Below are 144,179 nucleotides of genomic sequence, written 5' to 3'. Positions count from 1 at the left end.
TCTTCTTCCGCTTATCCTAGGTCGGGTCGCGGGGGCAGCAGCCTAAGCAGGGAAACCCTGACTTCCCTCCCCCCAGCCACTTCGTCCAGCTCTTCCCGGGGGATCCCGAGGCGTTCCCAGGCCAGCCGGGACACATAGTCTTCCCAACGTGTCCTGGGTCTTCCCCGTGGCCTCCTACCGGTCGGACGTGCCCTAAACACGCGTTCGGGTGGCATCCTGACCAGATGCCCGAACCACCTCAACTGGCTCCTCTCGATGTGGAGGAGCAGCGGCTTTACTTTGAGCTCCCCCCGGATGGCAGAGCTTCTCACCCTATGTCTAAGGGAGAGCCCCGCCACCCGGCGGAGGAAACTCATTTTGGCCGCTTGTACCCGTGATCTTGTCCTTTTGGTCATAACCCAAAGCTCATGACCATAGGTGAGGATGGGAATGTAGATCGACCGGTAAATTGAGAGCTTTGCCTTCCGGCTCAGCTCCTTCACCACAACGGATCGATACAGCGTCCGCATTACTGAAGACGCCGCATCCGCCTGTCGATCTCACGATCCACTCTTCCCTCACTTGTGAACAAGACTCCGAGGTACTTGAACTCCTCCACTTGGGGTAGGGTCTCCTCCGCAACCTGGAGATGGCACCCCACCTTTTTCCAGGCGAGAACCATGGACTTGGACTTGGAGGTGCTGATTCTCATCCCAGTCGCTTCACACTCAGCTGCGAACCGATCCAGCGAGAGCTGAAGATCCTGGCCAGATGAAGCCACCAGGACCACATCATTTGCAAAAAGCAGAGACCTAATCCTGCAGCCACCAAACCAGATCCCCTCAACGCCTTGACTGCGCCTAGAAATTCTGTCCATAAAAGTTATGAACAGAATCGGTGACAAAGGGCAGCCTTGGCGGAGTCCAACCCTCACTGGAAACGTGTCCGACTTACTGCCGGCAATGCGGACCAAACTCTGGCACTGATCATACAGGGAGCGGACCGCCACAATCAGACAGTCCGATACCCCATACTCTCTGAGCACTCCCCACAGGACTTCCCGAGGGACACGGTCGAATGCCTTCTCCAAGTCCACAAAACACATGTAGACTGGTTGGGCAAACTCCCATGCACCCTCAGGGACCCTGCCGAGAGTATAGAGCTGGTCCACAGTTCCACGACCAGGACGAAAACCACACTGTTCCTCCTGAATCCGAGGTTTGACTATCCGGCGTAAATAAGTATAAAAACAAGCTAACTAGCATACTACGAACATGTAGAACATAATATTACAGTCAAAAACAGAAACAAAAACAATATGTGAGCAACATGGGGCATCCTCAATAGCATTATTAAAAATGGCACTAAGAAGGACTCAATACTTCTCAGACGGAAACAAAAATAATGACAACATGAAGGAAGTAGTTGAAAGCTTCAATAATTACTTTGTAAATATTTGACCAAAATTGGAGGAAAGGATTCCAGACCCAGTTTCAACTGAGGACTATAATGACACCATGGATAGAAATCCCAACTTAAATGTTCCTCAATAATGTGACACAGGAGAAAATACACTATATTGCCAAAAGTATTTGGCCACCCATCCAAATGATCAGAATCAGTTGTCCTATTCACTTGACCCGGCCACAGGTGTATAAAATCAAGCACTTAGGCATGGAGACCGTTTCTACAAACATCTGTGAAAGAATGGGCCGCTCTCAGGAGCTCAGTGATTTCTAGCCTGGAACTGTCATAGGATGCCACCTGTGCAACAAATGTAGTCGTGAAATTTCCGCGCTCTGAAATATTTCAAAGTCGACTGTCGGCTTTATTATAAGAAAATGTAAGAGTTTGGGAACAGCAGATGGGGGCCATAAGACAATATAGGACCCACTGTCTGTCAAATAGTCAAAAACCCATCAATCACAATGATTTATGACCTTTAAGCCACGCCCCGGCTTCCGGTGTGATCAGTAGGTCACTGACAGTATGATTTGACTGATCTATAAAGATGATCATGTATTTTACAGTCAGATACTAACAGTCTGGTTTGTCAGATGTCAGTTGTTTTGAAAATCTATGAAAGATGTGTCCATGTCATCTCTATACATCTAATATATGTCATTTAACAGACGCGTGTATGTGAACTATACAACACCTCTTCATTGTTGGAACTCTGTAAAATGGAGAGGGTGCTATGTAACGCATGTTAATGTGCGTGTGTGGGCCCACCCAGAAAGGATAGAATAATGTCTTGTGCTACCATGAGGGTTTGTGTGGACTCAGCCTTATCCCTGCGTGCCACTTCAGAGTGGAAACAAACACTTGAGGAAAAGTCCTGTTTATTTCTAATAAAAGTAATTGTAATGTGTCCTGCAGACGTCTGTGAAGAACATCTTCTCTCTGAGCAACAGGAGTGGAGCTTCAGGATGGTGAAGGAGAAGCCACAGCCTTCTTACTTTAAAGAGGAAGACAAGGACCCACTCACCCCCCACTTTAAAGATGAAGAGGAGGTGCCAGAGACCCCACACTTTATAAAGAAAGTGAAGGACCCACTGACCCCCAACATTAAATGGAACAAGGAGGAACCACTGACCCTCCACTTTAAAAAGGAAGAGGAGGCACCACAGATCTCCCACATTAAAGAAGAGGAGGTGGAATACAACATCAGTCAGAAGGGAGATCATCTTGAAGGACTGGTGGAGTTCCCAGTGACTGGTGTCCCTGTGAAGGGGGAAGATAATGAGGTCAAAGGTGAAAGTGAGGAGAAGAGAGAGGCGGAGCCTCCAAGCAGCAGCTCAACACAACACATGACAACAGAAGCTGATGGAGACCACTGTGGAGGATCACAAGCAGACAAGCTCTTAGCTCCACTATCAGATAGTGAGGACACAACGTCACACTCTCCTGACACTGATGATGAACACTCTAAAGATGATAAGACATGTCACACTGACAACACTCACTGGAAATGTTCTCACTGTGACAAAACCTTTAAATACCAATGTCTTCTGAAAAGACACATGAGTACACACACCGGAGAAAAACCTTTTACCTGTTCAATCTGTAGTAAAGGTTTTTTAGAGAGTTGCAATTTGAAAGTACACATGAGAACACACACTGGTGAAAAATCTTTTATCTGTTCAATCTGTGGTAAAGGTTTTACTCACAGTCAGAATTTGAAAGTACACATGAGAATACACACTGGTGAAAAACTTTTTTCCTGTTTAACCTGTGGTAAAGGTTTTGCACAAAGTCAGAGTTTGAAAAAACACATGAAAATACACAGTGGAGAAAAACCTTATGTCTGTTCAATCTGTAGTAAAAGTTTTGCACAAAGAAACCATTTGGAAGTACACAAGAGAACACACACTGGTGAAAAACCTTTTACCTGCTCAATCTGTGGTAAAGGTTTTAGAGAAAGTCACAATATGAAAACACACAAGAGAACACACACTGGTGAAAAATCACATTCCTGTTCAATCTGCAACAGAAGCTTTTGTCAACGAGCAAACCTTGTAGCACACATGAGAACACACCCAGGAGAGAAAGTGTTGAGTTGCAGTGTGTGTGGTGAAAGATTCTCTCATAAGTACCAGTGTAAGAAACACAAGTGTGCTGGTGAGAACAGCAGCAGCAAATGAAACTGCAGGATTTGAAATAAACTGTCAAGACTTTAATTTTGACTTTCTAACAACATCAGCACATATAACATGTTTTTAATATGCTTCTACATTTATAGATTAGATATTTTTTATTAGTGCTTTTTTCAGTCAAGGAAATGCAATAATATGCAACCTTGTGTACTTTTATTAGAAAAGAACAGAACAATTTGACTGAAAAAGTGAGAGTAAACAGTACAAGGATTTTTTTACACACAAACATTTTACGTGTATATATATTCATAATACAATTTTAGACTTATTCTTAAGTGTTTTCTATAGGTGTTTGAAATATTGAAGTGTTACGTATTTTCATTTGTAATTGTTAATGATCCCATAGATTAGCACCTTTTATATGATATAACTATTTACTGGTTCACATCTGAAACATCTTCTGGACCACTTCAGGAAGCATATTATTATTTACTTTAAAGATCATTTGAACAGTTGTCTTTTATACATTTGTAAAATGCGTGTTTTCATGAATCATTTGTTGGATCTCTATATTCCATTTTATTAATGATCTTTATTACTCTCTTTTTTAATATGATTGTGTTGTGATTGTTTTATATGTATGTCCCCAGACCTTTATGCAATATAAAAGTGAGAGAAAATGGCTGAATTGTTTGTGGAAGGATGGTTTTGTTTTTAAAAATTTACATTTGCGGATTAAAAAAAAATTCCCCTTTATTGTGTTTTAAACATTTTTTAAGTTTTTTTTCTTTTTTAACATCCCCAAAACATCATCAATATCAATCAAAGTTTGGAGTGTCAGGCAAAAGCCAATATTGTACTTCATCCCACAGAGATTTACTTTGCATACATTCATAAAATAAAGAGTTTATTTTGTTTCGGGGCGCGAAAGCTATAAGCAGGAAGTAAAGTGTGTTCGAAGTCGATGAGAGGAATTGGGTACTTTTTGGACATTTCCTGAAAAATGTCATCAAAATATATATGTAACTTTTTGAGTTATTTTGCTAACAAACAGAAAAACAAAACTTGGTGAAAACATAACCTCTTTGGCGGGGGTAAGAAAGTCGAAGTCGACTACTTGATAAATCACTTAATTTTTGTACTTTTTTGTGCTTTTTTGACTTCGCTGTGTCACTGTGCCGTGACACTTTGCCGCTTGTGTCGATCGGTGCTGCGGGCTAGCACACCGAAGCCGGCTAGCATTAGCAGCCTGAGATACGGAGGTGGGATTTTTTTCTTCTGTTGCTGGATGCGTCGGCATATAGACCATCACAATGCCTCCACCGAGGAAAAGCCAGACATTGGAGGAGTTCGAGGAGATGAGGCTCGCACTCCACTCCCTGTGCAGCGATGTGACTGCGGTCAGGGCGCAGCAGGAGCAGCTTCTTGAGGTTCTAGAGGAGGTGAAACAGCTACGCCTCCAGAACGTGGAGAAGGACCGGCGCATTGTGGATCTGGAGCTGCGAGTGGACGAGCTCGAGCAATACTTCCGCATGAATGATGTGGTCATCACCGGCATCAAAATTAAGCCGCGCTCCTATGCACGTGCGGAGCCCAGCGAGCAGGAGACACAGTCGGTGGGGCAGCAGGTGGCTTCCTATCTCCAGAGCAAGGGGATAGAGATGGACCTGGAGCACATAGAGGCTTGTCACCCGCTGCCCATGAAGAACCAGAGACCACCAGCTGTCATTATGAGATTCACAAACCGGAAAAAGAAAATCGCACTTTGAAGCAAGGACGCAAACTGAAAGGTACAGATGTTTTCATAAATGAGCACTTGACAAAGAAAAATGCTGACATCGCAAGGATCGCACGACAACTTAAAAGGCAAAGCAAGATTCAACAAACCTGGGTAACGAACTTTAAGATCTTCATCAAACTAAATGGGACGCCGGAGGAAGCAAAAGTCTTGGTGGTGAAGAAAATAGAAGATCTTGATAAGTATTGACATTGATGCAGTACTTGGTATCAATGTAGCTTTGTGACGTCTACATCATCTCAATGCTACCCACACCAAGAACACAGACCACACCAAGTATTGATATGGACATGTTACAGAAGATCCTACAACATCAACAAAAAGAACTGGACATGTGTGAGTATCAAGAGCATGCCACAACAGAGACGGATATGGGGATAGACCCTGATAATAATTTTTTCTCTGCGATTGTAAAAAACTGTAATTATTTTACCTGTGAACAATATGAAAGCAGTGTAAAATCAGAAGATAGTCTGTCAATAATTCATTTCAATTGTCGAAGCATGTACACCAGGGTCTGAAACATGCGCCACACTGTGAACCCACACCAAACAAGAATGACAAACACATTTTGGGAGAACATCAACATGTAACACAACATAAACACAACAGAACAAATACCCGGAACCCCTTGTAGGCCTAACTCTTCCGGGCTACAAGAAATCTACCAATCATGGTGTGGTATATGGCTCTCGAGGGCCGAACATTGACGTCACTTGCGTGATGCAAGCAGAGAAACGTTTTGCTGCTTTTCCACGAGACCCGCATGTGGTCATTGGCATACTGGCAATGGGGGTCATCGGCGTACTGGCAATGGTGGTCGGGAGCGCCGAAAAGGGGGGGGGGGGGTAAAGGAGACGGATTCTAGGGGCCCATGATGGAGGGGGGCCCAGAGAGGCCCCTAATGATGATGAAATTATAATGTTGCCGCTGTGTTGGGGGCCCTGTAAAGATTCTTTTCATGGGGCCCAAAATCCCAAGCGGCGCCCCTGATGGTGGTCATCGGCATACTGTCAATGGTGGTCATCGGCGTACTGGCAATGGTGGTCATTGGCATACTGGCAATGGTGGTCATTGGCATACTGGCAATGGTGGTCATTGGCATACTGGCAATGGTGGTCAATGGCATACTGGCAATGGTGGTCAATGGCATACTGGCAATGGTGGTCATTGGCATACTGGCAATGGTGGTCAATGGCATACTGGCAATGGTGGTCATCGGCATACTGGCAATGGTGGTCATCGGCATACTGGCAATGGTGGTCAATGGCATACTGGCAATGGTGGTCATTGGCATACTGGCAATGGTGGTCATTGGCATACTGGCAATGGTGGTCATTGGCATACTGGCAATGGTGGTTAATGGCATACTGGCAATGGTGGTCATTGGCATACTGGCAATGGTGGTCAATGGCATACTGGCAATGGTGGTCAATGGCATACTGGCAGTGGTGGTCAATGGCATACTGGCAATGGTGGTCATTGGCATACTGGCAATGGTGGTCATTGGCATACTGGCAATGGTGGTTAATGGCATACTGGCAATGGTGGTCATTGGCATACTGGCAATGGTGGTCAATGGCATACTGGCAATGGTGGTCAATGGCATACTGGCAATGGTGGTCAATGGCATACTGGCAATGGTGGTCATTGGCATACTGGCAATGGTGGTCATTGGCATACTGGCAATGGTGGTCATTGGCATACTGGCAATGGGGGTCATCAGGCTATGAATTATTCAACTATGTCCCTTTGTGGATACAATTTGAATTGATGTCCCTATTAAAGCCATATGCCTCCTTGACATCTTTACTTTTTACTCAGGCTTCATCTATCAAGTCAGTAAGTCATAGTTTTGTTGTAAGAAATTCCCTTACGATCTTAAAGGCCTACTGAAAGCCACTACTACCGACCACGCAGTCTGATAGTTTATATATCAATGATGAAATCTTAACATTGCAACACATGCCAATACGGCCGGGTTAACTTATAAAGTGACATTTAAAATTTCCCGGGAAATATCCGGCTGAAACGTCGCGGTATGATGACGTATGCGCGTGACGAAGGCAGTTGAACGCGTCATCTTGGAATAGGTCCCTCCCAATTTAAACAGCTCTGTTTTAATCGCTAATTTCCACAGTATTCAGGACATCTGTGTTGGTGAACCTTTTGGAAATTTGTTCAATTAACAATGGAGACTGCAAAAAAGAGAGTTGTAGGGAAGCGGTGTGTTGCTGCTGGATGTAGCAACACAAACCAAAACACAACCGGTGTTTCATTGTTTCTTTTCCCAAAAGATGGCGGCCAAGCTTTACTATGGAACAAAGAAGTCAAGCGAACACGGTTGGATTGGACGACACATACGAAGTACAGTGTATTATGCAGCGAACATTTCGAAAGATCATGTTTCGAAGAGGGTCCCTTGCGAATGGCAGAAATGGGAATCAGCACTCGTCGACTCGTGCTGAAGAAAGGTGCGAAGCCAACTATTTTCGATAGACCACGGACAAGTCCGGAGCACCCGACCCCCTCCACAAGCGGACAGACTGGGCACATGAGGTCTGCATTTGCCAAAAGGGAAAGGAAGAGGGTAAGAATCTTGATATCCAGTTTTCATAGTCAGACTACACTGTTCCAATATCCATTTCTTTGTTCTCAATTGTTGAAACCCCCCCACCTCCACACCCCGGATTGTAAATAATGTAAATAATTCAATGTGATTATCTTGTGTGATGACTGTATTATGATGATAGTATATATGATAGTATATATCTGTATCATGAATCAATTTAAGTGGACCCCGACTTAAACAAGTTGAAAAACTTATTGGGGTGGTACCATTTAGTGGTCAATTGTACGGAATATGTACTTCACTGTGCAACCTACTAATAAAAGTCTCAATCAATCAACCAAAACTAACACACACAGTCATAGACTACTCCAGTGGTTCTCAACCTTTTTTCAGTGATTTTCCCCTGTGAACATTTTTTTAATTCAAGTACCCCCTAATCAGAGCAAAGCATTTTTGGTTGAAAAAAAGAAAAAAAATACAGCACTATGTCATCAGTTTCTGATTTATTAAATTGTATAACAGTGCAAGATATTGCTAATTTGTAGTGGTCTTTCTTGAACTATTTGGGAAAAAAAGATATAAAAATAACTAAAAACTTGTTGAAAAATAAACAAGTGATTCAATTATAAATAATATTTTGTACACATAGAAGTAATCATCAACTTAAAGTGCCCTCTTTGGGGATTGTAATAGAGATCCATCTGGATTCATGAACTTAATTCTAAACATTTATTTTGTTGAAGTATTATTCAATAAATATATTTATAAAGGATTTTTGAATTGTTGCTATTTTTATAATATTTAAAAAAAAATCTCTCGTACCCCTTGGCATACCTTCAAGTATCCCCAAGGGTATGCGTACCCCCATTTGAGAACCACTGGACTACTCCATGAACAATGAAATAAATTAACAATAAAATAGTCTACATATAATTATTGCTTCAAGTTCTAGTCAAGTTCTTCTGCAGTATAAAGTATCGTACATTTACTGACATTACTGTCAATAGTGTCAATACTGTCAATAGATTACAATAGACAATAATATAAAGTATTGTACATTTGTACATTTACAGACAATAGATCAGATCATGGACAGTACGACTACGGCATCAGTGGCGGATGCGGTGGATGAACCAATGGCAATGGCACTAGATTTGCCTGATGAGGAGGGCGATCAAGATCAGGTTCGATTTGTTTTCCTAATCAATGTTCAAATGGATTACAGTTCAAGCCCAATCCAAAAGTATTCATAATTAATGTAAATGAGGTATCCATATTACATGTAGCTGTTTCTCCATTTCCAGGGAAATACAAGAGAACAAGGATGCCAGACGGACTGGGTACCGATTGGGACAGCACCAACAGCAATGACCAGTAGCAAGAGCACCCAAACAGGGAAAATACATCATAGATCAAAGGGTATGTCTATTTCGGTGACGAACATGATTCTGCACATCACAGTACACATTGCACGCTGCCTGTGCAGAGTAGAGTAGACAGATGAATTAGGTGATTCAAAGACAATAATTATTATGTGATTCTAGTTTAATTTTAACAGATTATATAAAACAACTTGTGCTTGATTTTATTGCTAGGACACCAGGTGACCCCAGATATCCTCGAGAGGGTTAGAGCTCGGCCGGCCAGGGTTAGTGAAGTCCCATTGTCAAGTGTAGCAGCTCCATCTGACAGCCCCGAGATGCAGACTAACATAGCAGCTCCAGGTGTGTCTGGAATGCAAGCCAAGCTACGACCACCTCCTGCATTGTTTGATGAAGGACCAGCATCAAGTCCCACTGCGCCTTTTGTTGGTGGTTCTTCCGATGACAGCTATGTGCCGAGTGAGTCAACGACATCGGATCCGTGTCAATCTGACGGGTCGCCAGATCGCCCATGTACTCACCAGATGCATGAAGAGGGCTGCCACAAGGAACCGAAGTACATCATCTTTGAGTCGTGCCTCCAGAGTCTCGTCAAGTGGTGTCACTGTCCAGTCTGTGGCAGCCAGGACATAAGCCCTTCTTGGGATTCGAACGGTACACAGCTGACCATGACTCTTCAATGTGCATCATGTGACCAGAGGAGTAGTTGGAGCAGCCAGCCAAACATTGGCCCTTATGCCGCGGGCAACATCCTGCTGTCTGCTGGCATCCTCTTCGCTGGGGCATCTTCTGGCAAGGTGTTGCAAGTGCTGAACAGCATCGGAGTGGTCACGTATGTGAAGAGGACATTTTTCAACCACCAGGAGCTCATCCTGCAGCCAGCCATCAAAAAGGTGTGGGAGGAACAGCAACGGACGCACCTCACCATGCTGCAGGTGGAAGGCCGACCCCTCGTCCTTGGTGGTGATGGGCGAGCAGACAGTCCGGGACACAGCGCCAAGTTCGGTACCTACACCACAATGGAGCTTGTGGCCAATGTGGTTCTCGACCTTCAGGTTGTACAGGTACGACCATATAATCTCACTAAAACACTAGTAACACAATAAGCAGATAAGGGATTTTCCAGAATTATCCTAGTAAATTTGTCTAATAACATTAACCATTTCAATGTATACTAAGCCCCTTTTTCATTTTTTTCTTTGCTCATTCCTTTTCTGTTATATATATTTCAGAGCAACGAATGTCTTGGCAGCTACCATATGGAGATGGAAGGACTGAAGAGGATGGTGGAACTGCTGATCAGCTGGGACCTGGATGTCGGGGTGCTGGTGACAGACAGACACAGACAGATCGCTAAATGGATTCGTGAAAACATGCCCAATACACGGCACTGCTATGACATCTGGCATGTTGCAAAATGTTAGTTGGATTATTTGTATGCATGACAAGTTGTGAAGTAGTGTGTACATATCAGTGATCAGATGAATGCGATATTGTATTTAATCCACAAATTTCTGTTTTTTTTCTGTTTGTAGCCATCGGAAAGAAACTGAAGGCCATCGCCAAGCATAAGGACTGTGAAGACCTGAAGCCCTGGGTGCAAAGTATAATCAACCACCTCTACTGGGCAGCAGTGTCTACACCGCCTGGAGAGGGGGAACTTCTGGTTGCCAAGTGGAAGTCTGTGGAGCGACACATTCAGAACATCCACAAGGACCATGGCGACCTCTTCCCAATTTGTACTCATGGACAACTGCAACGGCAAAAGAAATGGCTCAAACAAAGTGAGTAGGCAAATAAGTTGCCCGAAAGCAGTGAGGGACTAGCAGTATTTTCCTGCACATCTTTTGAAAGTCAAAAAATTCAGATAAACTTGTAAGTAAATAACCAGTTTAAGTTGACTGGAACATTTTTGTAGAAACGTTGTTCTATTTTAAATTTATGTTTAGGTTCACGCTCAGCAGTGAAACTGGAGGAGGTGGTCAACAACAAGTCCCTGCTAAAAGATATCGCCATGCTGTCGGGTGAACACCAGACTTCCAAGGTGGAGGCGTTCCATAGCCTTGTCATACAGGTGAGAATTAGACTGATCGCCTGTAGGTGGTGTCGGTGGTTACCACCTGCCACTAGGACTTTGGTGGCCAGGGAGCAAAATACTAGAGCATACTAAATGAAGCCTTGATACAGTCAGTGTAAGCAAGAGAATGTTGGAGGTCCAACATAGTGGCTGGCATCTTGGTGAGAAAGATTGCAAACAATTCTGGCGTGGTGTTAACATTGAAAACAAAACAGCTTCATTACTGCAGGAGATCAAGCTTTAATAGCTGACTATTAACAGTTTAATACACAAACATTTGTATTCAAATTTACAAACAATTTATAAATTTACACACACATTGTATGGACGCATGACTGAATAAAGTGTCTTTTATCTTATACAGTTCGCACCGAAAATGTATGTCTTCTCATACATCGGAATGCTGTGCAGGTATGTTTCCACACTAATCTAAGTGTCACTAGTGTGTGCCATACTTTAGTACTAATTATTACATTATTCTGTTACCACACCTAGGAACCTGCTTGCTGGGCTGCACTGGAACGAAAATTCGAGCCGCCCTATAGCCACTACACAAGCGGGTGCTGAGCGCTATGCAGTACGCTACCCGAAGTATAAAGCAGGGGGCCATGTGGTCAAGAAAATCGCGACAGAGCCAACATACCGTAAGTGTAGAGGACACAAAACATGTAAACACTTGACACTTTGTATCATGATAATAATACTGTCAAGTTTCACTCTCCATGAGTATATTATGTTGTGAGCAGGAACATGTACAATTGTATTTTGCAGGCTACGTAGATGACTTGATCAGGGAGGTTGTTGCTGGCTGCAGACAGACCCCTGACGAGAGAACACCACTCAGCGTCACTGTGGATGTGCCTCCCTTCCTCTGCGATGAACTGGAGAAGCCAGACAAGGAGGAAGCCATCGCCAAGCACAGGAGTCGCTTCGGTAAGTGTGAAATGCCCTCCCGGTAACAGTTAGAGATGCTACCTCAGTAGAAGCATTTAAGTCCCATCTTAAAACTCATTTGTATACTCTAGCCTTTAAATAGACCCCCTTTTTAGACCAGTTGATCTGCCGTTTCTTTTCTTTTCTCCTCTGCCCCCCCCCCCCACGTGGAGGGGTTATTCCGGTGACCATGGATAAAGTGCTGGCTGTCCAGAGTTGGGACCCGGGGTATACCGCTCGCCTGTGCATCGGTTGGGGACATCTGCGCTGCTGACCCGTCTCCGCTCGGGGTGGCCTCCTGCTGGCTCCACTGGACCCTCACTAATATGTTAGACCCACTCGACATCCATTGCTTTCGGTCTCCCCTAGAGGGGGGGGGGTTACCCACATATGCGGTCCTCTCCAAGGTTTCTCATAGTCATTCACATCGACGTCCTACTGGGGTGAGTTTTCCTTGCCCGTGTGTGGGCTCTGTACCGAGGATGTCGTTGTGGCTTGTACAGCCCTTTGAGACATTTGTGATTTAGTGCTATATAAATAAACATTGATTGATTGACTGATTGATTGATTGATTGATTTTATTGATTAAGTACAGTGGCCATGTAGATTCTGTTGCAGTCACTGCACGTCTTGGAACCCCGTGTAGTCCATCGATGGGAATGTTGTCCTAATCTTATGTACTACACAAGCTGGTAGTACCACCCTTATGTCCTTTCCCAGATATCCCCAGCAGAAGCGGACAAACTGTCGATAGGCTGTGTGTCGTCTCCGCCTGCAAGTAGCAAATGATGGCAGCTGTTATTATCCGGACATGGATACACAGTGACTCACTGTTCTCTGAGATTCAAAAGACATTGTCATGCATTCTATTCATTTGTCATTTACTGTTGCAGTAAATTGTAAATATTGTTGACATCTACGGTCCATCTATGTAATACTTCTATGATATATAATGTCATGTGCATTGTAGCACAGTACATTTCACAGAATAAGAATAAGATAAGAAAGTGCTCATTCTGACTTATCTTCCAAAGGTTGATAGAATAAAGAATTATTTAAACTTATTAGTGCCTCACTCATTTTGCTGTTGCTGCAGCATGCCATATTGCTGTTTGTAGGCGTTATACGCTGTCTGCAGCACCCATTCATCCAGACACACAGATGGAAAGCCATGGTGGTCTATGATGCACGTCTTCACCCCCTCCTCCTCCATCGTTCTGGTCACTGCCTCTATTTCACTACAGCAGACACACTCAGCCACTGTCTCCATGTTCACACAGTTTTGACATGTACACCTGGAAATAGAAATGTTCATAATATTTGTAAATCAATTCATATTATTGACACCTGCAATCTGCAAACATGTGGAATAATTAATATTATCATTGTCTTGTTGTGGATCTTATTAATCTGCATGCATATTTTTAGTATTGCCGGTATATGGAGCTGTGGCCCATAGAAATAATGGGTAATTAATTAGGTTTGACATTGTGTCAATGATAGATACTTAGTGTATAGATAGGCCTGGGGTGTAAGTTGTAACACTAACAGTAACACATTGTGTCAATGATAGATACTTAGTGTATAGATAGGCCTGGGGTGTAAGTTGTAACACTAACAGTAACAGTGCAAGACTAGGCCACAAACTAAAACTAGTCTATAAATAAATAACATATTACCATTCTGTATTCTCAAGGCGATCTATGTCGTGTGCTCCTCCAGCATCAATAGCAGCAGCGTCCTCCTGACCGTCTTCATCAGCGTCGGGTTCAAAGCGATATGGCTCTATCCCTCTCACAGCTTCTTCCCTATCTGAATCGCTTCCACTCCCCACTAGTCCTTCACTTGCACTTTCCTCATCCACAAATCTTTCATCCTCGCTCAAATTAATGGAGAAATCGTCGCTATCTCGGTCAGAATCGCTCTCAGATCTGGCGGCCATCATTGCAAACAATAGGGAGCTTTGCGGATATGTTCAATTGTCCACGTCACGCTACTTCCGGTAGGGGCAAGGCTTTTTTTTGTCAGATACCAAAAGTTGCTATCTTTATCGTCGTTTTTCTATTCTAAATCCTTTCAGCAAAAATATGGCAATATCGCGAAATGATCAAGTATGACACATAGAATAGATCTGCTATCCCCGTTTAAATAAAAAAATTTCATTTCAGTAGGCCTTTAATGGCATGGTGGTCAATGGCATACTGGCAATGGTGGTCATTGGCATACTGGCAATGGTGGTCAATGGCATACTAGCAATGGTGGTCATTGGCATACTGGCAATGGTGGTCAATGGCATACTGGCAATGGTGGTCATTGGCATACTGGCAATGGTGGTCATTGGCATACTGGCAATGGTGGTCATTGGCATACTGGCAATGGGGGTCATCAGGCTATGAATTATTCAACTATGTCCCTTTGTGGATACAATTTGAATTGATGTCCCTATTAAAGCCATATGCCTCCTTGACATCTTTACTTTTTACTCAGGCTTCATCTATCAAGTCAGTAAGTCATAGTTTTGTTGTAAGAAATTCCCTTACGATCTTAATGGCATGGTGGTCAATGGCATACTGGCAATGGTGGTCATTGGCATACTGGCAATGGTGGTCATTGGCATACTGGCAATGGTGGTCAATGGCATACTGGCAATGGTGGTCAATGGCATACTGGCAATGGTGGTCAATGGCATACTGGCAATGGTGGTCATCGGCATACTGGCAACGGTGGTCATCGGCATACTGGCAATGGTGGTCAATGGCATACTGGCAATGGTGGTCAATGGCATACTGGCAATGGTGGTCATTGGCATACTGGCAATGGTGGTCAATGGCATACTGGCAATGGTGGTCATTGGCATACTGGCAATGGTGGTCATTGGCATACTGGCAATGGTGGTCATTGGCATACTGGCAATGGTGGTCATCAGACTATGAATTATTCAACTATGTCCCTTTGTGGATACAATTTGAATTGATGTCCCTATTAAAGCCATATGCCTCCTTGACATCTTTACTTTTTACTCAGGCTTCATCTATCAAGTCAGTAAGTCATAGTTTTGTTGTAAGAAATTCCCTTATGATCTTAATGCAAATAAAAAACATCTATAAAGTTCCAAATATATGGATCCATACACCAGTCTGCCATAATCTTGTCTTTACCACAGCATTATTGGACAAGACATGTGCAGCATGTCATAGGAAGGGGCTAAGATGTCTACAGGATTTCTATATTGATGGAAATGTTGCTTCCTTTGGCCAATTACAAGCAATTATAGTTTATCCAACTCTCATTTTTTCAGATATATGCAACTTAGACATTTTGTAAGCGAGAACATCCCTCATTTGAAACCAAAGAGAAAGGACATGCTCTCTTGGAATTATTTTCAATTTCTCCGAACAGAAAAATCTCCTTTCTAAATTTACAATATTTTTTAGTAAAGAGCTTGAGTTGGCACTATCTATTAAGAGAGCATGGGAAAAAGAAATGGGTGATGGTTAGGGTTGGGTATCGTTTGAATTCAAACGATTCCGATTCCGATTCCGATTCTTTGTTTCGATTCCGATTCCTGACGATTCTCGATTCCAATTCTTCTTGTACCATGCCGGGATCAATGTGTTTGACAGGTAGTCCCTGGAAGGTGGTATGTATTTTGGGTTGATAGTTTTCACCATATCCCTGCAAACATAAACAAACATGTAATGTTGCTGTTACTGTTTAGCCCAGTATCAATTAGCTTAGCTCTAATGTTATTGCTTAACTAACCTAAATGTTGGAGATTCCACCTCTGAAAAGGGATGCAGTCTTTTGACTATGTGTGCAATGACCTTTCTGTGGCACTCTTCCGTCTGTTGCACCGACATCTTCCCCATTGCCGCTACGGTGAACGGAGTACGCTGAGCACATCGCGGAGCCTGGCTAGCAGGTTGTAAATTGTCTATGAAAAAATACACGGGCTACTTTGTTAGCTGCCTCAACGTTGGCGCAAAACACATTATTTATTGCATATACATTGTTTTACTTACCGGATTCGGACTGCAGTGCAGTCACCGAGGTGCCAGGTTGGGCGTCGGAGGAAGAGGCAGAGGAGGACGGTCGGCGCAGCGCGTCAAAGACGGGACACACATTTATTTGTACTCCATGAACTCGGAGGTGCTTCATCATGTTCGACGTGCACCCTCCTAAGCACGAAACAGTCCTGTCGGACGTGTTACATTCCGCCGATATTTCATTTTTTAAAATAAAATAAAGCCACACTTTCGACCGCCGACGCCCGCTATCCATGCTTGACTGACTCGCTTGACTACATAGGCTCGGCTATGCTAACACTTCCGGCGGTGGGCGCTTCTTCGTTGGTGTTCAGCGGCTTCTTCTTCCGGTCGGCTGACTTTTTTTTTTTCTTCCGGTCGGCAGACTGGGTATCGAAACTAGGAATCGAAATTTAAACTGTTGAACGATTCCGGGAGAATCGGAAAGTTAGTCCCGGTTCCACTCGATACTCGATACCCAACCCTAGTGATGGTCTCCCTAATGAGGTATGGACGACTGCACTTTTATGCATTCATAAATGTTCAATAAACAGCAGACACAGGATCATTCAGTTCAAAGTCATACATAGGTTTCATTATTCTAAGGTTATTCTATCCTGCTGTGTCCCCAACCTGTGACAAATGTAAAGTAGATAATGGTACCTTGTTGCATTTATTTTGGAACTGTTCAGTCGTCGGTACATTTTGGTCAATGATTTTATCTTTTTTTTCTGCAGTTTTCCAAAGCCCATTCTTACCTGACAGAGACTTAGCCCTGTTTGGATGTTCAGTGGACTCATGAACTCTTCCCCTCTACACCCAATTTGCACTCTTAATGGGTACAGCGCTGGCCAAGAAAGTCATGGGGCGAGGGGGGTTGTTTTGTTTTGTTTGCTTGTATTTGCTTTGCCGTGTGTTTTGTTTTTCCTCTGCTTGTTATATGTTCTGGCTGGTGTTATTTTTGGAAAATAATTAAAACAAATATATGCAAAGGAGCGAAAAACAATGGAGTCAACTCCATAAGCAATGCATGGCCATTAAAAAAAACAAACAAACAAAAACACAAAGCTTTGGTGTTAAAACAAGACAGTTAAAGTGAACTATTTATGTTGAAAAACTATTGGTGTGTTTTTTAAAAACGTTTTGGGGTTGTGCTTTGGTGTTAAAACAAGACAGTTAAAGTCGACTATTTATGTTGAAAAACTATTGGTGTGTTTTTTGAAAAATATTTGGGGTTTGTGTGATATAAAATGATTTTAAATGGATGAAAATCAAAACGATGAAGTTGAGTTGTGTGAAGCAGCTGCACAAGGTGGCAATTCAAATGGTGTACATATTGATGATGGAAGTGGTGGAGTTAAAGGCCTACTGAAATGAAATTTTCTTATTTAAACGGGGATAGCAGATCCATTCTATGTGTCATACTTGATCATTTTGCGATATTGCCATATTTTTGCTGAAAGGATTTAGTAGAGAACATCGATGATAAAGTTCGCAACTTTTGGTCGCTGATAAAAAAGCCTTGCCTGTACCGGAAGTAGCGTGACGTCACAGGTTGTGGAGCGCCTCACATCTGCACATTGTTTACAATCATGGCCACCAGCAGCGAGAGCGATTCGGACCGAGAAAGCGACGATTACTCCATTAATTTGAGCGAGGATGAAAGATTTGTGGATGAGGAAAGTGAGAGTGAAGGATTAGAGGGCAGTGGAAGCAATTCAGATAGGGAAGATGCTGTGAGAGGCGGGTGGTACCTGATATTCAGCTGGGAATGACTAAAACAGTAAATCAACACAAGACATATATATACTCTACTAGCCACAACACAACAAGGCTTATATTTAATATGCCACAAATTAATCCGCATAACAAACACCTCCCCCCTCCCGTCCATATAACCCACCAATGCAACTCAAACACCCGCACAACACACTCAATCCCACAGCCCAAAGTACCGTTCCCCTCCGTAAAGTTCATACAGCACATATATTTCCCCAAAGTCCCCAAAGTTACGTACGTGACATGCACATAGCGGCACGCACGTACGGGAAAGCGATCAAATGTTTGGAAGCCAAAGCTGCGTACTCACGGTAGCGCGTCTGCTATCCAACTCAAAGTCCTCCTGGTTGTGTAGCTGCAGCCAGCCGCTAATGCACCGCTTCCCACCTACAGCTTTCTTCTTTGCTGTCTTCATTGTCCATTAAACAAATTGCAAAAGATTCACCAACACAGATGTCCAGAATACTGTGGAATTTTGCGATGAAAACAGACGACTTAATAGCTGGCCACAATGGTGTTCCAATATGTCCGCTACAATCCGTGACGTCACGTGCAAACGTCATCATACCGAGACGTTTTCAGCAGGATATTTCGCGGGAAATTTAAAATCGCACTTTACTAATCTAACCCGGCCGTATTGGCATGTGTTGCAATGGTAAGATTTCATCATTGATATATAAACTATCAGACTGCGTGGTCGGTAGTAGTGGCTTTCAGTAGGCCTTTAAAGGAACAGTAACACTCACAATGAAGGCATGATGATGGAAGTGGTAGAGTTTAAGGAACAGTAACACTCACAATGAAGGCATGATTATGGAAGTGGTGGAGTTAAAGGAACAGTAACACTCACAATGAAGGCATGATGATGGAAGTGGTGGAGTTAAAGGAACAGTAACACTCACAATGAAGGCATGAAGATGGAAGTGGTGGAGTTAAAGGAACAGTAACACTCACAATGAAGGCATGACGATGGAAGTGGTGGAGTTAAAGGAACAGTAACACTCACAATGAAGGCATGATGATGGAAGTGGTGGAGTTAAAGGAACAGTAACACTCACAATGAAGGCATGATGATGGACGTGGTGGAGTTAAAGGAACAGTAACACTCACAATGAAGGCATGACGATGGAAGTGGTGGAGTTAAAGGAACAGTAACACTCACAATGAAGGCATGACGATGGAAGTGGTGGAGTTAAAAGAACACTAACACTCACAATGAAGGCATGACGATGGAAGTGGTGGAGTTAAAGGAACAGTAACACTCACAATGAAGGCATGACGATGGAAGTGGTGGAGTTAAAGGAACAGTAACACTCACAATGAAGGCATGACCATGGAAGTGGTGGAGTTAAAGGAACAGTAACACTCACAATGAAGGCATGAGGATGGAAGTGGTAGAGTTAAAGGAACAGTAACACTCACAATGAAGGCATGATGATGGAAGTGGTAGAGTTTAAGGAACAGTAACACTCACAATGAAGGCATGATTATGGAAGTGGTGGAGTTAAAGGAACAGTAACACTCACAATGAAGGCATGATGATGGAAGTGGTGGAGTTAAAGGAACAGTAACACTCACAATGAAGGCATGAAGATGGAAGTGGTGGAGTTAAAGGAACAGTAACACTCACAATGAAGGCATGAAGATGGAAGTGGTGGAGTTAAAGGAACAGTAACACTCACAATGAAGGCATGATGATGGAAGTGGTGGAGTTAAAGGAACAGTAACACTCACAATGAAGGCATGATGATGGAAGTGGTGGAGTTAAAGGAACAGTAACACTCACAATGAAGGCATGATGATGGACGTGGTGGAGTTAAAGGAACAGTAACACTCACAATGAAGGCATGACGATGGAAGTGGTGGAGTTAAAGGAACAGTAACACTCACAATGAAGGCATGACGATGGAAGTGGTGGAGTTAAAAGAACACTAACACTCACAATGAAGGCATGACGATGGAAGTGGTGGAGTTAAAGGAACAGTAACACTCACAATGAAGGCATGACGATGGAAGTGGTGGAGTTAAAGGAACAGTAACACTCACAATGAAGGCATGACCATGGAAGTGGTGGAGTTAAAGGAACAGTAACACTCACAATGAAGGCATGACGATGGAAGTGGTGGAGTTAAAGGAACAGTAACACTCACAATGAAGGCATGACGATGGACGTGGTGGAGTTAAAGGAACAGTAACACTCACAATGAAGGCATGATGATGGACGTGGTGGAGTTAAAGGAACAGTAACACTCACAATGAAGGCATGATGATGGACGTGGTGGAGTTAAAGGAACAGTAACACTCACAATGAAGGCATGACGATGGAAGTGGTGGAGTTAAAAGAACAGTAACACTCACAATGAAGGCATGATGATGGAAGTGGTGGAGTTAAAGGAACAGTAACACTCACAATGAAGGCATGACGATGGAAGTGGTGGAGTTAAAAGAACAGTAACACTCACAATGAAGGATTGACGATGGAAGTGGTGGAGTTAAAGGAACAGTAACACTCACAATGAAGGCATGATGATGGACGTGGTGGAGTTAAAGGAACAGTAACACTCACAATGAAGGCATGATGATGGACGTGGTGGAGTTAAAGGAACAGTAACACTCACAATGAAGGCATGACGATGGAAGTGGTGGAGTTAAAAGAACAGTAACACTCACAATGAAGGCATGATGATGGACGTGGTGGAGTTAAAGGAACAGTAACACTCACAATGAAGGCATGACGATGGAAGTGGTGGAGTTAAAAGAACAGTAACACTCACAATGAAGGATTGACGATGGAAGTGGTGGAGTTAAAGGAACAGTAACACTCACAATGAAGGCATGACGATGGAAGTGGTGGACTTAAAGGAACAGTAACACTCACAATGAAGGCATGACGATGGAAGTGGTGGACTTAAAGGAACAGTAACACTCACAATGAAGGCACTGCTTGCCAAAGACTTGGAGACATGGAGGACATCTAAGCTGAGCAAGGCTGCCAACTTAAAGGATAAAATACAAAGTGAAGCTGGTCATGAAGACCACATCAACCAACATTTGGGTGTGTATCAGCTGTTGATTAATGATGCAAACAATGTACATAACCAACTGCTTGAGTTGTTGCCTGTGGAAGAACAAGAAAAACACAACATTTGGTTCAAAGCAAAACTTTTGAGTCTGAATGAAGTTTCTCAGAGTGTTGCAAAATAGCAAGTGTGTGGAACAGACAACATGGTTGAAGATCTTGCTGACAAAATAAACCTAGGGACAGTGTGTCAAATGTTGGATCAAATGTCTCACCTAAAAGCAGCAGTTCAAAAGTAAGTATAACATCTACTGCATCCATCATATTATATAAGTACAACATCTACTGCATCCATCAGTGTTGTGCAATTATAACATCTACTGCATCCATCATATTATATAAGTACAACATCTACTGCATCCATCAGTGTTGTGCATTTATAACATCTACTGCATCCATCAGTGTTGTGCAAGTATAACATCTACTGCATCCATCAGTGTTGTGCAATTATAACATCTACTGCATCCATCAGTGTTGTGCAAGTATAACATCTACTGCATCCATCAGTGTTGTGCAAGTATAACATCTACTGCATCCATCAGTGTTGTGCAAATATAACATCTACTGCATCCATCAGTGTTGTGCAAGTATAACATCTACTGCATCCATCAGTGTTGTGCAAGTACAACATCTGCTGCATCCATCAGTGTTGTGCAAGTACAAAATCTACTGCATCCATCAGTGTTGTGCAAGTACAACATCTACTGCATCCATCAGTGTTGTGCAAGTATAACATCTACTGCATCCATCAGTGTTGTGCAAGTACAACATCTACTGCATCCATCAGTGTTGTGCAAGTACAACATCTGCTGCATCCATCAGTGTTGTGCAAGTACAACATCTACTGCATCCATCAGTGTTGTGCAAGTATAACATCTACTGCATCCATCAGTGTTGTGCAAGTACAACATCTACTGCATCCATCAGTGTTGTGCAAGTACAACATCTACTGCATCCATCAGTGTTGTGCAAGTATAACATCTACTGCATCCATCAGTGTTGTGCAAGTATAACATCTACTGCATCCATCAGTGTTGTGCAAGTATAACATCTACTGCATCCATCAGTGTTGTGCAAATATAACATCTACTGCATCCATCAGTGTTGTGCAAGTATAACATCTACTGCATCCATCAGTGTTGTGCAAGTACAACATCTGCTGCATCCATCAGTGTTGTGCAAGTACAAAATCTACTGCATCCATCAGTGTTGTGCAAGTACAACATCTACTGCATCCATCAGTGTTGTGCAAGTATAACATCTACTGCATCCATAAGTGTTGTGCAAGTACAACATCTATTGCATCCATCAGTGTTGTGCAAGTACAACATCTGCTGCATCCATCAGTGTTGTGCAAGTACAAAATCTACTGCATCCATCAGTGTTGTGCAAGTATAACATCTACTGCATCCATCAGTGTTGTGCAAGTACAACATCTGCTGCATCCATCAGTGTTGTGCAAGTACAAAATCTACTGCATCCATCAGTGTTGTGCAAGTACAACATCTACTGCATCCATCAGTGTTGTGCAAGTATAACATCTACTGCATCCATCAGTGTTGTGCAATTATAACATCTACTGCATCCATCAGTGTTGTGCAAGTATAACATCTACTGCATCCATCAGTGTTGTGCAAATATAACATCTACTGCATCCATCAGTGTTGTGCAAGTACAACATCTACTGCATCCATCAGTGTTGTGCAAGTACAACATCTGCTGCATCCATCAGTGTTGTGCAAGTACAACATCTACTGCATCCATCAGTGTTGTGCAAGTATAACATCTACTGCATCCATCAGTGTTGTGCAAGTACAACATCTACTGCATCCATCAGTGTTGTGCAAGTACAACATCTACTGCATCCATCAGTGTTCTGCAAGTACAACATCTACTGCACCCATCAGTGTTGTGCAAGTATAACATCTACTGCATCCATCAGTGTTGTGCAAGTATGACATCTACTGCATCCATCAGTGTTGTGCAAGTATAACATCTACTGCATCCATCATGTTGTGTAAGTATAACATCTACTGCATCCATCATGTTGTGTAAGTATAACATCCACTGCATCCATCAGTGTTGTGCAAGTATAACATCTACTGCATCCATCAGTGTTGTGCAAGTATGACATCTACTGCATCCATCAGTGTTGTGCAAGTACAAAATCTACTGCATCCATCAGTGTTGTGCAAGTATAACATCTACTGCATCCATCGGTGTTGTGCAAGTACATCTACTGCATCCATCAGTGTTGTGCAAGTACAACATCTACTGCATCCATCAGTGTTGTGCAAGTACAACATCTACTGCATCCATCAGTGTTGTGCAAGTACAACATCTACTGCATCCATCAGTGTTGTGCAAGTATAACATCTACTGCATCCATCAGTGTTGTGCAAGTACAACTTCTACTGCACCCATCAGTGTTGTGCAAGTATAACATCTACTGCATCCATCAGTGTTGTGCAAGTATGACATCTACTGCATCCATCAGTGTTGTGCAAGTACAAAATCTACTGCATCCATCAGTGTTGTGCAAGTATAACATCTACTGCATCCATCGGTGTTGTGCAAGTACATCTACTGCATCCATCAGTGTTGTGCAAGTACAACATGTACTGCATCCATCAGTGTTGTGCAAGTACAACATGTACTGCATCCATCAGTGTTGTGCAAGTATAACATCTACTGCATCCATCAGTGTTGTGCAAGTATAACATCTACTGCATCCATCATGTTGTGTAAGTATAACATCTACTGCATCCATCATGTTGTGTAAGTATAACATCCACTGCATCCATCAGTGTTGTGCAAGTATAACATCTACTGCATCCATCAGTGTTGTGCAAGTACAACATCTACTGCATCCATCAGTGTTGTGCAAGTATAACATCTACTGCATCCATCAGTGTTGTGCAAGTACAACATCTACTGCATCCATCAGTGTTGTGCAAGTATAACATCTACTGCATCCATCAGTGTTGTGCAAGTACAACATCTACTGCATCCATCAGTGTTGTGCAAGTACAACATCTACTGCATCCATCAGTGTTCTGCAAGTACAACATCTACTGCACCCATCAGTGTTGTGCAAGTATAACATCTACTGCATCCATCAGTGTTGTGCAAGTATGACATCTACTGCATCCATCAGTGTTGTGCAAGTATAACATCTACTGCATCCATCATGTTGTGTAAGTATAACATCTACTGCATCCATCATGTTGTGTAAGTATAACATCCACTGCATCCATCAGTGTTGTGCAAGTATAACATCTACTGCATCCATCAGTGTTGTGCAAGTATGACATCTACTGCATCCATCAGTGTTGTGCAAGTACAAAATCTACTGCATCCATCAGTGTTGTGCAAGTATAACATCTACTGCATCCATCGGTGTTGTGCAAGTACATCTACTGCATCCATCAGTGTTGTGCAAGTACAACATCTACTGCATCCATCAGTGTTGTGCAAGTACAACATCTACTGCATCCATCAGTGTTGTGCAAGTACAACATCTACTGCATCCATCAGTGTTGTGCAAGTATAACATCTACTGCATCCATCAGTGTTGTGCAAGTACAACTTCTACTGCACCCATCAGTGTTGTGCAAGTATAACATCTACTGCATCCATCAGTGTTGTGCAAGTATGACATCTACTGCATCCATCAGTGTTGTGCAAGTACAAAATCTACTGCATCCATCAGTGTTGTGCAAGTATAACATCTACTGCATCCATCGGTGTTGTGCAAGTACATCTACTGCATCCATCAGTGTTGTGCAAGTACAACATGTACTGCATCCATCAGTGTTGTGCAAGTACAACATGTACTGCATCCATCAGTGTTGTGCAAGTATAACATCTACTGCATCCATCAGTGTTGTGCAAGTATAACATCTACTGCATCCATCATGTTGTGTAAGTATAACATCTACTGCATCCATCATGTTGTGTAAGTATAACATCCACTGCATCCATCAGTGTTGTGCAAGTATAACATCTACTGCATCCATCAGTGTTGTGCAAGTACAACATCTACTGCATCCATCAGTGTTGTGCAAGTATAACATCTACTGCATCCATCAGTGTTGTGCAAGTACAACATCTACTGCATCCATCAGTGTTGTGCAAGTACAACATCTACTGCATCCATCAGTGTTGTGCAAGTACAACATCTACTGCATCCATCAGTGTTGTGCAAGTACAACATCTACTGCATCCATCAGTGTTGTGCAAGTACAACATCTACTGCATCCATCAGTGTTCTGCAAGTACAACATCTACTGCATCCATCAGTGTTGTGCAAGTATAACATCTACTGCATCCATCAGTGTTGTGCAAGTATAACATCTACTGCATCCATCAGTGTTGTGCAAGTATAACATCTACTGCATCCATCAGTGTTGTGCAAGTACAACATGTACTGCATCCATCAGTGTTGTGCAAGTACAACATCTACTGCATCCATCAGTGTTGTGCAAGTACAACATCTACTGCATCCATCAGTGTTGTGCAAGTACAACATCTACTGCATCCATCAGTGTTGTGCAAGTATAACATCTACTGCATCCATCAGTGTTGTGCAAGTACAACATCTACTGCATCCATCAGTGTTGTGCAAGTATAACCTCTACTGCATCCATCAGTGTTGTGCAAGTACAACATCTACTGCATCCATCAGTGTTGTGCAAGTACAACATCTACTGCATCCATCAGTGTTGTGCAAGTACAACATCTACTGCATCCATCAGTGCTGTGCAAGTACAACATCTACTGCATCCATCAGTGTTCTGCAAGTACAACATCTACTGCATCCATCAGTGTTGTGCAAGTATAACATCTACTGCATCCATCAGTGTTGTGCAAGTATAACATCTACTGCATCCATCAGTGTTGTGCAAGTATAACATCTACTGCATCCATCAGTGTTGTGCAAGTACAACATCTACTGCATCCATCAGTGTTGTGCAAGTACAACATCTACTGCATCCATCAGTGTTTGTCAAGTACAACATCTACTGCATCCATCAGTGTTGTGCAAGTACAACATCTACTGCATCCATCAGTGTTGTGCAAGTACAACATCTACTGCATCCATCAGTGTTGTGCAAGTACAACATCTACTGCACCCATCAGTGTTGTGCAAGTATAACATCTACTGCATCCATCAGTGTTGTGCAAGTATGACATCTACTGCATCCATCAGTGTTGTGCAAGTACGACATCTACTGCATCCATCAGTGTTGTGCAAGTATAACATCTACTGCATCCATCGGTGTTGTGCAAGTACATCTACTGCATCCATCAGTGTTGTGCAAGTACAACATGTACTGCATCCATCAGTGTTGTGCAAGTACAACATCTACTGCATCCATCAGTGTTGTGCAAGTACAACATCTACTGCATCCATCAGTGTTGTGCAAGTACAACATCTACTGCATCCATCAGTGTTGTGCAAGTATAACATCTACTGCATCCATCAGTGTTGTGCAAGTACAACATCTACTGCATCCATCAGTGTTGTGCAAGTACAACATCTACTGCATCCATCAGTGTTGTGCAAGTACAACCTCTACTGCATCCATCAGTGTTGTGCAAGTACAACATCTACTGCCTCCATCGTTGTTGTGCAAGTACAACCTCTACTGCATCCATCAGTGTTGTGCAAGTATAACATCTACTGCATCCATCTACTGCATCCTTTACTGTTGTGCAAGTACAACATCTACTGCATCCATCATTGTTGTGCAAGTATAACATCTACTGCATCCATCAGTGTTGTGGAAGTACAACATCTACTGCATCCATCAGTGTTGTGCAAGTACAACATCTACTGCATCCATCAGTGTTGTGCAAGTACAACATCTACTGCATCCATCAGTGTTGTGCAAGTACAACATCCACTGCATCCATCAGTGTTGTGCAAGTACAACATCTACTGCATCCATCAGTGTTGTGCAAGTACAACATCTACTGCATCCATCAGTGTTGTGCAAGTACAACATCTACTGCATCCATCAGTGTTGTGCAAGTACTACATCTACTGCATCCATCAGTGTTGTGCAAGTACTACATCTACTGCATCCATCAGTGTTGTGCAAGTACTACATCTACTGCATCCATCAGTGTTGTGCAAGTACTACATCTACTGCATCCATCAGTGTTGTGCAAGTACTACATCTACTGCATCCATCGGTGTTGTGCAAGTACAACATCTACTGCATCCATCAGTGTTGTGCAAGTACAACATCTACTGCATCCATCGGTGTTGTGCAAGTACAACATCTACTGCATCCATCAGTGTTGTGCAAGTACAACATCTACTGCATCCATCAGTGTTGTGCAAGTATAACATCTACTGCATCCATCAGTGTTGTGCAAGTACAACATCTACTGCATCCATCAGTGTTGTGCAAGTACAACATCTACTGCATCCATCAGTGTTGTGCAAGTACAACATCTACAGCATCCATCAGTGTTGTGCAAGTACAACATCTACTGCATCCATCAGTGTTGTGCAAGTACAACATCTACTGCATCCATCAGTGTTGTGCAAGTACAACATCTGCTGCATCCATCAGTGTTGTGCAAGTACAACATCTGCTGCATCCATCAGTGTTGTGCAAGTACAACATCTGCTGCATCCATCAGTGTTGTGCAAGTACAACATCTGCTGCATCCATCAGTGTTGTGCAAGTACAACATCTGCTGCATCCATCAGTGTTGTGCAAGTACAACATCTGCTGCATCCATCAGTGTTGTGCAAGTACAACATCTGCTACATCCATCAGTGTTGTGCAAGTACAACATCTACTGCACCCATCAGTGTTGTGCAAGTACAACATCTACTGCACCCATCAGTGTTGTGCAAGTACAACATCTACTGCATCCATCAGTGTTGTGCAAGTACAACATCTACTGCATCCATCAGTGTTGTGCAAGTATAACATCTACTGCATCCATCATTGTTGTGCAAGTATAACATCTACTGCATCCATCAGTGTTGTGCAAGTACAACATCTACTGCATCCATCAGTGTTGTGCAAGTACAACATCTACTGCATCCATCAGTGTTGTGCAAGTACAACATCTACTGCATCCATCAGTGTTGTGCAAGTATAACATCTACTGCATCCATCAGTGTTGTGCAAGTACAACATGTACTGCATCCATCAGTGTTGTGCAAGTATAACATCTACTGCATCCATCAGTGTTGTGCAAGTACAACATCTACTGCATCCATCAGTGTTGTGCAAGTACAACATCTACTGCATCCATCATTGTTGTGCAAGTATAACATCTACTGCATCCATCAGTGTTGTGCAAGTACAACATCTACTGCATCCATCAGTGTTGTGCAAGTATAACATCTACTGCATCCATCAGTGTTGTGCAAGTATAACATCTACTGCATCCATCAGTGTTGTGCAAGTACAACATCTACTGCATCCATCAGTGTTGTGCAAGTACAACATCTACTGCATCCATCATTGTTGTGCAAGTATAACATCTACTGCATCCATCAGTGTTGTGCAAGTACAACATCTACTGCATCCATCAGTGTTGTGCAAGTACAACATCTACTGCATCCATCAGTGTTGTGCAAGTATAACATCTACTGCATCCATCAGTGTTGTGCAAGTATAACATCTACTGCATCCATCAGTGTTGTGCAAGTACGACATCTACTGCATCCATCAGTGTTGTGCAAGTATAACATCTACTGCATCCATCAGTGTTGTGCAAGTACGACATCTACTGCATCCATCAGTGTTGTGCAAGTACAACATCTACTGCATCCATCAGTGTTGTGCAAGTATAACATCTACTGCATCCATCAGTGTTGTGCAAGTACAACATCTACTGCATCCATCAGTGTTGTGCAAGTATAACATCTACTGCATCCATCAGTGTTGTGCAAGTACAACATCTACTGCATCCATCAGTGTTGTGCAAGTATAACATCTACTGCATCCATAAGTGTTGTGCAAGTATAACATCTACTGCATCCATCAGTGTTGTGCAAGTATAACATCTACTGCATCCATCAGTGTTGTGCAAGTACAACATCTACTGCATCCATCAGTGTTGTGCAAGTACAACATCTACTGCATCCATCAGTGTTGTGCAAGTACAACATCTACAGCATCCATCAGTGTTGTGCAAGTACAACATCTACTGCATCCATCAGTGTTGTGCAAGTACAACATCTACTGCATCCATCAGTGTTGTGCAAGTACAACATCTGCTGCATCCATCAGTGTTGTGCAAGTACAACATCTGCTGCATCCATCAGTGTTGTGCAAGTACAACATCTGCTGCATCCATCAGTGTTGTGCAAGTACAACATCTGCTGCATCCATCAGTGTTGTGCAAGTACAACATCTGCTGCATCCATCAGTGTTGTGCAAGTACAACATCTGCTGCATCCATCAGTGTTGTGCAAGTACAACATCTGCTACATCCATCAGTGTTGTGCAAGTACAACATCTACTGCACCCATCAGTGTTGTGCAAGTACAACATCTACTGCACCCATCAGTGTTGTGCAAGTACAACATCTACTGCATCCATCAGTGTTGTGCAAGTACAACATCTACTGCATCCATCAGTGTTGTGCAAGTATAACATCTACTGCATCCATCATTGTTGTGCAAGTATAACATCTACTGCATCCATCAGTGTTGTGCAAGTACAACATCTACTGCATCCATCAGTGTTGTGCAAGTACAACATCTACTGCATCCATCAGTGTTGTGCAAGTACAACATCTACTGCATCCATCAGTGTTGTGCAAGTATAACATCTACTGCATCCATCAGTGTTGTGCAAGTACAACATGTACTGCATCCATCAGTGTTGTGCAAGTATAACATCTACTGCATCCATCAGTGTTGTGCAAGTACAACATCTACTGCATCCATCAGTGTTGTGCAAGTACAACATCTACTGCATCCATCATTGTTGTGCAAGTATAACATCTACTGCATCCATCAGTGTTGTGCAAGTACAACATCTACTGCATCCATCAGTGTTGTGCAAGTATAACATCTACTGCATCCATCAGTGTTGTGCAAGTATAACATCTACTGCATCCATCAGTGTTGTGCAAGTACAACATCTACTGCATCCATCAGTGTTGTGCAAGTACAACATCTACTGCATCCATCATTGTTGTGCAAGTATAACATCTACTGCATCCATCAGTGTTGTGCAAGTACAACATCTACTGCATCCATCAGTGTTGTGCAAGTACAACATCTACTGCATCCATCAGTGTTGTGCAAGTATAACATCTACTGCATCCATCAGTGTTGTGCAAGTATAACATCTACTGCATCCATCAGTGTTGTGCAAGTACGACATCTACTGCATCCATCAGTGTTGTGCAAGTATAACATCTACTGCATCCATCAGTGTTGTGCAAGTACGACATCTACTGCATCCATCAGTGTTGTGCAAGTACAACATCTACTGCATCCATCAGTGTTGTGCAAGTATAACATCTACTGCATCCATCAGTGTTGTGCAAGTACAACATCTACTGCATCCATCAGTGTTGTGCAAGTATAACATCTACTGCATCCATCAGTGTTGTGCAAGTACAACATCTACTGCATCCATCAGTGTTGTGCAAGTATAACATCTACTGCATCCATCAGTGTTGTGCAAGTATAACATCTACTGCATCCATCAGTGTTGTGCAAGTACAACATCTACTGCATCCATCAGTGTTGTGCAAGTATAACATCTACTGCATCCATCAGTGTTGTGCAAGTCAAAGCGGAAGCCAAAGGAGCCGCGCTCCTGGCGCGCATCTCAGCGATGGAAAGGATGCATGTGCTAGAAAAGGAGGCGGAGTCAATAGAGAAATTGCAACTTGAAACACAGATTGAAGCTTCAGATGCTGAACGATTTGTGTCACGAGCATATTCAGAGCAAGATGGAATGGAGTCTTTTTTTGAAAAAGCAAAAAGATTCAACTTCCTGATGAAAGGCAAGCATCTATCACACCTGTGGAACCTGAACACTTACCTGCTATAAGGAGGGAGAGTTCAGGTGCACAACTTATTGGCACCAACACAAATTGAAATGTTACAAAGGAATGAAAGTGTCATGCATGCAACCAACAATAATTACACTTTTCACATTCTGCAAAGACAAAATGAAATATTTGAACTGCTAATAAAACAACAAAATGCAAGTCAACTTCCACCAAGAGAAATACCCGTTTTTGATGGTGCATCTATCCATCCATCTTCTTCCGCTTATCCGAGGTGGGTCGCGGGGGCAGCAGCCTAAGCAGAAAAGCCCAGACTTCCCTCTCCCCAGCCACTTCGTCCAGCTCCTCCCGGGGGATCCCGAGGCGCTCCCAGGCCAGCCGGGAGACATACTCTTCCCAAAGTGTCCTGGGTCTTCCCCGTGGCCTCCTACCTTTCGGACGTGCCCTAAACACCTCCCTAGGGAGGCGTTCGGGTGGCATCCTGACCAGATGCCCGAACTACCTCATCTGGCTCCTCTCCATGTGGAGGCGCAGCGGCTTTACTTTGAGCTCCTCCCGGATGGCAGAGCTTTTCACCCTATCTCTAAGGGAGCAGCTCTTCACAGCATCACCTCGCTAGTTAGCTTAACGTTAGCATATTCCATGTTACCTCATAACGATGTTGAATAAATGTGTTTGTGTGCCTTACAGACGGACTTGTTATTGGCTAACATATGTACACATCATTTGTTGTAAATGTTTTTACTTTATTAGTACATTAACCTCCAGTCTTCACACAGTGAGCGTAGAAATGAGTTAAACATTGGGGGGACATCAATTTATATCTCAAAATAATTTTAGGATAAATAAATGATTACACAGTATCAGTATCAGTCTATGTTAAGCATTTTATGTAGCATTCCCATTTTACACTTTTTGGTGAACTCTTGTGAAATATCCACTGTCATGTTACTCTTTATAGTTAATTAATTAGTAAAATTATAAAATATTTACTGAGTCCTGCTGCTGTTTAACTTTTTTGTGGTGTCATTTTCTACTTGTTAAGGAAAGTATGTGTTCTTAAATATATATATATATATATATATATATATATATATATATATATATATATATATATATATATATATATATATATATATATATATATATATATACAAAAAAGTAAACACAAATGCTGTCTTCCTCGCTGATAAAACATGATAGCAACATGCATCTGCTAGCTCACTATCGCCCCCAATTCTCCGTGTGGCGAGTTGGAGTACTACACGAGGTACTCTAATACAGTGCTTAAATATGTATTTTTAGTCTTATTATCAAGGAATAATGAGGTCACACTCATATTAAAACATTAATGCTAAGGTTTCGTCTAGTAGTCGTTAGTCATACCAAAGACTATAAAAATGGGACCCATTACCTCCCTGCTTGGCACTCAGCATCAAGGGTTGGAATTGGGGGTTAAATCACCAAAAATGATCCCCGGGCGCGGCCACAGCTGCTGCTCACTGCTCCCCTCACCTCCCAGGGGGTGATCAAGGGTGATGGGTCAAATGCAGAGAATAATTTCGCCACACCTAGTGTGTGTGTGACAATCATTGGTACTTTAACTTTAAACTTTTTTAGTGGGCCGGTGATGATGATGATGATGATGTATCTGTGCAAGTGAACAAATGAATCCACAAGGGACAACAACCCTTTCCACAGTCTACACACACATCAGAAACACAAATCTTAAAAACCTACAACAATATATTTGAAGAAGACTTTAGGATTAAAAGTGAAGATGTGAGGTGAAATAAGTACAAATGCAGCAATAAAAACAAGCAACTCCACTCACGATGGCTCTAAAGTTCAGTGATGTGTTGCTAACTTCAGCATTTTTCTTCTTTGTTGATGTTTTGCAGTAGTTAACATCCATGATGTAACAATGCTGCTAATCTACCAGAGTCCACATTTTGTTAACCATTTTATTCATTCATACTTTTAATTGGATAATAACATCAATAAAATGCAATCGAAAAAATGTGTGATTTTATAAGACACAAAAAAAAAAAATTTAAATAAAATGCCCTCTCTTTAAACAATGAGAAAATATAATAAAATAGTAGCTACATATATAATATTCAATACATGCACACAACTTAAAAAGTAACTACAGGACAACATATAAGACTAGAAGATTTCGAGAAGCACTACATACAACATCAAATATACATTCATATTAAACATGCTGTGTTTTTAAACTACATTTAGCACAATCACTGTTTAAGTGTTTTTAAATCTCTGCAGCTTCCATGACTGTTACACACTTGTGTTTACTCACTTGCTTCTTAAACATGAACATCTTATCACACACAGTGCAACTAAACAGTTTCTCTCCATTGTGTTCTCATGTGTGCGGTCATGGTTTGCTTTATGGAGAAACTCTTCTTACAAACAGAGCAAGTAACAGTTTTCTCACCTGTGTGTGTTCTCATGTGCTATATAATTTCCTTCTTAGTGTGGGACGACGTGGCGAAGTTGGTAGAGTGGCCGTGCCAGCAATCGGAGGGTTGCTGGTTACTGGGGTTCAATCCCCACCTTCTACCATCCTAGTCACGTCTGTTGTGTCCTTGGGCAAGACACTTCACCCTTGCCCCTGATGGCTGCTGGTTAGCGCCTTGCATGGCAGCTCCCGTCATCAGTGTGTGAATGTGTGTCTGAATGGGTGAATGTGGAAATACTGTCAAAGCGCTTTGAGTACCTTGAAGGTAGAAATGCGTTATACAAGTATATCCCATTTATCATTTATTTATCTTTTAGCACAAGCTGAGCAAGAAAAAAGGTTTCTCTCCAGCGTGTGTTCTCATGTGTCTGGTCATGCTTTGCTTTCTGGAGAAACTCTTCTTACAAACAGGGCAAGTAAAAGGTTTCTCACCTGTGTGTGTTTTCATGTGCAATATCATTTCCTGCTTAGTGTTGAATCTTTTAGCACAAGCTGAGCAAAGAAAAGGTTTCTCTCCAGTGTGTGTTCTCATGTGTGTGGTCATGCGTTCCTTTCTGGAGAAACTCTTCTTACAAACAGAGCAAGTAAAAGGTTTCTCACCTGTGTGTGTTCTCATGTGTGTGGTCATGTCATTCTTAGTGTTGAATCTTTTAGCACAAGCTGAGCAAGTAAAAGGTTTCTCTCCAGTGTGTGTTCTCATGTGTGTGGTCATGTCACCCTTTTTGGAGAAACTCTTCTTACAAACGGAGCAAGTAAAAGGTTTCTCTCCAGTGTGTAATCTCATGTGTGTGGTAATGTTACGCTTTCTGGAGAAACTCTTCTTACAAACGGAGCAAGCAAAAGGTTTATCTCCAGTGTGTGTTCTCATGTGTGTGGTCATGTAATGTTTTGTGGAGAAACTCTTCTTACAAACAGAGCAAGTAAAAGGTTTCTCTCCAGTATGTATTCTCATGTGTACTGTAAAATCACTCTTCCGTCTAAATGATTTCCCACATTCAGAGCAGTCAAAGTGTTTGTTGTTAGTGTGATGTCTCGTATCACCTTTAGAGTCATTTTTACTCTCCAAAGGTTTTTGGATGTGGTCACTGTGATCAGAAGAGTCTGACATCATGTGGTCCATGTCTGACAGTGGAGCAAAGATGCTGTCTGGTTCTGACTTTATATCTTCACAATGCTCTCCATCAGCTTCTGTGATGTGTTGACTTACAAGCTCCGCCCCTCTGTTCTCCTCACTTTGACTGTGATGAAGCTGTAAGGACTGAGCTTCATCTTCATCATGAAGCTGCTCCTCTTTAATGTGGGAGGGGGCCTGTAGCTCCTTCTGTCCCACACTGGTGTGCCACTCCTCTTCATGACTCTCCGCTGACAAAATGAAAATTGCAAAAGTCGTACCAATTTATAAGAATGGAGACATACACCAGTTTACTAACTACAGACCAGTTTCATTACTTCCACAATTCTCTAAAATCATGGAAAAACTATTCAATAGCCGATTAGATTTATTTATCAACAAAAGTGGGACACTCGTGGAGAACCAATATGGATTCCCAGCAAATATCTCAACATCTGGTCAACATATGTAATAACAAGTGTATGTAAGATATTGAAATGAATCAAAACAATGCATATATATATATATATATATATATATATATATATATATATATATATATATATATATATATATATATATATATATATAGATAGATAGATAGATAGATCAGTTATAATAATACATCATGTTGGATATAGAGAACATACAAACCCTTTAATCATTGAATCTAAAATACTGAAATTCCACCACATAGTGAATTTGCAAACAGCTAAAATGACACACAAAGCAAACTATAACCTGCTAGCCAAGAATGTACAACAATTCTTCTCAAAAAAAGAGGAGAAATATAATCTTAGAGAAAAATTAAATTTAAAACATTTGTATGCACGTACAACACTTAAGACCTTCAGTATATCAGTATGTGGAATTAAATGATGGAATGGATTAAGCAAATAAATCAAACAATGTACTAATATGATCCACTTCAAGAATCTCTTCACACTTAAAGTGTTTACAAAGTACAAAGAAGAAGAACCATGATAAACATTCTCAATATATTTCATCCATCCATCCATTCATTTTCAAGATAATCTTACTCATCTCACCATATGAAATATAACTTACTTCACCGAGTATTATTTATTTATTTATTTGTATTGTAATTACTTATGGAGTACTATGTGAATAAATTGAGAACAGGAAGTGAACAAAAGTTTTAGCAACTGTTATGTTGCTATTTCCGGTTTGCCATGCGTGACTGCTCGCTGTTGCGAAAAAGCTAAGTATCGTTCTGTGTGCTTTTAATTGTTTTGCAGCTTTCATTACTACTTCCCATACATATTTAGTAGTCCTATTTAACTTGCAAATCACCCGATCTCTGTCTCACCACCCCTCCTGCAGCTAGCTAGCTGCTAAGCTAACGAAGCTAGCGCGGAGAAAGGCGGCGCCGGTTGTCGGTCGGAAGGAAGCTACTCCCCGCACACCGTGACCACTCCCCGGAAGACAGCAGGAACTTCATTCGGTGACAGAAAATACCGTGAGTATGGCTTCCTGCGCGTCGTGCACCTTACTCACGGAGAGGCTGGCTCTGCTAGAGGGCCGTGTCCGCCAGTTAGAGCAGAGTAATCTCGTAACTTTAGATGTTGCGGACACATCTGCTAGCGTTAGCTGTAGCGGGCTAACTAGCCCAGCTTGTAGCAGTCCTAAGTGGCCTATAAGCTACGGTGTACCGGTTGAGACACATAATAGATTTAGCTCTTTAGGTAGTCCTCCACCCCAGTCTACCGGGCACCACACCTTAGTCATAGGGGACTCCATCACCCGAAACATAAAGCTTAGCAAACCAGCCACAATTAAGTGTATCCCGGGGGCCAGAGCACCTGACATTGAAGCTAATCTTAGGGAGCTAACTCGAAACAGGCCTAGTAAACACGTACGACAGGCTAATCGCACCGCTAGTTATGCGAATATAGTTGTACACGTTGGCTCCAATGACACTAGGATGAGACAGTCCGAGATTACAAAGAGAAACATAGCCAGGACTTGTGATCTCTCTGACTACACTAGAGCAAGCCCGGTCACAGGCAAATACAGAGTCCGGGTGAGGAGTCAGTTAAGCTAGAACTAGGCAGCACCAGGCTGGATAATCCATGTACGCATAGCAATTCTCTTACAATAATACACAATTCACATAATGTTTTTCTGTTGTGACTGTGTTAGAGGTAGACATGCATTCTACTGAGGTGGCAAATTATGATACGTCCAGTTTATCGCAGCACCAAGCAAACAATCGGAAAATTCCTGTCATATCAATTCCTAGATATGGTCGAAACTATTTAAAGTGCACTACGCATAATAAACGCAACATTGGTAATATTGCTACTGCGGATAATCTCAACAAAAACTCGTCAAAACAGCCCACTACCTATAATATGGGCTTTTTAAACATAAGATCATTGTCTTTCAAAACGTTATTAGTTAATGAGGTCATTAGAGACAACAATCTTAACGTCATTGGTCTTAGCGAAACCTGGCTCAAACCAGACGATTTTTTTGCGCTAAATGAGGCATCTCCTCCTAACTATACGAATGCGCATGTTGCCCGTCCTCTTAAAAGGGGTGGGGGGGTCGCACTAATATACAATGAAAACTTTAAAGGCCTACTGAAACCCACTACTACCGACCACGCAGTCTGATAGTTTATATATCAATGATGAAATCTTAACATTGCAACACATGCCAATACGGCCGGGTTAACTTATAAAGTGCAATTTTAAATTTCCCGGGGAACTTCCGGTTCAAAACGCCTCTGAGGATGACGTATGTGCGTGACGTAGCCAGTAGAACACAGGTATGGCTTCCACATTGAAGCCAATACGAAATAGCTGTTTTCATCTCATTCTGGATGTGTTCTGGACATCTGTGTTGGTGAATCTGTTGCAATTTGTTCATTGCATTATGGAGAAAGAAGCTGAGCAAGCAAAGAAGAAAGTCGGTGCGAAGCGGAGTATTTTGCGAGGGAAGTCAGCAACACAACACAGTCGGTGTTTCATTGTTTACATTCCCGAAAGATGCAGTCAAGATCGAAGAACTCAGACAACAGAGACTCTTACCAGGAGGACTTTGACTTCGTTAACAGACGCAGACGCGATACCGTGAGTACGCTTCCAAACATTTGATCGCTTGCTATAACTAGCTCGAGCTAGTAGCTAGTAGCTAGCATAACAAACACCTAGGTGTTTGTTATGCGGGATTAATTTGTGGCATATTAAATATAAGCCTGGTTGTGTTGTGGCTAATAGAGTATATATATGTCTTGTGTTTATTTACTGTTGTAGTCATTCCCAGCTGAATATCAGGTCCCACCCGCGCGCTTCCAAACATTTGATTGCTTGCCCGTACGTGCGTGTCATGTACGTAACTTTGGTTAAATATATAAGCTTTATGAACCTTGGGTTAGGTGAACGGTTCTTTGGGCTGAGTGAGTGTGTGTGTTGTGCAGGTGTTTGAATTGTATTGGCTCGTTATATATACGGGATCCCGTCCATATTACCCGCTCGAGCTATAACTAGCTCGAGCTAGTAGCTAGTAGCTAGGAGCTAGCATAACAAACACCTAGGTGTTTTTATGCGGGATTAATTTGTGGCATATTAAATATAAGCCTGGTTGTGTTGTGGCTTATAGAGTATATATATGTCTTGTGTTTATTTACTGTTTTAGTCATTTCCAGCTGAATATCAGGTCACCCCCGGCTCTCACAGCATCTTCCCTATCTGAATCGCTTCAACTCCCCACTAGTCCTTCACTTGCACTTTACTCATCCACAAATCTTTCTTCATCCTCGCTCAAATTAATGGGGAAATTGTCGCTTTCTCGGTCCGAATCTCTCTCACTTCATGCGGCCATCATTGTAAACAATAGGGAACTTTGCGTATATGTTCAATTGACTACGTCACGCTACTTCCGGTAGGGGCAAGCCTTTTTTTATCAGATACCAAAAGTTGCGATCTTTATCGTTGTTGTTCTATACAATATCCTTTCAGCAAAAATATGGCAATATCGCGAAATGATCAAGTATGACACATAGAATAGATCTGCTATCCCCGTTTAAATAAAAAAAATTCATTTCAGTAGGCCTTTAACCTTACCCCTAACCTAAATAATAAATATAAATCGTTTGAGGTGCTTACTATGAGGTCTGTCACACCGCTACCTCTCGACCTGGCTGTTATCTACCGCCCCTCTGGACCCTATTCGGACTTTATCGGTGAATTCTCAGAGTTCGTTGCTGATCTAGTGACGCACGCCGACAATATAATCATAATGGGGGACTTTAATATCCATATAAATACCCCATCGGACCCTCAGTGCGTGGCGCTCCAGACCATAATTGATAGCTGTGGTCTTACACAAATAATACATGAACCCACGCATCGTAACGGTAATACGATAGATATAGTGCTTGTCAGGGGTGTCACCACCTCCAAAGTTATGATACTTCCGTATACTAAAGTAATGTCCGATTATTACCTTATAAAATTCGAAGTTCTGACTCATTGTCAACAAGCCAATAATAATAATAATAACAATAATAATAATAATACCTGGGATTTATATAGCGCTTTTCTAAGTACCCAAAGTCGCTTTACATGTTAAAAACCCATCATTCATTCATTCACACCTGGTGGTGGTAAGCTACTTTCGTAGCCACAGCTGCCCTGGGGTAGACTGACGGAAGCGTGGCTGCCAATTTGCGCCTACGGCCCCTCCGACCACCACCTATCATTCATTCAACATTCATTCACCGGTGTGAGCGGCACCGGGGGCAAGGGTGAAGTGTCCTACCCAAGGACACAACGGCATGGTAAGAGGCGGGGAGCGAACCTGCAACCCTCAGGTTTCTGACACGGGCGCTCTACCCACTACGCCATGCCGCCCCAACAACTGATATAGCAGCCGCAACATTAATGCTGCCACAACGATGACTCTTGCTGACCTACTGCCTTTCGGTAATGGCATCATTCCCAAATTATGTCAGCTCTATTGATAACCTCACTAACAACTTTAACGACGCCCTGCGCGAAACCATTGATAGTATAGCACCGCTAAAGCAAAAAAGGGCGCCTAAAAGGCGTACCCCATGGTTTACAGAAGAAACTAGAGCTCCTAAATTATCATGTAGAAAGCTGGAACGCAAATGGCGCGCGACTAAACTTGAGGTTTTCCATCAAGCATGGAGTGATAGTTAAATAACTTATAAACGCATGCTTACCTTAGCTAAAGCTAAATACTACTCAAATCTCATCCACCTCAACAAAAACGATCCTAATGCATGCGTGATGCATCATGTTGTATGCATGCATGCGTGATGCATCATGTTGTATGCATGCATGTGTGATGCATCATGTTGTATGCATGCATGTGTGATGTATCATGTTGTATGCATGCATGTGTGATGTATCATGTTGTATGCATGCATGTGTGATGTATCATGTTGTATGCATGCATGTGTGATGTATCATGTTGTATGCATGCGTGTTTGAAATAAACTCAACTCAACTCAACTAATACTTGGTGGATATTCAAGCCACAAAATGCAAATGGAGTATTGTTGGTGTATTTTGGATGGTTATAGAGGACCCCCATTGGCTCCTTTGCAAGTGGACTTTTATTTACATTTATGAGTTACAATTAGGGCTGGGTGATATATGGAATATACTGGATAAATCGTGGGTTTGTCTCTGTGCGATATAGAAAATGACTATATGGTGATATTGGAGTATACGTTCTCACACAGTTGCTTTTAGCTGCAGGCATTACACTACAGGCTCTTCTCACTCTTTCTTGTCTCTCCTTCTCACAGAGACATAAAACAAGCGCACCTTCTTACATACGTCACATACTGTCACGTGTGCAACGTCATACGCTCTCACGGAGCAGACAGGTAGCGGCATGGTAACGTTAGCTGTGGTGCTAACGGAGTGGTGCGAGTGGTAATACGAGAGAAAGAAGGTGCGAATCTGGTAACAAATGAAGGAATATTTAATTCCCCAAAAACAACAGCAGGGGGTCCATCGTCTGGCGGTGGTTTGGCTTCAAGCGGGTAGATGGTGAACAAGTATGCGGCAAAAGTGTTGCTACTAAAAGTAGCAGCACTGCTATTGTAGCATCATTTGAAAAGTCACCCGCTAGAGATTGAAGAGTGCTTGAAACTCTGCATGTCAACATCTTGGCCGGTGCCACACCCACAAAATGTCCAAACAACCATTTCCAGATCAACACCGTATGAAAAAAAAAAGTCAACAGAAGGAGATAACGTCCGCAGGAACCTACCACATAGTGAAGGACATACACTATTTGATTTCCTATTATGCAGCTCATTTTTATTTGACACTTATTGAAATATCTTGTGTGACATCATGCACAAAAGTGCACTTTATTTGTTTTTAACTATTGTAGTGGCGTTCTGTACAAAAAGTGCACTTTAATTTAATGTTGTTTTGATATGTCATCTTAGTGACATCATGCACAAAAGTGCACTAATATCTTGTTTTAAAATGTCTCCGACAATCTTGCACTTTCTGTTTTGAAATGACATGAATGTTTGTGCCACTGCTTAATAACTGTTTAATAAATACACTTTTGCTAAATTGACTTAGTTGTGGTTTCCCTCTCTGCATGAAAGTTTAAAAGTAGCATATATTAATGCAGTATGAAGAAGAATGTTTTAATGTAGACACATAGAATCATCATACTGCTGTAATTATATGCATCAAGTGTTCATTCAAGGCTAAGGCAAAATATCCACATATATATGGTGTATCGTGACATGGCCTAAAAATATCGAGATATTAATAAAAAGGCCATATCGCCCAGCCCTAGTTAGAATGTGATCATTTTTATTTATTTATTTTTTAAATATATCCATCGTCGTGTCTTTTATAATGATTGTGAACGATAGAAAAATTCCCCAAAAAAGTGCAGTTCCCCTCTAAATTCCAGTGATTAGATTTAAGACTTGAAGTCTATGAGCATGAAGTGATGAAGCCTACTTGGATGAGAGGACAAACGTCTTCTAAGACAAAGTGAACAGTCCAGTTGTGATGGATTGAATGCCCTGAGAATAAAATGATATGTGGATGTTGTGCTTACTTGGACTGTGATGAAGCTGTGAGGACTCAGGTGGTTTGTCTTCATGCTCTTCAGTCTTCACAGAGACAACAGTCAGTGGAAACTTGGTGACATCATCCTCCTCCTGCCCTAGAAGACACTCTCCCTCCTGACTGATCCACACTTCCTCCTCTTCCTCTTTAATGTGGGGAGGCTGTGGATCCTCCTCTTCCTCTTTAATGTGGGGAGGCTGTGGATTCTCCTCTTCCTCTTTAATGTGAGGGGGCTGCTGGACGTCTGTTGGGTAAATAAGTAATTAAGATAAAGAGAGAATACAGTGTTTCCCACACATTCATTTATTTGTGGCGGCCCGCCACGAAAGAATTACGTCCGCCACAAATAAAAAAAATGTAAATAAAAAAAATAATTAAAAAAAATAATAATTATAATATTTTTTTATTTTTTTTTGTCCTCTCCAGCTTCTCAGGCAAATCATATAGTTGATGTAGATGCCCATATAGGCTGTTCAGATTTACTTTACAAAAGAGAAGTGTAGGATACTTCTCTTGTTGCCTTATTTGTATTTGACTTTATTAAATGTATTTATATTAGAAACACAACATGTGTATATAACAAAGGGTGCAAAGTCTGCAGGCAGTAGGAAACACATGGTTAAGTGTAGGGAGTAAAACTGATGGCAGTCTAAAGTTCAAGATTTTTGGAGCTCTTTGTTCAGTGGATCAGATGTTTGATGAAGCTCTGTGTCTATCTACCACCACTACTGTTTTCTGTTTTATTTGTTACTGACTGTGGCAGGACACCTCTGCCTCTGTTTCACTTTATGTTGCTGGTAAATAATATGGTTTTAGTAGTAGACTAAAGTTAAATTATTTAGTATGCACTAATTAAAGGGGCAGAGCTTTGAGACATTTTAGCTTTTATATTTTATAAGATATATTTTTTGTAAGAACCACAATTAATAAATATATTTCAGTGAATAACTTATTGTTCAAATCTGTATATAAATATGTACATAAAGTGTTGTAATTATATTGTAAAATGGATGGATGGAAGTTTAAAACAAAACTGTTATTATTAATTAGTAAGTATACATTTTTTGAGGCTTTTTTAGAGAAAATCAAATCATTGTAGTAAATTATGCAAATTACTCGATGATGTCATGGTGATCACGCCCATAGCCACGCCCATAGCCACGCCCCCACCGCCACAGGCATCTTGGCAGTTTATGGGAAACACTGGAATATAAATAGTTTTGGACTGACACTGTTAACGCAATGACATTATTTGTGTTCTTTCGTGTGTTGTGTTAAAAGTGTGTAGCAAAACAACCAATAAAAACGCAGGACATACCTCCTCTTGTCCCAGCGACTAAAATTAATTCAAAAGGGAGTACAAAAATAGACTACGAAATTTGATGGGGGGCAATTTGAAAAGTTTTTATAAGTACGAGGCAGCATTGATTGAGGCATTCTTAACTTTATACTATGATGCAAAATGTGTAACTATTTTATTGTGTATACGGTTTATGACACATAAACTTTATCTCTAAACTTAACCATGATCTTGTAATGACATAGTCATGACCATAACTTCAATAACATAAAACATATATATATATAATTCCAAAATCACTTAAATAGTATGTTTTTGTCATCATGCAAAATACTTTTTTGTGGTCATTTTGTCGGCTGGGCCAAAAGGAACTTTTACCAAAACATGTTTTACTATGTTTTGTTTTATGGAGTATCTCCATCAACAATTCCTCTTTAGGAATTAGAGACCATCTACGACACGCTGAAGGGAAGTCAGTCGCATGTATGTTCTTTTAATAAATCAAGTGTTGACTACTTTGGTTACTGAAAATGAATGTTTACTTGCACTTATTGATGCATGTAAGTCAGAGTCAGGAAGTGAACTTATTATATTTCATTACAGTATAAAATGTATTATGTGACTATGTGAGTTTTGTGTAAACATGTTGATACAGGTTTACATATTCTTGGGGACTGGAACACAGATATGTCCTGAAAGGATGCACCCATTTTTAAAACCTTCACTAAGCTGTGCCACCAACATTGCCTCACTTAGCTCATTAAGCAAACTACCAGGGTGAGTGAGTCCTTTTAAACCTTCATAGACCTCGTTGTTACTTCTGACCAGTCTAAGATCACCACAAGTGGAACTACTGTATGCGGCTTAAGTGATCATTCCATCATTTTCTGAACCCATAAAGAACATAGAACCGAAGCTGACGGCCACAAAACAAACGAAAATAGAATCCTCAAGACATAGACTAGCAAGGCTTTCAATGACAAACTGGCAAATTAAGACTTGCAAGTACACAGGTTTTTGGGTCAATTCCTAACCTCAGAAAAGTAGATAACTTCACAGTCAAAGTGGGTGACAATATTATAACAAACAAAAATGAGATTACCTATCTTGGCTGCATCGTAGAGACTAATCTCTCCAGGGAAAAAATGACTACCAAGGTAGTCAAAGAATCAACCAACAAATTCTGTTCTTAAATAGTAGGATCGCCCCGCTGGTGGCTAGAAATACACTTAAGACTCTAACACAAGCACTCATTTAACCCCATTTTGAGTACAGAGTTCATGTTTGGTACCGTGACGCATTAAAAGCCCTGAAAAACAAACTCCAGACAGCCCAAAACAAAATGATTGGGCTTCAACTCAACCGTCCATCTCGGGCTCACTTTTCCGCCAACCATTTCCTTAATGTGGGGAGGCTCTTGGTAGGTGACAGAGTACATCTTCTTGCAGTTGGTCTGGTGTACAAGATACACCATACCACTAAAATACTCATGTACCTTTCAAGATACTTCAAAATATATGCACCAGTATAACACCAGAGGTAGTTGTACCAATCACATTCAACCCAGATCTCACTCTAGAAAAGGTTTTAATTTGTTTGCCTGCTATACCACCAAAATGTGGAACTTCCTATCAATAGTCATAAAGGAGTGTAAATCCCTTACTAACTTCAAAGCCGCTTTGAAAATACATTTTAGGTTGTGGCTACTCGTAAATGGGAATAGACAAATCCTTTTTCTTTTTTTAAATTTTATTTTCTAGCAGTATTTCTGTACTTTAAATGCTACTTTCTACATAGTACTGTGTTCTGTGTAAGTGAAAACATATTTCAACTGAAACCATGTCAGGCTTTCTTGTAGCAGTGAATGTGTACCGTGATGAAACTGTACCCTTTCCTATGCAAACTTCTCATAAGTCCTTCAATCAATCAATCACACATTGTTACAAACTGAGAGGAACATCAACCTCAAACTGTCTCGTTTTCATGAAGTATCTAAATCAAAGCATTGCATCATCCCCACAAGACAAAGCATCATCCTATTGAAGAAAAGTGTTAATAATGAAATATAAAGTTAGTAAAGATGTGAGAGTAAGAAGTAAACAAACCTGTTCTGTGTAACACAACCTGATGTTTCTTGAAAACAGCGTCCTGTAGTTGATGTTGTCGCTCCTTCTCCTCTTTTGTTGGACAAAGTTCCTCCTCATACTTTGCTATCGTTCTTTCGCACATTTTCACACAATCACAACACTTGACACTCACATTTGATCTCTACTTAGCGATGTGTTGATAACGTCCGCGTCTCTTTGTTAGCAGCTAACAAGCTAAGCTAACTAGCAAGCTAAGCTAGCACATAAAGTGCGCTCAGACTAATGTATCCGGATACAAACAATGACTAACAATGTTTCATCTACTACACGACATATATGCGTACATGTATGCACTAAATACAAATAGAGAAACAATAATGGCCAGTGGCCACGTTTAGGCCTTCTCTGTCAAACGCCATTTTGCTTTTTACTCCTTCGTCTTCTTTGGATTTCCAGCAGACTAGTAGAGCATCTTAGGCCTCCACAGCTTCTTAACGGGACTTCTTCGTCCTGTCCTATGGTCCATACTACATTCTACAGTACAGGAGGTCGCGCTAGCAACCTTTCAATTGACCACTTCCAAGTTGGCTTCTGCGCATGTCCAATTTGTCGAGGTCTTTTTCTTCTTCTTTGGTTTAATGGCGGTTGACAAGCAACCTTGTGGTGTGCATTACCGCCACCTACTGAAATGGAGTGTGGACCGAGGTGGATCCCTACTTTTTTTTAAATATGTATATAATGCTTTATAACCTATGTGTTCTGAGTGCAATCCTAAAATATATTCCACTACTAACCTAAACTTGTCTTTCGCTAACTTACTTTCCAGTATTTGCCTTTCTCTATTGTATTTCCTACAATGTATTAAAACATGTCTTTTTCCAATGATCCTGCCACTTTTTATTGTCTTCTATCTTAATGATGTTCTTCACTTCTTCTTTACTGTGGTTCATCTCCATTTTTACTTCTGTTTTAGTGCTTGCTTGTTTTGTGTATCTATCTGCTAACTCATTGCCCACAACTCCTACATGAGCAGGTACCAGAGAAATGTTACCACACTTCCTGCTTTATTTATTCTGCAGATTGCCTGAACTATTTCATAAACTAAATCTTGTCTTGTTTCTGATGCTATGTTTTTTATGCTCATCAATGCACTGCTGGAGTCCGAGCACACGACTGCTTTCCTTGCTTTATTTTCCTCCATCCAATGAACTGCCATATAAATTGCGACCAATTCCCCCGTAAAAAAAGATAACTTATCACTGATTCTTTTATTTAATACTATGTTTCCTTGTGGGATAAGAGCTGCAGCTCCTACTTTATTATTTATAGTTTTGGATGCATCTGTATATATTATGATGTTGTCTAAAAACGTTTCCTCAATCAATTGTTCTACCTGGTACCTATTTACATTTCTATTCTTTAATAATTGCATATTTACCTTTGGGTTATCATACATCCACGGTGGTATTGCAGGGATTGGTACTGTAGGCTAACTTTAATATTGTCAATTAGAACTTTTTCACACATGTCTCCTATTATCCACCTGAAACTCTACCTCTTTTTTTTCTTGGCAGTTTAGTAACACTTGGTGAGTTGGATGTTCTTGCTTGGACCCTTTTAAGTTTGCCCAATAAACTGCTGACAGTTGATCTCTCCTCATGTCTAAAGCTTTTTCATTCATTTCTACTTGTAATGCTGCCACTGGGGTTGATTTAGTAGCTCCACAACAAAACCTCAGTGCCTGTGATTGGATCCTGTCTATTTTCCCAAGTAATGTTTTTGAAGCAGATTGATAAATGATGCATCCATAATCAATAACAGATGGAATTAAAGTGATATATATTGCTTTCAATGTCTGCCTATCAGCCCCCCAATCTTTACCCCTCAAAGCCCTCATTATATTAAACACCTTTTTACTTGTATCCACTATTTTGCTGATGTGGGTTGACCAGTTAATATATTTATCAAACCATATTCCCAAATATTTAAATACTTGTACCTCTTCTATATTTTCTCCATAGAGTTTAATTTGGAGCTTGTTTTGAACTTTCCTCTTTGTAAAATTCATGACTTTAGTCTTTCCAACAGAGAATCTTAAACCCCAAGCTGTTCCCCATTCTTGAACATTGTTTACCACTTTTTGAATTTTCTTTTCTATATGATTAGTATTTCTACCTCTCTTCCACATCACTCCATCATCACAAACAGTGCCACCTCCACTAACCCTTCCACTTCACTAAACACTCCACTTATCATATTGAAAATAGTACTGGACTTATTATACTCCCTTGCAGGTTCCTATTTTCCACTTCATATTCTCTACTATATTCATTCTCTATTTTTACTAATATTGTTCTACTTGTTAAAGGCCTACTGAAATGATTTTTTTTATTTAAACGAGGATAGCAGATCTATTCTATGTGTCATACTTGATAATTTCGCGATATTGCTATATTTTTGCTGAAAGGATTTAGTAGAGAAAAACGACGATAAAGATCGCAACTTTTGGTATCTGACAAAAAAAAGCCTTGCCCCTACTGGAAGTAGCGTGACGTAGTCAGTTGAACATTTCTGCAAAGTTCCCTATTGTTTACAGTGATGGCGGCCAGAAGTGAGAGCGATTCAGACCGAGAAAGCGACGATTTCCTCATTAATTTGAGCGAGGATGAAAGATTTGTGGATGAGGAAAGTGCAAGTGAAGGACTAGTGGGGAGTGGAAGCGATTCAGATAGGGAAGATGCTGTGAGAGCCGGGGGTGACCTGATATTCAGCTGGGAATGACTACAACAGTAAATAAACACAAGACTTATATATACTCTATTAGCCACAACACAACCAGGCTTACATTTAATATGCCACAAATTAATCCCGCATAAAAACACCTCGGTGTTTGTTATGCTAGCTCCTAGCTTCTAGCTCCCGTCCATACAACCCGCCAATACAATTCAAACACCTGCACAACACACACAATCACTCAGCCCAAAGGACCGTTCACCTAACCCAAGGTTCATAAAGCTTATATATTTACCCAAAGTTACGTACGTGACACGCACGTACGGGCAAGCGATCAAATGTTTGGAAGCGCAGCTGCGTACTCACGGTAGCACGTCTGCGTCTGTGTATCCAAATCAAAGTAATCTTGGTAAGAGTCTGTGTTGTCCCAGTTCTCTACAGGCGTCTGTGTATCGAAGTCAAAGTCCTCCTGGTAAGAGTCTCTGTTGTCCGAGTTCTTCCATCTTGACTGCATCTTTCGGGAATGTAAACAATGAAACGCCGGCTGTGTTGTGTTGCTGACTTCCCTCGCAAAATGCTCCGCTTCGCACCGACAACTTTCTTCTTTGCTTGCTCAGCTTCTTTAGATCAGTGGTTCTTAACCTTGGTTCGATCGAACCCTAGGGGTTCGGTGAGTCGGGCTCAGGGGTTCGGCGGAGCCTCTGCCGCGGAGGTTAAGACACACCCAACTCATCGTGAAAATAAAAACTTCTTCCTATCGGCATATTATGGATACCCCCAAACAATGTTCCCTCTAATTTCCATCTGATTTGCAGGTGTCTAAATTGTTGTGAGTTCATGCACTGTGTTGGTTTTGTTCTTTGAACAAGGCTCATGCACGGTTCATTTTGTGCCCCAGTAAAAAAAACATAAAACTTTGTCTTGAATTTGAAAAAAAATAACATTTTATTTTTCACTAAAGAAGGGTTCGGTGAATGCACATATGAAACTGGTGGGGTTCGGTACCTCCAACAAGGTTGAGAACCATTGGATTCGATATTTTGTATTAGTGCTTTTTTCAGTCAAGTACATGCATTAATATGCAACATTGTGTACTTTTATTAAAAATTGAACAGAACAATTTGACTGAAAAGGTGAAAGTAAACAGTACAATACATATTTTACATACAATAAAAACATTTATGCGTATATATACTGTATATTCATCAGACAATTTTAGACTTATTCATAACAGTGTTTTTTATAGATGTTTGAAATTTTGAAGTGTGACATATTTGTATTTCTAATTATTAATGATCCCATGGATTAGTACCTTTATATGATATACATATGTACTGGTTCACATCTGAAACATCTTCTGGACCACTTCAGGAAGCATATTATTATTTACTTTATACATCATTTGAACAATTGTCTTTTATACAATTTTAAAATGTGTGACTTTATGAATTATTTGTTGGGTCTCCATAACCCATTTTATTAATTATCTTTATTACTCTCTTTTGGAATATGATGATTGTGTTGTGATTGTTTTGTATGTATGTCCCCAGACCTTTATGCAATATAAAAGTGAGAGAAAATTACTGAATTGTTTGTGGAAGGATGGTTTTGTTTTTACAAACATACATTTGTGGATAAAATAAAAAAATCCATTATTGTGTTTTAAATATTTTGTACGTTTTGTTTTTTTTAACATCCCCAAAACATTATCAATTTCAGAAAACAAGTTTGGAGTGTTAGGCAAAAGCCGATATTGTACATCATCCCACAGAGAACTTTGCATACATTCATAAAATAAACTGTTTATTTTGTTTTGCTATCACAGGAAGAACAAGTGTTGTCTTCAATTGCAAAACAACATCCTGCAATTATTTTAAGTGGTCAATTCTGGGGGGTTTTTGTTTTGTTTTTATGAACTCCTTTGCCTTTGGAAGAATGGAAACTTTCAAGTTTCAAGTTTTTGTTTGTTTGTTTTGTTCCAGAGAAAATACAGCAAATAAGAAATAGTAAAGAATTGTCTCATTTCAGAGTTTCAAATCTGTAATATTGTGTCCATCCACCAAAAGCCCAGAAAGGTTAGAAAAGAGTTCTGAAGGTGCCGACCAAGATGCTGGTGCAGTTCTACTCAGCAATCATCGAGTCCATCCTCACCTCCTCCATCACCGTGTGGTTCCCCGGCGCCACAGTCCGGGACAAGCATCGACTGCAGCGCATGGTACGTGCTGCTGAGAAGGTGATTGGCTGCAAACTCCCACCCCTCCAGGACCTGTTCTCCTCCAGGACCAGGAGGTGTGTGGGTCGGGTCACAGCTGACTCTTCTGACCCTGGACACAAGCTATTCTCCCCTCTCCCCTCAGGCAGAAGATTACGGTCCATCCAGACCCATACCTCCCGCCACCTGAACAGTTTTTTCCCCTCGGCCATCAGACACATGAACACCATCAGACACATGAACAATAACAAGATCTGATAGCTCAGTTACAGCTCATATTATTCTATTCTGTGTTATATGTGTTTTATGTTGCACGATTGCGCCAAGTAAAATTCCTAGTTTGTGAACCCGTTCTCAAACAATGACAATAAAAAAAAAAACTCTTCTGATTCTGATTCAGATTCTGATTCTGAAAAAGATGATATGCTGTTTTTACAATATTTTGAACGAAAGCCTTTATAATTTTTTAGAATATTTTCGTCTATTTGCAGGTCATACTTAATGAAATCTTAAAATATTATAATACTTTTATCACTCAATAAGTGCATCAGCGACCAAATGCCTTTTTCAAACCATTAGGGTTGCCAACACCCAGACTTTGAAATAAGGGACATCTCGCGGGCAGTCGGAACATTTTTGGTGTCACTTTTAAAAGTTGGCTGTCCCCTATTTCAGTCCGGGCCTGAAAAAATGCTGAGAAAATGCTTTAAAAATGACAAAATGCTTAGAAAAATTTACTTTACACCTCCACTAGACCGCTGTTGCACTTACTGTAAGTCCTATACAATTCTTGTGATTATGGTATGAATAATTCATACCATAATCACAAGAATTGTATTCTTCAACCATACATTTATTTTTTCAAAATGTGCAAAGCAGAGGGGGAAACAAAAACAAAAGACCCAATTGGGATGGGTGCTGGATCAAAAAAGGAACACTTACAAGAACAAGAAAGAAAGAAAGGTCCGCACACACCGCCACAGCAGTGTGAAAAAGAGCGCTTGCTCGAAACGTCATACTTAAATAAAATAAATCCTGATCAATGTAAAATGTGCAAAACAGAAAATTTTCAGTTTCTTCAAAAACATTTGCCATCAAACAGCTGGCACACAAGGACCAAACAGAAAGGTTGATAATATGGATGTTAACAATGTCCATGTGAATGTCCATGTAAGAGTATGTTAGAAGCACAACCTGTGCTTATATATACAGTATATATATAAAAATAAATACAAAAAAAAAATATATATATATATATATATATATATATATATATATATATATATATATATATATATATATATATATATATATATATATATATATATATATATATATATATATATGTAACCTATTTTATGGGCTTGCTTCTTTGTGATGTTTAAGTTCCTGTTATGGGCTGTTGTACGGTATATGCATTGAGCTCTTATTTGAAGGCGCTAAAAATCCTCGTGTAAAACTGGAGCCTCCGTGTTTGTTATTTTGGAGTTTTATACAGTATAGGCAACATATATAAACCCTAAACTCAAACTCAAACTTTCTGCTGCTCTTCCTGCGGCCACAAAGAGCGGTCCTAGTGCCCTCCATATGGTCCTAGTGCCCTCCATATGGTCCTAGTGCCCTCCATATGGTCCTAGTGTCCTCTACATGGTCCTAGTGCCTCCAGGTACCCTTACCGCCATTAAACAAACAAAAAAGAAGAACGACGAAGCCAACTTGGAAGTGGTCCATTGAAAGGTTGCTAGCGCGACCTCCTGTACTGTAGAATGTAGTATGGACCATAGGACAGGACGAAGAAGTCCCGTTAAGAAGCTGTGGAGGCCTAAGATGCTCTACTAGTCTGCTGGAAATGGAAAGAAGACGAAGGAGTAAAAAGCAAAATGGCGTTTGACAGAGAAGGCCTAAACGTGGCCACTGGCCATTATTGTTTCTCTATTTGTATTTAGTGCATACATGTACGCATATATGTCGTGTAGTAGATGAAACATTGTTAGTCAATGTTTGTATCCGGATACATTAGTCTGAGCGCACTTTATGTGCTAGCTTAGCTTGTTAGCTGCTAACAAAGAGACGCGGACCTTATCAACACATCGCTAAGTAGAGATCAAATGTGAGTGTCAAGTGTTGTGATTGTGTGAAAATGTGCGAAAGAACGATAGCAAAGTATGAGGAGGAACTTTGTCCAACAAAAGAGGAGAAGGAGCGACAACATCAACTTATGGACGCTGTTTTCAAGAAACATCAAGTTGTGTTACACAGAACAGGTTTGTTTACTTCTTACTCTCACATCTTTACTAACTTTATATTTCATTAGTAACACTTTTCTTCAATAGGAAGATGATTTGTCTTGTGGGGATGATGCAATGCTTTGATTTAGATTCTTCATGAAAACGAGACAGTTTGAGGTTGATGTTCCTCTCAGTTTGTAACAATGTGTGATTGATTGATTGAAGGACTTATGAGAAGTTTGCATAGGAAAGGGTACAGTTTCATCACGGTACACATTCACTGCTACAAGAAAGCCTGACATGGTTTCAGTTGAAATCAATTTTAACTCACACAGAACACAGTACTATGTAGAACGTAGCATTTAAAATACAAATACACTGCAAAAAATAAATGAAAATATAATTTAAAATAAGTAAATGGCTTTGTCTATTCCCAGTTACGAGTAGCTGCAACCTGTAATGTATTTTCAAAGCGGTTTTGAAGGAAGTGAGGGATTTACACTCCTTTATGGCTATTGATAGGGAGTTCCACATTCTGGTGTACAGCAGGCAAACAAAATAGAACCTTTTTTGGGGTGAGATCTGGATTGATGTGACTTGTATGTACAACTACTTCTGGTGTTATAATGGTGAATATATTTTGAAGTATCTAGACAGGTACATGGGTATTTTAGTGGTATGGTGTATCTTCTACACCAGACCAACTGCAAGAAGATGTACTCTGTCGGCCACCAAGAGCCTCCCCACGTTAAGGAAATTGTTGGCGGAGCCCTAGATGGACAGTTGAGTAGAAGACCAATCATTTTGTTTTGGGCTGTCTGGAGTTAGTTTTTCAGGGCTTTTAAGGGGTCACAGTACCAAACATGAACTCTGTAGTCAAAGTGGGGTTAAATGAGTGCTTGTGTTAGAGTCTTAAGTGTATTTCTACCCACCAGCGGGGTGATCCTACTATGTAAGAACTAGGGTTGTACGGTACACAATATAGTATAGTATAGTACCGCAATACTAATGAATCATATTCGGTACTATACCGCCTCAAAAAAGTACTACTTCTATGATTATATCAATATTTTTTGGCATTACAACTAGGGATGCAACTAACAACTACTTTGATAATCGATTAATCTGTCGATTATTACTTCGATTAATAATCGAATAAAAGAGACAAACTACATTTCTACTTCCAAGATGGCTGCGCTTCAGAGCAGCGGCTTCGTGCGAGCGCTCCTGGAAGTGAGGGCAAAAATACCCCTCAATTCAGTCAATTTCATGGCTGGCTCACAGCGTGTTCACTCCGTGATCACTTACGACCGACTTACGATTCTGGATGTGGAGAGATCGGGCCATTTTGGGCTGATAGATGCGTGTACGATGGACCTGCTCGCTAGCTTGGGAATTCTTCGCAAGCTACATCCAGCAGTGGCCTTTGAAGCAGCGGCGTCGACTTCCAGCGGAGACGGTCAGCGAAAGAGACGTAAGCGGTGCGCTCGGAAGCAGAAGCGGGGGTGTCGGGCGGGGCTAACAACAAAGCTAAATGCTTTGTTGTTAGCGGGGCTAACGAAAAAGCTAAATGCTAATCCACAAAGAAGCGCTAATAAGGAGTCTGTTAAGCTAGAACTAGCCAGCGCCAGGCTAGATAATCCCTGCACACATAGCAATTCTTCTAGAATAATATACAACTCACATAATGTTTTTTCTGCGTCAGAGGTGGACATGCATTTTACTGAGGTGGCAAACAATCTAAAAATTCCTGTCATATCAATTCCTAGATATGGTCGAAATTATTTAAAGTGCACTATGCATAATAAACGTAACATTATTAATATTGCTACTACGGATACTTTCAACAAAAACTCCTCAAAACAGCCCACTACCTATAATATGGGCTTTTTAAACATAAGATCATTGTCTTCCAAAACGTTATTAGTTAATGAAGTCATCAGAGACAACAATCTTGATGTCGTTGGTTTAGCCGAGACCTGGCTCAAACCAGACGAATTTTTTGCGCTGGGTGAGGCGTCTCCTCCTGGCTATGCGGGAACGCATATTGCCCGCCCCATTAAAAGGGGTGGGGGTGTTGCACTAATATACAACAAAAACTTTAGCCTTACCTCGGACCTAAATAATAAATATAACTCGTTTGAGGTGCTCACTATGAGGTTTGTCACACCGCTGCCTCTCCACCTGGCTGTCATCTACCGCCCCCCTGGGCCCTATTCGGACTTTATCAATGAATTTTCAGAGTTCGTTGCTGATCTAGTGACGCACGCCGACAATATAATCATAATGGGAGACTTTAACATCCATATGAATACCCCATCGGACCCTCCATGCGTGGCGCTCCAGACTATAATTGATAGCTGTGGTCTTACACAAATAATAAATGAACCCACGCATCGCAACGGTAATACGATAGATCTAGTGCTTGTCAGGGGTGTCACCACCTCTAAAGTTACGATACTCCCGTACACTAAAGTAATGTCCGATCATTACCTTATAAAATTCGAAGTTCTGACTCATTGTCAACAAACTAATAATAATAATAATAACTACTATAGCAGCCGCAACATTAATACTGCCACAACGACGACTCTTACTGACCTACTGCCTTCAGTAATGGCATCATTCCCAAATTATGTGGGCTCTATTGATAACCTCACTAACAACTTTAACGACGCCCTGCGCGACACCATTGATATTGTAGCACCGCTAAAGCTAAAAAGGGCCCCTAAAAGGCGTACCCCATGGGTTACAGAAGAAACTAAAGCCCAGAAATTATCATGTAGAAAGCTGGAACGCAAATGGCGTGCGACTAAACTTGAGGTTTTCCATCAAGCATGGAGTGATAGTTTAATAACTTATAAACGCATGCTTACCTCAGCTAAAGCTAAATATTACTCAAATCTCATCCACCTCAACAAAAATGATCCTAAATTTGTGTTTAGTACAGTAGCATCGCTAACCCAACAAGGGACTCCTCCCAGTAGCTCCACCCACTCAGCAGATGACTTTATGAATTTCTTTAATAAGAAAATTGAACTCATCAGAAAAGAGATTAAAGACAATGCATCTCAGCTACAGCTGGGTTCTATTAACACAAATATGACTGTATATACGACGGACATTGCCCTCCAAAATAGTTTCTCTCTCTTTGATGAAATAACATTGGAGGAATTGTTAAAATGTGTAAATGGGACAAAACAAACAACATGTCTACTTGACCCAATTCCTGGGAAACTTATCAAGGAGCTTTTTGTTTTATTAGGTCCATCAGTGTTAAATATTATAAACCTATCACTTTCCTCTGGTACTGTTCCTTTAGCATTCAAAAAAGCGGTTATTCATCCTCTACTCAAAAGACCTAACCTCGATCCTGACCTCATGGTGAACTACCGGCCGGTGTCCCACCTACCGTTTATCTCGAAAATTCTCGAAAAAATTGTCGCACAGCAGCTAAATGAACACTTAGTGACTAACAATCTCTGTGAACCTTTTCAATCCGGTTTCAGGGCAAATCACTCTACGGAGACAGCCCTCGCAAAAATGACTAATGATCTATTGCTGACGATGGATTCTGATGCTTCATCTATGTTGCTGCTTCTTGATCTTAGCGCCGCTTTCGATACTGTTGATCATAATATTTTATTAGAGCGTATCAAAACGCGTATTGGGATGTCAGACTTAGCCTTGTCTTGGTTTAACTCTTATCTTACTGACAGGATGCAGTGTGTCTCCCATAACAATGTGACCTCGGACTATGTTAAGGTAACGTGCGGAGTTCCCCAGGGTTCAGTTCTTGGCCCTGCACTCTTTAGTATTTACATGCTGCCGCTAGGTGACATTATACGCAAATACGGTGTTAGCTTTCACTGTTATGCTGATGACACCCAACTCTACATGCCCCTAAAGCTGACCAACACGCCGGATTGTAGTCAGCTGGAGGCGTGTCTTAATGAAATTAAACAATGGATGTCCGCTAACTTTTTGCAACTCAACGCTAAGAAAACGGAAATGCTGATTATCGGTCCTGCTCAACACCAACATCTATTTAATAATACCACCTTAACATTTGACAACCAAACAATTAAACAAGGCGACTCGGTAAAGAATCTGGGTATTATCTTCGACCCAACTCTCTCGTTTGAGTCACACATTAAGAGTGTTACTAAAACGGCCTTCTTTCATCTCCGTAATATCGCTAAAATTCGTTCCATTTTGTCCACAAGCGATGCTGAGATCATTATCCATGCGTTCGTTACATCTCGTCTCGATTACTGTAACGTATTATTTTCGGGCCTCCCTATGTCTAGCATTAAAAGATTACAGATGGTACAAAATGCGGCTGCTAGACTTTTGACAAAAACAAGAAAGTTTGATCATATTACGCCTATACTGGCTCACTTGCACTGGCTTCCTGTGCACCTAAGATGCGACTTTAAGGTTTTACTACTTACGTATAAAATACTACACGGTCAAGCTCCTGCCTATCTTGACGATTGTATTGTACCATATGTCCCGGCAAGAAATCTGCGTTCAAAGAACTCCGGCTTATTAGTGATTCCCAGAGCCCAAAAAAAGTCTGCGGGCTATAGAGCGTTTTCTATTCGGGCTCCAATACTATGGAATGCCCTCCCGGTAAAAGTTAGAGATGCTACCTCAGTAGAAGCATTTAAGTCTCATCTTAAAACTCATTTGTATACTATAGCCTTTAAATAGACTCCCTTTTTAGACCAGTTGATCTGCCGTTTCTTTTCTTTTCTTTTCTACTCTGCTCCGGGGTGGACCGCCAGCCTGTCCATCAGATGGGGACATCTCTACGCTGCTGACCCGTCTCCACTCGGGATGGTTCCCGCTGGCCCCACCATGGACTGGACTTTCGCTGATGTGTTGGACTTTCACAATATTATGTCAGACCCACTCGACACCGAGGATGTCGTTGTGGCTTGTACAGCCCTTTGAGACACTAGTGATTTAGGGCTATATAAATAAACATTGATTGATTGATTGATTTCTATCATTTCCAGTATTTTATTGGGGAAAAAAACACCATACTGGCACCATACTTATTTTGATTATTGTTTCTCAGCTGTTTGTAAATGTTGCAGTTTATAAATAAAGGTTTATAAAAAAATAAATAAAAGTAACCTCTGCGCATAGCATAGATCCAATGAATCAATGACTAAATTAATCGCCAACTGTTTTTATAATCGATTTTAATCGATGTAATCGATTAGTTATTGCAGCCCTAATAACAACATCTTTTTTCGTTTAAAAAAAAAAAAAAGTTATGTTTATAAACACCGGAAATATGTCCCTGGACACATGAGGACTTTGAATATGACCAATGTATGATCCTGTAACTACTTGGTATCAGATTGATACCCAAATTTGTGGTATCATCCAAAACTAATGTAAAGTATCGAACAACAGAATAATAAGTGATTATTATATTTTAACAGAAGTGTAGATAGAACATGTTAACACAGAAAATAAGTAGATATTAACAGTAAATGAGCAAGTAGATTAATAATACATTTTCTACCACTTGTCCTTAATAATTTTGACAGAATAATAGAATATAAATGACACAATATGTTACTGCATATGTCAGCAAACTAAATTAAGAGCTTTTTTTTGTTTACTTAAAAGACAAGTTGTCTAGTATGTTGACTATTTTATTTAGGGATAAACTTGCAATAAGAAACATATGTTTAATGTACCCTAAGATTTTTTGTTAAAATAAAGCCAATAATGCACTTTTTTGTGGTCCCTTTTATTTGGAAACGTATCAAAGTATGGAAATACATTTTGGTACAGGTCCCGGTACCAAAATATTGGTATCGGGACAACACTAGTTAAAAACAGAAATTGTCGGTTGATTCTTTGACTACCTTAGTAGACATTTTTTCACTGGAGAGATTAGTCTCTACGATGCAGCCAACATAGGTATCTCATTTATGTTTGTTATAATATTGTCACCCACTTTGACTGTGAAGTTATCTACTTTTCTAAGGTTAGGAATTGACCCTAAGACCTGTGTACTTGCAAGTACCAGGGGTGAGTCTCAATGTGCCAGTTTGTCATTGAAAGCCTTGCTAGGCTAGGTCTTGAGGATTGTAGCTTCGCTTGTTTTGTGTCAAAGTAATCCTGGTAAGAGTCTGTGTTGTCCCAGTTCTCTACAGGCGTCTGTGTATCCAAATCAAAAGTCCTCCTGTTTAGAGTCTCTGTTATCCGAGTTCTTCCATCTTGACTGCATCTTTCGGGAATGTAAACAAAGAAGCGCCGGCTGTGTACTGTTGTGGCTGACTACGTTCGAAAAATACGTCCATTTCGCACCGACAACTTTCTTCTTTGCTTGCTCGGCTTCCTTCTCCATAATGCAATGAACATGATTGAAACAGATTCACGAACACAGATGTCCAGAATACTGTGGAATTATGAAATGAAAACAGAGCTTTTTCGTAACGGCTTCAATGTGGAAGGCATACCCGTGTTCGTCGGGCTACGTCACACGCATACGTCATCCTCAGAGGCGTTTCGAACCGGAAGTTTAGCGGCAAATTTAAAATGTCACTTTATAAGTTAACCCGGCCGTATTGGCATGTGTTATAATGTTAAGATTTCATCATTGATATATAAACTATCAGACTGCGTGGTCGGTAGTAGTGGGTTTCAGTAGGCCTTTAATGAGCTAAGTGAGACAATGTTGGTGGCACAGCTTAGTGAAGGTTTTTAAAATGGGTGCATCCTTTCAGGACATATCTGTGTTCCAGTCCCCAAGAAGATGTAAACCTGTATCAACATGTTTACACAAAACTCACACATTCACCAAATACATTTTATACTGTACTCAAATCTAATAATGTTACTTCCTGACTCTGACCCACATGCATCAATAATTGAAAGTAAACATTTATTTTCAATAACCAAAGTAGTCAACACTTGATTTATTAAAAGAACATGAAGGTGACTGACTTTTCTTCAGCGTGTCGTAGATGGTCTCCAATTCCTAAAGAGGAATTGTTGATGGAGATACTCCATAAAACACCACATAATAAAACATGTTTTGGTAAAAGTTCCTTTTGTCCCAGCCGACAAAATGACCACAAAAACAGTATTCTGCATGATGACAAAAATATACCATGAATGTTTTTTAAGTGATTTTGGAATTAGATTTGTTTTCATTTCCATGATATTGAAGTTATGGTAATGACTATGTCATTACAAGATCATGGTTATGTTTAGAGATAAAGAGTAGGTGTAATATATCGTATACAGAATACAATATTTACACACTTTACATCAGTGAGTGTAAAGTTAAGAATTTCTCAATCAATGCTGCCTCGTACTTGTAAAAACTTTTCAAATTGACCCCCATCAAATTTCCAAATCTGTTTGTGTACTCACTGTACTACTTTTGAATACATTTTAGTGGCTGGGACAAAAGGAGGTATTTCCTGCATTTTTATTGGTTGTTTTGCTACACACTTTTGACACAACACACAAAAGAACACAAATAATGTGATTGTGTTAACAGTGTCAGTCCAAAACTATTTATATTCTCTCTTTATCTTATTTACTTATTTACCCAACAGACGTCCAGCAGCCCCCCCACATTAAAGAGGAAGAGGAGGAAGTGTGGATCACTCAGGAGGAAGAGTGTCTTCTAGGGCAGGAGGAGGATGATGTCACCAAGTTTCCACTGACTGTTGTCTCTGTGAAGACTGAAGAGCATGAAGACAAACCACCTGAGTCCTCACAGCTTCATCCCAGTCCAAGTAAGCACAACATCCACATATCATTTTATTCTCAGGGCATTCAATCCGTCACAACTGGACTGTTCACTTTGTCTTAGAAGTCGTTTGTCCTCTCATCCAAGTAGGCTTCATCACTTCATGCTCATAGACTTCAAGTCTTAAATCTAATCACTGGAATTTAGAGGAGAACTGCACTATCATTCACAATCATTATACAAGACATGATGATGGATATATATATATTTTTAAATCACATTCTAACTCATAAATATAAAATAAGAGTCCACTTGCAAAGGAGCCAATGGGAGGTCCTCTATAACCATCCAAAAAGCACCAACAATACTCCATTTGCATTTCGTGGCTTGGATACCAACCAAGTATTAGTGATATTGTTATTATGAGTGCTAACGCAGACAAACTATTTATAGCTTATGTGTCTATGTTGACATCACCGGCTGGTGAGCTCCTGGTGAAAGATTATTCCTGATCATGAATCGAGCCTTTCACCTGGATAGTAGAAGGATGAGGACGGACTTTGACAAGTTGGTACCGTTTGACAGCCAATTTAAACCCGGGAGTGGCGAACAACACGAAAAGACGCTTGGCTTCACCCCCCTTTTCTGTGTGACGATTATGCATTATTCTTTATCTAAATGGGAATATAACAACATTCTGTCAGTCTGCGTCATAGTGACAGCAGAGTTTGTACAGTAAGTGATGTTTTATTATGTTTCTTGGCTCTTATGAAGTCTGCATTCTAGAGTTGCAGCTATCAAATAGTTTAGTAATCGAGTATTCTATCGAATATCCCGATCGATTAATCGAGTAATTGTGGGACGGCGTGCGCGGTTGGGATAGTGGCCGTGCCAGCAACCTGAGGGTTCCTGGTTCAATCCTCACCTTCTACCAACCTTGTGACGTCCGTTGTGTCCTTGAGCAAGACACTTCACCCCTGCTCCTGATGGGTCGTGGTTAGCGCCATCAGTGTGTGAATGTGTGTGTGAATGTGGAAATAGTGTCAAAGCTCTTTGAGTACCTTGAAGGTAGAAAAGCGCTATACAAGTATAACCCATTTACCATTTAATTGAATAAATCATATTTTTAATTAAAAAAATAAATAAAAATTGTCCTGTCCAGCTTCTCAGGCAAATCATATAGTTGATATAGATGTCCATATCGGCTGTACAAATTTACTTTACAAAAGAGAAGTGTGGGATACTTCTCTTGTTGCCTAATTTGTATTTTGACTTTATTAAATTGATTTATATTTTTATTTGGTGCAGCCGGGCCGGAGCAATATTTTTGCTTAATTAAGGTTTAATTATACATGTTAAGATGTGCCCTCAATTATTGCCTTTGGCCTGATTGTCTTTTATTTCCTAAACACCTGTTTTCATTATTGAAGGCAGACATGCACAGCTGAAATGCGTCCGTGGTTGATTGTGCCAATTTGTGTGTGCTAATAAAAACAGGTGCGCTCACAGCCCTATGTGCTGTGACCGCATTAACAAAGTTCTTGTCTCTCGTGCGTTTTTGATGATTATTATACGGTGCCGTTTGATTGGTGGTTTCTCCACGCAAATCCGCTGAGCTGTTTTCAACCTGCCAACAATACATGAACAATATAAAAAGACCAACCACTTAATAATGACAACAACAGTTTTACATTTAAAAAATGTAATACAGTTCATTGTATTCTTTGCATGCAAAATAGTAATCAGTGTTCATTTTGCCATCATAACATGTTTGAGATCAAAACATATATACATATATATATATATAAAATTAGTTAAAAATGTATATGAGAAAATTAAAATAAAACTATATTCTTAGTATCAAAAATAAAACAATAAGAACAGTTTTCATTATATCAAACATAAAAAGTGGATTAGGTAGTACCTTTAATACTGCATTTGGAATGTGAAACCAGTGGTGCGTCACCACCAAGCAAAAACCGCGCATGCTCAGAAAAGTAGCGTCAGATTTGCCGCCCGTCCGAGCACCCACTGGCAGAAATGTAGATCGGCGCCTAAGCTATAGAGACTACAGTGGGTGGAAGTGCAGTGCAGGCTATCCAAGTAGCATGTGGTTGCATGACTTGAATAACCCGAATAACTTTGCACGACTACTTTCGCGGGGTTACTAATGAAAGGCTAATAGAACACGACAACTCAGATATCGTTGTTAGTTTTCAACACATTTTGGCGGCATTTGATGACTTCGCGGGAGTGAGAGAACACATCCTGGTTATCATAATGAAAGGCCTACTGAAACCCACTACTACCGACCACGCAGTCTGATAGTTTATATATCAATGATGAAATCTTAACATTGCAACACATGCCAATACGGCCGGGTTAACTTATAAAGTGACATTTAAAACTTCCCGGGAAATATCCGGCTGAAATGTTGCGGTATGATGACGTATGCGCGTGACGAAGTCAGAGTAACGGAAGTTATGGTACCCGTAGAATCCTATACAAAACGCTCTGTTTTCATTTCATAATTCCACAGTATTCTGGACATCTTTTTCAATTTGTTTAAAGGCCTACTGAAAGGAATTTTTTTTATTTAAACGGGGATAGCAGATCTATTCTATGTGTCATACTTGATCATTTCGCGATATTGCCATATTTTTGCTGAAAGGATTTAGTATAGAACAACGACGATAAAGATTGCAACTTTTGGTATCTGATAAAAAAAAGGCTTGCACCTACCGGAAGTAGCGTGACGTAGTCAGTTGAACATATACGCAAAGTTCCCTATTGTTTACAATGATGGCCGCATGAAGTGAGAGAGATTCGGACCGAGAAAGCGACAATTTCCCCATTAATTTGAGCGAGGATGAAAGATTTGTGGATGAGTAAAGTGCAAGTGAAGGACTAGTGGGGAGTGGAAGCGATTCAGATAGGGAAGATGCTGTGAGAGCCGGGGGTGACCTGATATTCAGCTGGGAATGACTACAACAGTAAATAAACACAAGACATATATATACTCTATTAGCCACAACACAACCAGGCTTATATTTAATATGCCACAAATTAATCCTGCATAAAAACACCTGCGTGTTTGTTATGCTAGCTCCTAGCTCCTCTGCTAGCTCCTAGCTCCATAGAACACGCCAATACAATTCAAACACCTGATCAACACACACAATCACTCAGCCCAAAAGACCGTTTACCTAACCCAAGGTTCATAAAGCTTATATATTTTTAAAAAGTTACGTACGTGACGCGCACATACGGTCAAGTTATCGAATGTTTAGCAGCCAAGGCTGCATACTCACGGTACCTGATATTCAGCTGGGAATGACTACAACAGTAAATAAACACAAGACATATATATACTCTATTAGCCACAACACAACCAGGCTTATATTTAATATGCCACGAATTAATCCTGCATAATAACACCTGCGTGTTTGTTATGCTAGCTCCTAGCTCCTCTGCTAGCTCCTAGCTCCATAGAACACGCCAATACAATTCAAACACCTGATCAACACACACAATCACTCAGCCCAAAAGACCGTTCACCTAACCCAAGGTTCATAAAGCTTATATATTTTTAAAAAGTTACGTACGTGACGCGCACGTACGGTACGTGTTATGCTAGCTCATAGCTCCTCTGCTAGCTCCTAGCTCCATAGAACACGCCAATACAATTCAAACACCTGATCAACACACACAATCACTCAGCCCAAAAGACCGTTCACCTAACCCAAGGTTCATAAAGCTTATATATTTTAAAAAAGTTACGTACATACGCAAAAAAAAGCCAAAGCTGCATACTCACAGTAGCACGTCTGCGTCTTTGTCATCCAAATCAAAGTAATCCTGGTAAGAGTCTGTGTTGTCCCAGTTCTCTACAGGCATCTGTGTATCCAAGTCAAAAGTCCTCCTGGTTAGAGTCTCTGTTATCCGAGTTCTTCCATCTTGACTGCATCTTTCGGGAATGTAAACAAAGAAGCGCCGGCTGTGTACTGTTGTACTGTGACTGTTGTGGCGCACCGACAACTTTCTTCTTTGCTTGCTCGGCTTCCTTCTCCATAATGCAATGAACATGATTGAAACAGATTCACGAACACAGATGTCCAGAATACTGTGGAATTATGAAATGAAAACAGAGCTTTTTCGTATTGGCTTCAATGTGGAAGGCATACCCGTGTTCGCCGGTCTACGTCACGCGCATACGTCATCCTCAGAGGCGTTTCGAACCGGAAGTTTAGTGGCAAATTTAAAATGTCACTTTATAAGTTAACCCGGCCGTATTGGCATGTGTTATAATGTTAAGATTTCATCATTGATATATAAACTATCAGACTGCGTGGTCGGTAGTAGTGGGTTTCAGTAGGCCTTTAATGAACAATAAAGGCTGCAAAGAAGACAGTTGTAGGTGGGATCGGTGTATTAGCAGCGGACTACAGCAACACAACCAGGAGGACTTTGTTGGAGCGCTAGCCGCGCTAGCCGCGCTAGCCGCCGACCTCAACTTGACTTCCTACGTCTCCGGGCCGCCAAACGCATCGGGTGAAGTCCTTCGTCCTTCTGCCGATCGCTGGAACGCAGGTGAGCACGGGTGTTGATGAGTAGATGAGGGCTGGCTGGCGTAGGTGGAGAGCTAATGTTTTTAGCATAGCTCTGTGAGGTCCCGTTGCTAAGTTAGCTTCAATGGCGTCGTTAGCACAGCATTGTTAACCTTCGCCAGCCTGGAAAGCATTAACCGTGTATTTACGTGTCCACGGTTTAATAGTATTGTTGATTTTCTATCTATCCTTCCAGTCAGGGGTTTATTTTTTTGTTTCTATATGCAGTTAAAGCACGATGCTATCACGTTAGCTCGTAGCTAAAGCATTTCGCCGATGTATTGTCGTGGAGATAAAAGGCACTGAATGTCCATTTCGCGTTCTCGACTCTCATTTTCAAGAGGATATAGTATCCGAGGTGGTTTAAAATACAAATCTGTGATCCACAATAAAAAAAGGAGAGAGTGTGGAATCCAATGAGCCAGCTTGTACCTAAGTTACGGTCAGAGCGAAAAAAGATACGTCCATCACTGTCTCTCAAGTCCTTCACTGTAACGTTCCTCATCTACGAATCTTTCATCCTCGCTCAAATTAATGGGGTAATCATCACTTTCTCGCTCCATTGTAAACAACGGGGAATTGTGAGGAATACTAGCTCCTGTGACGTCACGCTACTTCCGGTACAGGCAAGGCTTTTTTTTATCAGCGAGCAAAAGTTGCGAACTTTATCGTCGATTTTCTCTACTAAATCCTTTCAGCAAAAATATGGCAATACCGCGAAATGATCAAGTATGACACATAGAATGGATCTGCTATTCACATTTAAATAAAAAAAAATCATTTCAGTAGGCCTTGAATAATATTTATTTTACGAACACAACTTTGCGTTTACATTTGATAAAAGATGACTTACCGGGCCTCTGGACGTCACTCAATCGGATGCTTTCTCGACAGGTGCTGCAGCATCGAACTTGTGCTATTGTGGTATGCGAGCTCCACTTTGCAATGTTTGCATACGACTGCATTTTCCTTCCATTTTAGTGTGAAGTGTTCCCAGACCTTAGACAACTTTTGTCGCTTCTTAATTCCCTCGTTTTGCTTTGGCTGGTGTCCACTGCTTTCTGCGGCGTCTGCCGTTGTGAGTTATGTCGGCGCAAAGGTTTTCGAAACACAAGCGTATTTAAAAGAGCGGGGTCGTGCAGTGCAGAGGGTGTATGATCTGTGACGTAAACACGCTGTGCAATACCTAAACAGTCCGTGCAAAACGAAACTAAACAAGGCAAAATGCCGTAAAGAAATCTTGACGCCTCGAGGCAGCAAAAATTCCTCGAATATATTTTGTAATCGAATCACTCGAGTTACTCGAGGAATAGTTTCAGCTCTACTGCAGTGTGTAATATTCAGTGATGTTGTTAAAAAAAGAGAACGTTGTGATGCGTTTTTTAAATTAATGCGTTTATTAACAAAAATGCGTAAATACTACATATTTTTTCAAATGTGCCTGTTACTAAATTATATATTCAATCAATCAATCAATCAAGTTTTATTGCAGACTCCAACGTCCAAATAGACATACAATCACATACAGTACATAAAGCAAACCAAAAAATACAGTATAAAAGGCATTATAACATAATATTAAAAACAGTGCTCGAGCATATTCAGTTAAAGGCATCTAATAAATAAATAAAAGCAGCAATAATAGTTTATATATATATATATATATATATATATATATATATATATATATATATATATATATATATATATATATATATATATATATATATATATATATATATTTATTTATTTATATATATATATTTATATGTATACTTTAAAAATGCATCTACACATTCTATAAAAGGCACAGATACCAGTGTTTCCATATATAGGATTGGTACCTAATAGAACTACACCTAGGATCGGTTATCTGTATAATAAGATGGACATACATCATTCTTCTCTGTCTAAGCATGTCAGCATCATCCTCCATCTTGTCATGGATGATGTGGCCTAAGTATGTGACATTGTTGCACACAGACAGCGTTTGACCAGACAAATAGTAACCTGGGAAATTAAGATGTTGATCCTCCTTGGTCCTACATATCATTACTATACTCTTTGTCAAACTTGACTCCATATTCTGAGCATATGTTAAGAAGCTGGTGGAACCCTGCACTACTGGGAGATATAATGGCCAAATCACCAGCGTACATAAAGTGGTTGATTAAGGTGTTTCCCATGATGCACCCTGTTCTGCATTCTCTCCACTGCCTTGACTGGTCATCCATGTACAGGCTAAATAGGCCTGGTAATAAAAGCCCACTCTGCCGTACCCCATTGCCAACTCTAAAGGGAGAGAATAAACTACTCCCCCATTTTACCTGCATCGTCTGCCTGTCGTACCAATATGCCAGAATATACCCCTATGCTTCAGATTGGTGAAGACCAATTCCTCCAAATTCTTCAGGACAATCTAAAATCAGCCCGGGGGTTGGGTCTTTGGCACAGTTGGGTGTTCCAACAGGACAATGACCCCAAACACACATCAAAAGTGGTAAAGGAATGGTTAAATCAGGCTATAATGAAGGTTTTAGAATGGCATTCCCAAAGTCCTGACTTAAACGTGTGGACAATGCTGAAGAAACAAGTCCATGTCAGAAAACCAACACATTCAGCTGAACTGCACCAATTTTGTCAAGAGGAGTGGTCAAAAATTCAAGCAGAAGCTTGTGGATGGCTACCAAAAGCACCTTATTGCAGTGAAACTTGCCAATGGACTGAAACGATTCCTCGAGTAATTCGATTAGAAAATATATTCAAGGAATTTTTGCTGCCTCGAGGCGTCGTTAATTTATTTACCGCATTTTGCCTCGTTTAGTAAACAGTAGTCAAAGCTCACGTTTCGCACGGAGTGTGTTGCACAGCGTGTTTACGTCACAGATCATACGCCCGCTGCACTGCACAACACCGAGTTTAGAAAAACGTTTTCGTCGACTTAACTCACAATGGCAGACGCCGCAGAAAGCAGCGGACAAGAGCCATAGCAGAACGAGGGAATTACCTAACTACCTAATCCACTTTTTATGTTTGGTATAATGAAAACTGTTCTCATTGTTTTATTTTTAATACTAAGAATATATTTTTAGTTTAACTTTCAGCGAATATTACTTTTGAACTAATTAATTATATATATATATATATATATATATATATATATATATATATATATATATATATATATATATATATATATGTGTGTGTGTGTGTATATATATGTACAGTATATGTGTATGTATGTGTGTACAGTATATGTATATGTGTGTGTGTATATATATATATATATATATATATATATATATATATATATATATATATATATATATATATATATATATATATATATATATATATATATATATATATATATATTAGGGGTGTGGGAAAAAATCGATTCGAATTTATCTGCTGACATATGCAGTTACATCTTTAATCATTTTGTTGTATTATTTTATTAAAACTACTATCAGTTTACTTGCTACTTTACTGTTAATATGTGGTTACTTTCTAATGTAACATGTTTCTATCTACACTTCTGTTAAAATTTAATAATCACTTATTCTTCTGTGTTGTTAAATTTTAATAATCACTTGTTTTGTTGTTTGATACTTTATTTTTGGGTGATACTACAAATTTAGGTATCGATCCAGTACCAAGTAGTTACAAGGACGGTATCGGTCATACCAATGTGGATACTGATATTTAAATTTTTCAAGATCATTGAATGATTACATTTTTGTTCGCAATCATAATCAGAAAAAAACACAGGATGGCTCTCAATAAAATTATTTGGTTTATTCCCTTAAAGTCTTCCTGTGTCCAAAGACTTATTTCCTGAGTTTGTAAACAATAACAAAATCAAGAAAATATATATAGTACAAAATATCGATCAAACCACTGCATTGACCTTATACTGATATTATACTTGGTATTGTTACTGTCGATTTTTGTATCGATCGGTCCACCTTTGTTTAAGAGGGTTTCTGTGGGCCATTAAAAAACATTAAAAGTCATTAAATGGACTTTGCCTAAATTAAGGCCTTAAATGGTATTAAACAACATTAAATATGATGTCCAGAGGCATTAAAATATTCACGCAATTGTAGGCCAGGACCGATTATAAATGAAAATAAACCTAATAACTTAATTCTTGCCGTCATCGATAAATTGCTATGTGAGCATATTTATTCACAGTTGACCTACATGAACAAAGTGAGCCTCTTTTCAGTTATTCACAATCTTTGTTTCGACTACTTGCAATTCTCCTCCACCTTGTTTTCCTGTGTTAGCGACACTTGCTTTAATGTTGGGGATGGAACTAATCATTTTAATACAACTCTGAAGTACAGGCCCCCATATAGTTGCCTGTGATATGCCTGTTATATGATTATTTAATTGTGGGCCTTTTGGAATCAGCATGTCTTCGTCCATTTGTGTCAAGGAGGTGAAATTAGGTCTGAAAACCTTTTGACAAGTTGACTTCATGTCCATTAGGACTTTTCATAGTGTAGAATACCATCCGCCTTAAACAGAATATTCTACTTTGAAACTAAATTGGATCACTTATTTTGTTTTTATGCATGACTTCCTGTCCCACACGAGCAGATTTTAGCTCAATTGAACCGCCTTGTTGTGGCGACCACTAAATATAGTAGCCAGGCGGTGGAAACTGACACATTGACTTGAAAACAAAAAACGGAACGAGTCTGTCGCCGTGGCGCCACCGTTCCACATCCAGTGGAAATCCCTGGTTACACTTACAAACGTTGCTTGGCGAGATAAATGAAGAAACCATACTTCGGGTTTATGGCACGAAGCAAAAGGAAATACACTTTCAACGCACAGCACTCGCAGTGAGCGAACTCGACCACAAGATGACGCCATAGCAGAGCTAACAATACGGAATACAGATTTACACTGTAAATGACCTAATATTTTCTCCAAGTTTATACATCAGTAACTGACATTAAAATCACAGGGGGCGCTGGAGCCTATCCCAGCTGCACTCAGGCAGAAGGGAATTTATGGCAATATAGATTTTAGGACATATTGCCCACTCCTCGTAAAAAGTGGTCTTCTTTTCCTGTGAATTATGTTGTAAAGAGCAGTGTGTTTGTTTTCAGGCCAATTCATACATTAACTTGTTATTTTAAGTGCATGTAAACTTACTGAATGCCTCATGTGACTGATCAAATCTGGACATTTCTCAAGCATGTTTGTCATTTGTGTCTTGCAGATGTCTGTAAAGAACAACTTCTGCTTGAAAAACAGGAGTGTAGCTTCAGGATGGTGAAGGAGGATCCATCAAAGAGGAAGACCAGACGCCAAGGACCCTCTGGCGTCTCCTTTTCCTCTTTGACACAGACCCTTCCCTGTAAAAAGGAAGAGGAAGACTCACTGACCCCCCACATTAAAGAGGAAGAGGAAGAACTCAGCATCAGTCCGGAGGGAGAGCATATTGAAGGACTGGAGGAGTTCCCAGTGACTGGTGTCCCTGTGAAGAGTGAAGATGATGAGGTCAAAGGTGAAAGTGAGGAGAAGAGAGAGGCGGAGCCTCCAAGCAGCAGCTCAACACAACACATGACAACAGAAGCTGATGGAGACCACTGTGGAGGATCACAAGCAGACAAGCTCTTAGCTCCACTATCAGATAGTGAGGACACAACGTCACACTCTCCTGACACTGATGATGAAGACTCTAAAGATGATAAGACATGTCACACTGACAACACTCACTTCAAATGTGCTCACTGTGACAAAACTTTTAAATACCATAGTTCTCTGAAAACACACACAAGAAGACACACTGGAGAAAAACCTTTTATCTGTTCAATCTGTAGTAAAGGTTTTGTAGAAAGTCACAAATTGAAAGTACACATGAGAACACACACTGGTGAAAAACCTTTTTCTTGTTCAATCTGTGATAAAGGTTTTACACAAAGTCAATATTTGAAAGTACACATGAGAACACACACCGGAGAAAAATCTTTCATATGTTTAATCTGTGGTAAAGGTTTTGTAGAAAGTCGCAATTTGAAAGTACACATGACAACACACACTGGTAAAAAACCTTTTTCCTGTTTAACCTGTGGTAAAGGTTTTACACAAAGTCAATATTTGAAAGTACACATGAGAATACATACTGGTGAAAAACCCTTTTCCTGTTTAACCTGTGGTAAAGGTTTTACACAAAATCATTATTTGAAAGTACACACGAGAACACACACTGGTGAAAAACCTTTTATCTGTTCAATTTGTAGTAAAGGTTTTGTGCAAAGTCACAATTTGAAAGTACACGTGATAACACACACTGGTGAAAAACCTTTTGTCTGTTCAATCTGTGGTAAAGGTTTTGCACACAGTTCATGTTTGGAAAAACATAGAAAAAGTCACACTGGAGAAAAATCTTTTATCTGTTCAATCTGTAGTAAAGGGTTTGTTCTAAGTAAATATTTGAAAGTGCACATGAGAACACACACTGGTGAAAAACCTTTTTCCTGTTCAATCTGTGATAAAGGTTTTGTAGAAAGTCGCAATTTGAAATTACCAGAGGTGTGGACTCGAGTCACATGACTTGGACTCGAGTCAGACTCGAGTCATGAATTTGATGACTTTAGACTCGACTTGACAAAATGTAAAGAGACTTGCAACTCGACTTAGACTTTAACATCAATGACTTGTGACTTCACTTGGACTTGAGGCTTTTGACTTGACATGACTTGCTACTTTCCCCAAAACCCAAACCTTAAAAAGTTATTTGGGAGCGCTCCGTATCTTTCATTTTATACGTCTGTGTCTATAAGCGTGTGTGCTGCTTGTCAGCGTGTGTGCTGTCAGTACAACAGCCAATCAAATTAAATCTACGTTGTTTTCATCCCACAGCTCTCATCCAATCCAATTGCAGGACAACCACCGAACATGAGTTGTCAAACAATGCGGCAGTGAGAAACAATTATGCCAAAGTTGGTTTCGTTCGGGTATAAAAACTACGACTTGGTCAACAAAAAACGAATTGCCGTATGCAAATCACGCAGTTCGAATATTACAGACGGAGACGCAACAACTTCCAACTTCGTTCGACATTTGAAGTTGCACAAAGAAGGGTAAGTTTTGAATGTAAGATAACGTTTATTGGCTAAGTAACATGACTTTTATTTGCTGTGTAGTTAAATCAGTGAGGCTGTAAACTCACTGCTAACGTTATAACCATAGACATCTTATAAGGGTACGCAGCATTGAGCGCTACTGCCTACTGGCGCAGACGAGACGCGGAGCCGCCATCTTGGAGTGGTGATCCGCTCCACTCAGTGCAATTCATTTGGCAGGAGCAATGAACTGTCAGCAAATTTAATTCATCTTACCTCACTGAATACCACTGATTTTCACGCGTTTTTTTTGTCATACGTGTAGCTATGATAACGGACACATGTTTTGGCGTTTTTATTATTCATAGTTTGCTTAACAGTAATATAATATTCTTATACGCTATAAATGACCAGACGTCCGAGATCAAAACTGGGAATATAATCCCAGAGAAGAGGGAAAAAAACGGTCAGCTATTTTTAAGTTGAAGAAACAATATGATTAGATTATATATACATGCGTATATCCTACATAAACAATGTATGAATACATTAGATATCTATATATTTTAGGGACCTATAGACTGTAACTCTGTTGCTGCAGCAGCAGAGAGTTTATTCTGTCTTGACACTTTGTATTGATATTTTGTATTACATTCTTCCCTTAAATGATAATGTTTACAGTGATTGTTTTATATCTATTTTTTATGTATGTCGCTTTGGATAAAAGCGTCTGCCAAATACTTAAACATATATAAACACCTGAAAGTCTTGATATCAGCTAAAACCCCCAATCTGTTTCACTGGATTCAGAATAAAACCAAATGCTGTCTTACCCAACAATGTTAGTATTTGAATATTGTTACTTGAAGACTTATTCCTGGTTACAATTATACTGTTAAGAAAGTATTGTCTTATACTTTGCCTAAAATGAGAATGCATCATAATCAGTGGCGGCTGGTGAATTTTGTTTTAGGTGGGGCTGAAAGTTTGTAAACCAAACCCCTGTAGGGGGGTCATCCTCCCCCAGAAGATTTCTTTGTGATTCTCACATACAAATATTGAAGATCTTTGCTCCTTCTCAACTTTGTGGTAATGTTATTTTCATAAAATACAACCAATAGTATGTTAATGTTTGTTTTTGCAAATGTGTTTATTCTGTAAAGGAATGAGTTAAATGTTTAAAATTGTTTAAACTATTAAAATGACTGGTTAATAGTGCTATTATGAATTGCAATGTCAGCACCATTTTTTTTCCTGCAATTTCAAATGCACTTGTTTTAATAAATAAATACAGCGTTTTAAAAGCATACATAATCTGTGTAAAAATATTAGTCTGTGGTTAAAAGGACTTGAAAGGACTCGAAACTCAAAATGCAGGACTTGGGACTTGACTTGAGACTTTCTAGTCTTGACTTTGGACTTGACTCGGGACTTGCCTGTCTTGACTCGGGACTAGACTCGAGACTTGAGGGCAAAGACTTGAGACTTACTTGTGACTTGCAAAGCAATGACTTGGTCCCACCTCTGGAAATTACACATGAGAACACACACTGGTGAAAAACCTTTTGTCTGTTCAATCTGTGTTAAAGGTTTTGTAGAAAGTCGCAAATTGAAAGTACACATGAGAACACACACTGGGGAAAAACCTTTTATCTGTTCAATCTGTAGTAAAGGTTTTGTACAAAGTCACAATTTGAAAGTACACATGGCAACACACACGGGTGAAAAGCCTTTTTCTTGTTCAATCTGTGGCTTATCTTTTACAAGGAAGGACTATTTGAAAGTGCACACGAGAACACACACTGGTGAAAAACCTTATTCCTGTTCAATCTGTGGTAAAGGTTTTGTAGAAAATCGCAATATGAAAAGACACAAGAGAACACACACTGGTGAAAAATCACATTCCTGCTTTGTGACCGATCAAACCTTGTAGCACACAGGAGAACACACCCAGGAGAGAAAGTGTTGAGTTGCAGTGTGTGTGGTGAAAGATTCTCTTCTAAGTACCAGTGTAAGAAACACAAGTGTACTGGTGAGAACAGCAGCAACAAATGAAACTGCAGGATTTGAAATAAACTGTCAAGACTTTAATTTTGACTTTCTAACAACATCAGCACATATAACATGTGTGACATTGTTGTTTGTGTAACAATCTTTTTAATATGCTTCTACATTTATAGATTAAATTGTGGAAGCCTCTTGCTTCAGGGTTCTTCGGATCACCAGCTAACGACATGACAGCAGCGTGCATGGTGTGATACAATTATTTATTTTTCTTTAAATGTCCCTTTTTTTGCTTTTCAGCCATTGGGTTGTCTCTCTTGTTCTTCTCGCTCGAGCACATAAGTGGGTTTCCCAGAGTGTCGTCTGTCTTGTTTTTGCTCTCGCTCTTACTCATGCCCGAGTGTCACCAACCGCCATCCCCAACAACAACAACCTTTCTCCTTCCCGACCGCTGCCTTTAACAGAGCGGCAGGTGATCAGACAAACACTCACAGCTGTGTCATCTACGCACCTGCTGCTAATCTCGAAGCCGGTCCTGACACGCCCCGCTTCTCCGCAGGCCACGCCCCCCACATAGATATTTTATATTTGTGATTTTTTTCAGTCAAGTACATGCATTAATATGCAACATTGTGAACTTGTATTAAAAATTTAACAGAACAATTTGACTGAAAAGGTGAGAGTAAACTTTACAAGACATATTTTACATACAATAAACATTTTATGTGGATATATATTCGCAATACAATTTTAGACTTATTCATAATAGTGGTTTTTACAGGTGTTTGAAATATTGAAGTGTTACATATTCTTATTTTTAATTGTTAATTATCCCATAGATTAGCACCTAATATGTTATACATATCAAAAATGCTGAGAAAATGCTTAGAAAAATGAACTTTACACCTCCACTAGACCACTGTTGCACTTACTGTAAGTCCTATTCATACCATAATCACAAGAAAATTGTATTCTTCAACCATACATTTATTTTTTCAAAATGTGCAAAGCAGAGGGGGGAAAAAATCAAAAGACCCAATTGGGATGGGTGCTGGATCAAAAAAGGAACACTTACAAGGACAAGAAAGAAAGGTCCGCACACACCGCCACAGCAGTGTGAAAAAGAGCGCTTGCTAGAAACTTCATACTTAAATAAAATAAATCCTGATCAATGTAAAATGTGCAAAACAGATAATTTGCAGTTTCTTCAAAAACATTTGCCATTAAACAGCTAGCACACAAGGACCAAACAGAAAGGTTGATAATATGGATGTTAACAATGTCCATGTGAATGTCCATATAAGACGAAAGTCAATGCCCGTAAATGTCCTTCAGTTCTGATTGATAATAATGAAAAGAAGAACATTAGGAAAAACGTATTAGGAGTATGTTAGAAGCACAGCCTGTGGTGTAAATAAATAAAAAATAAAATAAATTATATATGTATATATATGTGTGTATGTATATATATATATATATATATATATATATATATATATATATATATATATATATATATATATATATATATATATATATATATATATATATATATATATATATATATATATATATATATATATAACCTCTTTTTATGGGCTTGCCTCTTTGTGATGTTAAAGGCCTACTGAAATGATTTTTTTTTTATTTAAACGGGAATAGCAGATCCATTCTATGTGTCATACTTGATCATTTCGCGATATTGCCATATTTTTGCTGAAAGGATTTAGTAGAGAAAATCGACGATAAAGTTCGCAACTTTTGCTCGCTGATAAAAAAAAGCCTTGCCTGTACCGGAAGTAGCGTGACGTCACAGGAGCTAGTATTCCTCACAATTCCCCGTTGTTTACAATGGAGCGAGAGAGATTCGGACCGAGAAAGTGATGATTACCCCATTAATTTGAGCGAGGATGAAAGATTCGTAGATGAGGAACGTTACAGTGAAGGACTTGAGAGGCAGTGATGGACGTATCTTTTTTCGCTCTGACCGTAACTTAGGTACAAGCTGGCTCATTGGATTCCACACTCTCTCCTTTTTCTATTGTGGATCACGGATTTGTATTTTAAACCACCTCGGATACTATATCCTCTTGAAAATGAGAGTCGAGAATGTGAAATGGACATTTAAAGTGACTTTTATCTCTAAGACAATACATCGGTGACACACTTAGCTACTGAGCTAACGTGATAGCATCGTTCTCAAATGAAGATATAAACAAAATAAATAAACCCCTGACTGGAAGGATAGACAGAAGAGCAACAATACTATTAAACCATGTACATGTAACTACACGGTTAAAAATTCTCAGCCTGGTAAGGCTTAACAATGCCGTTGCTAACGACGCTAAGGCTAATTCAGCAACTTAGCAACCGGACCTCACAGAACTATGATAAAACATTAGCGCTCCACCTACGCCAGCCAGCCCTCATCTTCCCATCAACAGCCGTGCTCACCTGCGTTCCAGCGATCAACGGCGCGACGAAGGACTTCATCCGTAGGTTTGGCGGCAAGCATCGACTAGGCGTCTTCTGTCAGGGTAAGTAGTCCTTGTTGTGTTGCTGTAAGTATTGTACTTAGCCGCTAAAACACCGATCGATCCCACCTACAACGTTCTTCTTTGCAGCCTCCATTGTTCATTAAACAAATTGCAAAAGATTCACCAACACAGATGTCCAGAATACTGTGGAATTTTGTCGAAGAAAACAGAGCTTTGTGTATTGTGTCCAATAGGGCCCAAACACTTCCGTGCATTTTGTGACGTCATGCGCATAAATCATATCCAAAGGAGTTTCTCAACCGGAAGCGTGGCGGGAATTTTAAAATTGCACTTTATAAGTTAACCCGGCCGTATTGGCATGTGTTTCAATGTTAAGATTTCATCATTGATATATAAACTATCAGACTGCGTGGTCGGTAGTAGTGGCTTTCAGTAGGCCTTTAAGTTCCTGTTATGGGTTGTTGTACGGTATATGCCTTGAGCTCTTATTTTGAAGGCGCTAAAAGCGGAAGTGGTGACACATTGTAGTGGAGCTGAGGATTTTGAAAGAACGGAAATAAAGTGGTCCTCGTGGAAAACTGGAGCCTCCGTGTTTGTTATTTTGGAGTTTTATACAGTATAGGCGACTTTTATAAACCCTCGGTATATATATATATATATATATATATATATATATATATATATATATATATATATATATATATGTATATATGTATATATATATATATGTATATATATATATATATATATATATATACATATATATATATATATATATATATATATAAATATATATATATACATATATATATATATATAAATATATATATATATACATATATATATATACATATATATATATATATATATATATATATATATATATATATATATATATATATATATATATATATATATATATATATATGTATATATATATATATTTATATGTATATATATATATATATATATATATATATATATATATATATATATATATATATATATATATATATATATATATATATATATATATATATATATATATATATATATATATATATAATACAAAGTAAAAATACAATAAAAAGCTTAGTCACTCACCTATTTCTTTGTCCAGGGAAACTACATGTTGAAAAGAGAAACTGGAAATTGTGATGTTTCATGTTGTATGCTTGCATGTTCGAAATAAACTCAAACTTTCTGCTGCTCGTCCTGCAGGTGTCACGCCAAATTTCTTCCCCCTACAAAAACCTTCCCCCAGCCCCATTTACTTCCGTGGTCATGTTTCCTCTTACGTCATTGACAGTGATCGATAGTACTTCGGCTTTGACTGCCCGTCGCTGGAAGGATACTTCGTCTTTGACAGCTGCTGGAATCTGAAGAAATCGATTATTGTTTGTTTTTTTGTACAGGCGCGAAACAGGACAGTCGCGTGCCGGTTAAGGACCCCCGGCAACTTTGTGATTTTATTGGACGCAGCCCCGGAAGTAAATGGGGGGCGAGGGGGGTTTGTAGGGTGAGACATTTGGCGTGACACAGTCACAAAGAGCGGTCCTAGTGTCCTCCACATGGTCCTAGTGCCCTCCATGTACCCTAACCGCCATTAAACAAACAAAAAAGAAGAACGACGAAGCCAACTTGGAAGTGGTCCATTGAAAGGTTGCTAGCGCGACCTCCTGTACTGTAGAATGTAGTATGGACCATAGGACAGGACGAAGAAGTCCCGTTAAGAAGCTGTGGAGGCCTAAGATGCTCTACTAGTCTGCTGGAAATCCAAAGAAGACGAAGGAGTAAAAAGCAAAATGGCGTTTGACAGAGAAGGCCTAAACGTGGCCACTGGCCATTATTGTTTCTCTATTTGTATTTAGTGCATACATGTACGCATATATGTCGTGTAGTAGATGAAACATTGTTAGTCATTGTTTGTGTCCGGATACATTAGTCTGAGCGCACTTTATGTGCTAGCTTAGCTTGCTAGTTAGCTTAGCTTGTTAGCTGCTAACAAAGAGACGCGGACGTTATCAACACATCGCTAAGTAGAGATCAAATGTGAGTGTAAAGTGTTGTGATTGTGTGAAAATGTGCGAAAGAACGATAGCAAAGTATGAGGAGGAACTTTGTCCAACAAAAGAGGAGAAGGAGCGACAACATCAACTTATGGACGCTGTTTTCAAGAAACATCAAGTTGTGTTACACAGAACAGGTTTGTTTACTTCTTACTCTCACATCTTTACTAACTTTATATTTCATTAGCAACACTTTTCTTCAATAGGAAGATGCTTTGTCTTGTGGGGATGATGCAATGCTTTGATTTAGATTCTTCACGAAAACGAGACAGTTTGAGGTTGATGTTCCTCTCAGTTTGTAACAATGTGTGATTGATTGATTGAAGGACTTATGAGAAGTTTGCATAGGAAAGGGTACAGTTTCATCACGGTACACATTCACTGCTACAAGAAAGCCTGACATGGTTTCAGTTAAAATATAATATTTTAACTCACACAGTACTATGTAGAAAGTAGCATTTAAAATGCAAATATACTGCAAGACAATAAATGAAAATGTAATTTAAAAAAAGTAAAAGGCTTTTTCTATTCACCGTTACAATTTGCCACAACCTGTAATGTATTTTCAAAGTGGCTTTGAAGGAAGGAAGTAAGGGATTTACACTCCTTTATGGCTATTTTTACAGAGTTCCACATTTTGGTGGTATAGCAGGCAAACAAATTAGAACCTTTTTTGGAGTGAAATATGGGTTGAATGGGACTCGTACAACTACCTCTGGTGTTGTAATGGTGAATATATTTTACATTTTGGAAGTATCTAGTCAGCTGCATGGGTATTTTAGTGGAATGGTGTATGTTGGTGTATGGTATCAGATTGATACCCACATTTGTGGTATCATCCAAAACTAATGTAAAGTATCAAACAACAGAAGAATCAGTGATTATTACATTTTAACAGAAGTTTACATAGAACATGTTAAAGGAGAAAGTAAGCAGATATTAACAGTAAATGAACAAGTAGATTAATAATCAATGTTCTACCACTTTTCCTTAATAGTTTTGACAAAATAATAGAATATAAATGACACAATATGTTACTGCATATGTCAACAGACTAAATTATGAGCTTTTGTTTGTTTACTTACTACTAAAAGACAAGTTGTCTAGTATGTTCACTATTTTATTTAAAGACAAACTTTCAATAATAATCATATGTTTATTGTACCCTAAGATTTTTTGTTAAAATAAAGCCAGTAATGCCCTGGTTTGTGGTAACGAAAAGTATCGAAATACATTTTGGTACCAAAATATTGGAATCGGGACAACACTAGTGAGAACAGAATTTGTTGGTTGATTCTTTGGTTACCTTAGTAGTCATTTTTTCACTGGAGAGATTAGTCTCTATGATGCAGCCAAGATAGGTAATCAATTTTTTTTGTTTGTTATAATATTGTCAGCCACTTTGACTGTGAAGTTATTTACTTTTCTGAGGTTAGGAATTGACCCAAAAACCTGTGTACTTGCAAGTACGGAGCAAGTCTTAATTTGCCAGTTTGTCATTGAAAGCCTTGCTAGTCTAGGCCTTAAGGATTGTAGCTTTGCTTGTTTTGTGGCCGTCAGCCTCGGTTCTATGTTTTTTATGGGTACAGAAAATCATGGAATGATCACTTAAGCCGCATACAGTAGTTCCACTTGTGGTGATCTTAGACTGGTCAGAAATAACAACGAGGTCTATGATGGTTTAAAGGCCTACTGAAAGCCACTACTACCGACCACGCAGTCTGATAGTTTATATATCAATGATGAAATCTTAACATTGCAACACATGCCAATACGGCCGGGTTAACTTATAAAGTGCAATTTTAAATTTCCCGGGAAATATCCGGCTGAAAATGTCTCTGTATGATGACGTTTGCGCGTGATGTCACGGAGTTTGCGGAAGTATTGGGACACCATTGTGTCCCAATACAAACAGCTCTGTTTTCATCGCAAAATTCCACAGTATTCTGGACATCTGTGTTGGTGAATCTTTTGCAATTTGTTTAATGGACAATGAAGACAGCTAAGAAGAAAGCTGTAGGTGGGATCGGTGTATTAGTGGCTAGCTACAGCAACACAACCAGGAGGACTTTGAGTTGGATAGCAGACGCGCTACCGTGAGTATGCATCTTTCTTCCAAACATTTGATCGCTTGCCCGTCCGTGCGTGCCGCTATGTGCATGTCACGTACGTAACTTTGGGGAAATATATGTGCTGTATGAACTTTGCGGAAGTGAACGGCACTTTGGGCTGTGGGATTGAGTGTGTTGTGCGGGTGTTTGAGTTGTATTGGCGGGTTATATGGACGGGAGGGGGGAGGTGTTTGTTATGCGGATTCATTTGTGGCATATTAAATATAAGCCTGGTTGTGTAGTGGCTAATAGAGTATATATATGTCTTGTGTTTATTTACTGTTTTAGTCATTCCCAGCTGAATATCAGGTCCCACCCGCCTCTCACAGCATCTTCCCTATCTGAATCGCTTCCACTGCCCTCCAATCCTTCACTCTCACTTTCCTCATCCACAAATCTTTCATCCTCGCTCAAATTAATGAGGTAATCGTCGCTTTCTCGGTCCGAATCGCTCTCGCTGCTGGCGTCCATGATTGAAAACAATGTGCAGATGTGAGGAGCTCCACAACTTGTGACGTCACGCTACTTCCGGTACAAGCAAAGCTTTTTTTATCAGCGACCAAAAGTTGCGAACTTTATCGTCGATGTTCTCTACTAAATCCTTTCAGCAAAAATATGGCAATATCGCGAAATGATCAAGTATGACACATAGAATGGATCTGCTATCCCCGTTTAAATAAGAAAATCTCATTTCAGTAGGCCTTTAAAAGGACTCAGTCACCCTGGTAGTTTGCTTAATGAGCTAAGTGAGGCAATGTTGGTGGCACAGCTTAGTGAAGGTTTTAAAAATGGGTGCATCCTTTCAGGACATATCTGTGTTCCAGTCCCCAAGAAGATGTAAACCTGTATCAACATGTTTACACAAAACTCACACAATCACCAAATACATTTTTATACTGTAATCAAATCTAATTAAAGTTATAATTTCACTTCCTGATTCTGACCTACATGCATCAATAAGTGAAAGTAAACATTTATTTTCCAAAACCAAAGTAGTCAACACTTGATTTGTTAAAAGAACATAAAGGTGACTGACTTTCCTTCAGCGTGTCATAGATGGTCTCCAATTCCTAAAGAGGAATTGTTGATGGAGATACTCCATAAAAACACCACATAGTAAAACAAGTTTTTGTTAAAAGTTCGTTTTGGCCCAGCCAACAAAATGACCAACAAAAAAGTATTCTGCATGATGACAAAAACATACCATGAATGTTTTTTTTAAGTGATTTTGGAATTAGATGTTTTTTATTTCCATGATATTGAAGTCATGGTAATGACAATGTCAATATTTACACACTTTACATCGGTGACGTTTAGAATGCCTCATTTAATGCTGCCTCGTACTTATAAAAACTTTTCAGATTGACCCCCATCAAATTTCCAAGTCAGTTTTTGTACTCACTGTACGACTTTTGAATTAATTTTAGGAAAAAAGGGGGTATTTCCCGTGTTTTTATTGGTTGTTTTGCTACACACTTTTAACACAACAGACAAAAGAACACAAATAATGTCATTGTGTTAACAGTGTCAGTTCAAAAATATTTCTCTTCTCTCTTAATCTTATTTACTTATTTACCCAACAGACGTCCAGCAGCCCCCCCACATTAAAGAGGAAGAGGAGGAAGTGTGGATCACTCAGGAGGGAGAGTGTCTTCTAGGGCAGGAGGAGGATGATGTCACCAAGTTTCCACTGACTGTTGTCTCTGTGAAGACTGAAGAGCATGAAGACAAACCACCTGAGTCCTCACAGCTTCATCACAGTCCAAGTAAGCACAACATCCACATATAATTTTATTCTCAGGGCATTCAATCCATCACAACTGGACTGTTCACTTTGTCTTAGAAGACGTTTGTCCTCTCATCCAAGTAGGCTTCATCACTTCATGCTCATAGACTTCAAGTCTTAAATCTAATCACTGGAATTTAGAGGGGAACTGCACTTTTTTGGGGAATTTTTTCTATTGTTCACAATTATTATAAAAGACATGACGATGGATATACTGTATATATATTTTTTAAATCACATTCTAACTCATAAATATAAAATAAAAGTCCACTTGCAATGGAGCCAATGGGAGGTCCTCTATAACCATCCAGAAAGTGCCAACAATACTCCATTTGCATTTTGTGGCTTGAATACCAACCAAGTATTAGTGATATTGTTATTATAAGTGCTAACGCAGACAAACTATTTATAGCTTGTGTGTCTATGTTGACATCGCTCCAAGGCCAAATCCTTCCTTGCTTCGGTGCTGGTGAAAGATTATTCCAGATCCTGAATCGTGCCTCTCACCTGGATAGTAGAAGGATGAGGACATACTCTGACAAGTTGGTACCCTTTGACAGCCAATTTAGACCTGGCAATGGCGAACGACACAAAAAGACGCTTGGCTTCACTCCCCTTTTCCGTGTGACGATTTTGATTCATTCTTTATCTAAACGGGAATATAACAACATTCTATCAGTCTGCATCTTTGTGACAGCAGACCTTGTACAGTAAGTGATTTTTTATTATATAATTGTTGGCTTTCATTAAGTCTGCAGTGGGTAATATTCAGTGATATTGTCAAAAAAAATAAACCGTTGTGATGCGTTTTTTAAATGAATGCGCTAATGAGCAAAAATACGTAAATATTACCTTACTTTTCGGACCATAGGGCACACCGGATTATAAGACATACTGCCGATGAATGGTCTATTTTTGTTTTAGTTTTATTATTTTTCATATATATATATATATATATATATATATATATATATATATATATATATATATATATATATATATATATATATATATATATATATATATATATATATATATATATATATATAAGTCACACTGGATTATAAGGCAGATTAAAGAAGTCATATTATTATAATTTTTTTCTAAACGTAAAAGACTTCCTTGTGGTCTACATAACATGTAATGGTGATTCTTTGGTCAAAATGTTGCATAGATGATGTTTTACAGATCATCTTCAAGTCGCTTTCTGACGGTCACTTCAGGATGCGCCGTTTTGTGGGTAGTCTTATTTACGTGGCTCACCTTCGACAGCGTCTTCTCCCCGTCATCTTTGTTGTAGCGGTGTAGCGCGCAAGGACGGGAGTGGAAGAAGTGTCAAAAGATGGAGCTAACTGTTTTAATGACATTCAGACGTTACTTCAATCAACAACGGAGCAGCATCTCCTCATCCGTGGCTCACTAGTGCAACAACAACGCCCGAAATGTGTCCCGTGAAAACCGTCCGACCGGAACTCTCATAACTAAAGTTCCGTGGGTGAATAATGTAAACTCACTACGTTGTTTTAGCGCTTTCATGGCGAGTTTACTGACATATATAAGTAATAACTTTAAACTAATATATATTAGAAATGGCAACAGTGGAGGATGAATGTCACATAACTAGAAGATAGAGGAAAAGAATATGCTTATCGATTATGGCAGGGGTGTCAAACTCAAATACAGAGTGGGCCAAAATTTCAAACTGTACAAAGCCGCGGGCCAAGGTTGAACAAATTAACCTTTTAATAGGGACCCAAACAAGTTTTGCATTGAATATTGAACAAGCAAGGCTTATATAACTTTATAGTGACATGCAAAATCGAGTTTCAAATACCGGTAATAATAATAATAATAAAACAATTTCAATGGCATATCAAATAAAATTTAAATACAAATTGAATGCCTGTTTTCTATTTGCAGCCTTCTGAGGTAAATATCAAAATAAACTTTTTCCACAGGCTAATAATACATTTGAAAATAAAATAACAATAATGAATGAATTAATTAAACATTCAAGCCTTGAAGTAGCAAGAGAAAGTGCATGAATAAAACAGTAATTATTGCTCAGTTTGCTACACTGATTTGCTTTAACACTGAATATGGAACAAGCAATGCTTATATAACTTAAAGGCCTACTGAAAGCCACTACTACCGACCATGCAGTCTGATAGTTTATATATCAATGATGAAATCTTAACATTGCAACACATGCCAATACGGCCGGGTTAACTTATAAAGTGCCATTTTAAATTTCCCGGGGAACTTCCGGTTCAAAACGCCTTTTGAGGATGACGTATGCGCGTGACGTCGCGAGGTCAACGGAAGTGTTTGGACCCTATTGGACACTATACACAAAGCTCTGTTTTCTTCTACAACATTCCACAGTATTCTGGACATCTGTGTTGGTGAATCTTTTGCAATTTGTTTAATGAACAATGGAGGCTGCAAAGAAGACTGTTGTAGGTGGGATCGGTGTATTAGCGGCGGACAACAGCAACACAAACAGGAGGACTTTGTTGGATAGCAGACGCTAGCGCCGGCGACCTCACCTTGACTTCCTACGTCTCCGGACCGCCGACCGCATCGTCGATCGCTGGAACGCAGGTGAGCACGGGTGTTGATGAGCAGATGAGGGCTGGCTGGCGTAGGTGGAGCGCTAATGTTTTTATCATAGCTCTGACGAGGTCCCGTTGCTAAGTTAGCGTCGTTAGCAACAGCATTGCTAGGCTTCGACAGGCAGCATAGCATTAACCGTGTATTTACATGTCCAGTGTTTGGTTCGGTGTCTCCTGATAGCAGTATTGTTGATCTTCTGTCTATCCTTCCAGTCAGGGGTTTATGTATTTTGTTTCTATCTGCATTAGAGCACGATGCTATCACGTTAGCTCAGTAGCTAAGGTGTTTCACGAATGTATTGTCGTGGAGATAAAAGTCACTGTGAATGTCCATTTCGCGTTCTCGACTCTCATTTTCAAGAGGATATAGTATCCGAGGTGGTTTAAAATACAAATCCGTGATCCACAATAGAAAAAGGAGAGAGTGTGGAAATCCAATGAGCCAGCTTGTACCTAAGTTACGGTCAGAGCGAAAAAAGGTATGTCTTGAACCGCATTCTAGTCCGTCACTCTAACGTACCTCATCCACGAATCTTTCATCCTCGCTCAAATTAATGGGGTAATCGTCGCTTTCTCGCTCCGAATATCTCTCGCTCCATTGTAAACAACGGGGAATTGTGAGCAGCACTACCGTTTGTGACGTCACGCTACTTCCGGTAGGGGCAAGGCTTTTTTTTATCAGCGAGCAAAAGTTGCGAACTTTATCATCGATTTTCTCTACTAAATCCTTTCAGCAAAAATATGGCAATATCGCGAAATGATCAAGTATGACACATAGAATGGATCTGCTATTCCCGTTTAAATAAAAAAAAAAATAATTTCAGTAGGCCTTTATTAGTGCAAAATCAACTTTCAAAAAACAAACGAAAAAACATCAATGGCATATTAAATAAAATTTAAATAAAAAATTGAATGCCTCTTTTCTATTTGCAGCCTTCTGAGGTAAATATCAACATTATCTTTTTCCACAGGCTAATAAATTTGAAAATATAATAACAATGAATAAATCAACCATTCAGGACTTTTTACTGCTGTTTGCGACACACTGATCTAATCGGATGTGCCCAAGCCGGATACCTGCCATCTTTTCTGGGATGTGTTGCGTTTGACCAGATGTTCCTCCAAGTGGGATGTAAAACGCTGGTCAGTCCCAAGTTCCTTAATGACATATACACTGAACTCAAAGGTACCACCAAGCACAGAATAGGTATTTTGTAATTTATTGTCAAATATTTGAGAATAGAGACCAGCCTCGAACAACACATCCAAATGCGTAGCCCAAGTTGATCTGGCATTCCAAAGGAAAAAGCAACTCTTTTCACACAAAGAAAGCCCCCATCCCCCCCCCCCTCCTCTCAACACTGATAAGAAGAGAGACTTGGGGGTTGTGTTCACATTCCTGATGGTTTACGACCCTGTCTAAACAGGCAATCTGAAGACAAAGAGAAACTGGTATACAGAGTATACATGGAAACATATGAGCTGATTCAAACATGATTATGAATTTAAAAAAAATAACTCTTAAACATATGCATTATCCACAATCCCCCTTCAGATCTTATCCAAAAGATCTCTCCTACGAGAGCAACACCTCTAAAGCACGCCCTACATTAAAGTAGGTGCTGTTTTGGTTTTCGAGCAAGCTATCGATAAACAATCAAACCATAGTTACATGGGAGAGAGAAGGAGGGAGTCAACGTCAATGTCGTCATTGTCAGGGAAGGAAACTAACAGTCCCTGAAAGTCACCACTATGCTTGACCCCCTTCAGTGACATAGCAAGCCCAGAACCAGGGTGGGGTTGACCTTTGACAGCTCTAACAATGATGCGGGTGCATAGAGACCTAGCACAAGGGGCAATAAGGCATCCGCATGAGGTTATGACGGCCAAGAAAACTCCAATGGAGACCAGGGCCGACTTAATTAGGTCAGACCACCTGCCAAAGGTGTTATGAAGCCAATCTTTAAAGGGGTCAGAGACACCGGAAACTTCAGTAAGTTCTTAGGCTCTGAGGCCTTCTAAGGCGCTCTGGACCGAGCCATCGGGGGCAGCATTGTTAGGAATGAAGGTACAGCATTGGTCACCAAACATTGCACACACACCTTCTTCCTTGGCTAGGATGCGGTCAAGGGCTATGCGGTTCTGGATGGCCATGAGGGAGGTCGGGGCAAGTTGTTCAGCAAGTCCCTCAACGGCGTCACGAGTCAGGTTGGTCAGTCTCAACAGATTATAAAAAACATAGTTAATGCGTTCTACATTTTTAGTAGCAGTCACAGGGAAAATAGCACCAATGATAGGAAGGTTCTCGAAACCTGCACAGGATTCACACCACAATTTGTGTTGTGAGGGGACCCCTCTTGGTTGTCCAATTGCATCAAAGTAAACACCATCAGGGTTTCTCATCAGATCAAAGGAGCCCTTTACACTACTTCGAGATAAAACATGGCGGCGTCGGCGAGAAGTTAGAGAGGCCGCTGAGACAGGAGTTACAAGGGGAGTTAATTTGGTACCCACTAGGGTGAGTGGGGTCACCAGTCTAACCATAGCACAAAGCCCTACGGATAACGTTGGGATTCTAATGTACAATCTGTGCTCCCCACAATACCAGAATAAGTCAGCTCGTGCCCAAGGGCCTATCCTTGAGCCATCTATCAGTGTGGTGCACCAGGAAGGGTTAATGTCACCCAATTTGTTGGGGGACGAAGAGGGTCCTTTGAATTGAAAACACGTGTAATTCAGCTTTTGGGCCACAAATGGAAGAAGTCGGGTGGAATTGTCAACAGGAGGGTACACACTAGCCAACAAATCGCACCCTGGTGGCGTGGGTTCAGAGAACAAGGAAATAAGACAGTTTGAGCCATTTATGTCAGTCAACTTAAAAGGGGCGGGGTAAGTGTGGGGAAAAGGACGTCCAGCGGAACAAGCAACACAGTCACCCAGGTTTTGGCATCCACCTGAGCCACAGGTTTACCTGTACCCGCTCCTAAGGTCAAAGTTACCAGGCCTTCGGTGGTGATGTCATTAGCACGCACAGATGTGAGAGCCTTTGAAACACCACCAAGGTGGGGTGGTACTTTAGGTGCTACAGAGGGTGTAGAGGTAGTTAACGCCCTCTCAAGGACATTAATTTTAATAATTCCTTTAGAGTCTGTATCAGTCAGGTCAACCCCCAAAACAACATAAAAGGGACGATGGGCACCACTTACCATAGTATGTTGTCTGCATCCGACACCAATGGTTCAGGGTTGAGTCGTAACAAATATAGAGGTTATTACCACGGTAATAGCTATTGTGTCCCCCGTAATTAATCACACTGCACAGGTCAAAACATAAGTCTTGCTATCCCCTTTGACCCAGTCTATTTAAAGTCCGCTGTATGTTCTTAGACACTTGTCAGTCACTGTCGTCAGGAAGGATGAACTGAGACACAAAAACAGTAGAACACGCCCAAGCACCAGTCCGTCAGGGAACACTACCGGGTGTAACATCCTGCCTTTCGTCTATCAATATCAGAGTAATTTAGGTAACAAAACGGGGATAAACATCAAACTTTTCACTTAATGTAAAGACACATGTAGTTATGCTGAAAACAAGCAAGAGAAATTGGATAACTTCGAGTATAAAGGCTGGTCTCAAATAAGGATATACAATATAGAAGTTAAAAAGAGTAATATAGGTAGAAAATCTCTCTCTCAGCGTCGTCTTCTGGGCTGTAGGATTATGTGTGTGTAATTAAAGCCTCGCTCTTCTATGACCTAGAGGGGGAGAGGTTACTAGCACAATCACCCCTTATGTGTGTTACCTCGGTAACACACACTAAAAATGAGTCGTTTTCTGCTCCCGTTCTTCTTCAAATGCCTCAGGCTCAAAAGGCGCTGCTGGGGGGTCGAGTGGGGCAGATGTAGTGGCGATGTCAGCAATGCTATCCCCTGGTGATCTGTCAGGTTCTTCAGCTGTAGTGCAGAGGGAGAGGTGGTACCAGATGTCCCCTCCACCAGCCAGTCGAAGGGCGTGGGACGTCCGTTCCACGACCTTGAAGGGACCAGTCCACCTGGGCTCCGTCCACTTGCGTTTGATGACCTAGATCTTGACCCTCTCAGCGGGCGGAAGGGAATCTGGAGTGGCGGGCTGTCATCCTCGTATCTGTACAGAAGAACTGGCACACAAATTCTGCAATTTTTTGTGTAAAATACCATTTTGGTTTTACGCTGAGTCCTCCTTCCATGGCGGCTGCTGGTCCTGTGAATGGCTGACCTGTATGCAGCTCATAGGGTGAAAAACTCAAAGGGCGGTAAAACAGTTTTATTCACGGACCTTCGAATGAACATTAACGCTAATTGCAACATGTCAATCCAATTAAATTTGGTCTGTGCACAGATTTTAGCCAATTAGTTTTTAATGTTCTGGTCCATCCTTTCAACCTTACCTTGGGACTCAGGATGGTACCCCAAACCTGTGTTCTAGTCCGAAAGCCTTTTCGACCAAGGCTAAGTGAGTTTTTTTTTCTTTTTAAATGGTTGCCGTTGTCTGACCTAATCTTTTTGGGGAAACCATGTCGGGGTACTAGGTCATTCACAAGTCATTTAATTACTGATATTGCATCCTCTTTTGAGGTTGTTGTTGCTTCCGGCCAACCACTGTGATTGTCAACACAAGTCAGTACGTACCTTTTCCCTTGTACCGTATTGATCATATCAGTAAAATCAAAGACTATACATGGTTCACCCTCACCTCCTCCATATTCTAAATTTGATCTACTAAAATACTATCGATGTGTAAAATCGTTATTTTCAAATTAAAATTAGTTATAACTTCTTACCCACGGGAAAAACGTTAAAACTATGGAATGTGTCAGAGTCGGATTATTGTCGATTTTGTTCCAAGGAGTCTGTATCCACCCTCACTCACCCCCTTCTGTTTCTGAAAAAGGACTGTGTTAGTCATACTATCACTTTCAGAAACATCTAAGAAAAAGGTCAGCTAATAGTCAAGTAGCGGAGGACAAGTCATGTTTGAAGTCAATGATAGTCTCTTTAGCCTCTGTTGTCCACTGGGGGGTGTTGTTAGGGTAGGGGACCCCTTAGCAATATCACAAATAACTCAAACTCCACTAAATATGCTTATATTTTATATTGTCACAAATACTAGAAAAATACTACCCGTATGGCGGATGCTTTATCAATAGTATTTTGAAATTTTACCACACCTGGTGGCCCCAATAATTGATTAAGTCAAGCTCATGTTGTAGAAAGTCGAATGATGCGGACACGTTTGTTACTGAATACTTTCTATCAGACTTCTGCCATGGCAACTTTGTGTATGTAATGAGCAACTATAATTATTTGATATGCTTAAATGTGTAATGTGTCGTTTTAGCTCAGCTGTTGTGTAGCTGCTAGCTCCTCGTAGCCTACAGGTGTCTAAAGTGCAGCCCATAGTTATGTGTTTAACACAACTATGTGCTAAACCTAAACAATTGAAAATGTGGTATTTGGGTGTCGGTGTAATGTTTGGCAGCTACGCCGTGTCTTATCATTGCACCTAAGTTCTTTGGTTTTGTAGGCGAGACAGACAGCAAGGGAACAATGTTGGACACTATTGTGTCCATCTTATACCATGCTAGCTGTTGCAAAGATAGGTCAACATGAGCAGCCACACCTTGAGTTCCAACATATATAAATAATCATAACAAATGGCGAGTTGGGTGGCAGAACACACGGAAGCATCTCAGTCAGTCAGGGTTTTCACTGTTAGAGCAGCTGGATGTCAGCCATTCCTGTTGTTTCAGGCTGTGGTATGAGCTCATGGAAGAGCCTTGGTAGTGGTGTCGCAGCTGGGTGGTTGAGCCGTCAGGTAACACCAGGAAGGTTCCTTCTGTGCGATATTGAATGTCAGGGTACAGTCTGTAAAGGAGGTCAGTACCAATCTGGCAGGGCGTGTGCAGGTCAATCACGAAGGGGTGCTTTAGTGTGTGTCCCGCAATCTGAACCGGAAGTGGTTTGGTGACAGGTAACCTTCTTGTGACCCCAGCGAAGCCTTTGACCTTTAAAGAGGAAGCACACAGTTTCTTTGGTACCTCTGCATTCAGAATCGAATGGGTGGCGCCAGTGTCAATCACGAACTGATAACATTGTCCATTGACACTCATGTCCAGCAGGGGGCCAGTCTGTATCTCCTGCTGAGGCTCCTGCGGTGGGCGTCCTTTGCCACGCTTTTGTGTTTGTTTGTTGGCACTACGGAACCTTTCCTGTTCGGAAATGTTCGGACAGTCACGACTCCAGTGACCAGGCTGGTCACAGCCGAAACAGTTTCCACCCCGGACTGGCTTTGAAGCACCGTGTTATCCACCACCCGAGTCCAACCGTCTGGTCGCACGTCTGTTGAGGATTCTTTCCTCCACCTGTTGGAACTCAGAAGCAAGGTCACCCAGTGCTGAATATACCCTAGCTGATTTTTTACTAATTAGTTCTTTTGACCTTTTATCTTCAGCGATCTGTAAATTAAGGAGTTGCTTCCTTGCTGCTCTGTCATTAGCCTTATCATCCTCATCTTGAGGAAAGAGACTGCGCATAGCAGTAGCTATGTTTGTAACGTATGGTGTTATCGGTGAGGTCGAAGATTCAGCCATTAATCCTGCTTGTTGTTCTGTATTTTTGCCATCTTGTGTGGAAACACGATACAAAATGCTTCTAAAGTCTGCCACAGCAAAAGGCTTATATTGAAATCTGCCGCTATTATCAGGAAAAAGTGGATATGCGTGTCCCTCCAGCTTTTTTTTTTTTTAAGCGTGTGTTGTATGCATGTGGTTCATGTGGGTGTTGGTCAATGTAGCCTTCCATTGAGCCATTAACAGTTACAGGAGACCACAAAGTCTGGCTCTGTTGTGTGTTGTTCAAGAATGTCTGATGTGCACGTGAGAGACTGTCATCTACTGGGGGAGGGCATTTGTTTATGGCAACAAAATGGTCTGGCGTGTAAAGTGAGGAGTTTTGCGTTGACTCATGCATTATCTGCTGTCTAGTAAGATTAGGCATATTCGGGAGGTTTTCCGCTGGGTGGATGTTATTTTGGGGCTTAGGCACCAGAGGTGATTTACACTCAGGAGACAGCGTTAGTTTTGGAGGAGGGTTCAATCTTAGAGAGGCTGTGTGAGCACCGCCCTCATTTGTCACAGGAGTAGGGGGTGAACCAGAGAGCTTTGTTTCTGTTTCGACCACCAGGGCTCCTCCTGTGACTGTCAAAAGTGGGTATAAAGACGCCTCCGGCTTTACGTCATAGGGCGGTGGCTTAGTCCAAGTCTGGGCGGGTCATTTGAATTGTCTTACGCATGCGCGGCAGGCAAAAGACCAATCAATCCATCTGTCATATTTGTCTCATTAATCATCTGTTCTTTTGCTGCATTTCGTTTTTCCACGTAATCCCCGTTTACTTTTATCATACGCCAAACTCTTAAATTCTCGAGCACCAACCCTGCTCTTTTTTCTCTTGACCTGCCTGTTCCATTTTCACCAGCGCACACACACACACATGCACGTGTAAGCACTCACGCACACCCAAGCAAGTGCCTACGGCCCTATGCACACACACGCACACGTAAGCACTCTCTCTCTGCGTTTCACTTTACCATAAAACTTCCAGTTACTTTTTTATTTTATTTTTTATTTTACCAGACGTTTGAGTTCACAACTTTTCGAGTATTGTAAACTCCCTCTTAACCCTTTCAAGGAACGTTCTCTTTTCGACAACCGTCCATTGAATTGATCATTACAAAGTAATGACTAATCACATTTTCCCCAGCCGCCATCACATTCTTGTCTGTCACACTCCTTGGCGATTGTGTCCATTTTTTTTTTTCAGGGGCCTCAAACCCCTGAACCATACGGCGGCCTTTAACCCCGTACTTTTATCATACAATACGCAGCTAGAGCCTCTAACTCTAACCCGTGCAATTTATCGTACAATACGCAGCTAGAGCCTCTAACTCTAACCCGTGCAATTTATCGTACAATACGCAGCTAGAGCCTCTAACTCTAACCCGTGCAATTTATTGTACAATACGCAGCTAGAGCCTCTAACTCTAACCCGTTACTATTTATTGTACAATACGCAGCCAGAGCCTCTAACTCTAACCCGTTACTATTTGCTTACTCGTCAGTGAAGCAGCCCGTCACGGTAATCTTGACACAATGACGTGAGTGGTATTCACAACTTTTATGCAATGGTGGCTACGGCAAAATGCAACCAATCTATCAAAATGCAATCAATCAATCAAAATCACCACTCTGTGTCTGGGGTACAATTCTGTGTTTGACTTACAGACCTCAGGACAGACTCCTAATGCAGATTTTATCTAAAAAGAAAGGTTCTGCTTACCTTGAATTATATTTTGGCCATGTGAGTCTGTCCAGAAGATTGCAAGAGAAGGTCCAATTGTCAGCGTGTCATCCCGGACGAGCCCCCAAATTGTTGCGTTTGACCAGATGTTACTCCAAGTGGGATGTAAAACGCTGGTCAGTCCCAAGTTCCTTAATCAATCAATCAATCAATGTTTATTTATATAGCCCTAAATCACAAGTGTCTCAAAGGGCTGTACAAGCCACAACGACATCCTCTGTGTCGAGTGGGTCTGACATAATATTGTGAAAGTCCAACACATCAGCGAAAGTCCAGTCCATGGTGGGGCCAGCGGGAACCATCCCGAGCGGAGACGGGTCAGCAGCGTAGAGATGTCCCCATCTGATGGACAGGCTAGCGGTCCACCCCGGAGCAGAGTAGAAAAGAAAAGAAAAGAAACGGCAGATCAACTGGTCTAAAAAGGGAGTCTATTTAAAGGCTAGAGTATACAAATGAGTTTTAAGATGAGACTTAAATGCTTCTACTGAGGTAGCATCTCTAACTTTTACCGGGAGGGCATTCCATAGTATTGGAGCCCGAATAGAAAACGCTCTATAGCCCGCAGACTTTTTTTGGGCTCTGGTAATCACTAATAAGCCGGAGTTCTTTGAACGCAGATTTCTTGCCGGGACATATGGTACAATACAATCGGCAAGATAGGCTGGAGCTAAACCGTGTAGTATTTTATACGTAAGTAGTAAAACCTTAAAGTCGCATCTTAGGTGCACAGGAAGCCAGTGCAAGTGAGCCAGTATAGGCGTAATATGATCAAACTTTCTTGTTTTTGTCAAAAGTCTAGCAGCCGCATTTTGTACCATCTGTAATCTTTTAATGCTAGACATAGGGAGGCCCGAAAATAAAACGTTACAGTAATCGAGACGAGATGTAACGAACGCATGAATAATTATCTCAGCATCGCTTGTGGACAAAATGGAACGAATTTTAGCGATATTACGGAGATGAAAGAAGGCCGTTTTAGTAACACTCTTAATGTGTGACTCAAACGAGAGAGTTGGGTCGAAGATAATACCCAGATTCTTTACCGAGTCTCCTTGTTTAATTGTTTGGTTGTCAAATGTTAAGGTGGTATTATTAAATAGATGTCGGTGTTGAGCAGGACCGATAATCAGCATTTCCGTTTTCTTAGCGTTGAGTTGCAAAAAGTTAGCGGACATCCATTGTTTAATTTCATTAAGACACGCCTCCAGCTGACTACAATCCGGCGTGTTGGTCAGCTTTAGGGGCATGTAGAGTTGGGTGTCATCAGCATAACAGTGAAAGCTAACACCGTATTTGCGTATAATGTCACCTAGCGGCAGCATGTAAATACTAAAGAGTGCAGGGCCAAGAACCGAACCCTGGGGAACTCCGCACGTTACCTTAACATAGTCCGAGGTCACATTGTTATGGGAGACACACTGCATCCTGTCAGTAAGATAAGAGTTAAACCAAGACAAGGCTAAGTCTGACATCCCAATACGCGTTTTGATACGCTCTAATAAAATATTATGATCAACAGTATTGAAAGCGGCGCTAAGATCAAGAAGCAGCAACATAGATGACGCATCAGAATCCATCGTTAGCAATAGATCATTAGTCATTTTTGCGAGGGCTGTCTCCGTAGAGTGATTTGCCCTGAAACCGGATTGAAAAGGTTCACAGAGATTGTTAGACGCTAAGTGTTCATTTAGCTGCTGTGCGACAATTTTTTCGAGAATTTTCGAGATAAACGGAAGGTGGGACACCGGCCAGTAGTTCACCATGAGGTCAGGATCAAGGTTAGGTCTTTTGAGTAGAGGATGAATAACCGCTTTTTTGAATGCTAGAGGAACAGTACCAGAGGAAAGTGATAAGTTTATAATATTTAACACTGATGGACCTAATAAAACAAAAAGCTCCTTGACAAGTTTTCCAGGAATTGGGTCAAGTAAACATGTTGTTTGTTTTGTCCCATTTACACATTTTAACAATTCCTCCAATGTTATTTCATCAAAGAGAGAGAAACTATTTTGGAGGGCAATGTCCGTCGTATATACCGTCGTATTTGTGTTAATAGAACCCAGCTGTAGCTGAGATGCATTGTCTTTAATCTCTTTTCTAATGACTTCAATTTTCTTATTAAAGAAATTCATAAAGTCATCTGCTGAGTGGGTGGAGCTACTGGGAGGAGTCCCTTGTTGGGTTAGCGATGCTACTGTACTAAACAAAAATTTAGGATCATTTTTGTTGAGGTGGATGAGATTTGAGTAATATTTAGCTTTAGCTGAGGTAAGCATGCGTTTATAAGTTATTAAACTATCACTCCATGCTTGATGGAAAACCTCAAGTTTAGTCGCACGCCATTTGCGTTCCAGCTTTCTACATGATAATTTCTGGGCTTTAGTTTCTTCTGTAAACCATGGGGTACGCCTTTTAGGGGCCCTTTTTAGCTTTAGCGGTGCTACACTATCAATGGTGTCGCGCAGGGCGTCGTTAAAGTTGTTAGTGAGGTTATCAATAGAGCCCACATAATTTGGGAATGGTGCCATTACCGAAGGCAGTAGGTCAGTAAGAGTCGTCGTTGTGGCAGTATTAATGTTGCGGCTGCTATAGTAGTTATTATTATTATTATTAGTTTGTTGACAATGAGTCAGAACTTCGAATTTTATAAGGTAATGGTCGGACATTACTTTAGTGTACGGGAGTATCGTAACTTTAGAGGTGGTGACACCCCTGACAAGCACTAGATCTATCGTATTACCGTTGCGATGCGTGGGTTCATTTATTATTTGTGTAAGACCACAGCTATCAATTATAGTCTGGAGCGCCACGCATGGAGGGTCCGATGGGGTATTCATATGGATGTTAAAGTCTCCCATTATGATTATATTGTCGGCGTGCGTCACTAGATCAGCAACGAACTCTGAAAATTCATTGATAAAGTCCGAATAGGGCCCTGGGGGCCGGTAGATGACAGCCAGGTGCAGAGGCAGCGGTGTGACAAACCTCACAGTAAGCACCTCAAACGAGTTATATTTATTATTTAGGTCCGAGGTAAGGCTAAAGTTTTTGTTGTATATTAGTGCAACACCCCCACCCCTTTTAATGGGGCGGGCAATATGCGTTCCCGCATAGCCAGGAGGAGACGCCTCACCCAGCGCAAAAAAATCGTCTGGTTTGAGCCAGGTCTCGGCTAGACCAACGACATCAAGATTGTTGTCTCTGATGACTTCATTAACTAATAACGTTTTGGAAGACAATGACCTTATGTTTAAAAAGCCCATATTATAGGTAGTGGGCTGTTTTGAGGAGTTTTTGTTGAAAGTATCCGTAGTAGCAATATTAATAATGTTACGTTTATTATGCATAGTGCACTTTAAATAATTTCGACCATATCTAGGAATTGATATGACAGGAATTTTTAGATTGTTTGCCACCTCAGTAAAATGCATGTCCACCTCTGACGCAGAAAGAACATTATGTGAGTTGTATATTATTCTAAGAGAATTGCTATGTGTGCAGGGATTTTCCAGCCTGGCGCTGGCTAGTTCTAGCTTAACAGACTCCTTATTAGCGCTTCTTTGTGGATTAGCATTTAGCTTTTTCGTTAGCCCCGCTAACAACAACGCATTTAGCTTTGTTGTTAGCCCCGCCCGACACCCCCGCTTCTGCTTCCGAGCGCATCGCTTACGTCTCTTTCGCTGACGGTCTCCGCTGGTAGTCGACGCCGCTGCTTCAAAGGCCACTGCTGGATGTAGCTCGCGAATAATTCCCAAGCTAGCAAGCAGGTCCATCGTACACGCATCTTTCAGCGCAAAATGGCCCGATCTCTCCACATCCAGAATCGTAAGTCGGTCGTAAGTGATCACGGAGTGAACACGCTGTGAGCCAGCCATGAAATTGACTGAATTGAGGGGTATTTTTGCCAAATCGGTCTACACTTCCAGGAGCGCTCGCAAAAAGCCGCTGCTCTGAAGCGCCGCCATCTTGGAATGACATATACACTGAACTCAAAGGTACCACCAAGCACAGAATAGGTATTTTGTAATTTATTGTCAAATATTTGAGAATAGAGACCAGCCTCGAACAACACATCCAAATGTGTAGCCCAAGTTGATCTGGCATTCCAAAGGAAAAAGCAACTCTTTTCACACAAAGAAAGCCCCCCCCCCCCCTCCTCTCAACACTGATAAGAAGAGAGACTTGGGGGTTGTGTTCACATTCCTGATGGTTTACGACCCTGTCTAAACAGGCAATCTGAAGACAAAGAGAAACTGGTATACAGAGTATACATGGAAACATATGAGCTGATTCAAACATGATTATGAATTTTTTTTAAATAACTCTTAAACATATGCATTATCCACAGATGCTAGTTCATTAATGTCGGGGCTCAGACTTTGAGCTGAAGCAACCTTCATTATCGAACAAAGGTGTTCATCAGGAATCAATAAAGTACTATCTATCTATCAGTCAGACGTATCCTGTGAGACGTTTTCGTCATCTTCATTGGGGAGAAAAGTTGCTCACATAGATAAGTGCTGCCCAACATGGAGAGCAATTGAGCAGCTGGGGTGCGGAGCTGAGGCATTGTGTCAGGGATGAATTGTGGAAAGTGTGCGGCGCCAACAGCATCATACTTTGACTTCAGCGTGTCATCACACTGGAGTTCAATCAGCTCAATTTGGAGGTTAGTTGGTGCTTTTTCCACATCAACTGCGAAGGGATTACTAAGCAGTTCAGATCTACTTTTCTGACCATCAAAGTCGCCAAATCGCCGGCTAAACTCAGCGCCAAGTGCACCGAGTTTTTCAGCAAACTGTGCGCACACGGCGGTAGAGATCTGCGCTTTTATGGTTTGGCAGCAGGGGAAATGGCCAAGGTTTCCTTGCAGCAGCTGATTCTCGCATAGGCAGAGTTTAGTTTTAAAAGCTCTCACTGACGAGTACATATCTGTGATGATGCGGCCCCGCCCCTGTAGCTGCAGGTTCAGCGCATCAAGATGGCTTGAGATGTCACACAGAAAGGCCAGCTCACACAGAAACTTTTGCTCCCGGAGCTCTGCTGTGTCCTTCCCTTTGCTTTGCAGAAACTGACATATTTCTTCACGCAGCTCGAAAATTCTCTTCAGTACTTTTCCGCGGCTTAGCCATCTCACCTCTGTGTGATACAGCACGTCTGTCTGTTCCGAACCTAACTCGTCCAAAAAAGACTTAAACTGGCGGTGATTCAGACCTTTGGCCCTTATAAAGTTAAAGGCCTACTGAAAGCCACTACTACCGACTACGCAGTTTATATATCAATGATGAAATCTTAACATTGCAACACATGCCAATACGGCCGGGTTAACTTATAAAGTGCAATTTTAAATTTCCTGCTAAACTTCCGGTTGAAAACGTCTCTGTATGATGACGTATGCGCGTGACGTCAATCGTTGAAATGGAAGTATTCGGACGCCATTGAATCCAATACAAAAAGCTCTGTTTTCATCTCAAAATTCCACAGTATTCTGGACATCTGTGTTGGTGAATCTTTTGCAATTTGTTTAATGAACAATGAAGACTGCAAAGAAGAAAGTTGTAGGTGGGATTGGTGTATTAGCGGCTGGCTGCAGCAACACAAACAGGAGGACTTTGAGGTGGATAGCAAACGCGCTATCCGACGCTAGCCGCCGACCGCATCGGTGATTGGGTGAAGTCCTTCGTCGCACCGTCGATTGCTGGAACGCAGGTGAGCACGGGTGTTGATGAGCAGATGAGGGCTGGCTGGCGTAGGTGGATAGCTAATGTTTTTAGCATAGCTCTGTGAGGTCCCGTTGCTAAGTTAGCTTCAATGGCGTCGTTAGCAACAGCATTGTTAACCTTCGCTAGGCTGGAAAGCATTAACCGTGTATTTACATGTCCATGGTTTAATAGTATTGTTGATTTTCTGTCTATCCTTCCAGTCAGGGGCTTATTTCTTTTGTTTCTATATGCAGTTAAGCCCGATGCTATCACGTTAGCTCCGTAGCTAAAGTGTTTCGCCGATGTATTGTCGTGGAGATAAAAGTCACTGTGAATGTCCATTTCGCGTTCTCGACTCTCATTTTCAAGAGGATTAGTATCCGAGGTGGTTTAAAATACAAATCCGTGATCCACAATAGAAAAAGGAGAGAGTGTGGAATCCAATGAGCCAGCTTGTACCTAAGTTACGGTCAGAGCGAAAAAAGATGCGTCCTGCACTGCACTCTAGTCCTTCACTCTCACGTTCCTCATCCACAAATCTTTCATCCTGGCTCAAATTAATGGGGTAATCGTCGCTTTCTCGGTCCGAATTGCTCTCGCTGCATTGAAAACAATGGGGAAATGTGAGGAGCCTTTCAACCTTTGACGTCACGCTACTTCCGGTACAGGCAAGGCTTTTTTTTATCAGCGACCAAAAGTTGCGAACTTTATCGTCGATGTTCTCTACTAAATCCTTTCAGCAAAAATATGGCAATATTGCGAAATGATCAAGTATGACACATAGAATGGATCTGCTATCCCCGTTTAAATAAAAAAAAATCATTTCAGTAGGCCTTTAACAACTTGTGTTACTGTGGTCATAACATGTTCCATCTTTAGGGCTTTAGCACACACTGACTCTTGATGTATGATTCAGTGATAAACAGATAGCTCACCAGCACAGTTCTCTTCCCGCATCTTTTCACGAATCCTGCCCACCAGTCCATTCTTTTTACCACTCATCGCTGGCGCACCATCTGTGGTTAATCCCATGAGTTTATCCCACGGCAGGTTTATTTCAGTTACACATTTGCAAACCTCCTCAAAGATTTCCTTCCCTGTGGTTGTGCCATGCATGGATTTGAATCCCAAAAGCTCCTCCGTAACACACAGATTTGAGTCGACAGCGGATGAAGACTGACAGCTGCGCAGTATCAGCTCTCGTCCACAGCAAGGGAAAAATAAACAAAATCTTTTCCCTTTTCCATCAGCTGGTCATGCAGATTGGTGGCAAGATCACATGTGCGCTCAGCTATTGTGTTCCTGCTCAGGCTTACGTTTGAAAAGGCCTGCTTTTTCTCTGCGCACACTTGGTCACAAACTTTCAACATGCACCTTTTTAACAAACTCTCCCTCATTAAAGGGTCGGGTTGATTTGGCGATTTCTTCTGCCACGATATAACTTGCCTTTACAGCAGCCTCATTTTGTGCTGTGGCTTTTTTGAGCATATTCTGTTGTGAAACCAAACCTCTTTGCATCTCCTCTACTTTCTGGCTCCTTTGAGTCGTGTCCAGGTCCTTGTACTTGTCCTGGTGTTTTATTTCATAGTGTCGCCTAATGTTGTACTCCTTAGTTACCGACACGTTGGCTCCACAAATGAGACAAACAGGTCTGTCTTTTACATATATAAACAGATATTCTGTCTCCAACCTGTCCAGAAAAGTTCTATTTTCTCCCTTCCTTTTTGCCATTTTTGGTAGGGGTAACACAGTGTCACTGACAGTTGTAGTATGAGGCCGCAGCAGGTCTGGGAGAGAGGCACGGGGAGGCGGGGTGAGCCGGCCGGCTTTCAGCCGAAGCGTTGCACAAGAACACGGATCGCTACTGACCCAGAGGAGAGAGCATGGCTGGCGCGCCAAAACAACAGCAGAGCATTTTGGGATTTGTAGTATTAGCGGTGAATGCGGTGTTACAGCGGCACCACCGCTGTATAATACCAGCGGGCCAGCTCTAATGTTAATTTGATATTGCCTCAATGGCCAAATGAAATTACACATCGGGTCAAATTTGGCCCGCGGGCCAGAGTTTGACACCAATGGACTATGGCATCGGCACGGACATGCGCACATTTTCAGGGCTTATGCAGATCTCAAATACAGATCAGCAGGTACCAGAAGGTAAGAAAAGTTGGTTTTGCATAATATTGTGAAACAAAACACCAGATAATATGTCTGCTAATGGGTGCCATTTTACGGTCCTTATACACACACCATAGTAATACTTGTATCTCTGACTACGGTAGCCGTAATGGGCCGACAATCCATCAAGCGGTGCGGCTTCAAAGTCGTACTAAAAACATTTTGACAGATTTTTGAGCGCCATGTGTAATATTCTTTATTTTCAATGGAACATTTAAAGTTTTGGTGTTGTTTCCTGGCGTCATATTGCAGTCTACAGGTATCTCTTATGTGTGACTACCATCTACTGGTCACACTTATCTTTACACCATGCACCAAATAAAATTGCTTCGAGGCCGGTAAGCACAACCAGAATTATTCCGTACATTAGGCGCACCGGGTTATAAGGCGCACTTTCGAGTTTTGAGAAAATGAAAGACTTAAAGGCCTACTGAAATGATTTTTTTAAAATTTAAACGGGAATAGCAGATCCATTCTATGTGTCATACTTGATCATTTCGCGATATTGCCATATTTTTGCTGAAAGGATTTAGTAGAGAAAATCGACGATAAAGTTCGCAACTTTTGCTCGCTGATTAAAAAAAAGCCTTGCCTGTACCGGAAGTAGCGTGACGTCACAAGCGGTAGTGCTGCTCACAATTCCCCGTTGTTTACAATGGAGCGAGAGATATTCGGAGCGAGAAACAACGATTACCCCATTAATTTGAGCGAGGATGAAAGATTCGTGGATGAGGAACGTTAGAGTGACGGACTAGAATGCAGTTCAAGACATATCTTTTTTCGCTCTGACCGTAACTTAGGTACAAGGTCTCATTGGATTCCACACTCTCTCCTTTTTCTATTGTGGATCACGGATTTGTATTTTAAACCACCTCGGATACTATATCCTCCTGAAAATGAGAGTCGAGAAGGCGAAATGGACATTCACAGTGACTTTTTTCTCCACTACAATACATCGACGAAGCTCTTTAGCATGAGCTAACGTGACAGCATCTGTCTCAAATGCAGATAGAAACAAAATAAATAAATCCCTGACTGGAAGGATAGACAGAAGATCAACAATACTACTATCAGGAGACACCGAACCAAACACTGGACATGTAAATACACGGTTAATGCTATTTAGCCTGTCGAAGCCTAGCAATGCTGTTGCTAACGACGCCATTGAAGCTAACTTAGCTACGGGACCTCGTCAGAGCTATGATAAAAGCATTAGTGCTCCACCTACGCCAGCCAGCCCTCATCTGCTCATCAACACCCGTGCTCACCTGCGTTCCAGCGATCGACAATGCGGTCGGCGGCCCGGAGACGCAGGAAGTCAAGGTGAGGTCGCCGGCGCTAGCGTCTGCTATCCAACAAAGTCCTCCTGTTTGTGTTGCTGTAGTCCGCCGCCAATGCACCGATCCCACCTACAACGTTCTTCTTTGCAGCCTCCATTGTTCATTAAACAAATTGCAAAAGATTCACCAACACAGATGTCCAGAATACTGTGGAATTTTGTCAAAGAAAACAGAGCTTTGTGTATTGTGTCCAATAGGGTCCAAACACTTCCGTTGACCTCGCGACGTCACGCGCATACGTCATCCTCCAAAGGCGTTTTGGATCGGAAGTTCCCCGGGAAATTTAAAATTGCACTTTATAAGTTAACCCGGCCGTATTGGCATGTGTTGCGATGTTAAGATTTCATTATTGATATATAAACTATCAGACTGCGTGGTCGGTAGTAGTGGCTTTCAGTAGGCCTTTAAGTGCGCCATACAGTCCGAAAAATACGGTACATGAACAAAGTGAGTCAGTAATTCACAATCTTTTGTTTCGGCTACTTGCAATTCTCCTCCACCCATGTTCCTATGTTGGTGACACTCGCTTTAATGTTGGAGATGGAACTAGTCATTTTTATGCAACGCTCACTTTTAATGTACACATTGCTTTGAAACCGTAGGAGACACATTTTTATTCAAGTCAATGTTTCAGTTTCAACCGCCTGCGCACAGCGGCTCAATTGACCTGAAATCTGCTTGTGTGGGACAGGAAGTCATGTTAGAATGAATGCTAAAAAAAGACATCCGTCGTCGTGTCTTTCATAGTGATTGTGAACGATAGGCAACATTCCCCCCAAAAAAAGTCCAGTTCCGCTTTAACACAAACAGTTTATTATGTCCTTCAAGAGGAGCAGAAGCAAATAGTCGGTCCTGCCATTCGAGATCGTGTCTCGAGCCTTGCCGTCCATCAATTCCCACAGGCAAGTGTCTGTGACGGCACGGACTTGACTCGTGGAAAAGACGACAGTTTTGCCTTGCAGAACCACAACTTAATTTTTTTTTGTCGCAAGCAACAACACAACAGTAACATCATCCCTGGCGAGCTTTGTACACACATACATCTTATTCACCTCCTTCTAACCCCGCCCTCATATCAGCTGGTAATTGACACAGGCCCCCATATAGCTGCCCGGGATATGCCTGTTATATGATTCTTTAATTTTCTTGGTGCAATCGTGCAACATAAAACACATATAACACAGATTTGATAATAACAAGAGCTGTAACTGAGCTATCAGATCTTGTTATAGACTTAGAAGGAATTCAAAGGAGCTACTGTTAGGAGTTATTGTTCATGTGCCTGATGGCCGAGGGGAAAAAACTGTTCAGGTGGCGGGAGGTGTGGGTCTGGATGGACCGTAGTCTCCTGCCTGAGGGGAGAGGGGAGAATAGTTTGTGTCTAGGGTGAGAAGAGTCAGCTGTGATCCAACCCACACACCTCCTGGTCCTGGAGGAGAACAAGTCCTGGAGGGATGGGAGCTTGCAGCCAATCACCTTCTCAGCAGCATGTACGATGTGCTGCAGTCGATGCTTATCCTGGACTGTGGCCCCGGGGAACCACACGGTGATGGAGGAGGTGAGGACAGACTCGATGATGGCTGAGTAAAACTGCACCAGCATCTCGATCGGCACCTTAAGTTTCCTCAGCTGCCGCAGGAAGTACATCCTCTGCTGGGCCTTCTTGATGAGGGAGCTAATGGTCAGCTCCCACTTGAGGTCCTGGGTGATGGTGGTGCCCAAGAAACGGAAGGAGTCCACAATGGAGACGGGGGTGGGAGAGTCAATCAGGGTGAGGGGGGATGGTGGGGCTGTGACTTTCCTGAAGTCCATGATCATCTCCACTGTTTCCTGGGCGTTCAGCTCCAGGTTGTTGAGGCTGCACCAGGATGCCAGCCAGTCCACCTCTCTCCTGTAGGCTGTCTCATCGCCATCCGAGATGAGCCCGATGAGGGTAGTGTCATCCGCAAACTTGAACAGTTTTACGAACTGGTGACTGGAGGTGCAGCAGTTTGTATACAGGGAGAAGAGCCAGGGGGAGAGTACACAGCCCTGAGGAGTACCAGTGTTTGTGGTTCGACTGTCCGAGACAATCTTCCCCAGCCGCACGTGCTGTCTTCGGTCTGTCAGGAAGTCATTGATCCAACTGCAGAGGGAGTCGGGCACGCTGAGCTGGTAGAGCTTGGGAGGATGGTGTTGAAGGCAGAGCTGTATGTGAATGTATGGCAATATAGATTTTAGGCCATAATGCCCACTCGTAAAAAGTGGTCTTCTTTTCCTGTGAATAATGTTGTAAAGACCATTGTGTTTGTTTTCAGGCCAATTCATATAATAACTTATTTTAAGTACATGTGAACTTACTGAATGCCTCATGTGACTGAGCAAATCTGGACATTTCTCAAGCATGTTTGTCATTTTGTGTCCTGCAGACGTCTGTGAAGAACAACTTCTGCCTGAAAAACAGGAGTGTAGTAACTTCAGGATGGTGAAAGAGAATCCATCAAAGAAGACCAGGCGCCACAAACCCTCTGGTGTCTCCTTTTCCTCTTTGACACAGACCCTGCCCTGTAAAAAGGAAGAGGAAGACTCACTGACGCCCCACCTAAAACAGGAAGAGGAGGAACACAGCATCAGTCAGGAGGGAGATCATCTTGAAGAACTGGTGGAGTTCCCAGTGACTGGTGTCCCTGTGAAGAGTGAAGATGATGAGGTCAAAGGTGAAAGTGAGGAGAAGAGAGAGGCGGAGCCTCCAAGCAGCAGCTCAACACAACACATGACAACAGAAGCTGATGGAGACCACTGTGGAGGATCACAAGCAGACAAGCTCTTAGCTCCACTATCAGATAGTGAGGACACAACGTCACACTCTCCTGACACTGATGATGAAGACTCTAAAGATGATAAGACATGTCACACTGACAACACTCACTTGAAATGTTCTCACTGTGACCAAACCTTTAAATACCTTAGTTATCTGAAAAGACACATGAGTACTCACACTGGAGAAAAACCTTTTTCTTGTTCAATCTGTTGTAAAGGTTTTGTAGAAAGTTTTAAATTAAAAGTACACATGAGAACACACACTGGTGAAAAACCTTTTATCTGTTCAATCTGCAGTAAAGGTTTTGTAGAAAGTTGCACATTGAAAGTACACATGAGAACACACACTGGTGAAAAACCTTTTTCTTGTTCAATCTGTGAAAAAGGTTTTGTACAAAGTCATAATTTGAAAGTACACATGAGAATACACACTGGTGAAAAACCTTTTATCTGTTCAATCTGTGGTAAAGGATTCGCACAAAGTCCCAAATTGAAAGTACACATGAGAATACACACTGGTGAAAAACCTTTTTCTTGTTCAATCTGTGGTAAAGGTTTTGCACAAAAGTCATGTTTGAAAATACACAGAACAACACACACAGGAGAAAAAATATTTATTTGTTCAATCTGTAGTAAAGGTTTTGCTCTAAGTAACTATTTGAAAGTGCACATGAGAACACACACTGGTGAAAAACCTTTTTCCTGTTCAATCTGTGGTAAAGGTTTTGTAGAAAGTTTTAAATTAAAAGTACACATGAGAACACACACTGGTGAAAAACCATTTATATGTTCAATCTGCAGTAAAAGTTTTGTAGAAAGTTGCACATTGAAAGTACACATCAGAACACACACTGGTGAAAAACCTTTTATCTGTTCAATCTGCAGTAAAGGTTTTGTAGAAAGTTGCAAATTGAAAGTACACATGAGCACACACACTGGTGAAAAACCTTTTTCTTGTTCAATCTGTGGTAAAGGTTTTGTTCTAAGTAAATATTTGAAAGTGCACATGAGAACACACACTGGTGAAAAACCTTTCTCCTGTTCAATCTGTGGTAAAGGTTTTGTAGAAAGTCACAATTTGAAAGTACACATGAGAACACACACTGTGAAAAACCTTTTACCAGCAACTTGAGGGTTGCAAGTTCGATCCCCGCTTCCGCCATCCTAGTCACTGCTGTTGTGTCCTTGGGCAAGACACTTTACCCACCTGCTCCCAGTGCCACCCACACTGGTTTAAAATGTAGCTTAGATATTGGATTTCACTATGTAAAGCGCTTTGATTCACTAGAGAAAAGCGCTATATAAATATAATTCACTTCACTTTTATCTGTTCAATCTGTAGTAAAGGTTTTGTAGAAATTCGCAGATTGAAAGTACACATGAGAACACACACTGGTGAAAAACCTTTTCTTGTTCAATCTCTGGTAAAGGTTTTGTTCTAAGTAAATATTTGAAAGTGCACATGAGAATACACACTAGTGAGAAATCTTTCACATGTTCAATCTGCAACAGAAGCTTTTGTGACCGATCAAACCTTGTAAGACACATGAGAACACACCCAGGAGAGAAAGTGTTGAGTTGCAGTGTGTGTGGTGAAAGATACATCATTTGAACTGTTGTCTTTTATACAATTTTAAAAATGTGTAACTTTATGAATCTTTTGTTGGGTCTCTATAATCCATTTTATTAATCATCTTTATTACTCTCTTGTAATGTGATAGTGTTGTGATTGTTTTATATGTATGCACTCAGACATTTATACAATAAAAAAATGTGAGAAAATGGCTGAATTGTTTTACAAACTTACATTTGGGGATTATATAAAACAATCCCCATGGCCTCAATTAATGAACAGGAAGTCCCAGAGAGTACTTTGGACTGCGTGGTATGCTTTGATACACAATCCACTAAATTATTTATTCTAGTCTTTAATCGTTTGTTCTTCTCTTGAACTACGCAGCTAGAGGAACATGAGGGAAAAGAAGTCGAAAGTGGAGCCATGAAAATGCTTTTAACCACAAGGAAGCTGCTGATTTATTTGTTTTTTCTGGTGTGTAAAACATTTAGTTATTGAATTTTATGTCCTCATTTATTTCTTTTTTCTCACCTAGGTCTTCGACATACTTAGGCTCTTTTTGTATTTCTCTCAGTGTTGGAACATGTGGTTTGAGCATCTTCTTGGTTCAATTTGTGTTTGGAATCACAGAAATACCCGCACACTTTCTGTGCATCTGGTTTTTGAAGTTGTTGGGAAGAAAAAAGTCTGTGATTTGAACCAACCTGGCAGGTGGCTTGTTCAGTCTCCTGACTGTGACTTTCTCTCAAGGGGACTCCATAATTTTTCACAGAAATGATGCCTTAGCTTGGACATATTACACTCACATATCTTTCACTTGTTCCCATTCCAGACAATGCTGTTGCTATTACGGCTCTTTTAACGACAGGGAAGTTCTTGGACTGGAATATTTAGGTGTGCATGGTCTACTCTCAGGAACTGTTCCCCACTTCAGTCAGGTAAGCAATATATATATACTGTGTATGAATGTTCTCATTCATCCAGGTCATTGTAATCTCAGGGCATTCAATCGATCGCAACTGGACTGGTTGGTTTGTCAGCAGTTTCATGTCTTCCTTGAGTGCTATTCCCCACACCTGCTTTGTTTTAGCAATCAAGGCTATTTACGTTGTCGCCATCCTTTTTTGTGTGGACATTGTTGATTGTCATGTCATGTTCGGATGTACTTTGTGGACGCCGTCGGCTCCACACGCTGTAAGTCTTTGCTGTCGTCCAGAATTATGTTTTTGTTTGCTTTGCAACCAGTTCAGTTTTAATTTCGTTTTCCCTAGCCTTCCCTAAGCTTCGATGCTTTTTCTTAGCGGCACTCGCCTTTTGTTTATTTTTGGTTTAAGCATTAGACACCTTTTTACCTGCACACTGTCGTCTGCATATTGTGATCATGACAAACCATGTTCCCGACATCTACAAAGCAATTAGCTACCTGCTGCCACCTACTGATATGGAAGAGTATAACATGGTTACTCTGCCGAGCTCTAGACATCACCGACACATTTGCAGATTATTATTACTGGTTTGCAAACATTTTTTTTAACCCAAATAGGTAAAATTACATATTCTCCCACAGCACACTAGTGTGCCGCGGCACAGTGGTTGAAAAACACTGTTCTAGAGAACCAGCGTCTTCTACATTAGACATTTGATTTTGGTTCATTTATTTTGTCAGAGTTACAGGAGCGCTTTGTTGTTTTAAAGGACCTTCTGCAAAAAAGCTAGTCAATCATTTGAATGAATATATATTAGTTCAGTGTATGTATATCCATTTTGTCATGGAGGCTACTGGGGGCTTTCCTTCTTTTACGAAGGCTCTGCGTATAACATATGGATTTTTTTTTCAAGTTTGTGTCAACATTTTATTCCCAGGGTTCTGTACTTCCAGTTCTGCTCTTCTCCCTCCTCATGCAAACAGCTGTTGGATTATTGTCCATAGCTGGGCGAGTAGCTGGTCTCCTCTCTCCACCAATCAACATGTTGGCCTTTTATCACTGGTTCCTACCCAACATTGTCTTCAACACCCTCGCAATGCTTAGTGGAGTTCTAGGCTTCTTCCTCCCTGAAACCAGGGGCAAAGAACTGCCGGATTCTACCAGTGAGGTCGAGGGCAACAAGTAAGCCAACTAATCGATCTGTTTGTAGCACATAGTCTATGCTATGTTCTGGTGTTGGTGTGTTAAGACAGTGAAGTGTGGTGCCGTAAAGCAGTTTGACCCGCGCCTTTTGGAAGTGTCATAAATTAAAACAAACAGTCGTGTTAGCACACAGTGGAGTCTGTGTATCCTTGGATATAACATTGGCGACGAGGAAGCACTTCCTTTTTCTCCCTGGCCTCCCTTTATCGCTCTGCCCGGCGAGCCGCCTATCCCTTGGTCCTACTGACATTTGTCTTTTTAGCCGCCATCGGGCTAACAATGCTAGGCCATTCTAATTCACAGCCTGGGTAGTTAAAGTTAAAGTACCAATGATTGTCACACACTAGGTGTGGTGAAATGTGTCCTCTGCATTTGACCCATCCCCTTGTTCACCCCCTGGGAGGTGAGGGGAGCAGTGGGCAGCAGCGGTGCGAGGGTTAAAGGATTTGTAACACTCTTGGACCTGTGCAGAATTAAGCGAACTGTGTCACTTTGCTTGCCGGACACTTTGCTCGTACCTTGGTGTTACAAAAATGTACTTTGATATAAGCATGTACCTTGGTGTTACACACATGTAACAATTACAGAGTCTGCCAGCCGGGTGAGGAGTCAGTTAAGCTAGAACTAGCCAGCGCCAGGCTGGATAATCCCTGCACACATAGCAATTCTCTTAGAATAATACACAATTAACATAATGTTTTTTCTGTTGTGACTGTGTCAGAGGTAGACATGCATTCTACTGAGGTGGCAAATTATGATGCGTTCAGTTTATCGCAGCACCAAGTAAACAATCTGAAAATTCCCGTCATGTCAATTCCTAGATATAGTCGAAACTATTTAAAGGGCACTACGCATAATAAACACAACATTATTAATATTGCTACTAAGGATAATCTCAACAAAAACTCGTCAAAAAAGCCCAATACCTATAATATAGGCTTTTAAAACATAAGATCATTGTCTCCCAAAACGTTATTAGTTAATGAGGTCATTAGAGACAACAATCTTAACGTCATTGGTCTTAGCGAAACCTGGCTCAAACCAGACGATTTTTTTGCGCTAAATGAGGCATCTCCTCCTAACTATACGAATGCACATATTGCCCGTCCCCTTAAAAGGGGTTGCACTAATATACAATGAAAACTTTAACCTTACCCCTAACCTAAATAATAAATAGAAATTGTTGGAGGTGCTTACTATGAGGTCTGTCACATCGCTGCCTCTCGACTTGGCTGTTATCTACTGCCCCCCAGGGCCCTATTCGGGCTTTATCAGTGAATTCTCAGAGTTCGTTGCTGATCTAGTGACGCACGCCAACAATATAATCATGATGGGGGACTTTAATATCCATATGAATACCCCATCGGACCCTCAGTGCGTGGCGCTCCAGACCATAATTGATAGCTGTGGTCTTACACAAATAATAAATGAACCTACGCATCGCAACGGTAATACGATAGATCTAGTGCTGGTCAGGAGTGTCACCACCTCCAAAGTTATGGTACTCCCGTGTACTAAAGTAATGTCTGATCATTACCTTATAAAATTCGAAATTCTGACTCATTGTCAACAAGCTAATAATAATAGCCGCAACATTAATGCTGCCACAACAATGACTCTTGCTGACCTACTGCCTTCGGTAATGGCACCATTCCCAATTTATTTCGGCTCTATTGATAACCTCACTAACAACTTTGACAATGCCCTGCGCGAAACCATTGATAGTATAGTACCGCTAAAGCAAAAAAGGGCCCCTAAAAGGCGCACACCATGGTTTACAGAAGAAACTAGAGCTCATAAATTATCTTGTAGAAAGCTGGAACGCAAATGGCGCGCGACTAAACTTGAGCTTTTCCATCAAGCATGGAGTGATAGTTTAATAACTTATTAACGCATGCTTACCTTAGCTAAAGCTATTTACTCAAATCTCATCCGCCTCAATAAAAACGATCCTAAATTTTTGTTTAGTACAGTAGCATCGCTAACCCAACAAGGGACTCCTCCCAGTAGCTCCACCCACTCGGCAGATGACTTTATAAATATCTTTAATAAGAAAATTGAACTCATTAGAAAGGAGATTAAAGACAATGCATCCCAGCTACAACTGGGTTCTATTAACACAGATACGACTGTATATATACGACGGATACCGCCCTCCACAATAGTCTCTCTCTTTTTGATGAAATAACATTAGAGGAATTATTACGGCGTGTAAGTGGGATAAAACAAACAACATGTTTACTTGACCCACTTCCTGGGAAACTTATCAAGGAGCTTTTTGTATTATTAGGTCCATCAGTGATAATATATGATAAACTTATCACTTTCCTCTGGCACTGTTCCCCTAGCATTCAAGAAAGCGGTTATTCATCCTCTGCTCAAAAGACCTAACCTCGATCCTGACCTCATGGTAAACTACCGGCCGGTGTCCAACCTTCCGTTTATCTCGAAAATCCTCGAAAAAATTGTCGCACAGCAGCTAAATGAACACTTAGTGTCTAACAATCTCTGTGAACCTTTTCAATCCGGTTTCAGGGCAAATCACTCTACGGAGACAGCCCTCGCAAAAATGACTAATGATCTATTGCTAACGATGGATTCTGATGCGTCATCTATGTTGCTGCTTCTTGATCTTAGCGCTGCTTTCGATACCGTCGATCATAATATTTTATTAGAGCGTATCAAAACACGTATTGGTATGTCAGACTTAGCCTTGTCGTGGTTTAACTCTTATCTTACTGACAGGATGCAGTGCGTCTCCCATAACAATGTGACCTTGGACTATGTTAAGGTAACGTGCGGAGTGCCTCAGGGTTTGGTTCTTGGCCCTGCACTGTTTAGAATCTACATGCTGCCGCTAGGCGACATCATACGCAAATACGGTGTTAGCTTTCACTGTTATGTTGATGACACCCAACTCTACATGCCCCTAAAGCTGACCAACACGCCGGATTTTAGTCAGCTGGAGGCGTGTCTTAATGAAATTAAACAATGGATGTCCGCTAACTTTTTGCAACTCAACAGCAAGAAAACGGAAATGCTGATTATCGGTCCTGCTAGACACCGACATTTATTTAATAATACCACCTTAACATTTGACAACCAAACAATTACACAAGGTGACTCGGTAAAGAATCTGGGTATTATCTTCCACCCAACTCTCTCGTTTGAGTCACACATTAAGAGTGTTACTAAAACGGCCTTCTTTCATATCCGTAATATTGCTAAAATTCGTTCTATTTTATCCACTAGTGACGCTGAGATCATTATTCATGCGTTCGTTACGTCTCGTCTCGATTACTGTAACGTATTATTTTCTGGTCTCCCTATGTCTAGCATTAAAAGATTACAGTTGGTTAGACTTTTGACAAGAACAAGAAAGTTTGATCATATTACGCCTATACTGGCTCACCTGCACTGGCTTCCTGTGCACTTAAGATGTGACTTTAAGGTTTTACTACTTACGTATAAAATACTACACGGTCAAGCTCCTGCCTATCTTGCCGATTGTATTGTACCATATGTCCCGGCAAGAAATCTGTGTTCAAAGAACTCCGGCTTATTAGTGATTCCCAGAGCCCAAAACAAGTCTGCGGGCTATAGAGCGTTTTCTATTGGGGCTCCAGTACTATGGAATGCCCTCCTGGTAACAGTTAGAGATGCTACCTCAGTAGAAGCATTTAAGTCTCATCTTAAAACTCATTTGTATACTCTAGCCTTTAAATAGCCCCCCTTTTTTAGACCAGTGGATCTGCCGTTTCTTTTCTTTTGTCCTCTGCTCCCCCCTCTCCCCCCTCATCCATGGCCACCGGACACACAGGTCCGGTGGCCATGGATGAAGTGCTGATTGTCCAGAGTCGGGACCCGGGGTGGACGGCTCGCCTGTGTATCGGTTGGGAACATCTCTGCGCTGCTGACCCGTCTCCGCTCGGGATGGTTTCCTGCTGGCCCCACTATGGACTGGACTCTCACTATTATGTTGGATCCACTGTGGACTGGACTCTCACAATATTATGTCAGACCCACTCGACATCCATTGCTTTCGGTCTCCCCTAGAGGGGGTGGGGGGTTACCCACATATGCGGTCCTCTCCAAGGTTTCTCATAGTCATTCACATCGACGTCCCACTGGGGTGAGTTTTTCCTTGCCCTTATGTGGGCTCTGTACCGAGGATGTCGTTGTGGCTTGTGCAGCCCTTTGAGACACTTGTGATTTAGGGCTATATAAATAAACATTGATTGATTGATTGATTGATTAATTTGAAAAGTTCTTCAATTTAAACAGAACGACATTTACCCCTACTTATGACGTTGAACACATTACACACCATTATACTAAATGTATGACTATTATTTTCAGGTTGGATGAAGGAATTGTTCTGCAATCCTATCAGCAATAATGATGATCATGTTCCACAGATTCCACTCCAGTGTTGAGTTTTGGGGACTGAAAAAAAGAAGAAGAATGTGTCATTTAAAATCATTTACCAAGTAATATAACTGTTAATTGGTACTTTTTAGTAAACAAATAACTGTCTATTGATATAACCTATTAGTAGATAATACATGACACTTAGAACAGTTCTGATTACAGGATAACAATGATGTAATGTACCTTTTATGAATATTTGTACACAACATTATTGTATAATGTAGCAATATGTTTCAACAATGTTTATTTCAACTACTGTCCATGTCATGTTTTATCATACCTGGTGTGGTGGATTCAGAACTATCCTCTACTTGGCCAGTCTGTGGGATAACTTCATCCATGGAAGCAGCAGCAGTAGTTGACGCTGATGTTGACGTTTCTGTAGGTCCACTAGTGTTCTTCTTCTTTCCACGCTAACTGTTGATGTGTAGCCCATTTCTAACAATGGCAAAGGGTGCTCATCCGTTGGTTTACCATGCAAGAAATGTTTACTGCAGATCTGTGAGTCTTTTGTAGGCTTCCAGTCCACCCACTTGTTATTAATGTTCTTACATTTCCTATTAACGACCTTAATCCATCTTATTTTCATGTCTGGATCTTTTGGAAACGGGTACTGTTTGAATGGTGGATCACAAACACATCTTCCTGAGTCAAAATAACACTCATGAATGTCACACATAGTTTGTTTCCATCTTGTGAGGACCTAAACGTTTTTTTTATATATATAAATGATATTTGTGAGGTTTTGAACATTTTACAGTACGTATTATTCGCAGACGATACACATTTATACTGTTCAGCAGATGACTTGAAAATCTTAGCTGATAATATTGAAGAGGAAATGGTTAAACTAAAATTGTGGTTTGATGTAAATAAATTATCTTTAAATTTGGAAAATACTAAATTTATGGTATTCAGTAATACAAGAAAGGTAGAAGTTAATTTATTCATAAACAATGTGAACATTGAGAAAGTGTCTGAAATCAGATTTCTTGGGGTCATCCTAGAATCTAGACCCTGGGCATTCTGCGGCCCGCGGGCCACATCCGGCCCTTTGTGCGTCCCTGTCCGGCCCGGGTGAAGCCAATCATAAATTACAAAATAAATTTTAAAAAGTATCTATGTCGAGTGTGCAATACAACGGTGCTGCTTTTGTTTTGAAAAGCGTTATTTGTATTACTTCCGTGTGGACGTATGCCGTGACGTGACGTGACGTGATTGTGAGTGAATTGAACAGCGGCAATCACAAATTACAAAATAAAGTTTAAAAAACATTTATGTCGTGCGTGCAATACAACTGTGCTGCTTTTATTTTGAAAAGTGTTATTTATGGCTGTATGTCCGGGTGTAACCTGTGAGTGAAGGTGCACAGCGACAAGTGATGAGACGCTGAAAAGAGAAAAGTTGATGAGGAATGGCGTGTTTTCAACAAGACATGGACTGCCAAGTATTTCTTTACAGAAATTAATGGTAAAGCCGTGTGCTTAATTTGTGGTACACAGGTTGCTGGGTTTATAGAATATCATTTGAATCGCCACTACATGACGAAGCACAAGGAAAAATACCGGAATCTGTCGGATGAAGAGCGCGCAAGGGAGGCTGATGCGTTGATGGTAAAACTGCAAACCCAACAAGGACTTTTTGCCAAATTTCACACCCCCAGAGATGCAGCTGTCAGGACAAGTTTCATAATTTCTTACAAAATCACCAGAAAAAGTAAGGCGTTTTCTGACGGAGAGTTTACTAAGGAGTGCTTATTGGACTCTGTTGCGCTGATATGCCCGGAGACTTTGACTGGTTTTCGCTGGCTTTGGATGAGAGCTGCGATGTACGTGACACCGCCCAGCTGCTCATCTTCTTACGTGGGATAACTAGCTGCAGACTTTCAAATCACGGAGTAGCTGGCAGCCATGCAGTCAATTAAAGGGACAACCACAGGTAATGACTTGTTCACATAGGTAAATGCGTGTTTGGACATTTTAGGACTGAAATGGGACAAGCTGGCAGGTGTGACAATCCAATCCAATCCACTTTATATATAGCACATTTAAACAACAAAATGTTTCCAAAGTGCTGCACAATAATATTAAAAACAATATTCAAATATTATCCTTAGCTCCACCAATGACTGAATAAAAATAAATGATAAATGGGTTATACTTGTATAGCGCTTTTCTACCTTCAAGGTACTCAAAGCGCTTTGACAGTATTTCCACATTCACCCATTCACACACACATTCACACACTGATGGAGGGAGCTGCCATGCAAGGCGCTAACCTGCACCCATCAGGAGCAAGGGTGAAGTGTCTTGCCCAAGGACACAATGGACGTGACTAGGATGGTAGAAGGTGGGGATTGAACCCCAGTAACCAGCAACCCTCCGATTGCTGGCAGGGCCACTCTACCAACTTCGCAAACAAAAAATATACACATATAAAACCAATATAAAAAACAATATACAATAAATATGATTAAAAACGATTTTTAACAACAGATGGTTGTCCAAATTTGCCGGAGGAAAATGTTGGATAATGCAGGATAAAGTGACAGAAATTAACCCTGTGCAGAAATGGACATTTTTGCATTGTATTATACATCAGGAAGTGTTGTGTAAGACAGTGTTAAAAATAAAACCATCAAAAGCAATCTGCTTTTGTATAAAGTTAAGTTAGGTTAAATGAAATTACAATTATTAATTATTATTATTATTATTATTATTATTATTATTATTTATCTTATGGTATATCAAAAATAATATTGCGCAAAATGTAATTAAAATATTGTCGGTGTGGCCCTCCAGCAGTGCGGGTTGCTTATGCGGCCCCCGGTAAAAATTAATTGCCCACCCTTGTCCTAGATGAAAAGTTGACATGGAAAGCTCATATATTGCATGTGAAAAATAAGCTATCTAAAACCTTATTTATTTTGAACAAGGTTAAATACAGTGTCCCGTATAATACAATGAGAATGTTATATTGCTCAATTATTCTACCTTATTTCAATTATTGTGCAGAAATATGGGGACATACATATCACAGCAACATAATGCCTATTTATTTTACATTTAAGAACAATTCGTATAATTTTTAAAGTAGGATATAGAGACCACACAAATGCACTCTTCAGTAGGTCAGGATTATTAAAACTAAAAGACATTGTAGAATTGCATACTCTATTAGTGATGTTCAAAGCTAGAAATAAAGTTTTTCCGAAGGACTTACAAAAGTTATTGGTGTTCACGTCTGAAGATGAGAATCACATGTATGACTTTAAAGATCCAAGAGCGCCAACACATTTGAAAGAAATGTGCTTGTCTGTTGCTGCTGTGAAAGCATGGAATTCTCTAAAGAAAGACTTAAAAAGTTGCAAGAATATTTTTGAATTTAAAAAGAGTTCCAAAAAGAGACAACTGGCATTGTATCAAACTGATTTTTGATTTTGATTGGACGTGTCATTGTGAAAATGCTTCAAGGAAAATGAAAAAGTATGTTGGAGTTGGGGTGTTGGTGGAGGGAACAGTGATAAAGTCATCTAAAATAATTGTGTTAAAAAAGGTTGGCAGATAAATATAAGAATATTATTCTTCCATCTGCTCCTTTCTGATCATGGAAATGTATAAGAAACAAAAAAACAATGAAAGTGTGAACTGTACGTTGCTTGTATATATGCATGTTCATGAAAGGAATACAAAGAAATGATGATGATGATGATGATGATGATGTACTATTAGAACAGGGGTCGGGAACCTTTTTGGCTGAGAGAGGCCATGAAAGCCAAATATTTCAAAATGTATTTCCGTGAGAGCCATATAATATTTTTTAACACTGAATACAACTAAATGCGTGCATTTTTAAGTAAGACCAACATTTTTAGAGAATAATAAGTCTCTTATTCTTTTTAATAACATTGTTATTGTAAAGCTAACCAATAATAAATAAAATACTTCTTACCATTAATTGGACTTCTTGAACAGGTGCGATAGAAAGCGGATGGATGGATTAAAATGCATGAGAATGTTTTATAATTTGAACGTTATTTTTAACACTGTGATTACCAGCGGAATTATTCACTACTTATCGTGTTAAGCAATGTCAACTAAGATTTATCTGAGAGCCAGATGCAATCATCAAAAGAGCCACATTTGGCTCTAGAGCCATAGGTTCCCGACCCCTGTATTAGAACATCCCACAACTGCACAAATTGTCTTCGACATGTTGAAAAATATACACGACGCGGAATAAACAATCATTCAGAAATATATCTACTACTATTCACGCTAAAGAGTAAACACAAACCACGAACTGACGAAGTTAACTAAAAAAGTATGGAGTCGCTTGGCTTTGTTTATCCCTCACGAACTTTGACCCGTCAATTGAGAGTCTCGCGAGAACGAGACCACTGAATCCTCCAACTGGAAGTGATGGGATCGGCAGTTCTTTTGACTGTACTGAATCACTAGAATTAGTTCCTTAAATTGATTCGTTCAAAAAATTTGTTCACCGAATCCCCTCTCCCCCCAAAAAAAATAAAAAATAGGAGGGGGGAGGCGTGCGTAGTACAGTACAGTGCAGACATTCGCGGGAGAAGCAGCAAATAGGGTGAACGCGCGTTAATCTAACAACAACAACACTTGCAGTAGAAGGGATAATAATAATAATAATAATAATAATAATAATATGAATCAGAATTGATCCCCAAGGAGGAATTTATTTTTGTTACAATAACTGTGTAAATAATAGCCTATGTATGTGTACATACATTAGTTATTATTTTTATTTTAAATCTTCTCAAAACAGCCTGCCCTACACTTTACCCCCCGCCCCTCCCCCTCGCGTCGCTGCTGCTCAGCCTGCACGGACTTTCTTTCTGTCTCCTCTACTCTCATAACTTTATGTGTTGAGATAATGGGGACGTGTGTTTGTTTTCATTTGGCTTGTTTTCATGGGATCGGCAGTTCTTTTGACTGTACTGAATCACTAGAATCAGTGAGTGACACAGCGCCACAGTCAGCACAGTTCAGTACGTGAACCGAATCACTTCTGCAGTTCTTTTGACTGTACTGAATCACTAGAATCAGTGACTGACACAGCGCCACACTGTGGCAGTACGTGAACCGAATCACTTCTGCAGTTCTTTTGACTGTACTGAATCACTAGAATCAGTGACTGACACAGCGCCACACTGTGGCAGTACGTGAACCGAATCACTTCTGCAGTTCTTTTGACTGTACTGAATCACTAGAATCAAGTGACTCAAAGCGCTTTACATAGTGAAACCCAATATCTAAGTCACTGGGAGCAGGTGGGTAAAGTGTCTTGCCCAAGGACACAACGGCAGTGACTAGGATGGCGGAAGCGGGGATCGAACCTGCAACCCTCAAGTTGCTGGCACGGCCGCTCTACCAACCGAGCTATACCGTCCCATACCGTACCGGTGTTTTCATGTGGCTTGAGTCAACATTAGCCGTTAGCTTGGAGAATGAATGGAGAGCGGATGCCAATGGCATGAAACATATCCCCGCGACGGGAGGAGAATCACTCGCGGCATTGGGGCAAGCGGAGCAGAGAGCGAGAGCGTTGTCGTTCACTGAGTGATTCATGTCGTTAATCCGCGGTGAACGATCGTTCGCTCAGTCCCTCCCCCCGCCCTCTCATTGGCTGCGTCGTTCGCCGACGTCGAGGGTTCAGTGAGTCACAGAATGCGCCAGTTCCACTCATACCGGCATGGTCGCGGCGGAGCTCAACTGAACTGAGAAAGGAACGAATCAGTTCATGAAGTGATTCGGTTCAGTACGTTCACTCAAAAGATTCGTTCTTTCGAACGAATCGTTCGCGAACGACACAACACTACAACTGGTCCATCCAAAGAAGACGAAGGAGTAAAAAGCAAAATGGCGTTTGACGGAGAAGGCCTAAACGTGGCCACTGGCCATTATTGTTTCCCTATTTGTATTTAGTGCATACATGTACGCATATATGTCGTGTAGTAGATGAAACATTGTTAGTCATTGTTTGTATCCGGATACATTAGTCTGAGCGCACTTTATGTGCTAGCTTAGCTTGCTAGTTAGCTTAGCTTGTTAGCTGCTAACAAAGAGACGCGGACGTTATCAACACATCGCTAAGTAGAGATCAAATGTGAGTGTAAAGTGTTGTGATTGTGTGAAAATGTGCGAAAGAACGATATCAAAGTATGAGGAGGAACTTTGTCCAACAAAAGAGGAGAAGGAGCGACAACTTCAACTTATGGACGCTGTTTTCAAGAAACATCAAGTTGTGTTACACAGAACAGGTTTGTTTACTTCTTACTCTCACATCTTTACTAACTTTATATTTCATTATTAACACTTTTCTGCAATAGGAAGATGCTTTGTCTTGTGGGGATGATGCAATGCCAAGATTTAGATTCTTCATGAAAACGAGACAGTTTGAGGTTGATGTTCCTCTCAGTTTGTAACAATGTGTGATTGATTGATTGAAGGAGTTATGAGAAGTTTGCATAGGAAAGGGTACAGTTTCATCACGGTACACATTCACTGCTACAAGAAAGCCTGACATGGTTTCAGTTGAAATATTTGTTTAACACACACAGATAGGACAGCACGGTGGAAGAGGGGTTAGTGCGTCTGCCTCACAATATGAAGGTCCTGAGTAGTCGTGAGTTCAATCCCGGCCTCGGGATCTTTCTGTGTGGAGTTTGCATGTTCTCCCCGTGACTGCGTGGGTTCCCTCCGGGTACTCCGGCTTCCTCCCACCTCCAAAGACATGCACCTGGGGATAGGTTGATTGGCAACACTAAATTGGCCCTAGTGTGTGAATGTGAGTGTGAATGTTGTCTGTCTATCTGTGTTGGCCCTGCGATGAGGTGGCGACTTGTCCAGGGTGTACCCTGCCTTCCGCCCGATTGTAGCTGAGATAGGCTCCAGCGCCCTCCGCGACCCCGAAGGGAATAAGCGGTAGAAAATGGATGGATGGATGGCACACACGATAGAACACAACGTATGCAGAAAGCAGCATGTAAATACAATATACTGCAAGAAAATAAAAGAAAATATAATTTTAAAAAAGCAGAAGGTTTTGTCTGTTTCCAGTTACGAGTAGCTGCAACATGTAATGTCTTTTCAAAGCAGCTTTGAAGGAAGTAAAAGATTTACACTCCTTTATGACTATTGATAGGAAGTTCCACATGTTGGTGGTATAGCAGGCAAACTAATTAAACCTTTTTTGGAGTGAAATCTGGGTTGAATGTGATTTGTACAACTACCTCTGGTATTATAATGGTGAATATATTTTGAATATCTAGGCAGGTACATAGGTATTTTAGTGGTATGGTGTATCTTGTACACCAGACCAACTGCAAGAAGATGTACTCTGTCGGCGACCAAGAGCCTCCCCACGTTAAGGAAATGGTTGGCAAAAAGGTGAGCCCGAGATGGACGGTTGAGTAAAAGCCCAATCATTTTGTTTTGGGCTGTCTGGAGTTTGTTTATGAGGGCTTTTAAGGCGTCACGGTACCAAACATGAACTCTGTACTCAAAGTGGGGTTAAGTGCTTGTGTTAGAGCACATATGTCAGAGTCAAGGCCCGCGGGCCATATCCGGCCCGCGAGAAGGTTTTTTACGGCCCTTGGGATGATCTTGATTTATTATTAGAACCGGCCCGCAGACCGCAGATCTTTTTTTTTTTTTTTTTTTTTTTTTTTTTTTTAGACCGCAGATCTTTTACACGCACCAAGCGGATGCCGGTCCAAGGTTCCGAAAGGGGGCGAGCGGCCCGCCGGGACGCGCCTGCCGGCCGAAGGGCTGCAGCCCGGCCGTCAGTCGCGGAGCCCGCCGTGCCACGCGCGCCAAGGGGGCGGGCCGAAACCCGGCCCCGAGGCCCTGAGACTTCTGCTTTGTTTCCCCAAACCGCGCGTCACCGCCGGGCCCGCACCACCGTCGGGCTGCAGCCCGAGCGTCGGTAGCGGAACCCGTCATGTGCCGCGCGCGCCAAGCGGAGCGGGGGGGTCAAGCGGGCCGAAACCCGCAGGCCACCCCCTCACCACGAGGCCCTGAGACTTCTGCGTTTGACCCCTACGCGCGGCCCGTCGGGACGCGCCCGCCGTCAACCCACGAGGGCCAGCCGTCGGGTCGCGGAGCCCGCCGTGCCACGCGCGCCAAGGGGCGGGCCGAAACCAGCGGGGGGTTTCGGGCACCCAACTCGCCTCCCTCCCACGGAGGGAGGAGGGGGGTTTAATGTGAACATTACTGTGCAATCACATATTTAGAGTTTTTACTCAATTCAAGTTTAAAAGTTAAAGTTTAATATTTGTTTTCACTGCATGTTACTTCTCCTTAAACAAAGTGTTGTTTTTGATTTATAGATTTTTGCACTTTATTTTATTGTATTTCAATTTAATTATATTTTAAAAATATTTCAGTTGAGTGGATGATAGAAAATTGCTATTATTGTTTTTTTCTTTGAAGTAAATTTAGCCCACTTTTGCTAAAATAGAAAATATAGGCTACTGATGGTGCCTTGAATACCGGTTTCTTTCATTTAATGTTCATGTTATGGGGATTTTTATATAAAGGAAATTTGTCTTTTGTGTCTGTTGAAAATTAAAGATTACTGACAGAGCCATAAGAAAATATTGCTTTATTTATCTGATCATATTGGAATATATTTGTTAGGTTTTCAGTAGGTTCAATTAGGTTCACTAGACTATATGCGTCATTTAAAAATTTTTCAATGAACATTCGAACAGTCCGGCCCTCGGCTTGTAGCTAAATTTTTTATTTGGCCCTCCGTCCATTTGACTTTGACACCCCTGTGTTAGAGTCTTAAGTGTATTTCTACCCGCCAGCAGGGCGATCCTACTTTGGAGAGATTAGTCTCTACGATGCAGCCAAGATAGGTAGTCTCATTTTTTAATGATATTGAAGTTATGGTAATGACTATGTCAATACAAGATTATGGTGAATGTAAGAGATACATTTTAGGTGTAATGGACTGTATACAGAATAACATATTTCCACACTTTATATCAGTGACTGTGAAGTTAAGAATGCCTCATTTAATACTGCCTCGTACTTATAAAAACTTTTCAAATTGCCCCCCATCAAATTTCAAAGTCTGTTTTTGTACTCACTTTTGAATTAATTTTAGTGGCTGGGACAAGATTAAAGATTAAAGTACCAATGATTGTCACACACACAAAAGGAGGTATTTGCCATGTTTTTATTGGTTGTTTTGCGACACACTTTTAACACAACACACGAAAGAACACAAATAATGTCATTGTGTTAACAGTGTCAGTCCAAAACTATATATATTCTCTCTTAATCTTATTTACTTATTTACCCAACAGACGTCCAGCAGCGCCCCCACATTAAAGAGGAAGAGGAGGATCCACAGCCGCCCCACATTAAAGAGGAAGAGGAGGAAGTGTGGATCACTCAGGAGGAAGAGTCTCTTCTAGGGCAGGAGGAGGCTGATCTCAGCATGTTTCCACTGACTGTTGTCTCTGTGAAGACTGAAGAGCATGAAGACAAACCACCTGAGTCCTCACAGCTTCATCACAGTCCAAGTAAGCACAACATCCACATATCATTTTATTCTCAGGGCATTCAATCCATCACAACTGGACTGTTCACTTTGTCTTAGAAGATGTTTGTCCTCTCATCCAAGTAGGCTTCATCACTTCATGCTCATAGACTTCAAGTCTTAAATCTAATCACTGGAATTTAGAGGGGAACTGCACTTTTTGGGGGAATTTTTTCTATTGTTCACAATCATTATAAAAGACATGACGATGGATATATATATTTTTTAATCACATTCTAACTCATAAATGTAAATAAAAGTCCACTTGCAATGGAGCCAATGGGAGGTCCTCTATAATCATCTAAAAAGCACCAACAATACTCCATTTGCATTTCGTGGCTTGAATACCAACCAAGTAATAGTGATATTGTTATTATAAGTGCTAACGCAGACAAACTATTTATAGCTTGTGTGTCTATTTTGACATCACCGGCTGGTGAGCTCCTTCCTCACCTCGGTGCTGGTGAAAGATTATTCCAGATCATGAATCATGTCTCTCACCTGGATAGTAGAAGGATGAGGACGTACTCTGACAAGTTGGTACCCTTTGACAGCCAATTTAGACCCGGCAATGGCGAAGGACACAAAAAGACGCTTGGCTTCACTCCCCTTTTCCGTGCGACGATTATGAGTCATTCTTTATCTAAACAAGAATATAACAAGATTCTATCAGTCTGCGTCATAGTGACAGCAGACCTTGTACAGTAAGTAATGTTTTATTATGTTTGTTGGCTCTCATGAAGTCTGCAGTGTGTAATATTCAGTGATGTTAAAAAAAAGCGAACGTTGTGAGGCGTTTTTGAAATTAATATGCTAATGAGCAAAAATACGTACATATTACATGTTTTTAGAAATGTACCTGTTACTAAATGACATATATAGCTACTGCATGTACATAAAACCTTAATGGAGGTGTTTGGATGCTTTTTAAGTTCTTTGTAGGCAGAATAGTGCGACTCTAATAGCCTCTATTGTAAGCAGACCTTTGATCGCATTTATTTACTATTTAGAATGCATAAAAAAGAAAAATATGTGGTCTTGATAGGAAAAATAAATTTAAAAAGTGCAGTTTCCTTTTAAGTGAAGTGAAGTATATTTATTTAGCGCTTTTCTCTAGTGACTCAGAGCGCTTTACATAGTGAAACCAATTATCTAAGTTACATTTAAACCAGTGTGGGTGGCACTGGGAGCAGGTGGGTAAAGTACCTTGCCCAAGGACACAACGGCAGTGACTAGGATCAAACCTGGAACCGTCGAGTTGCTGTTACGGCCGCTCTACCAACCGAGCCCCGCCGGCCTTAGAATGTATAAAATTATATCAAAATCTCATAAAAATCATAAATACATCCTAGAAATGTCTCAATAATTCCATGAACAATATTTTTATTTAGGAACTTTCTAATGTAACGTGTTTCTATCTACACTTCTGTTAAAATGTAATAATCACTTATTCTTCTCTTTTGTTAAAATAATAATCACTTGTTTTGTTGTTTGATACTTTAGTTTTGGGTGATACTACATATGTAGGTATCGATCCAGTACCAAGTAATTACAGTCAGGGTCAGTATCAGTCATACCAATGTAGATATTGATATTAACATTTTTCAAGATAAGTGAATAATTCAATTTTTGTTCGCAATCATAATCAGACAAAAACACAGGATGGTGGTGTTAGAATATCAATTTATTATTTAAATATGTCTCTGAATTAAATCATTTGGTTTATGCCCTGAAAGTTTTCCTTTTTACTGAGTTTGTAAACAATAACAAAATCAACAAAATATATATAATACATAATATCGATCAAACCGCTGTATCGACCTTATAATGATATTATACTTGGTATTGTTACTGTCGATTTTTGTATGGATCGGTCCACATTTGTTTAAATTTAAGAGCTTCAACAGGGTTTCTGTGGGTCATTAAAAAGCATTAAAAGTCATTGAATGGACTTTGCCTAAATTAAGGCCTTAAATGGTATTAAAAATAATTAAATACAATGTCCAGAGGCATTCAAATATTCATGCAATCGTAGGCTGGAACCGATATAAATGAAAATAAACCTAATAACTTAATTCTTGCTGTCATCAATACATTGCTATGTCAGTGTGTTTCCTTCTTGGTCTCTGGATTTTAAACTGGACTAAGAGGTCTCACTCTGTGCATCACTCTCAGCACCTGAGCATGTTAATTCCACAGTAAACTTACATGAACAAAGTGAGCCTCCTCTCAGTCATTCACAATGTTTGTTTTGGCTACTTGCAATTCTCCTCCACATGTTTTCCTGTGTTAGTAGTGTTAGTGTTCATGTTGGAGATGGAACAAGTCAGTTTAATACAATGCTGAATTTTAAAGGCCTACTGAAATGAAAATTTTTTATTCAAACCGGAATAGCAGATCCATTCTATGTGTCATACTTGATCATTTTGCGATATTGCCATATTTTTGCTGAAAGGATTTAGTAGAGAACAACGTCGATAAAGTTCGCAACTTTTGGTCTCTGATAAAAAAAAACCTTTCCCCTACCGGAAGTAGCGTGACGTTGTCAGTTGTTTACTCCCTCATATTTTCCTATTGTTTTCAACGCAGCTAGAGCTATTCGGACCATTACCCCATTAATTTGAGCGAGGATGAAAGATTCGTGGACGAGGAACGTTAGAGTGACGGACTAGAATGCAGTGAAATACATATTTGTTTTCGCTCTGACCGTAACTTAGGTACAAGCTGACTCATTGGATTACACACTCTCTCCTTTTTCTATTGTGGATCACGGATTTGTATTTCAAACCACCTCGGATACTATATCCTCTTGAAAATGAGAGTCGAGAACGCGAAATGGACATTCACAGTGCCTTTTATCTCCACGACAATACATCGGCGAAACGCTTTAGCTACGAGCTAACGTGATAGCGTCGTGCTTTAACTGCATATAGAAACAAAAAAAATAAACCCCTGACTGGAAGGATAGATAGAAAATCAACAATACTATTAAACCATGGACATGTAACTACACTTTTAATGCTTTCCAGGCTGGCGAAGGTTAACAATGCTGTGCTAACGACGCCATTGAAGCTAACTTAGCAACCGGACCTTACAGAGCTATGCTAAAAACATTAGCTCTCCACCTACGCCAGCCAGCCCTCATCTGCTCATCAACACCCGTGCTCACCTGCGTTCCAGCGATCAACGGAAGGACGAAGGACTTCACCCGATGCGTTTGGCGGCCCGGAGACGTAGGAAGTCAAGGTGAGGTCGCGGCTAGCGCGTGGCTAGCGCGTCTGCTCTCCAACAAAGTCCTCCTGGTTGTGTTGCTGTAGTCCGCTGCTAATACACCGATCCCACCTACAACTTTCTTCTTTGCAGCCTTCATTGTTCATTAAACAAATTGCAAAAGATGTCCAGAATACTGTGGAATTATGAAATGAAAACAGAGCTTTTTGTATAGGATTCTACGGGGTACCATAACTTCCGTTAAACTGACTACGTCACGCGCATACGTCATCATACCGCGACGTTTCAGCCGGATATTTCCCGGGAGATTTAAAATGTCACTTTATAAGTTAACCCGGCCGTATTGGCATGTGTTGCAATGTTAAGATTTCATCATTGATATATAAACTATCAGACTGCGTGGTCGGTAGTAGTGGCTTTCAGTAGGCCTTTAATGTAGCGTATTTTCCGGACCATAGGGCGTAACGGATTAGGCTTAGACTTAGACAAACTTTAATGATCCATAAAGGAAATTTATAAGGCGCACTGCCGATGAGCAGGTCTAGTCAGGTTTATTTTTATTTAAAAGGCGCATCGGATTTTAAAGGCCTACTGAAAGCCACTACTACCGACCACGCAGTCTGATAGTTTATATATCAATGATGAAATCTTAACATTGCAACACATGCCAATACGGATGGGTTAACTTATAAAGTGCAATTTTAAATTTCCCGCTAAACTTCCGCTTGAAAACGTCTATGTATGATGATGTATGCGAGTGACGTCACTAGTTAAACGGAAGTATTGGTACACCTTTGAATCCAATACAAAAAAGCTCTGTTTTCATCTCAAAATTCCACAGTATTCTGGACATCTGTGTTGGTAAATCTTTTGCAATTTGTTTAATGAACAATGAAGACTGCAAAGAAAAAAGCTGTAGGTGGGATCGGTGTATTAGCGGCTGGCTGCAGCAACACAACCAGGAGGACTTTGACTTGGATAGCAGACGTGCTAGCCGACGCTAGCCGCCGACCGCACGGATGATCGGGTGAAGTCCTTCGTCCTTCCGTCGATCACTGGAACGCAGGTGAGCACGGGTGTTGATGAGCAGATCAGGGCTGGCTGGCGTAGGTGGAGCGCTAATGTTTTTATCATAGCTCTGTGAGGTCCCGTTGCTAAGTTAGCTTCAATGGCGTCGTTAGCAACAGCATTGTTAAGCTCTGCCAGGCTGGAAAAGGTCCATGGTTTAATAGTATTGTTGATTTTCTGTCTATCCTTCCAGTCAGGGATTTATTTATTTTGTTTCTATCTGCATTTGAGACAGATGCTATCACGTTAGCTCATGCTAAAGAGCTTCGTCGATGTATTTTCGTGGAGATAAAAGTCACTGTGAATGTCCATTTCGCCTCCTCGACTCTCATTTTCAAGCGGATATAGTATCCGAGGTGGTTTAAAATACAAATCCGTGATCCACAATAGAAAAAGGAGAGAGTGTGGATTCCAATGAGCCAGCTTGTACCTAAGTTACGGTCAGAGCGAAAAAAGATATCTCTTGAACTGCATTCTAGTCCGTCACTCTAACATTCCTCATCCACGAATCTTTCATCCTCGCTCAAATTAATGGGGAAATCGTCACTTTCTCGCTCCTAATATCTCTCGCTCCATTGTAAACAACGGGGAATTGTGAGCAGCACTACCGCTTGTGACGTCACGCTACTTCCGGTAGGGGCAAGGTTTTTTTTATCAGCGAGCAAAAGTTGCGAACTTTATCGTCGATTTTCTCTACTAAATCCTTTCAGCAAAAATATGGCAATATCGCGAAATGATCAAGTATGACACATAGAATGGATCTGCTATCCCCGTTTAAATAAAAAAAATTAATTTCAGTAGGCCTTTAAGTCGCTTTAAGGGGGTCATATTATTTTTTTTCTGAATATAAAATACTTCCTTGTGGTCTACATAACATGTGATGGTGGTTCTTTGGTCAAAATGTTGCATAGATGATGTTTTACAGATTATCTTCAAGCCGCTTTCTGACAGTCGCTTCAGGATGCGCCGTTTTGTGGGCGATCTTATTTACTTGGCTCATCTTCGACAGCGTCTTTTCCCCGTCATCTTTGTTTTAGCGGTGTAGCATGCAACGACGGGAGTGGAAGAAGTGTCAAAAGATGGCGCTAACTGTTTTAATGACATTCAGACTTTACTTCAATCAATAACGGAGCAGCATCTCCTCATCTGTGGCTCACTAGTGCAACAGCAACGCCCGAAATGTGTCCCGTGAAAACCGTCCGACAGGAACTCTCTAATAACTAAAGTTCCTTGCGTGAATAATATAAACTCACGACACCGGTATGTTTTAGTGCTTTCATGGTGAGTTCACTGACAGATATAAGATAGAATTTTCCACTACTTTATATTAGAAATGGCAACAGCAGAGGATGAATGTCCCATAACAAGAAGATAGAGAAAAAGAAGAAGCTTAGTTAGACTATGGAATCGGCACAGACTACAATTGCGGATGTGCGCAAATTTTTAGGACTTATGATCCGAAATACACATCAGCAGGTACCAGAAGGTAAGACAAGCCAGATAATATGACTGCTAATGGGTGCCATTTTGTGGTCCTTATACACACACCAATAGTAATACTTGTATCTCTGACTACGGTAGCCGTAATGGGCCGACAATCCATCAAGCGGTGCGGCTTCAAAGTCGTACTAAAACATTTGGACAGATTTTTGAGTGCCGTGTATAATGTTCTTTATTTTCAATGGAACATTTAAAGTTTTGGTGTTGTTTCCTGGCGTCATATTGCAGTCTACAGGTATCTCTTATGTGTGACTACCATCTACTGGTCACACTTATCTTTAGACCGTGCACCAAATAAAATTGCTTCAAGGCTGGTAAGCACAACTAGAATTATTCCGTACATTAGGCGCACCGGGTTATAAGGCACACTGTTGAATTTTGAGAAAATGAAAGGATTTTAAGGTACATGAAAAAGTCCGAAAAATACGGTAAATGAAAATAAACCTAATAACTTAATTCTTGCCATCATCAATAAATTGCTATGTCCGTGTGTTTCCTTCTTGGTCTGTGAATTTTAAATTGGACTAAGAGGTCTCACTCTGTGCATCGCTCTCAGCACCTGAGCATGTTTATTTGACAGTAGACTTACATGAACAAAGTGAGCCTCTTGTCAGTCATTCACAATCTTTGTTTCGGCTACTTGTAATTCTCTTCCACATGTTTTCCAGTGTGCAGTAGTGTTGGCAACACTCTCTTTCATGTTGGAGATGGAACCTGTCCTTTTGCATCAAGGGTTGGAATTGGAGGTTAAATCACCAAAAATGATTCCCGAGCGCGGCACCGCTGCGGCCCACTGCTCCCCTCACCTCCCAGGGGGTTATCAAGGGGATGGGTCAAATGCAGAGGACACATTTCACCACACCTAATGTGTGTGACACAATCATTGGTACTTTAACTTTAATACAACGCTGAAGTACAGGCCCCCATATAGCTGCCCGGGATATGCCTGTTATATGATTCTTTAATTTTCGGCCTTTTACAAACCCCGTTTCCATATGAGTTGGGAAATTGTGTTAGATGTGAATATAAACGGAATACAATGATTTGCAAATCCTTTCAACTCATATTCAATTGAATGCACTACAAAGACAACATATTTGATGTTCAAACTCATAAACTTTTTTTTTTTTTTTTTGCAAATAATAATTAACTTAGAATTTCATGGCTGCAACACGTGCCAAAGTAGTTGGGAAAGGGCATGTTCACCACTGTGTTACATGGCCTTTCCTTTTAACAGCACTCAGTAAACGTTTGGGAACTGAGGAGACACATTTTTGAAGCTTCTCAGGTGGAATTCTTTCCCATTCTTGCTTGATGTACAGCTTAAGTTGTTCAACAGTCCGGGGGTCTCCATTGTGCTATTTTAGGCTTCATAATGCACCACACATTTTCAATGGGAGACAGGTCTGGACTACAGGCAGGCCAGTGTAGTACCCGCACTCTTTTACTATGAAGCCACGTTGATGTAACACGTGGCTTGGCATTGTCTTGCTGAAATAAGCAGGGGCGTCCATGGTAACGTTGCTTGGATGGCAACATATGTTGCTCCAAAACCTGTATGTACCTTTCAGCATTAAGGGCGCCTTCACAGATGTGTAAGTTACTCATGTCTTTGGCACTAATACACCCCCATACCATCACAGATGCTGGCTTTTCAACTTTGCGCCTATAACAATCCGGATGGTTCTTTTCTTCTTTGGTCCAGAGGACACGACGTCCACAGTTTCCAAAAACAATTTGAAATGTGGACTCATCAGACCACAGAACACTTTTCCACTTTGTATCAGTCCATCTTAGATGAGCTCAGGCCCAGCGAAGCCGACTGCGTTTCTGGGTGTTGTTGATAAACTGTTTTTGCCTCGCATAGGAGAGTTTTAACTTGCACTTACAGATGTAGCGACCAACTGTAGTTACTGACAGTGGGTTTCTGAAGTGTTCCTGAGCCCATGTGGTGATATCCTTTACACACTGATGTCGCTTGTTGATGCAGTACAGCCTGAAGGATGGAAGGTCACGGGCTTAGCTGCTTACGTGCAGTGATTTTTCCAGATTCTCTGAACCCTTTGATGATATTACGGACAGTAGATGGTGAAATCCCTAAATTCCTTGCAATAGCTGGTTGAAAAAGGTTTTTCTTAAACTGTTCAACAAATTTGCTCACGCATTTGTTGACATATTGGTGACCCTCGCCCCATCCTCGTTCGTGAATGACTGAGCATTTCATTGAATCTACTTTTATACCCAATCATGGCACCCACCTGTTCCCAATTTGCCTGTTCACCTGTGGGATGTTCCAAATAAGTGTTTGATGAGCATTCCTCAACTTTATCAGTATTTATTGCCACCTTTCCCAACTTCTTTGTCACGTGTTGCTGGCATCAAATTCTAAAGTTAACGATTATTTGCAAAAAAAAAAGTTCATCAGTTTGAACATCAAATATGTTGTCTTTGTAGCATATTTAACTGAATATGGGTTGAAAATGATTTGCAAATCATTGTATTCCGTTTATATTTACATATAACACAATTTCCCAACTTATATGGAAATGTATTCCGTTTATATTTACATCTAACACAATTTCCCAACTTATACGGAAATGGGGTTTGTAGAATCAGCATGTCTTTGTTCATTTGTGTCAAGGAGGTGAAATTAGGTCTGAAAACCTTTTGACAAGTTGACTTCATGTCCATTAGGACTTTTCAAAGTGTAGAATACCATCCGCCTTAAACAGAATATTCTACTTTGAAAGTAAACTTGAACATTTATTTTGTGTTTATACATGACTTCCTGTTCCACACGAGCAGATTTTAGCTCAATTGAACCGCCTTGTTGTGTCGACCACTAAATATAGAAGCCAGGCGGTGGAAACTGACACATTGACTTGAAAACAAAAAGCGAAACGAGTCTGTCGCCGCGGCGCCGCCGTTCCACATCCAGTGGAAATCCCCAGTTACACTTGCAAACATTGCTTGGTGAGATCAATGAAGAAACCATACTTCGGATTCAAGGCACGGAGCAAAAGGAAATACAATTTCAACCCACAGCACTCGCAGTGAGCGAACTCGGCCACAAGATGGCGCCATAGCAGAGACAACAATACAGAATACAGATTTACACTGTAAACAACCTAATCTTTTCTCCAAGTTTATACATCAGTAACTGGGCCGTAATCATTCAGGGTGGTGACGGGAGACTTCTTCAGCACCGGGATTTTTATCGCTGATTTCAGGAAGCCCCGGCCTGGGCCAGGGAAAGATTGAAGATCCTGATAGAGGTGGAGGTGAGCTGGTGGGCGCACGCTCTGAGCACCCTACCAGGAACTCCGTCTGGGCCAGCAGCTTTCCTGGGGTTCACTGCCAGGAGCACCCCTCTGACATCATGCTCCTGTACAGTCAGTGGGGTGGTGGAGGAGTCTGGTGGGGTTGGGGGCATGGCTGGAACAGATGAGTGCTGCCGTGGTGTCTCGAAGCGAGCAAAGAAGCTATTTAGCTCCTCTGATGGCGGCGCACTCAGGTCTGCTGTTGATACATCACAGCCTCTGAAGTTGGTGATGTGGTGTATGCCCCGCCACACCTCTTGTGAGTTGTTGCTGGACAGGTGGGACTCTATTCATCCTGTGGTCCGCCTTAGCTTTTTTGATTCCTTTCTTGAGTCCAGCTCGAGCAGCCCTGTACAGAGCTCTGTCACCTGACCTAAAAGCAGCGTCGCGGGCCCTGAGGAGTGAGCAGACCTGGCTGGTCATCCAAGGCTTCCGGTTAGGGAAAACCTGAATGATTTTATCGACAGTCACATTCCCAATGCAGAACTTGATATAGTCCAGTACAGTTCCTGTGTAAGTCCCAGTGTGTTTGGCTGAAACAGTCCTGTAGGTCTGACAGAGCATTTTCAGGCCAGGTTGTAACTGTTTTTATGGTGGGTCTGACTCTGCGTCTGAGGGGGGAGTAGGCTGGAGAGAGCAGGAGGGAAAGATGGTATGACTGGCCGAGATGGGGGAGAGGTGTGGTTCTGTATGCGTGCCTGATATTGGTGTAAACATGATCCTAAATGTTCTCTCCCCTAGTAGAACACTTTACATGTTGGTAAATATTTGGCAGTACAGTCTTTAAGTTGGCCTTATTAAAGTCCCCTGCCCCTGTGGGCAGTGGGCAGTTTGGTTACTGCACGGGCTCTGACGACCCCGCCCTCCATGAGTCACCGCTGCCTTGCGGGCAGGTCTTGGTTGACCAAAGGCTAGGGGATGGACAACCCCGACAGAAAATCCCAGGTCACCCTTGGGCAAGGTGTAGCACCTGGTAGCCTCCCTCCTCAGGGTTACGACGTGTGTACCGCTGCCTTGTGGTTAAGGTCTTGGTTGACCAAAGGCTAAGGGAGTCAACCCCGAAGACAAATCATGGCTTCTGGGTGAGGCTGGACATCCTGGCAGTTCCAATGATGCTACTGCCACAAGGTCTGTGGTGGACCATGCCAGTCAGAGCATAGCGACATACTCTACACAAGAGCAGACATAGACACACCTATCATCTGGTCAGTCGCTGCAACAAGTCGTGGAATCAGTCTGTCTCGGCCTGGCCTTGCCCCTGAGAAACCTTGATTCGCCAAGTATGTGCTGTTAGTCCCGCAAAAGCTAGCAGTACTTGAAACCTCTTGCAAGCAGTTTCATGAAAATGGTCAGGAGAAATAGATTCCATACCGGCTCGGACGTCGCCCGGGTTACCAAGTTCCGCGCTGATCTGTTCACACTCCGGCAGACAGTGGAAAGTGAGTCAGGAGAAAGACAAAGACGAAGACAAAGAACAACAGGAAGAGAAACCAGTAAGAGTATATCGACAACATTGTGCTTAGCAGAGTGGAATGTACGCCCTCTGATGGACAGAATATCAGCTGAGCGCCCAGAACGTCAGACCGCACTCGTAGCTCTAGAGCTGACCAAGTATAATATAGACATCGCCGCACTCAGTGAGACTAGATTACCTGGTTACAACTCTCTGGAAGATCAGGGATATGTATTCTTCTGGAGTGGAAAGACTGCTGAGGACAGGCGAGAGGCAGGAGTTGGACTCGCAGTCAAGAAGGAAATAGCCACCATGCTGGACCAAGATCCCATACCGATTAGCGACAGGATTATGACAATGAGGCTCCCACTACAGAAGAAGCTGTATGCCACTTTCATCAGTGTGTATGCCCCTACTATGACAAATCCAGTAGAGGCAAAAGAGAGGTTCTACAGTGATCTCCGTGAGACTATAAAATCGGTCCCAACAGATGACAGACTGATCCTAGTGGGTGATTTCAACGCCAGAGTCGGCTCGGACAACAAGAAATGGAAAGGCGTCCTCTGTAGCCATGGGGTCGGCAAGTGCAACACAAATGGCAAATTCTTGCTCGCACTATGTTCAGAACATAGCCCTGTTATAACTAACACCGTATTCAAGCACAAAGAATCACACAAGAAGACCTAGATGCATCCAAGATCCAAACACTGGCATCTGCTGGACTACACCATAGTGAGACAACAGGACCTGAGAGAAGTGCTGGACACCAGAGCGATGAGGGGCGCTGACTGTGGCACGAATCATGTAATGTTGAGAACGAAACTGAAGCTTTAAAGGCGGAAGTATTGTCACAAGACAGGGACAAAACCCCCACGCTAGCTGGATACTGGTGCACTGAAAGTTCATGGGAAGAGAGTAGAGCTGGCTGAGGAAATGAATTGTAGTTTGCGAGAATGGGACAGGATGACAGCAGGGTTGGACTTGTATGACAAAATGGGATGCAATGAGGGAAACTGTGTACAACACAGCCTGCAATATATTGGGCCACCCGAAGAGGAAACATCAGGATTGGTTCGATGTTCGGGATGAACATCTGCAGGAGTTGCTGGTAACCAGGAACAAAGCTAGGCAGGAGAGGCTGCAGTGCAACACAAGATCCAAAAAGCATGCTTACAGCAGAGCCCAAAGTGAACTACAGAGATACACCAGAGAAATGAAATCTGACTGGTGGGAAAGACAGGCAGAAGAGCTGCAGTTTGCCGCCGATAGGAATGATATGAAAACCTTCTTCACAGGCCTGAGAGAAGTATATGGCCCAACATCCAGAAGGTTGATCCAGCTGAAAGAACGTGACAGCAAGACAGTCGTGCAGGAAAAGGACAAGATCTTGGACAGATTTGCATATCATTTTGAGGAACTGCTGAACCACCCTGGAGATTTAGCAGAGGAAGCCACGTATGCTATAGCACAGCGCCCGGTAGTAGAGAGCCTGGATGAGCCGCCTGATATCTCCGAATTAACAAGAGCAATCAACACAATGCAGGAAGACAAAGCCCCAGGTCGTGACGGCATTCCAACTGAAGTGTGGAAGTCTGGGGGTGCCCAGTTGTTGACCTGTCTGCATAAGATGATCAAAGATATTTGGGTAACTCATCAGATACCCCAGGAGTGGAAGGATGCCAGCATTGTACCACTGTTCAAGAAAGGAGACAGAAGAGAGTGTGGGAATTATCGAGGCATCTTACTCTTAGCCATTGTCAGTAAAATATTCTCAAGAATGCTTCTGAATAGGTTGAATGAACAGATCTCACCAGAGGTACTTCCAGAAACTCAATGTGGCTTCAGACAAGGAAGGAGCACAATGGACATGATCTTTTGTCTGAAACAAGTGCAGGAAAAGTGTATTGAGCAGAACATGCCGCTCTATGTGGTCTTCATTGACTTCAGTAAAGCTTTCGACACGGTTTCAAGGCAAGGATTGTGGCAAGTTCTCAAGAAGTACGGATGTACAGACAAGTTTGTTGAGCTTATTGAGGCGCTTCATACGGACATGCAGGCAAATGTGGCACTGGGTGGATCTGTCTCGAAGGACTTCCCAATCAGCAACGGAGTGAAGCAGTGCTGTGTTCTAGCACCAACCCTGTTCTCACTCTACCTATCAGCCATGCTCGAGGTTGCTTTCAAGGACACAACAAAGAGGGTCTGGTCCGGACAAAAACAGATGCAGATCTGTTCAAAGTTGCTCACCTTCGAGCGAAGAGCAAGACAACAGTAAAGGTTGTGAGAGATTTGCTGTTTGCGGACGACAGTGCTATAGTTGCGCACAATGTAGAAGACATACAAGATCTTGTGAACAAGTTTGCAGCAACAGCTAGTCAGTTCAGCCTCAAAATAAACATCAAGAAGACGAAATGCTTGTACCAGCCACCCAAGTATGAGCCCACATCCTCCCTACCAGGGGAGGTCTGTGTCATGGGAGACCCACTTTGCAATGCCGGACATTCAAGTACCTCTGAAGCACATTGACAGAAAATGCCAAGCTTGATGATGAGATCAAACTGAGGATGGGGAGAGCGAGTGCTGTGTTTGGGAAATTAAGGGAAAGACTCTGGAAAAACAGGCATGTCTCTATTTGCGTCAAGTGCAAGGTGTACAGAGCAACTGTGCTAGCTACACTTTTGTACGGTGCTGAAACTTGGACCCTCTACAGGTTGCAAGGCAGAAAACTTCACGCCTACATGATGCGCCACCTTCGGACCATCATGGACATCTCCTGGAGAGACAAAATCCCGAACACAGAGGTCTTAAGTTGTGCTGGACTGCCATCGATGGATGACATCTTAATCCAAAGGAACCTGAGATGGGTCGGGCATGTAGAGAGAATGAGTCACGAGCGGCTCCCTCTGCATCTGCTCTACTCACAGCTGGAGGAAGGGAAACGAAACCGAGGGAGGCCAAGGCTACGGTACAAGGACACCGTTAAACGGAATTTGAGGATACTGACGATCGACACTGCAACCTGGCAGCTGAAGGCAAAAGACCGGGCTGGGTGGAGGACTATGATCCGACCGAAATGAAACAGTCATTGTCGCGCCCGACAGACTGCTATGATGATGATGATGATTAAAGTCCCCTGCAATAATGTGAACACCATCCGGGTGGACCCGCTGCTGTTCGTTTACAGTGTTCAGCAGGAGAGAGAGCACTGTGTTCACGTTGGCGTCGGGTGGGATGTAAACAGCCGTGACGATCACTACAGTTAGCTCTCTTGCTGTAAAAAAAGACTGGCATCTTACAGACATGTGCTCGAGGTCTAGGGAACAGTGTTGGTCTATGATTGTCCCGTTGTTACAGCAGTTATCATGCACATAAACACAGAGACCCCCTCCTCTGCTCTTACCGGAGTTCACAGTTCTGTCCCAGCGGAGCAAAGTGCGGCCTGCTAGCTGCAGGCTAGCATCGGAGATCCTCGGGTGAAGCCACTTTTCAGTGATGACCAAAACACAGCAGTCACGAACATAGCGATTTCCAGCGAGTTGTAATTCCAGGTCGTCCGTTTTATGCACCAGGGATCTGGCATTGCAGAGAAACAGGCTCGGTAGAGGTGGCTTGTGTGGTTGTTTCTTTAGCCTTAGCATAACACCGGCCCTGCAGCCCCGTTTCTGCTTCCTCTCCCTTCTCCGACTGCGCCGCCTCCCAGACCCGATAACAATTCACGGAGAGCCCGTCTTCTGGGATGTCGTGCGTGTAGTGAAAGTCTCTGGAGACTGCTATCTAGTATTGGACGCCGATATCTAAAAGTGTCTAGCGGGTGTACTGAGTATACACAGAACCGATAGTGAAAGCACAGGTAAGAAAGAAGTAGAAAAACAATGAAGAATAACACTGAAGAGGAGAGCCATGAGCCGCAGCAATTGTGCGCGCCGCCAACTTAAATGTTGTAAAGAGCAGTGTGTTTGTTTTCAGGCCAATTCATATAATAACTTGATTTTTTTAAGTATATGTAAACATACTGAATGCCTCATGTGACTGAGCAAATCTGGACATTTGTCAAGCATGTTTGTCATTTTGTGTTGAATGCCTCATGTGACTGAGCAAATCTGGACATTTCTCAAGCATGTTTGTTATTTTGTGTCCTGCAGACGTCTGTGAAGAACAACTTCTGCCTGAAAAACAGGAGTGTAGCTTCAGGATGGTGAAGGAGGATCCATCAAAGAGGAAGACCAGACGCCACGGACCCTCTGGCGTCTCCTTTTCCTCTTTGACACAGACCCTTCCCTGTAAAAAGGAAGAGGAAGACTCACTGACCCCCCACATTAAAAAGGAAGAGGAGGAACACAGCATCAGTCAGGAGGGAGATCATTTTGAAGGACTGGTGGAGTTCCCAGTGACTGGTGTCCCTGTGAAGAGTGAAGATGATGAGGTCAAAGGTGAAAGTGAGGAGAAGAGAGAGGAGGAGCCTCCAAGCAGCAGCTCAACACAACACATGACAACAGAAGCTGATGGAGACCACTGTGGAGGATCACAAGCAGACAAGCTCTTAGCTCCACTATCAGATAGTGAGGACACAACGTCATACTCTTCTGACACTGATGATGAAGACTCTAAAGATGATAAGACATGTCACACTGACAACACTCACTTGAAATGTTCTCACTGTGACAAAACCTTTAAATACCACTGTCATCTGAAAACACACATGAGAACACACACTGGAGAAAAACCTTTTACCTGTTCACTCTGTAGTAAAGGTTTTGTACACAGTCACCATTTGAAAGCACACATGAGAAGACACACTGGAGAAAAACCTTTTATCTGTTCAATCTGCAGTAAAGGTTTTGTAGAAAGTGGCAATTTGAAAGTACACATGAGAACACACACTGGTGAAAAACCCTTTTCCTGTTCAATCTGTGGTAAAGGTTTTGTAGAAAGTAGCAATTTGAAAGTACACATGAGAACACACACTGGTGACAAACCCTTTTCCTGTTCAATCTGTGGTAAAGGTTTTAAAGACAGTTTATATTTGAAAGTACACATGAGAACACACACTGGAGAAAAATCTTTTATCTGTTCAATCTGTAGTAAAGGTTTTGTAGAAAGTAGCAATTTGAAAGTACACATGAGAACACACACTGGCGAAAAACCTTTTTCCTGTTCAATCTGTGGTAAAGGTTTTGTAGGAGGTAGCAATATGAAAGTACACATGAGAACACACACTGGCGAAAAACCTTTTTCCTGTTCAATCTGTGGTAAAGGTTTTGTACAAAATGACACTTTGAAAATACACATGAGAACACACACTGGTGAAAAACCTTTTTTTTGTTCAATCTGTGGTAAAGGTTTTGTAGATGGTGGCAAATTGAAAGTACACATGAGAACACACACTGGTGAAAAACCTTTTTCCTGTTCAATCTGTGGTAAAGTTTTTGTAGAAAGTGGCAAATTGAAAATACACATGAGATCACACACTGGTGAAAAACCATTTACTTGTTCAATTTGTGGTAAAGGTTTTGTACAAAGTTGCAAATTGAAATTACACATGAGAACACACACTGGTGAAAAACCTTTTTCTTGTTCAATCTGTGACTTATCTTTTTCATTGAAGGATAATTTAAAAAGACACATGAGAACGCACACTGTTGAACAACCTTTTTCCTGTTGAGTCTGTGGTAAGGGTTTGACGAATAGTGTCAATATGAAAACACGCAAGAGAACACACACTGGCAAAAAAAACACATTCATGTTCAATCTGAAACAGAAGCTTTTGTAACACACACAGGAGAGAAAGTGTTGAGTTGCAGTGTGTGTGGTGAAAGATTCTCTTTTAAGTACCAGTGTAAGAAACACAAGTGTGCTGGTGAGAACAGCAGCAGCAAATGAAACTGCAGGATTTGAAATCAACTGTCAAGACTTTAATTTGGACTTTGTAACAACATCAGCACATATAACATGTGTGACATTGTTGTTTGTGTAACATTTTTTTTTATATGCTTCTACATTTATAGATTAGATTTTTTATATTAGGGCTTTGTTCAGTCAAGTACATGCATAAATATGCAACATTGTGTATTTTTATTAAAGTTTGAACAAAACAATTTGACTGAAAAGGTGAGAGTAAACTGTACAAGACATATTTTACATACAATAAACATTTTATGTTTATATATATTCATCAGACAATTTTAGACTTGTTCATAATTGTGTTTTTATAGGTGTTTGAAATATTGAAGTGTTACATAGTTTTATTTCTAATTATTAATGATCCCATAGATTAGCACCTTTATATGATATACATATGTACTGGTTCACATCTGAAACATCTTCTGGACCACTTCAGGAAACATATTATTATTTACTTTATACATCATCTGAATCAGTCTTTTATACAATTTTAAAATGTGTGACTTTATGAATTATTTGTTGGGTCTCTATAATCCATTTAGTAATGATCTTTATTACTCTTTTGTAATATGATGATTGTGTTGTGATTGTTTTATATGTATATGTACCCAGACCTTTATGCAATATTAAAGTGAGAGAAAATCGCTGAATTGTTTGTGGAAGAATGGTTTTGTTTTTACAAACTTACATTTGTGGATAAAACAAAAACTCCCATTATTGTGTTGTTTTTTTCTTTTTAACATCCCTAAAACAATATTAATTTCAGAAAACAAGTGTGGAGTGTCAGGCAAAAGCCAATATTGTACATCATCCCACAAAGATTTACTTTGCAAACATTCTGTCATGATCCTGGTCCAGATCATGTTTTGTTTAGTTATGTTCTGTTAGTTTTGGACTCCACATGTTAGTTTTGGACTCCACCAGTTCCTGTTTGGCTTCCTTGTTTGTTTTGTCACCATGGTGACTCATTAGTTTCACCTGCCTCATTTGTTCGGATCACACCTGTCGCTAATCATGAGATCACTATTTAAGTCTGCCTTTGTTAATCATTCTTTTTGGCTTCATTGTTTGTGTCACGCCTTTACCAAGTAAGTTTTCTTGTACCATGCCATAGCTTCTGTTAAGTCCTAGCTGCACGTGTGTTAGGCACACTTGCCTTTTCGTTGTTTTGCCTGTATGTTGGTAGTTAGGATGATTTAAAAAGATTAAATCATATCCTACCTTCACGCTGTCGTCCGGAGCCGTCAGTATCTTTTTTGATTGATTGAGACTTTTATTAGTAGGTTGCACAGTGAAGTACATATTCCGTACAATTGACCACTAAATGGTAACACCCGAATAAGTTTTTCAACTTGTTTGAGTCGGGGTCCACTTAAATTGATTCATGATACAGATATATACTATCAGATATATACTATCATCATAATACAGTCAACACACAAGATAATCACATTGAATTATTTACATTAATTACAATCGGGGGTGTGGAGGGGGGAGGGGGGTAGGATATGGACAGCAAGTAGTGGACATAGAGAGAGAGAGAGAGATCAGAAGGCATAAGACAAAGTATCTGCATTTGATTTGATTGTTTACATTTGATTATTAGCAATCCGGGGAGGGTGTTAGTTTAGGGTTGTAGCTGCCTGGAGGTGAACTTTTATTGTGGTTTTGAAGGAGGATAGAGATGCCCTTTCTTTTATACCTGTTGGGAGCGCATTCCACATTGATGTGGCATAGAAAGAGAATGAGTTAAGACCTTTGTTAGTTCGGAATCTGGGTTTAACGTGGTTAGTGGAGCTCCCCCTGGTGTTGTGGTTATGGCGGTCATTTACGTTAAAGGCCTACTGAAACCCTCTACTACCGACCACGCAGTCCGATAGTTTATATATCAATGATGAAATCTTAACATTATAACACATGCCAATACGGCCGGGTTAACTTATAAAGTGACATTTTAAATTTGCCGCTAAACTTCCGGTTCGAAACGCCTCTGAGGATGACGTATGCGCGTGACGTAGCCCGGGGAACACGGGTATGCCTTCCACATTGAAGCCAATACGAAAAAGCTCTGTTTTCATTTCATAATTCCACAGTATTCTGGACATCTGTGTTCGTGAATCTGTTGCAATTATGTTCATTGCATTATGGAGAAAGAAGCTGAGCAAGCAAAGAAGAAAGTTGTCAGTGCGAAACGGACGTATTTTTCGAACGAAGTCAGCAACAACAGTACACAGCCGGCGCGTCTTTGTTTACATTCCCGAAAGATGCAGTCAAGATGGAAGAACTCGGATAACAGAGACTCTAACCAGGAGGACTTTTGACTTCGATACACAGACGCCTGAAGAGAACTGGGACAACACAGACTCTTACCAGGATTACTTTGATTTGGATGACAAAGACGCAGACGTGCTACCGTGAGTATGCAGCTTTGGCTTCTAAACATTTGATCGCTTGACTGTATGTGCGCAACTTTTTTTTTGCGTATGTACGTAACTTTTTTGAAATATATAAGCTTTATGAACCTTGGGTTAGGTGAACGGTCTTTTGGGCTGAGTGATTGTGTGTGTTGATCAGGTGTTTGAATTGTATTGGCGTGTTCTATGGAGCTAGGAGCTAGCATAGGAGCTAGGAGATAGCATAACAAAGACGTAGGTGTTTTTATGCAGGATTAATTTGTGTCATATTAAATATAAGCCTGGTTGTGTTGTGGCTAATAGAGTAAATATATGTCTTGTGTTTATTTACTGTTTTAGTCATTCCCAGCTGAATACCAGGTACCGTGAATATGCAGCCTTGGCTGCTAAACATTTGATAGCTTGACCGTATGTGCGCGTCACGTACGTAACTTTTTAAAAATATATAAGCTTTATGAACATTGGGTTAGGTGAACGGTCTTTTGGGCTGAGTGATTGTGTGTGTTGATCAGGTGTTTGAATTGTATTGGCGTGTTCTATGGAGCTAGGAGCTAGCAGAGGAGCTAAGAGCTAGCATAACAAACACGTAGGTGTTTTTATGCGGGATTAATTTGTGGCATATTAAATATAAGCCTGGTTGTGTTGTGGCTAATAGAGTATATATATGTCTTGTGTTTATTTACTGTTGTAGTCATTCCCAGCTGAATATCAGGTCACCCCCGCCTCTCACAGCATCTTCCCTATCTGAATCGCTTCCACTCCCCACTAGTCCTTCACTTGCACTTTACTCATCCACAAATCTTTCATCCTCGCTCAAATTAATGGGGAAATTGTCGCTTTCTCGGTCCGAATCTCTCTCACTTCATGCGGCCATCATTGTAAACAATAGGGAACTTTGCGTATATGTTCAATTGACTACGTCACGCTACTTCCGGTAGGGGCAAGCCTTTTTTTATTAGATACCAAAAGTTGCGATCATAATTGTCGTTGTTCTATACTAAATCCTTTCAGCAAAAATATGGCAATATCGCGAAATGATCAAGTATGACACATAGAATAGATCTGCTATCCCCGTTTAAATAAAAAAAATTCATTTCAGTAGGCCTTTAAGGAAGTAGTTTGACATGTACTTCGGTATCAGGGAGGTGTAGTGGATTTTATAGACTAGGCTCAGTGCAAGTTGTTTAACTCTGTCCTCCACCTTGAGCCAGCCCACTTTAGAGAAGTGGGTATGAGTGAGGTGGGATCTGGGGTGGAGGTCTAGAAGTAACCTGACTAGCTTGTTCTGGGATGCTTGGAGTTTAGATTTGAGGGTTTTGGAGGTGCTAGGGTACCAGGAGGTGCATACGTAATCGAAAAAGGGTTGAACGAGAGTTCCCGCCAGAATCCTCATGGTGCTTATTTTGTTGACCAGAGAGGAGATTATGTAGAGAAATCTCGTTCGTTGGTTAACCTTTTTGATTACCTTGGTTGCCATTTTATCACAGGAAAGGTTAGCCTCTAGAATGGAACCTAGGTAGGTGACCTCATCTTTCCTGGTGATAACAATGTCACCCACTTTTATAGTGAAGTCATTGACTTTCTTAAGGTTGATGTGGGACCCAAACAGGATGGATTCTGTTTTACCCAAGTGTATGGGTAGCTTGTTGTCAGCGAGCCAGGTGCAAGTTCTACAGAGTTCAGCACTGAGGATTTTCTCCACCTGTGACTTGTCCTTGCCGGATACCATGCAGGCAGAGTCATCCGCAAACAAGAACAATTCACAGTCGCATGCCGATGACAAGCCGTTTATGTATATTAGGAACAGTAAAGGTCCCAATATACTGCCTTGGGGGACTCCACAGCTCACCGAGAGGGGGGGGACGGGACACGGTGCCGTTCACCTCTACCACCTGCTCCCTCCCCTCCAAGTAAGACTGCATCCAGCTCCATGAGTTTTTGTTAAATCCGATTGCTCTGAGCTTATCCAACAGTATAGCGTGGTTAACGGTGTCAAAGGCCTTCTGAAGGTCCAGCATGACCATGCCGCAGTATTTGCCCGCGTCCACCTCATGTTTGATGTGGTCGCTCAGATAGAGAAGGCATGTGTCAGTGGAGTGGTTAGTTCTGAAGCCGGATTGGAATTTGTACATGAGTTTATTAGTGGCAAGGTAACTATCGA

The 144,179-nt window shown here is 41.1% G+C and overlaps 4 protein-coding genes across 6 annotated transcripts in view; 2 read left to right on the top strand and 2 right to left on the bottom strand.

The window, feature by feature from the left end:
* Positions 1 to 45,870, bottom strand: part of LOC133664593 (uncharacterized) — a 264,251-nt gene extending 218,381 nt beyond the window's left edge. The window contains exon 1 of the mRNA XM_062069346.1: positions 45,333 to 45,870. Coding sequence (XP_061925330.1) covers positions 45,333 to 45,456 — 124 coding nt within the window. The 5' untranslated portion in view covers positions 45,457 to 45,870. The remainder of the gene's footprint in view (positions 1 to 45,332) is intronic.
* Positions 11,988 to 14,457, bottom strand: LOC133664696 (uncharacterized). Its single transcript, XM_062069533.1, has 3 exons — positions 14,017 to 14,457; positions 13,414 to 13,632; positions 11,988 to 13,109 (listed from the first exon to the last, which is right to left on the bottom strand). The coding sequence occupies exons 1-3, from the start codon at positions 14,280 to 14,282 to the stop codon at positions 12,956 to 12,958; spliced, it is 639 nt and encodes a 212-aa protein (XP_061925517.1). The 5' UTR covers positions 14,283 to 14,457; the 3' UTR covers positions 11,988 to 12,955.
* Positions 45,871 to 51,910: 6,040 nt separating the features above from the next.
* LOC133664607 (gastrula zinc finger protein XlCGF57.1-like) lies at positions 51,911 to 74,186 on the top strand. The gene is made up of 4 exons (XM_062069375.1): positions 51,911 to 52,523; positions 60,083 to 60,265; positions 70,066 to 71,376; positions 73,450 to 74,186. The coding sequence occupies exons 1-4, from the start codon at positions 52,400 to 52,402 to the stop codon at positions 73,845 to 73,847; spliced, it is 2,016 nt and encodes a 671-aa protein (XP_061925359.1). The 5' UTR covers positions 51,911 to 52,399; the 3' UTR covers positions 73,848 to 74,186.
* A 3,726-nt stretch (positions 74,187 to 77,912) lies between these two features.
* LOC133664616 (gastrula zinc finger protein XlCGF57.1-like) lies at positions 77,913 to 140,206 on the top strand. Of its 3 annotated transcripts, none has more exons than XM_062069392.1 (3): positions 77,913 to 78,622; positions 82,180 to 82,362; positions 105,020 to 107,183. In XM_062069392.1, exons 1-3 carry the CDS (start codon positions 78,499 to 78,501, stop codon positions 106,540 to 106,542), a joined length of 1,830 nt encoding a protein of 609 aa, XP_061925376.1. In that variant the 5' UTR covers positions 77,913 to 78,498; the 3' UTR covers positions 106,543 to 107,183. The 3 variants fall into 3 exon arrangements, with proteins under 3 accessions (XP_061925376.1, XP_061925375.1, XP_061925374.1); XM_062069391.1 differs by lacking the exons at positions 82,180 to 82,362; positions 105,020 to 107,183 and adding exons at positions 122,896 to 123,114; positions 137,846 to 140,206 and having other exon boundaries at positions 77,914 to 78,622; XM_062069390.1 differs by lacking the exons at positions 77,913 to 78,622; positions 82,180 to 82,362; positions 105,020 to 107,183 and adding exons at positions 119,249 to 119,838; positions 122,896 to 123,114; positions 137,846 to 140,204.
* Positions 140,207 to 144,179: the final 3,973 nt, after the last annotated feature.

Source organism: Entelurus aequoreus, linkage group LG14 (assembly GCF_033978785.1).
Source record: "Entelurus aequoreus isolate RoL-2023_Sb linkage group LG14, RoL_Eaeq_v1.1, whole genome shotgun sequence".
Lineage (NCBI taxonomy): Eukaryota > Metazoa > Chordata > Actinopteri > Syngnathiformes > Syngnathidae > Entelurus > Entelurus aequoreus.
Note: the sequence above shows the minus strand (reverse complement) of the source record. Positions and strands in the feature narration are given on the sequence as shown.

Coding starts and splice junctions, on each gene's coding strand:
- LOC133664607 (XM_062069375.1), top strand. CDS start 52,400: ATGTGCGAAAGAACGATAGCAAAGTATGAGGAGGAACTTTGTCCAACA. Junction 60,266..70,065: donor ACAGCTTCATCCCAGTCCAA/GTAAGCACAACA, acceptor TGTGTCTTGCAG/ATGTCTGTAAAGAACAACTT. Junction 71,377..73,449: donor AAGTCGCAATTTGAAATTAC/CAGAGGTGTGGA, acceptor TCTGGAAATTAC/ACATGAGAACACACACTGGT.
- LOC133664616 (XM_062069391.1), top strand. CDS start 78,499: ATGTGCGAAAGAACGATAGCAAAGTATGAGGAGGAACTTTGTCCAACA. Junction 78,623..122,895: donor AGTTGTGTTACACAGAACAG/GTTTGTTTACTT, acceptor TTTACCCAACAG/ACGTCCAGCAGCGCCCCCAC. Junction 123,115..137,845: donor ACAGCTTCATCACAGTCCAA/GTAAGCACAACA, acceptor TGTGTCCTGCAG/ACGTCTGTGAAGAACAACTT.
- LOC133664696 (XM_062069533.1), bottom strand. CDS start 14,282: ATGATGGCCGCCAGATCTGAGAGCGATTCTGACCGAGATAGCGACGAT. Junction 13,633..14,016: donor CGCCTTGAGAATACAGAATG/GTAATATGTTAT, acceptor TTCTATTTCCAG/GTGTACATGTCAAAACTGTG. Junction 13,110..13,413: donor CTGCAGCAACAGCAAAATGA/GTGAGGCACTAA, acceptor TGCTACTTGCAG/GCGGAGACGACACACAGCCT.